General features: G+C 49.0%; 4 protein-coding genes and 2 non-coding genes across 19 annotated transcripts; 1 reads left to right on the forward strand and 5 right to left on the reverse strand.

The window, feature by feature from the left end:
* Positions 1-2,614: 2,614 nt before the first annotated feature.
* Positions 2,615-2,721, reverse strand: LOC121137399. The gene has a single exon (XR_005874639.1). It is a non-coding gene; the product is annotated as a U6 spliceosomal RNA (small nuclear RNA).
* A 21,438-nt stretch (positions 2,722-24,159) lies between these two features.
* Positions 24,160-56,647, reverse strand: Tmem40 (transmembrane protein 40). Of its 10 annotated transcripts, none has more exons than XM_021224812.2 (13): positions 51,741-52,152; positions 39,105-39,207; positions 36,565-36,645; positions 35,800-35,919; positions 32,555-32,629; positions 30,533-30,586; positions 29,062-29,097; positions 28,659-28,691; positions 28,308-28,355; positions 25,650-25,721; positions 25,486-25,560; positions 24,936-24,998; positions 24,160-24,317 (listed from the first exon to the last, which is right to left on the reverse strand). In XM_021224812.2, exons 3-13 carry the CDS (start codon positions 36,635-36,637, stop codon positions 24,298-24,300), a joined length of 669 nt encoding a protein of 222 aa, XP_021080471.1. In that variant the 5' UTR covers positions 36,638-36,645; positions 39,105-39,207; positions 51,741-52,152; the 3' UTR covers positions 24,160-24,297. The 10 variants fall into 10 exon arrangements, with proteins under 10 accessions (XP_021080471.1, XP_040594725.1, XP_040594722.1 ...); XM_040738791.1 differs by having other exon boundaries at positions 39,047-39,207; XM_040738788.1 differs by lacking the exons at positions 39,105-39,207; positions 51,741-52,152 and adding an exon at positions 56,437-56,645.
* An 11,427-nt stretch (positions 56,648-68,074) lies between these two features.
* Positions 68,075-95,485, forward strand: Cand2 (cullin associated and neddylation dissociated 2 (putative)). Of its 3 annotated transcripts, XM_040738235.1 has the most exons (16): positions 68,136-68,188; positions 72,818-72,872; positions 73,565-73,870; positions 74,468-74,622; positions 75,745-75,868; positions 78,124-78,389; positions 79,028-79,133; positions 79,306-79,448; positions 81,128-81,420; positions 82,731-82,872; positions 83,356-84,858; positions 87,326-87,421; positions 89,319-89,488; positions 91,184-91,348; positions 92,804-92,911; positions 94,610-95,485. In XM_040738235.1, exons 3-16 carry the CDS (start codon positions 73,731-73,733, stop codon positions 94,835-94,837), a joined length of 3,639 nt encoding a protein of 1,212 aa, XP_040594169.1. In that variant the 5' UTR covers positions 68,136-68,188; positions 72,818-72,872; positions 73,565-73,730; the 3' UTR covers positions 94,838-95,485. The 3 variants fall into 3 exon arrangements, with proteins under 3 accessions (XP_005066164.1, XP_021080467.1, XP_040594169.1); XM_005066107.4 differs by lacking the exon at positions 72,818-72,872 and having other exon boundaries at positions 68,075-68,188; positions 73,727-73,870; XM_021224808.1 differs by lacking the exon at positions 72,818-72,872 and having other exon boundaries at positions 68,099-68,188.
* A 1,762-nt stretch (positions 95,486-97,247) lies between these two features.
* On the reverse strand, positions 97,248-101,504 carry Rpl32 (ribosomal protein L32). Of its 2 annotated transcripts, none has more exons than XM_005065972.4 (4): positions 101,363-101,504; positions 100,439-100,539; positions 98,711-98,892; positions 97,248-97,428 (listed from the first exon to the last, which is right to left on the reverse strand). In XM_005065972.4, exons 2-4 carry the CDS (start codon positions 100,532-100,534, stop codon positions 97,299-97,301), a joined length of 408 nt encoding a protein of 135 aa, XP_005066029.2. In that variant the 5' UTR covers positions 100,535-100,539; positions 101,363-101,504; the 3' UTR covers positions 97,248-97,298. The 2 variants fall into 2 exon arrangements, with proteins under 2 accessions (XP_005066029.2, XP_040595208.1); XM_040739274.1 differs by lacking the exon at positions 101,363-101,504 and adding an exon at positions 101,280-101,298.
* Positions 100,609-100,748, reverse strand: LOC121137352. The gene has a single exon (XR_005874606.1). It is a non-coding gene; the product is annotated as a small nucleolar RNA SNORA7 (small nucleolar RNA).
* Positions 101,505-103,521: 2,017 nt separating the features above from the next.
* On the reverse strand, positions 103,522-121,685 carry Efcab12 (EF-hand calcium binding domain 12). Of its 2 annotated transcripts, XM_013110266.3 has the most exons (10): positions 121,345-121,685; positions 119,089-119,667; positions 116,302-116,759; positions 115,116-115,301; positions 112,430-112,586; positions 109,337-109,533; positions 108,156-108,369; positions 106,782-106,950; positions 105,129-105,185; positions 103,522-104,007 (listed from the first exon to the last, which is right to left on the reverse strand). In XM_013110266.3, exons 2-10 carry the CDS (start codon positions 119,441-119,443, stop codon positions 103,749-103,751), a joined length of 2,052 nt encoding a protein of 683 aa, XP_012965720.1. In that variant the 5' UTR covers positions 119,444-119,667; positions 121,345-121,685; the 3' UTR covers positions 103,522-103,748. The 2 variants fall into 2 exon arrangements, with proteins under 2 accessions (XP_012965720.1, XP_040595205.1); XM_040739271.1 differs by lacking the exon at positions 121,345-121,685 and having other exon boundaries at positions 106,794-106,950; positions 119,089-120,694.
* Positions 121,686-121,896: the final 211 nt, after the last annotated feature.

Here is a 121,896-nt window from a genome sequence, read left to right on the forward strand (position 1 = left end):
GGTCATTAGACTAACCCTACTCTGCGCCACCCGGATGGGGCTTACCTGACGCCTTATGAGTGGGCTCCGGACTCGTCGCGCCTCTGCCGTCCGATCGGTGGTCTGTAACTCGTGCCCCACGTTGGGCGCCAGTTGCGACCCCCGGGAAGGGACCCCCGACCCGCGGGGGTGAGGTGATGAGGGTCGCTACTAATTTAGTGGGCCTTCACGAGCAGATCCGATCTGGAAAGTGAACTTCAAGAGGTTAATGGAATCAGGCTCAAGACAACGTTCGCTGATCAAGAGCCTTTATTTTTGGGGCGCGCTGGAATTTATAGAGGAAGGACCTCAGGGGTGGTACAAGCATGTCAATCAAGTCTCAACTCAAATATACACCAAATACGGTAAAGACAAAGCTGTAATTTTCCACCAGTCATTAGTTGCATTCCACAAATGCTTGTCAGCGTAAGTCAGGTGCAGGAATTAGGGAGGGGTAGGAAGTGTACAGCAGAACGCTATAATCTTGTTAACAAAGACAATTGCTCTGTAAGGGTATTTCCCCTGGCTAGGCGGGTGGGCTGCCCTGTGTAAATTTAACTTTAATGGTTAGCCTTTTCCTTTGTCTCAAGGGCATGTGTGCTCGCAGTCACGTAGGCGGAAGGCCAAGAAACGGTTGACAGACTCCATTTTGTTCAAGGTTCTAGCAGTCCCCAACAAAAATGAGTCTCTGAACGTAAGTTGTATCGAGCGTGAGTGCAGCCTCTAAAGGGAGGATGGCGGCTCGGTGCTTTTAAAATACTTACATATAGGAATTTCATGGGTTTGACGTTACTGTATTCACAGGGTTGTTAAGAAACCTAAACTAGCTGGTTGGTGGTGGCACACACCTTTAATCCCAACTCAGGAGGCAAAGGCAGGTGGATCTCTGAGTTCCAGGTCTATAGAGCAAGTTCCAGGATAGTCAAGGCTACACAGAGAAACCACAAAAAGAGAGATAGAGAAAAGAAAAGAACCTAAATAAGGAGCCCGGCATTGCAGTGCACAGCTCTAAATCCCAGCACTTGAGAAGTAGAGGCAGGTGGTTCCCTGTGAGTTTCAGGCCAGCCAAGGGTACTTAGAGAGAGACCCTTGTCCCAAACAAGTAAAACAAAGAAAGGTAAATGAGGTCCCCAGGTGGTTCCAGAGGGGAGGGTCCCAGTTGAAAAGATAAAGTCCAGCTCCCAGGGACACGGGAACGTTGGATACCTTTACTGCAAACATAGGTTTTGTTTGAGATTCTCAGGCCCTGTGGAGAAAGGAATGAAGCCTCACCCAAGGTCACACAGACCCAGGCGTTAAGCCCGGGTCCTTGCTACTTTACATAAAATACCTGTATGCCAAGGGAACATTCCTGTGTGAGAACAGCCTTTATAACAAACAAGGATTGTGTTGGAATCCTTGCTTCTCTGCAGGAGGCAGGCTCTCGTCAGATTCTTGTGTGAGGGCTTCCTTTCCCTTCCTCTGTCCCATAATTTTCCTGACATCTGTCTGGCCTCTGATAGGTGGGGTCTGAGAACTTGTCACTCAGGCTCACAGGCCTTTCACCCCAGGGCCTCATCAATAGTAAATGACAAACTACTTTAAACCTAGGTCTAAGGCTGAACTCAGCTGAGATTTTTGGAGGACTATGGAAGGTGGGAGAATGTAGAAGAAACTGCTGGCCAGCCTACCCAAGCGACAGTCACCCTGCCCAGGTGCCCAGGCCAGCCCGTATGAGCATGCACGGCAGGCTCTTCCTCCATGAACCAAGCCTGCCTCTACACTCAGAGACTGCTGTTGAAGAGACACCTGACCAGAGACAGGACCCTGACCCTGACCCAGAGAAAAGGGCAACACAGCCCAGTCAGCCGCCTGAGCCAATGCGGCCTTGGCTGGGGGTACAACGCAGGCCCAACTTCCTTAATAAATGAGTCTGTAGCTTGCTCTGCTACTCACTGACTCCCAGTAGGTAAGTCCTTGGTGCTGCATTTTCTCATCCCCTCTCCCAAGGAGCATCCGAGCAGGGTCACCAGCAACAGGAGAATAGTTGGGTTTACACATAAGAGATATAGGTGCCACCATGCCCGGCTGTGTTTTTGTTTTTGAGACAGGGTCTCTCTCTATTGCCCTGGATGACTTGGAACCTGCTACAGGCTGGCCTCTAACTCAAGTGCTGTGACAAAAGGCCTGTGCCACTGTGCCCAGCAATGATGGTAATTCTTTTTATTTTTTATTTTTTTTAATTTTATTTTCCAGTTTAAATTTAGATAAGAAACAAGGTTGCTTCACAAGTCAGTTCCAGGTCCCTCTCCCATTCCCTCCCTTCCTCCCGTGCCCTCCCCCCACCCCCCCACCCCACCCCCATTATCCCCTCATTTCTCCAGGGAGGGTGAGGCCCTCCATGGGGGTGTGCATAGTGTGTCATTTCATATAGGGCAGGGCCTAGACCCTTCCCCAAGAGTTCAGGGTGAGAGTGCACCTCACATTGTTCTATGGGAGTCCAAAGTCCGTGTGTATACTTGGGATGGGTACTGATCTGCTGCCCAAGGCTCAATAGATTACCTAGGCCTCCTCACTGACACCCAGATTCAGGGGGTCTTGATCAGTCCCATGCTGAAAAAATATGGAACGCTTCACGAATTTGCGTGTCATCCTTGCGCAGGGGCCATGCTAATCTTCTCTGTATCGTTCCAATTTTAGTATATGTGCTGCCGAAGCGAGCACAATTCTTTTTATTTTTAAAATAAGATTTATTTTTAATAGGGCTGGAGAAATGGCTCAGCGGTTAAGAGCACTGGTTGCTCTTATTGAGGACCTAGATTCAATTCCCAGAACTCACATGGCAGCTCACAGTTGTCTGCAACTCCAGTTCCAGGGAATCTGACACCCTCACATAGACATACACCAATGCACGTAAAAATTTAAAAAAAGATTTGCTTTTACTTTATGTGTATGTGGTTTTTTTTCCTGCATGCATGTCTGTGTACCATATGCATGCAATGGTGCCCATGAAAGTCAAAAGAGGGCACTGGATCCCCTGGAACTGGAGTCACAAATGGCTGTGAACCACTGCGTGGGCGATGGGAACTGAACCCCTGGGTACTCTGCAAGACCAGTCAAGTGTCCATAATCTGACCCATCTCTCCAACCCCACTTCTGGTCATTTTAAACCATTAAGTTGTGGAATAAAGTTGTTATGCAGCAATAAATAATTGCAGTACCCCAGCCAGATTTATTCTGAGTACTTAGAACAAAGAGACCCACTAGAAGTGTCCTGCAGTCAGTCTGAGGCCACTGTAGGCCAGAGAGTGAAACTGTGCCTCAGAAATGAAGCAAGACCATAACTTCAGCTAAGGGCTAAGGCGAGCTTCTCCGAGTGAGATAAAGAGAGTCCAGGACTGATGGCTCAGGACTCCCAGCGCTTAACCAACAGTCCTGCAAAGCATACAGAGAGGCAGCCGAGAGGTGGGGCTAACCTAACGGTGCAAGGCAGGAAGACTAAGACAGAAGCTGCAGGAAATGAGATCAGTGAAATCCCCCCAAAGCTCAGAAGTCCAGACACAGGAGGACTGAGGACATTCATCAAGGTGTGTGGCCTCTGGGAATCCATTCCAGTTTTCCTTCCTTCTTTTTTTTTTAAAAGATTTTAAAAAATAAATGCCAGTCTCTGTCTCTGTCTCTGTCTCTGTCTCTCCTCTCTCTCTCTCTCTCTCTCTCTCTCTCCTCTCTCTCTTTCTCTCTCTCTCTGTTTGTGTGTGTGTTTATATGTGTGTGTGTGTGTGTGTGTGTGTGTGTGTGTGTGTGTTCATGTAGTGCCCACTGAGACCAGATCTTCTGGAGCTGTATGTAGTTGCAGGTAGTTGTGAACCACCCAGTGTGGGTTCAGGGAACCAAACTTAGGTCCTCAAAAGATCCTCAAAAGAGCAGCACGTGCTCCTAATCCCTGAGCCATCTCCAGCCTCCCATTTCCATTTTCCTTGGGATCACACCTGCACTCACCCTCCTGTCAGCCAGGTGGACTGCAAGAGTGTCAGGGGTGTCTCCAAAGAGTTTGAAAACACAGTTGTTCAACTCATTACTCTCTCCAAAACGTAAGTTAATACTACCACCAGGCTGGCTATGCAAGCCTGTGGGTTCAATCGCCATGACTAAATTAAAAAACAAAACAGACAAAACTACCCAAATTGCCATGATGTTTCAGTTGACACTCACAGCACAGCTATAAAGGAAAAAGAGCAATCTCAGCGCCTCCTAAGGATGCTGAGCAACGGGACTCTCTTCTATTGTAATAGTAGGGTAGCATGCGTGGTACCACTCTCTAAGGAACAGCCTGGCATCTATAGGTCTGGTTGAAGATGCATACCGGGCTTGTCAGGTTCCCTGGGAAGCACTCTGAACTGGATGTTGAAATGTGGGAGGTGCCTTAGTTACTTTCTGCTTTGATAAAACACCATGACCAAACCAGCTTATAGAAGGAAAAGTTTATTTAGCTTGTGGTTACAGAGGGATGCGTCCATTATGGCAGGGAGACACAACAGCAAGCTGCACACATGGGCCTGCAGCAGCCAACTGGAAGATCGCATCTTGAACTCCAAGCAGAGGCAGAGTTAACTGGGAATGGCGTGTAGCTTTGAAAGCTTAAAGCCCACCCCCAAGTGACAGCTATCCTTCAGGAAGGCCACACCTCCTAAACCTGCCAAACAGCACCACCAACGGGGGGCCTGTGAGGGACAGTCTCTCGTTCAAGCCATCACAGAACACTCAGGAACATAGGCGAGGGGTGAGGGGTGTGAAGTCTCACTCAGGAAGATGAAGAACTCCGATTCGGTTTTTACAGAGATGTCTGCTATTGAGACGGCCCTTAGAGTGTGCAGCAATCACTGCTCGTGTCACCGTGACCAAACACCTGCAAGAAACAAGCTAAGACAGATGTATTATGGCTATCGGTTTGAAGAGACACGGTCTATCCTGTCAGGGGAAGCCAGGCAGCAGGCAGCTCTGTGGTGGTGGGAGCGCCGGGCTGCTGGCTCACATTTCAGGGGGCTGTGGACAGCTGCTATTTCCTTTCTGCTAACTACTTTCTCATTCACTCTGGACCCCCAACTGTGTGATGCTGCTGCCCATGTTTGGGGCAGATCTTCTCCACTCAGTTGTTCCTCCCTAGAAAGACTCTCAAAGATGCACCCCAAATTGCATCTCACTAATGGCCTATGCCTTTCTTAGTACAGAAGGGTTGACAACCAAAATTGTTCGTCTCAAGTTCCCATGACTTTGAGCTTCTCTGGTGGCCTATCATTGGCTGGGGCGTGCCCCAAAGAAGCTATAACCTGTTCCATTGGCTGACAGAGAACGAATACCTGGCTCTGTTGAGATCCAGGCAACACACTGCAGAATTCACTCCAGCTCAGACTCATGCAAGATAAATGTGATCCCACTTCATTAAACAATGTAACCTCAGACGGGCGGTGGTGGCACACGCCTTTAATCCCAGCACTCGGGAGGCAGAGGCAGGCGGATCTCTGTGAGTTCGAGGCCAGCCTGGTCTACAAGAGCTAGTTCCAGGACAGTCTTCAAAGCCACAGAGAAGCCCTGTCTCGAAAAACCAAAACAAACAAACAAACAAAAAAACAATATAACCTCATTTGGGAACAGATCCTTTGTGACCCTGATATTGTGTGTGTGTGTGTGTGTGTGTGTGTGTGTGTGTGTGTGTGTGGTGTGTGTGTGGTGTGTGGTGTGTGTGGTGTGTGTGTGTGTGTGTGTGTGTGTGTGTGTGTGTGTGTGTGTGTGGTGTGTGTGTGTGTGTTGTAGGGCCTCACGCATGCTAGGCAAATGCTGTGCTACTGTCCACACTCCTAACCTACCTTAGATTTACTTTCTGGGGTAACTTAGGAGGGTAGGTGGGCTGTCTGCAGCTACAGTTGGTCTCAGGTTTCTACTGACAGCTGTTGTCTCCTCATCTACTGCCCATTCTGGGTTTCCTCTCCTTCAGTCAACATGTCAGCTTCTCTAGGAGCCTTACCTAGTGAGATAGTCCTGAGTTGTCTATGCTCCTGGACACTGTGCCTGTGTTACCTAGACCACCTCATGGCTGCTATATTTTGTTGATTTATCATCAAGAGTTCCAAGAACAGAGCCCGGTGTTGGTGGTGCACGCCTTTAATCCCAGCACTCGGGAGGCAGAGGCAGGTGGATCTCTGTGAGTTCGAAGCCAGCCTGGTCTGCAGAGCTAGCTCCAGGACAGCCTCCAAAACAACACAGAGAAACCCTGTCTCAAAAAGCAAAAGATAAACAAACAAACAAACAAAAAAGAATTCCAGGAATAATCATGGAAGAAACAGGAGACCCCTCCCACAGTCAGCTAGTGTGAATCACGTATATTCTTCCCTGCCCTCGGGTGGAGAGACACTACTTCCAACTTCCTCCATACAAGAATGTTCAATTAACCTGCTAGACCAATAACTGTTTGTTTGTGACAAGGTGGCAGAGTCAAGCTTGTGTGTGCTTGTGTGAGTACATATGTACTGTATGCCAATGTTTAGATGACTGTAGAGGCCAGAAGAGGGTGTCAGGTCCCCTGGACTTGGAGTTAGAGGGTACACAGAATTGAATTCATGTCATTTGTAAGAGCTGCAAATACTCTTTTTTTTTTTTTTTTTTTTTTTTTTTTTGGTTTTTCAAGACAGGGTTTCTCTGTGGCTTTGGAGGCTGTCCTGGAACTCGCTCTGTAGACCAGGCTGGTCTCGAACTCACAGAGATCCGCCTGCCTCTGCCTCCTGAGTGCTGGGATTAAAGGCGTGCGCCACCAACGCCCGGCCGCTGCAAACACTCTTAACTATCGAGTTTCTCTCCAGCCCCACAGGGTGATCTTTTAAATATTTATTTGTTTGTTATTAGTATGTTTGTATATAATGTGTGGGTGTGAGTACGGACACCAATGTGTCACCATGCACATGTAGAAGACAGGAGAGCCAGTTTCATCCATTCCCTGTGGATTCTGGGGATCATACCGAGGCCTCAAAGCATCCATGGCCAGTGTTTTTTACCCACTGGGTCATCTCACTGGCTTTTGTTTGCTGGTCTTGGCCTCCCCATCCTCCCAGCTCAGCCTCCTGCAGGCCTGGGCTGCCATGTCCAGACAGAGCAATCTCAGGAGAACATGAGTCCAGGCAAGCAAAGGCATGGGGTCTGCAAGACCACTCCAGGTGGCCCCAGGATAGCACACCCGTTCAATGTGTCATCACGGCCTCTAGAAAACGACACATCCAGTGAGAAGCGGAAACGAAGGGTACAGAGTGGCAGGCACCCTTCTTCAGCTTACTGTTGGCCGTGCCTTTTGGACAGAGAATAGAATTTTCAACGGATTTCTAGGTCAAAAACAAAACCCAGAAAGGAACAGAAATGGGGTCTGAGTCTCCTTCTTCTTGTCATAGCTCCCACCATGGCGCTGAAGGGGATCTGCAGGGAAGGTGAAGGAGCCACAGAACCTTTGGCTTAGGTGGCTGTTAGTCTTCCAGGCACTGACAGAGAAAACCTCGAGGCAGGCAGAGGGCCTTGGGAAGCAATGATGCTCCAGGGAGCACAGCTGAATGGTCCCTTGCTCTGAGGAAAGAAGGGACCAGCAAGAGTAAAGAACTGCACGGCCCACCTTCCTCCACCCTTTCCATACCTGTGGAGTAGAGGGAGATGACTGGCCTCCAGATGGGCTCGAAAATGCCTTTAAAAAGAAAGGAAGGAAGGAAGAAAAGAAAAGAAAGCAAGAAAAAGTGCCTGCAGGCCCATGAGTAGCTTGGAGATAGGCTACAGTTCCAATGTCCTCTAGGCCAGTGACTCCTGGGATGAGTTCATGAGTCATATGCAAACCACAGGACCACCTCAGCCTCTTCAGGTGTGCTAGGATATTATCTGAGATCAAATCTTTAGATTGTATCCTAATTTGGTCCTCTGTTTCTGTGATAAAGAGCATTACCAAAGCAACTTGGGGTGGTGATGGCTCCATTTAGCCTACAAGTTCCAATCACAGTCCATCACTGACGGAAAAGTTAGGGCAGGAACCATGGAAGACAAGTGCTTGCTGACTGTTCTCCACGGCTTGCTCAGCTTGTTTTCTAATATAGCCCAGGACCGCCTGCCCAGGAGCAGCACTGCCCACATCAGTCATTAAACAAGAAAATGCCCCACAGACTTGCCATGGGTCAGTCCGCTGGAGGCAATTTCTCCTTTGAGGTCCCTCTTCCCAAGTGATTCTAGTTTGTGACAAGCTCACATAAGTCAGCACAGACTGGCTGAGGATCTGCAGCCTGGAAAGGTAAACCCACATCTCAAATATACGTTGGTCCCTGTCTAGATGACTCACTTCTGGATTAGAAAGACCTCATGTCATTACTTTGTCACCAAGTGCTGTGGCCTTCCTTGAAGGATGGTAGTCCTGCTGAGGGATCCTTCTCAATATCTGTCACTGGAAAATCAGACATTCCCAGTGGCAGCATCTAGACAGTTACTAGTGAATTCAGAGCCTCTGACCATGCCATGCGGTTCCTTTGGTCATGAACCCACAGATGTGGTCGGTGACAGAGACCAACTTGAGCACAGACTGACTCATGAATCAGCTTGCTTAGGTGGCACCAACCAACGACAGAAGCTTTCCAGTGACACAGACATGGGATTCTGACACTTTCACACTTTGCCTGTCTTAGTCCACTTCCTGTTGGAGAGCAGAATACCAGGGACTAGGTAATTATAAAGGAGTTCTGCTAAGTGATGGAAGCTGGGAAGCCCAAGGGCACAAAGCAGGCACCCAGCATCCAGCCTCACAACTGAGCAGAGGAGGAGAAAAGAGAGCCAGGAAGAGGATGAGGCCAGAGCAGGGCATTTTTACAACAACCTACTCTGGAAATAACCAAGACCCTAGATGACAACATTAATACACTCATGAGATTCCATCCTTAGGATTTCATCACCTTCCACTAGGAGTCACCTCGCTGCGTTTGGGGGACACGCCCAGACTAAAGAAAACCCACTCCCAGGTCTGCCCACACCACTTTTTCAGATGTCTTCATCTCTGATTCTGCTATATTTCTCCTTGTTTTTGTTTAGCTCTTTTATTACATTTATTTATGCATGTGGAGGGGGCATACACCACTGGGCACGTATGAAAGGCCAAGGATGAGTTGCTGGAATTGATTCTTTCCATCATGTGGGTCTCAGAGACTGAATTCAGGTTCTTGGGCTTGGCAGCATGTGTCTGCCTAATCCTCCCATTTTCACCACTGACTGTTGTCTCTCTTGCCCGTGTAGACGTTCCTGGACACTGCCCTAAAGCTGTGCCTGTTGGTAGGCTTGCTTCTTACTTTTGTCTCCATTGGTCACTTCAGCACTTTGTCTACTCTCAGTTTGTACCCACATACCACACAGACTCACCTGTGAATCAAACATGGCCCTCTTTGACCGAGGAAGCCGCACTGTAGCCATGGTGGGCTGGAGGAGACATGCGGGTATGCTGATGCTCTGGGGAGCCAGGCTGCTGTGAGGGTCTCGGGAAGCCTTCTTGTGCCCTGAAACCCTGCTTGAGCCTGAACTCATCTGTGCTACCTTACTATAGAATACTGCCAGGCAACATGATATAATGCTTCCTAGGGCCTGTGACAGGCTGCAGTTAAAACCTGTGGTCAGATGTCTATGAGGTCCCACTCTAGAAGTTTCTCTGTCTGTCTTTTCTTCCTTCCCTCCTTCCTTCCTTCTTTCCTTTCCAAGACAGGGTTTCTCTGTGTAGCTTTAGGAGCCTGTCCTGGAACTCACTCTGTAGACCAGGGTAGCCTCAAATTCACAGAGAGCCGCCTGCCTCTGCCTCCCGAGTGCTGGGACTAACGGCGTGCGCCACCACCACCTGACTCAGCTGCCTCTCTTTCTTAAAGTCTTATTTACTTGTTATTTTCACGTGTGTGTGCCTGTGTGAATTTATGTGCACTGCAAGCGTGCAGGAGTCCTTGGAGGCTAGAAGAGAAGGCACCAGACTTCCCTAGAGCTGGAGTTACATGCAATTGTGAACTGTCACATGGGTGCTGGGAACTGAACGTGGGTCCTCCGCAAGAGCAGTAAGCACTCCACTGCTGAGCCATCTTCCCAGCCTTGGGAAGTTTCTCAACTGGCAATGATTTATGCTGCAGACTGAATGGCCTTGCTCGGTGTTCTAGGGGTTTAGACAGTGTTTTTCACATCGTAGATCCCACTGTGACAAAATTCCAGACAAAAGCAACTCAAGAGAAGAAAGATTTATCTCGACTCACTGTTTCAGAGGGCTTCAGCCCATCACAGCTGGGAAGTGAATAAGGAACAGCTCAACTGTGGTGGTGGGAGCATGTGTCTGAGGCTGCTCACATCACAGTGGAGCAGGAAACAAAGAGTCACGCCAGAACCAGAGGGGAGGCTATAACCTTCAAAGGCAAGACTCACCCAGACTGACTCTCTTCCACCAGTGAGGTCCCATGCCCTACCGGCTCCACAACCTCCCAAAGTAATGTCATCATCTCAGAAACAAAAGGGAGCCATGGGGGACATCCCAGGGTCACTGCTCTACTCTCACAACACCAGATCGTGCAGATCTGATGGACTGATGGAGAGCTGCTCATATCAAATCCTGGAACAGCTGCAGAGCTCTTGTTTGCCCTGGGACCTGCTCAAAGCCCTAATTAGAGGAATAAATCAGCCCTTAGTGTGCAGGGAACTGCTTCCAGGATTTCCAGGGAGGTCCAAAGCCTCATTCAGTCAAGTGTTTGCATATCACCTGGGCATATATCCTCATATGCTGCAAACCTTTAGATGACTGTATAATCCATACAATGTAAATGGTATATAAATAGTTATTATACTGGGTTGTTTAGGGCACTGGAATAAGGAAAAAAATGTGCACCTGTTCTGTACAGGCCCAGACTAGCCTTGAACTCACAACAGTCCTGCTTCAGATTCCTGAGTGCTGGGATTGCAGGCATGAGCTGTCACACATGACTAGATGTAAGACTACCCTTTCCAGTGTTTTTCATACATGGGTCATTGAATTCAGGAATGAGGAACTCGTGGATGTAAAAGGCGGGCTGCATTCCTGAGAAGGTGTGCTGACACTGGACCCTGAAGAGGTCGTGGGTGCTGTGCTTCCGTTCAAGGGAGGCACAGATATGGTCACTGGCCCTTTACTTCAGAGAGAACACACTGTCTTCTCCATGGCCACACTCATCCTCTGTGTCTTTTTTTTTTTTTTTTTTGGTTTTTCGAGACAGGGTTTCTCTGTGGCTTTGGAGGCTGTCCTGGAACTGGCTCGGTAGACCAGGCTGGCCTGGAACTCACAGAGATCCGCCTGCCTCTGCCTCCCGAGTGCTGGGATTAAAGGCATGCGCCACCAACGCCCGGCTCCTCTGTGTCTTTTAATCTAATTATTTATTCATATCTTTTGAGACAGCCCTGGCTATCTTGGAATGTTCTATGTAGATCAGGTTGGCCTGGAACTCAGGGAGATCCACCTTCCTCTGCCTCCCGAGTGCTGGGATTAAAGGCGTGCGCCACCAACGCCCGGCTCCTCTGTGTCTTTTAATCTAATTATTTATTCATATCTTTTGAGACAGCCCTGGCTATCTTGGAATGTTCTATGTAGATCAGGTTGGCCTGGAACTCAGGGAGATCCACCTTCCTCTGCCTCCTGAGTGCTGGGATTAAAGGGGTGCACCACCAGACTTAACTTGAACTTAAAAATGTGTCTGTATTTATTTTTATGTCTGAATGTGTGTGTGTGTGTGTGTGTGTGTGTGTGTGTGTGTGTGTGTACTATGTGTGAAGTGTCTATAGAGGACAGAAGAAGGTATCAGATCCCCCTGGAACTGGAGTTACAAGTGGCTATAAACCACCATGTGGTTGCTGGGAATTGAACTTGTGTCCTATGGAAGAGCAGTCAGTGCTCTTAACTGCTGAGCTATCTCTCTAGCCTGCCTCTGCCTAACTTCTTAAAAGCAGTAAATCAGAGCTGGGGAGGTGGCTCATCAGTTAAGACTGCTAGAGCTCTTCCAAAAGACCCAAGCTTGGTTCCCAGCACTCACTTTGTGTGGCAGCTTACAGCCCCTGTGGTCCATCTGCACGGGATCTGACCCGGTCTTTTTGCCTCCACAGACACCCCCACCACACACATAGGCAAACATACATAAATACAAATGAATACATATTCCTTAAAAGTGGGAAATCAAACTCAATGTAGAAAGTGTTATCTTTTACTCCTGGCAGTGTTTGGATAGGCGCTCTCCCAAGCTATATAGCAATACATTTCATCATTTGTTTACAGGATTGTAATGGAAAGGAGAAGAAAAACAAGTTGTACCAAAATTTAAAACACCCCCTCCCCCAGGACTCAGAGCATCCCAGGGATGCTGGAGGCTTCTCCCCCAACCCCAGACAAGGTCTTCCTGTGTACACATGCCCTAGGCAAGCCTGGAATTTAGTATGTAGCTCAGTCTGGACTTGAACTCCTCCTGACTTGGCCTTTCCTGGCTGTAATACTCTGCTGGCATTACAGGTGAGCATCACCACTCTCAGCTCAGAGATACACACATGTACCAATAAGGGAGCAGCCTCTGGCAGTATTCTCTGGCAAATCACCTCCCAGGTCTCAGTTTCCTGATCTGTACAATGGACATACTAATATTACCTACCCCTACATCGTGTTCAACTCTGAATCCCCAGAGTACTTGATACAAAGTATCATTTGATAAGTACAGATTGCATTAATTAATTAGTGTCTTTTGAGCATTAAATGACATGTCACACATAACCCACAGTACATGGCAATCATTATATTCTAGGGATGAATTCCTATCTCTCACACTCCTACAAGGTCTCATTTATATACGTATAAACCCAGGCTGGCCTGGAACTCATTATGTAGCCCAGGCTGGCCTCAAATTGGCAGTAATCCTCCTATCCCGGCCTCCCTAGTGCTGGGCTCGAGGTGTGTGCCACCACACCCAGCTCATACCTGTCTTCTGACTCAACAGCTCCACTTGTAGAATTGGAAACAATACTAATAATTTAGGTAATTAAGGGAATAAATGAACAATTATGATAATAATATTCAGATGATTGGTAATTAAGGACACACCAACAATTTAGATGTAAGGGAGCCATTGGAAAGGCAGCTATCTATTTGTTGAGGGGTGAGGAGTGCATGTATGCAGCACACTAGAAGTCACAAATGTGCATGGGGTGGGGGTGTCTTATGTACCCCAGACTGGCTCCAATCATATGTAGCTGAGGATGATCCTAAACTTCTGATTCTCTGGCCTCCACCTCCTGAGTGCTGGGATCACAGGTGTGCACGGTAACAACCAGCTCTATTCAGTACTTCCTGAATGCATGAAACACGCTGGCCTACATCCTCAACCCACAGAGACTCCATGGATGACACACTAGGCTAATGGTCCTCAAAGTCGGTCCAGGGAATGCAGTAGCAATGCTACTTGGGAATGTGTTCTAAAGATTTGTGTTTAGTAGATGTGCATATACATGCTCATGAATGTGAACTCTGCGCAGAGGCCAGAAGCCAATGTCAGGTATCTTCCTGGATCACTCCACCTCCATCTTTGAGATGGGGATCTCTCCCTGGAGCTCATTGATTCATCTGGACTTCCAGTGAGCATCCTCCTGTCCTGCATCTCCAGTGCTGGGGTAACCCTTCTCAGCACCACGCCTGGCCTGGCATGAGCGCTGGGAGTGGAGATGGTGCCTTTGTATGTACACAGAAAGCACATTACTGACTGAGCCGTCTCCCTATCACCCTTCTCCCCTAATTTGTTTTTGTTTCTTTTGAGAGAGGGCCTTACTGTTTAGCCCAGACTGGGATGGCACATACTGTGTGGCTCAGGCTGGCCTCAAGTTTTCAGTACTCCCCCTATCTCAGCCTCTCCAGTGGTTGAATAATAGACATGAGCTTGCACATCCAATTTAAGACGTGTTTAGGACAAAGAAGTTGCCATCTGACCTCTGAGCTGTAGCAAGTGTGTGCGTGTGTGTGCACACACACACACAAATACATAAATACACACAAAAAATAAATAAATGTTAAAGACTTTCTTTTAATAAGGTGATGTGTGCCCAAGTTCAAGAACCACAAGCCCTAAGATGTTTTCAGAGTGTTTCCTTTTCAAAGGGAGCATGGATTTTTTTTCTCTCAGGACAGGGTTTCTCTGTGTATCTGGGGCTCTCCTAGAACTCACTTTATAGACCAGGCTGGCCTTGAATGAACTCACAGAGAACTGCCTGTCTCTGCTTCCCAAGTATGCTGCCAGCACCACCCAGTGAATATGTTTGTTTGTTTATTTGTTTGTTTGTTTATTTTGAGACAGGGTTTCTCCATGTAGCTGTCTTGGAACTAATTCTGCCTGCTTCTGCCTCCTGGGTTTAAAGGTATGCACTGCCTTTGCCTGGTGAGTATGAATATTTTTAATATTCTTGTTTTATTGTTTTTAATCTTCCTGACTTTCTTGGCGCAAGCATGCCTTACCAACTGATAAAGAAAATGCTTGATAAACTAGGTGTAGTAGTGGATGCCTATAATCCCAACACTCAGAAGGCTGAGACAGAAGAGTTGCAAATTTGAGGGACAGTCTAGGCTCTGTAGCAAGATTGTCTCAAAATAAAACAAAGACTCACCAGGCATTGGTGGCGCACCAAAGACTCAATGGTGGTGACCCAGTGAGTAAAGGTAGTTACAGTAGCCTGAAGACCTGAGTTTAATCCCCAGGACCACATGCATGGTGGAAGAGAACTGACTTCAAGTTGTCCTCTGTCTTCGCTAGGGTTTCTAGTGCTGTGGAGAGACACCACGACCATGGCAACTCTTATAAAGGAAAACATTTAAATGGGGCTCGCTTATAGCTTCAGAGGCTTACTCCACTATCATCATGGTCGGAAGCATGGTGGCATGCAGACAGGCATAGTGATGGAGAAGGAGCTGAGAGTTCTACATCTGGATCCTCAGGCAGCAGGAAGAGTATGTCACAATGGGCAGGGCTTGAACATCTGAGATCTCAAAGCCCATCTGCTAGAGACACACTTCTTCCAACAAGGCCACACCTCCTCCAACAAGGACACACCTCCTAATAGTGCCTCTCCTATTGGGAGCTATTTTTATTCAAGCCACCACATCCTCCAGCCTCTGCACATGAACCAGGGTATGTGCACCCACCACTCCAATAAAAACAACATGTAGAAACCAATTTTTTTTAATTTAAAAAGATGCTTGAACCCTTGACTTTGGGTCTTTTCTCAGCAAAGTGATCTGGTACATTTATTTGTTTGTTTATTTATTTTTATTGGTACTTGGGGTGGGGTTGAGACAGCTATGTAGCCCTGGCTAACTTGGAACTTGCTAGCCTTGAATTCATAGAGATCTGCCTGGCCCTGCCTCCCGAATGCTGGCATCAAAGGCCTGTGTCACTTTACCAGGCCTGAAAAAGTGTAGCCCCAACTGGCCTCTATCCCTTCAGCATATCCTGCCAGTTTGTCCCACCAGCAGCTAGTAAGTTGATTTTTTAAAAATTATATATATATATATACATATATATATTTAATTTTAAGGCAGGCATATGTCTGAGTTCAAGGCCAGCCTGGCCTACAGAGTGAGTTCTAGGACAGCCAAGGCAACAACAGAGGAACCGTATCTTGAAAAATCAAAAAGAAAAAAATTTCAGATTTCTTTTATGTGTATGGATGTTTTACCTGTACCACATACATGTCTGGTGCCCACAGAGGACAGAAGAGGATGTCAGTGCCATGGGATAAGAGAGTTATGGGTGTTTGTGACCCGTCACATGGTGCTGGAAAAATGAACCCACACCTTCATGAATGCTAGGCAAACCCTTTGCTGCAATCACCTAACCGTGAGCTGTCTCTCCAGCCCCGAGTTTCAATTTATTTCTCCACTTGTTAGCCAGATTTCTGCTACTTTGACAAATTTTGTAGAGAAACAAATTTAAAAAGACGAAAGCTTCATTCTGGCTCCTGGTTTCAGACATTGGGGTTTGCGGTGAGGACAAACATGGAGCTGGAGCCAGACATAGGAGCAGCTAGTCTCCCCGTGAGCGGTGTGCAGAGCCGGTGCTAGTCTCCCCGTGAGCGGTGTGCAGAGCCGGTGCAAAAGACAGACAGGAAATGGCTGGTGCCGGATAGCAGATTCCTCAGAGTCCAAGCTTTCCCTCCTGGGGGGTGGGGGTGGGGGTCTTAGTAGACCACAGAGGTAAACAAAAGGCCACATTCTGGGAAAGTGGAAACTTGCAAGATTCTGGAAGGTCCCTCCCCAGCTTTCCAGAAGGAATAGGCAGCTGTTGGAGGGGACTCGGAGCAGCCCAGCTGCAGAGAGGAGATATCTCGGATCTGTCAGCTGCCTGCATGTTGTGCAGAGAGCTCCAGGGTTGCAGCTTTTGCGAGTCGTCACCCTGTTGGGTTTGTTGGTGCTGCAGCTGTTTTTGAGTCACACCTGCTCCTGTAAGTATAACCCCTCACCCATACTCCTGTAAGTAAGTCCAATAAAAACGCATTAGTTTATCATGTTGGACCTTGGATGCTACTTGGGTCTGTCTTGGGGTTTCGTTTCTGGGAGAGTAGGTGTGTGTGTGTGTGTGTGTGTGTGTGTGTGTGTGTGTGTTACTCCCAGAGAAAAGGCTGTCACAGGACAACTGATCCATCCAGTCCCTTCAAGGACAGGCATCCCTGACATAACATCTTTCAAGTAGACTCCGCCTCTTAAAGGTCCCAGCACCTTCTGACAGTGCCACAGGGTCAGTCAAGATCCAAACTGTAGCAATGCCTGAACTGCATACAATACCAGAACACTCAGCCATGGAGCCCCGCCCCAGCCTCTTCACAGGGATTCTTCCCGTGTTTGTTATTACTATTCCACAGGATTTACCTAATACTTACCTAAATTTGCCTACCACTTACCTGTTGAAAGAGTTTTCATCAACAAACCTGAGAATGTTCATTGCATCCCAAATCTATTTTTTACACCTGCAAGTCTCAGCAGGCTGAAGGCAAACTCCCTCCTCTCTATGCCTTATTTCCCTCCGCTTCTCAGGAAAACACCAGAGGTGTTGGAGTCTTACAGAAAATGTCGGGGCAGAAGGCAGAACAAGGGCTCCGCTCCTCAGCCCTAGAGATCTGAGCTCACATCCAGGAGAACTCAATTTTCCCACAAAAGGTCAAGGACACTCAAGACTCAATAGCCGTCTCCAGGTGCCAAGAGCGAGTCTGCCCCCAAGCAGGTGCAGAGCTGAAAGGAAGTCTCAGAAACTTACTGCTCAATATTTTTCTCCGTTGCTAGGGAACCTGGTTCCCTTCACTGCTCACTGGTTAGCACCCCCTCTTGTGTCCATATACAGTAATAGACTCGACAATTGAGCAAACTTCTCACTTCCTGCTTGCCCTCCTCTCTCTCTCTCTCTCTCTCTCTCTCTCTATATATATATATATATATATATATATATATGCCTCTCTCTCCATCTCTCCCTCCCTTCCCACTCCCCCAAAGCACTTTTTAAAATTTAATACATGGTTTAAATATTTTTGTGCTTGGTGCTGGGAATCCAACCCAGGACTCCATGTATGCTAGACGACATCCTCAGCCCTGATTATTTTTTAAAGATTTTCTTTTTAATTATGTTATGTGTGTATATCTATGTGCCTGTGAATGCATGTGGCCTCAGAGACCAGAAGTGTTGGATCTCCCTGGAGTTGGAGTTATAGGTAGTCGTAAGCTGCCTAGTGTAGGTGTGGGGAACAGAACCTGTAAGGGAAAGGGCCAGCTAAAGAACACACCCTGAGCAGAGTCAAAAGAACACTTTGGCCCTGCAACCAGAACTAAAGAAATACACCCTGACCCTGAAACCAGTGCCAAAGAGACACATTTTGTCCCTGGAGTCAGAGCAGTGAAAGAAATGCACCCTGGCCCTAAAATTAGAGCCAAAGGCTAAAAAGGAGTAGAGAAAGAAACACACTTTGGCCCTGAAACCAGAGCCAAATCTGACCCTAATCCTGTGCTAACCAATCCCTGAGCAGGAGCTCTACCCATTCTGAGCTCAGGGATTGACCAATCCCCACCATGGAAATCTCCCTGGAAAAACTCCTCCCCTTAAGAATCCCTATACAAACTCTGTGTCCATTCAGCTTGTGGCTGTTCAGGCTTCCCGACTGTCCTCTACCACTCTGGCAGAGGGCAGCCACTCTCCTTGATTCTTTCTTCCCCATAAATCTCTTGAATGAGATTTGGGTGAGACCTTCTTTAGATGACCCTTGGTGGAGCTAACGGAGCTGTAATACTTTTGACTGGGGAAACCTTCTCTTAGGAAGCAAAGTTGTTACACTCCACTCTCCAGGGGACTGGAGCCAAATTGTAACAACTTCGCAGGGGAAACTCTCTCCTGTCAGAGCAGAGCTTATACACTTGGAAGCCTTTCCCTGAAGCAGGCTATAAGCTGCTATGGTTACTGTGACCTATGGTATTCCTTGACTCCCAATTGCCAGAATATCTTTCCATCTGAGCTGTAACACTCAGTATTCTTTGGCCCCCGAGTGCCAGAATTCCTGTCAATCCCATCTGAGCTGTCAAAATGCTTACAGAACCTGAGTCCCCTGGAAGACCCAGCTTTCCAGCTCCAGCCCTTAATTTTTATTGTGGAATTTAATACATAGAAAAGTATCCAGAAGTCTGATATGGAACATGCTTTTAAGCACAGCACTCATGTTACTAAGGAAAGAGAATTTGTGTTTGAGGCAGATAACCTGGGCTACCTGTAGAGCCTATATCTAAAAAAAAAAAAATAGGTCTTTGTCAATACCTTGGGCAACACCTGCCCATGCAATCATATGTCTCCCCCTAGCTGCAGGTTTTTTTATACTGGGTCCTACTCTGTAAGTCTAGAATAGCTTGGAAGTTACTACATAGTCCAGGCTGGCCTTGAGCACATGGTGATTCTCTTGCCTCAGACTCTTGAGTTCTGGGTTATACTCAGGAGACACCATGATCATTTCCTTCTGTGACAGTCTCCCTCTGCAGCCCAGGCTAGTCTTGAACTTGCAATATTCTCCTGCCTTGGCCTCCCTAAGTAGCTGTGATTGCAGACATGAGCCACCATCCTGGGTAGTATGTTCTCCAGAAGACGTGCTGCCTCAGTTTATGATGTGCCCTGTCAGCCTTCAGTGATTTGCGGCAGCAGCAGTCAGTCAATCTGTGTGACACTGGGAATTGCTAGGCGAATCCAAGAGAACACGAAGTCAAAAGTTCCCAGGTGTCTGGAGAGATGGTTCATTGGTTAGAGCACCGGCCACTCTTTCAGAGAACCCAGGTTTGATTCCCAGCACCCACATGGCAGCTTACACCATCTGTAATTCCAGTTCTAGGGGATCCAATACCCTCTTACCCCAGGCCGCATGGATGCAGTCAGTTCACAGACACGCATAAAGGCAAAATATTCAGACACATTAAAAAGTAAAATAGAGCCGGGAGTTGGTGGCACACGCCTTCAATCCCAGCACTCGGGAGGCAGAGGCAGGCGGATCTCTGTAAATTCGAGACCAGCCTGGACTACCAAGCGAGTTCCAGGACAGCCTCCAAAGCCACAGAGAAACCCTGTCTCGAAAAACCAAAAAAAAAAAAAAAAAAAAAAAAAAAAAAAAAAAGAAAAGAAAAGTAAAATAGAGCCAGGCATTGGTGGCGCACTTAATCCCAGTACTCCGAAGGCAGAGGCAGATGGATCTCTGTGAGTTCGGGGCCAGCCTGGTCTACAGAGCAAGTTCCAGGACAGCCTCCAAAACAATACAGAGAAACCCTGTCTCGAAAAACCAAAAAAAAAAAAAAAAAAAAAAGGAAAATAGGAAGTGCTCCAACTCATTAGTAAACAGAGAAATGCAGATTGAAGCAGAAGGCACCCCCTCTGCTCTAACATGTTGGCCCATAGTGCATAGTGGGTAAACACTGTCCACCACTTTGTTGCACAAACTGATGAGAAGTAATAGCCAGGAGCACCTCAGAGAGGGCCCGATGAACTTTCACCCCCATCTCCTTTCTGCTGTCTCCAGTACCTCATCTACCCTTCCAAACCCTCAAGCCCCAAGTGCCCCTTAGCAACCTCAGTAAAGTCCCAAGCCTCGGCTCAGGCTGTCTCCACTACCTTTAGCCGCTCTGTCCCCAACCCTCCACCTGGGTAAACATGGGGTTCAGAACAAAGAAACCCAGGACCTCAGGCCTCAGGAGGAAGAGGTGTGGCTCTTAGCTGAGGCCATGGAGAAGACCCTCTGGGGTCTCCAGTTGTCCTCTCTGCACTGTTCCCCTCTGATGCTTTACCTTGAGAACTCCGGTGGTCTTGACTTCCTCGGACCCCAAGCTCCATGTCTGGACTCGGCAACGTGTTAAGACTACCCCTTTATGTCAGTCATGAAGCATCTTAGACTCTGGTGGCTCTTCAGTGGAGGACCCTCTCCTCTTGTAGCTCTGGAGGCTGTGAAGTCCAAAGTCAAGACACCAGCATGGCTGGTTTATAGTGGAGCTGCCTTCTTGCGGTTGTCATATGTGGCGGGAGAACACTTGATTGTCTTTCCTGTTTTGGGCCCCACCATTGAGAGCTCATACCTCATCACATCTTCACAGGCTCCACCCCCAAATATGGCCTGATTGGGGGTTAAGGTGTCAGTAGGAATCAGAGTCAGGGGGAATCTCAGCTCAGTCTACAGCACCTCTCTGCCCTGGAGATGGAGAGCTGAACCAGCTGTTGGACTGGGCCCGTTGGTTTCCGGTCTGCGGGACTAGCCCTCCACCACCTCTCAGAGCTAGTGTCTAAAGACAGTAGTCTGTCCACTGTGCAGTGCTGAGCTGCTTCTCATGGGAGGTCAGGACAGCTCAAGCAGTGCTCTCCTGCTGCATCTCTGCTGGCTTCACAATAGGGAAGGCCCTGGGATTCTGGGTGTGGGACTATGGAGAGAGCACTTGCCTAGCCTGCTGGAAGCACCGGGTTCCATCCAGCACTACATAAATCCAGCAAGGCGGCACAAGCCTGTAATCCCAGCTCTGGGAAGAGTGGGGGGCAGAAGGATCAGAAGTCCAATGTTATCCTCGGGTATATATATGGACTTTGAGGCCAGCCTGGGGTAAAAGAGACCTTGTCTCACAAACAAACAGGAAGGATGTCGTGTCAGGATGTCAGACTGCTTCTGAGTCACACTGAGGACAGAATGCAGGTGGAGACAGACAAGAGAGAAAGGAGGATGGAAAGAAGACGCTGAGATGCAGAGTAGACACTCCTCAAATAATTCATCCTGAAAGGGTGTCCCAGGGCAACCCAGATCTTTGCACTGGCCTGAAGCCTACTCTGCTATAATCTACTTATGGGGTAGGGAGAATTGGACAGTTTTTTTTGTTGTTGTTGTTGTTTTGTTTTTTTTTTTCAAGACAGGGTTTCTCTGTATTGTCTTGGAAGCTGTCCTGGAACTCGCTTTGTAGACCAGGCTGGCCTCGAACTCACAGAGATCCACCCGTCTCTGCCTCCCGAGTGCTGGAAATTGGACAGTTTTGAGCTACTCCAACCCTCCACAGACACACTCCATCTGTCATTTATTCATTCATCAAACCTTTTTTGCACCCTTGGAGGTCACATGTGTGCAGTGTCTGATGAGACCACTAGAGGGCATCATATCTCCTGGAAACTGCAGTTATGGATGGCTGGTAGCCATCATGTGGGTGCTGGAAATTGAACCTGGGCCCTGTGAAAGAACAAGTGCTCTTAACTGCCAAGCCATCTCTCCAACCCTATTCCACTTTTTAAAAGATTTCTTTCCCATTCTGATATTTTTTTAGATTTATGTTTGTGTACCTACTTGTCTATATGTGCTCCATGTCCATGCAGTGCCCTTGGGGAGCAGAAGAGGACACTGGATCCCTTGGAGGAGTTACAGACAGTTGTGAGCTGCCATGTTAGTGATGGGAACTGCCTTAGTTACTTTCCTATTGCTGCGATGAGACGCCATGACCAAGACAACTTCTGAGCTTACACTCTCAGGGACTTAAAGTACGTGATGGCTGAGCCAAAGCATGGTGTCAGGAACAGCTGAGAGCTCACATTCTGAGCAGCAAGTAGGAGGCAGAGAGGAAGGCACACTGGGAATGGTGCCAGTCTTTTGAAACCTCGAACCTGCCGCACATAACACACTTCCTCCAACAAGGTCTTTTATAGTCTTACTCTAGTCTCACTTTCTGTGTGTTTTTAAGTTAAGTTTTCAACTTAGAATATGAAGCAATCGATTTTGTTATCTTTTTTTACTCCTAAAAAGAACCTCAGTAAGTAGGCATTTCCAGCTTGGAACTTCCTATGCAGACCCCGCTAGCCCCAGCTTGCAGTAACTCTTCTGTCTTTGTCTCCTGAACAGTGGGTTACAGGAGTACGATGACATGCATGGTCTCTTGGTATGTTCTCTAGATTGTCATTTTTGCCTTTGATATGAAGTCTAGAGCTGAGTCAGCAAGATGGCTCAGCAGGCAAAGGTACTAGGGCCAACCTTGCATACCTGAGTTAGATCTCCTCTATCCCACAGAGTGTGCCAGCACTTGAGACACGGAGGCAGGTGGATCTCTATGAGTTCCAGAGCAGCCTGGTCTACATAGTAAGTTCCTAACAAAGCAAGGCTACAGTCTCCCCTGGTATTTGTTGATCTGAAAATACCAAATCCCCCACCCCTGTTATTTTTTGACATAGGATCTCATTAACTTAGACTGCTCTTGTACTCCCTATGTAGCTGAGGCTGGTCTTAAACTCCTTATCCGCCTGCCTTCACCTACCCAGTGCTCGGATTACCAGGATGCAACACCATGCTCAGTTTCTATGGTGTTGGGGTTAAATTAGAGCTTTGTGAACTTGAGGTAAGTGCTGAGCCCATCTCCAGCACACGCACACACACACACACACACACACACACACACACACGTTTTCCATAGGAATGTTTTCAAACTCCCTCCTACTATCCTCACCTGTGCAAATGAAGTCCTGAATTTTATGCTATATGTACATTCTTGTTTATACTCCATGCCATTGGATAAGTGCTTACTCACCTAGATGGGTTCAAAGGAGTCCCCAAATGTGTTCTCATGCTCAAGGGACCTAAAGGAGTTCCAGGGATATAGCTCAGCTGGTACTCACCTACCAGGACAAGGCATGGGGTTCAATTCCTAGCACCACTTTATGGGTATGGAGGAATACACTTAAGATCCCAGCATTCAGGAGGTAGAGGCAGGAGGAGCAGGAATTCAACATTAGCCTTGGCTCTTAGTTAGGAGACACCATGACCATAGCAACTCTTATAAAGGAAAAACATTTAATTGAGGTGGTTTACATTCTCAGAGGTTTAGTCCATTATCATCTTGGTATGACATTGTGGCATGTAGGTAGACATCGTGCTGGAGAAGGGGCTGAGAGTCCTACATCTTGATTCAAAGGCAACAGAAAGTGGTTTAAGACACTGGGCATATCTTGAGCATGGGAGACCTCAAAGCCACCCTACAGCGACACACTTCCTCCAAAAAGCCACAACTCCTAATGGTGCCACTCCCAATGGGCTTATGGGGGCCAATTACATTCAAACTGCCACAGCTACATAGAGAGTTTGAGCCAGCATGGGCAACATGAGAGCCCATGTAAAAAAGTAAAAGCAAAAAGGAAGCTTAAGGAATATTTAGTCCACTCTTTTTAGTATAAAGAACAGAATATTTATTTGGATTTTGAAGGAGTCCAAGGGCAATAGGGTGGTCAATGGGTGATGGGGGCACAGCTTTAGTCCCAGGCATCTTACCTGCAACGGGTTCCCCTAGGGACCCAGCCTGGTAGCACCCTGCCTCAGGGCAGTAGACCATTTGTCCCAGGATGGCTCTGCAGAAACTGTGAGCTCATGGGCATGGCCTGAGGACACAAGAGAGACCGGAACCCACAGATGCCAGCCCTCAGGGCCCAGGACTCATGTTGCCCCTAAGAGCAATGGTGTCCCAGGTCCTTTTTGCTGACTTAGGTACCCTCCCTTCTCTCTTCCCCATGGAGACTATGTGTTAATCTGTAGAGTGAGAGCCTGCCCACTGGTGCCAACACTGAGACTGCATGGAAGGAAAGAGCTCTTTATTGCCCAGGCAGGGCCTCCTGGTGTCTTCCAGCATGTCGTCTGTCTTCTGGGCTCAGGTACGGCAGTGGTTACAGTGGTCACTTTGGGGACCGGCTCAGATGCCATCAGGCAGTGTTGTCAGTCAGTTCTCCTGAACCCTGGAAAGCAAAGCCGGCAGGATGCTACAGGATTCTGCAGGCAGTCAAGTCCCACCCCACCCCCACCTCAAATGACCAAACAACACAGGGATGGTAGCAAGGGGCCCCTGCTGAAGGTTCTGTGGCCCCCTGTGGTCCTTAGTTACGGAGAGATTACCACCCCCACCCTCAGCGCAGAGATACACTATTCCTGCCTGGCTTCCAGACTTTGAGGCACAACACCACTAAATACAAAGGTGCTGGGCTGCTGGTCAAAGACAGTGGGCTGGAGTGTGGATCTGCAGCAGAGAAATTTCTTAGCATGTGTAAAGCCTTGGGTCCCATCCTAGCCACACCATGCAAACACACACACATCCTTCTCTGCTTGATGGCCTGCCCCACACTAAGAATTGTACCAGTTTTGCAGCTAAGAACCCTGAGGTTCAAAGAGACTATGGACAGCTGGATTGCAGCTTGTCAAGCATGCTGCAGGGCCTGGACTCCACTGCCAACGCAGAAAAAGGTTGTCTGGGGTCACAGAACAGAGGCAGAACTTGAACCTGAGCCTCTCGCCTCCAGGACTTTCCCTAGATGGCAGGCAGGGGAGAGTTTGGATGGGGAAATGTGTAGCACCATTACCTGGCAGCCTGAACTTCTGCAGGAGGGGAATGAAGCCCTGAAGCACTCTGTGGATCCGGTACACTGCACAGAAGCAAGGGGAAGTGTCGGTCAGGAGGCTGGCCCCTCAAGAGCCCCAGGGTCAGACTCACTCCCTGTCTCCCCAGGACCGAGGTACACCCCACGCAAACAAAGCCCAACATGCAATTTTAGGCTAACGTCAAGAACAGTGCTGTGGTTATTACACGGAAAAGAGTCACAGGCAGTAATAACAGGGACAGGAAACCCAGCGACCTTGATGCCTGGCTCCACTAGCTTGTTTTCAGTATCTGAGGGGCTATGCGTGTTTGCTGCTTTAAACTGTTTTTGTGGGACTGCCCCCTTTTTCCACAAGGTCCTGCCAAGGACCTTTCACTGACCTCACATGCAGTCAGGAAGAAAACACAAACATAAGGGATTTATTTTTTTACAAAAAGTTTAGATCGTGACTCCTGGGGAGTGTGGTGGCCAACTACCACTCCATCCTCCAGAAGCCTTCCGGTCTGTGGAGCTTTTCAACAGGACCACTTACCCAGCCCAAAGTAGATGCCGATGGTCTCCAGAGAGGCAAAGGTGAGCAGGCCAACCCCGAGGGACATGAACCAGTCTTCAAGGGTAGCAAGGAAAGAACGGTCAGCATTTGCGTTGTAGGTCAACTCCCTGTCCTCCCATGCAGTCCCTTTCCAGGTCCCTCACCTGAGTAGTAGTGATAACACACCAGCAAGGCCCCAATGGCGAAGCAGAGGAGGACGAAATGGAAAAACTCATCTGCAAGAAAGGGTGTCAGCTGAGCACTCTCTGTCTCTCTGTCTCTCTCTGTCTCTCTCTCTCTCTCTTTCTCTCTCCCCTTCCCTCCCTCCCTCCTTCCACCTCCCCTTCCTCCCTCCCTCCACCTCCCCTCCCTCCCCCCCCCTCAACTAAGGCCATTGCCACAACCCTCTTATTTTCATTTTTTGCTTTTTCTTCTGAGGCAAGGCCTCTATGGAGCCCAGGGTTACCTTCAATTTAGGATTCTTCTGCTTCTGCCTTCAGAATAAGGGTTCCAGGTGTGTGTCACAATACCATGCCTGTTCTCTTGTTTTAATTTGTGTTTGTTTGTTTTACTCTGTAACCCTGGATGACTTGAAACTCCCTGTGTAGACCAAACTGGCCTTGATATCACAGAGGTCCTCTGCCTTCAGAGTACTGGGATTAAAGGTATGTGCCAAGATGCCTAGTTCCTTATCCATTTATTTGAAATAGTGTTTCACTATGTCACTCTGGCTGGCCTTGAGCTCACAGAAATCCACCCACCTCTGTCAGCCTAGTGCTGAGATTAAAGGTGTGTACCACCATGCCCAACTGTTCTATTTTTTATTGTATTTGTGTGTAGGTGAGTGCATGCCCCTACATGAATGTGGATCAAGTATCCCTTGATCAAGTATCCAAGGGGTATCAGATCCCTTGGAGCTGGAGATACAGGCATTAGTGAGGGACCTGATATGGGTTCTGGGATCCAAACTCTAGTCCTCTGACAAAGGGGAAATGCACTTAACTGCCGAGCCACTGATCCAGCCTCTTCTTATTTTTAAATGACAGTGCTCCAGCTCCTGACCAGCCAGTGTTAAAGAGCACCCCAGGAGCCCCCTTTCAATCCTATCTTGCTTCATGATTTTTGGAACATGTACAGTCACGCAGCTTGGGTTTTATTTCTGGGTTTTTTGTTTTGTTTTGTTTTGTTTTTATGAGACAGGGTTTCTCTGTATTGTTTTGGAGGCTGTCGGTCCAGCCTGGCCTCGAACTCACAAAGATCCGCCTGCCTCTGCCTCCCGAGTGCTGGGATTAAAGGCGTGCGCCACCACCGCCCGGCTTATTTCTGGGTTTATCGGTTCCCTCCTCCCTGGGCTCTAGGTCTTTGAGAAGGAAGATCTCAGTCAACCTCCTGCCTGAGGAAACTCAGCAGCTAGAGTAGCTACACTGGGTGCTCATAATTAATCTGTTGAGTGAGCATTAAAAACAAAACAAAAACCACAAATGTGAAACGTGCAAAGGCACCGAGTGCAAAGTTCTGAGGCTAACAGGCATGAGAGAGGCTGCACCTCGGGTATGAGGCACATCGGGTAGGTATGTCACCAGGGCCAATGGCAGTCTTCCTGCTTCCTCATAGAAGGGGAATACAAAAGAGAGTTTAGGGGAAGTCAGGAGTGGTGGTGCATGCCTGTGACCCCAGTACTGAGGAGGCTGAGGCAAAAGCACCCCAAGTTGGAAGTCAGTCTGGGTTACGCAGGAAGGATGATCAAGACAAGACAGAACAAAACACTGCCTCCCAAACACTAACCAAAACAAAAGCCAACCTAGAACAGAGTGAGCAAACCCTGCTGTCTAGGGAAGGGTCTTTCTCAGGGGCGATGAGTAAAGTCAAGGCTGAATCAAAGGCTCGGGTTTCCAGAGACAGAGGGGGTTGCCATCTTCCTTCGGAACGTAACAAGTTCTGCATATCTTGAAGCAAGTACGAGGTCTGTACTTTGAGACCCTGGGTTTCAGCTCAATGAGCCTTTTTATGCCCAGCCCCACCTCCAGCCAAACGCTGTGCTCTGGTTGCCAGGGACCAAGACTAAAAAAGGGCTTAATCCCAGGTATCTCCTTCACTAAAAAGTGGGAGTCTATGGGGACCTTTTGAAGTAACTCAAGATTTTTCTAGAACAGCTACCATTTGTTTAATCAGAAAACATGGTGAGGGTCTGGAGAGATAGCTCAGCAGTGAGTATTGCTGCTGCAGAAATCCAAGTTTGACTCACCGCCCATCTCTACCAGTGTGCAGCCAACCACCTGTAACGCCAGCCCCAGGGGCTCTGACGCCCTCTTCTGGCCTCCTTGGGCACATGCACTCATGTAAACATTTTTTTTTTAATCTTATAAACAAACAAAAAAACCAAAGTCTCCCTTTTCTACCTTCACGGTCTACCAGGAAGTCCTCATGGATTCCAGGCCTGGAACTCTCATCACTTCCTCAGTGGAACCTCACGGACCCAAAGCCTGACTATGTCCCATCCCAGAGCATGAAACACTTATCCCCTTGTGTTTGCATGCATAGCAAAGAAAGCACATGATTGGGTGTCAAGCCCAGGCCTTTCCCTCCAGTGCTGCTGTAAGGCCCCCACCAACTGTAGGCCTCCATTTCTACATGAAAAGACGGGCATCACTGCTTGTACCCCGTCCCCACGCCCCCAGTGATTAGAGCTGAGGACTTTGGTAGCTGTAGGGTACCTCACAGAGGTGACTGGGATTATTATGGCTCTGGCTGGCGGCCATCATGCATGCACAGAAATCTGGACCAGCCAGGTGAGCATGGCTCCTGAGCCCCGACTCACTTACCATCCTTCTTTATGTTCAGCCGTCTTAACTGAGAGGCCTCCGCTTCTCCTTCAGAATTAAAGAGAGAGAGAGATGTGTCTTGTAGATTACTGCTCTGGCCTTAGAGACTTGGGTGATCTCAGCAGGAGCACCCCTGAAGGTAGGGGTGGCTGTCACAGGACCCTCGCTGACTTCCTCACCCATCTATAGACCCTGTCCTTCCCTCCATTTCCCTCTAATGGAGACTTCTGAGTCATGCGGGTGTTGACGTTCCTACTAAAACTGGCCCACCCTCTCAGGCCATTTGTGCTCCTCTCTGGCCCCTCTGGAATCCACACAGCCTCCTGCTGTCCTCGGAGCTTATATATTTACCCTCTGTTGAGCCGGAACCTCTTCTTCGGAGTCCTAGAAATAAGAAACTCAGTGTTAGTGCCAGGCTGGCCCAGGCTCCTTGCCAAGGGCTTTCACGCCCCCCCCCAACCTCCCTACACCCATGACTGGTCACCCAGAGGTGACTAAGAAAAGGCTCTTGGTAATTCTCCAGCCATGGGATCCAAGGGACCTTTCCTAGCTGGCTGATGTCTGCTTCCTCCTGCCTGGACTCCCATCCATTGTCCCACAACTTCTCTCCTGCCAATTGCGTGCAGCCAGGTCCCTAAGTGGCCCTGGAGTTCCCATGTCTCACAGCCATGACCCTGAGAGTGCTCATGAGGACAGTGCCCAGACCTCACTCAACTCCAGTGTCCTTGACTCCCTCCCCTTCCTGGGTGCTCACCTGACTCCCCAGCAAGCACCATCTCCCCAGCACTACCTGCATGGAAGGAGAATCAGTAAGCACACACGATGGTACCCTCCCGAGAAGGTTACTGCGGAGGAAAGTAGGGCCTGCTTGGAGTCTTACACTGATGGTGTAGGCTGGGTGGGAACCGGAGCAGGCTGAGAGGTTCCTGCTCCATCTGATTAGCCGTCAACCCCACCTGAAGTCATGCAGGCTAGTATTTTTTATTTAAAACAAAATAAAATAGGGACTAGAGAGATGGCAGCATGGTTAAGAGTACTAGAAGCTGGGTTGGAGAGATGGCTCAGCCGTTAAAGGCTAGGCTCACAACCAAAAATATAAGAGTACTAGATGCTCACAACCTCCTGTAGGTCCAACTTCAGGGGACTCTGATACCTTCTTCTGGCCTCTTTTGGCACTGCAGTCATATTCATAAACCGCACTCAGGCGTGTGTGTGTGTGTGTGTGTGTGTGTGTGTGTGTGTGTGTGTGTGTGATACAGGAGAAATAGATTCTCTTTCAGAGAACATGGGTTTGGTCCCCACCCTCATGGCAGCTCAAATCTGTTGGTAACTCTAAGAGATTCAACTCCTTCTTCTAGCCTTCATGGGCATACACATGGTACACGGACATATATGTAAGCAAAACACTCATAAAATAAACAAGTGAAATAAAAATAAAAAGTAAACAAATCTTTAAAACACAGTAAAAATCAAAATCTTTAAAAATCAAAATAACAGCAAAGAAACCATTCTTGAACTCAGTCTCTAGTGCTAAAATAAATGAATAAATACATTCAAATAAGCAAATAAGACAATATAAAGATCCCCCACAATGCCAGCACTCAAAGGCAGCTGCGTGTTATATTCCAGTATGTGCTGTGTGAACCGTCTCACTCTGAGTGTACCTGACCCGTGTTTCTTGCTGTTTCTCTGGGTCATTACTAGGGATTGGGGGACTAGGTAGATATTGGGGGGCCTGACTCTCTCTAGGTAGTGTGCATCTGACAGGTTCTTTGTGAACTAAGTCAATCTGTAGACTTCCTACTTCACTGTAGTGCTACCGACCAAAGCACCTCGTTATTTCTCTACATCTCCTCACCATCATACAGGGCTCTTGGAAACAGTTCTTAAAGGGGGATGGGGAGGTCTGAGCCCTTCTTAAACAGTGCGGGGTTCCAAGAGAGTGAAGTGGATCGCACCGATTTTCCTGATGGCAAAACCATAGCCCAGATCAGTTGGGTGACCAGTTAACTGTGCTAAAAGCAGGGGCTGGAGTGAGCAGAGAAGACTGATTGTCCTCGAACCATTGTAATTACGGTAGAGGGCACTGCGGTCCCACATGGATTGCCGTGGCCTCACTACCTCATCTGTCTGCCTGGGAGTCTTCCAATCAGATCATGAGACTCCATCCTTGTTCTGCCCTCTGGGCCCTCAGCCCTCTTCAAAGCCGGGGGACCAGCAGTTACCTCCATAGAGCTGAAGCTCGTCTTTCAGCACCTCCAGTTCCCCGCGGTCAGCACCTGGGTGGAGACAAACCTTGGTCAACTCTCCCCAGTGTCCTGGGCCACCTCCACATCCCTACATCTGGTCTCCAAAAGGTAACAGAGTCACAGGTACTCACCCTCAGTGCCCCTAGAGGCTACTATGTTCTGTTACTGATATGAAACCACAGACCTGGCTGGGCTGGAGGCTCAGGCAAGGGTAGTTACTGCAGTAGCAGAGATGGCTCAGAGCTTAAGAGCACTGGCTGCTCTTGCAAAGGGCCTGGGTTCAGTTCCCAGCACCCACATGGCAGCTCAAAATTGCCTGCAATTCTAGTTTCAGGAGAGCTGAACCCTCTTCTGGCCTCTGTGGGCATAGGCATGTACATGGTACAAATACAAATAGGCAGGCAAAACACTCACACATAAATCAATTAACCTTTAAATCTTTATATAATAAGAATACTAAGCTCTAAGGTGTGCCAATGTTGTACTAAGTTATTTATATTGAACGTTTCCTTTGGTTCTTATTGAAAGAGCGTGGAGAAGACACCAGTGCACGCCTATCTATTCTGCAGACAAGGCAGTTGAGGTACAAAGGTTCAATTACAGCTTAGGGAACAACTTAGTGGGATAGAACTGTCCTAGCATGTGTGAGACACTGATCTGATCTCAGCACAGGGATGTGGGGTGATGGAGAGAAAAACAAAAGGTAAATTGATGCCACCAAACACACATAGTAAGGAGTGACTCTACAGGCATCTCATAAAACCTGAATTCCTGGTTTGTGTGTGTGTGTTTTTAATTTGCTGTTGTTTTATTTACTTATCATCATCATTATTGGTGTTGGAGATTGAATACAGGGCTTCTATATGCTAAGCACAGACTTCACATTGAGCTCTATGCTCAGACCCCCAGCTAGTTGTAGCTCTAGAAATAGAACCTAGGCTCAACTCCAGCATCGTAAGTAGCATTTATCAAACACTCTGTGTATACCAGGCTCTGTAATAGACTTTCATTCATTAATTCTCATTCTTTCCTTGATGCTCTTTTCACAAAGTTTATTTATTTTGGCAGAAGTGGTTTCCTAGGACTGGAAAGATGGCTCAGGTTAAGAGCACTGGCTGTTCTTGCAGAGGACCCAGGTTTGACTCCCAGCCCCCAGCCACCAGTTGGTTCCAGAACAACCTGTGGCTCAAGTCCAGGGGATCAGACACCCTCTTCTGGCTTCCCCAGGCGCTGTGCACGCATATGGTACACACAATCCTGCAGGCAAAGCACTCACACACATGAGCGACACATTTTTCAAAAGGGGGATGCTGAGGCTGTAGCTCAATGTAGCTCAGTGGAAGAACACTTGCAAGAACCCTGGGTACTACCCCGGATTGCAAAAACAAATACACGATAAATATGCCTCACAACTTCACTATCATAATTACTATTCATATCTTTATGTTTTCCTGTTTTGTAAACTATCCTTTTTAATATTTATTTACTTGCATGGGGCGTGGATCTCATGTCACACAGCCCATGTGTAGGTCAGAGACAACTTTTTGGAAGTCAGTTCCCTTCTGTGTGGGTCCCAGGCATGCAGCTCAGGTCATCAAGCCATTTCAGCCTCCTTCTTCCTGTTTTGTGTAAGATTTTTTTTTTTTTACAAATACATTTGAGGTCAAGTGAATTCTGTGACTTGCCACCCATCAAGCCAGAGCTACAAAAGTGCTCATCAAAAACAAACAAAGCTGGGTGTGATGGCACATGCTTTCCCCAGCACTCGGGAGGCAATGAGTTTGAGGTCAGCCTGGTCTACAGAGGGAGTTCTAGGACAGCCAAGGCCACACAGTGAAATCCTGCCTCAAACCATACAAAAAGACAACCATGACTATCACCAAGACAGAGCCCAGTAGGGTGTTAGGTAGGCTATTTCCCCTTCATACATTATAAACAGCATGTTGTGAGGAACCTCCTCACGTAGCCCCACTAGCAAAGGAAAGGTGAGCCGCCTACCAGGAGAGCTGTCCCTGCGGGCCTTCCTTCGGTGTTCCCCGAGACCTCTGGAGTGCTGGTCCTCATCGCTGCTGTCTGTGAGGAGCAAACACAAGTTGTAGAGCCTCAGGCTGGAAGGCGCCAGGCCACTGTCACTCTGATAGACAGTCTCAATGATCCCACTTTGTGGAGAAAGGAACTTTGCCCTGCTGAGGGTTAGGACATTGGCCCCTAGCTTTCTGTGTCACTCTCCTCTTTGTATTTTCTTCCTGGCCCCTACTTTTGCGGCTGCCCAAGGAGACTTTCCTGAAGAAGCAACCAAGTTCCATGACGTGCCATCTTATGGAGAGTCCACCAAACACAATGCTGTATTGTCTCTATCCTCGCGATGTCCCAGGACTCTGGGTGTCTGCGGGGTGTGTCTGCTGGCCTGGAACTCTTTCCCACTTGTCTCCCGGATTGTGAAGCTAAGCTGATGTCACATGTCCTATAGGAACCCTATTCATGTTGTTCAGACACTCATTGGCCTTATCCTTCCCACCTGGGGTTTCCATGGCACTGTCTTATGTCTGAGTCAGTCACCATGAGGGCTACACAATGTCTGTTTCTCCAACCACCTGAGCTCCTGAAGGCCACAGCCTGTGTCTCCCATTGCCTCAGGCTGCCTAGCCTGGAGCAGGAGGCTGAAAGGATATAAATTGTGGCTGAGTTGTATATATCTTAGACTAGTCAGTCAGGAGTTCCTGGCTACAGGGCTTTCTCCCAGGACTACCAAGATGGCCCCAGATGAGTTCCCTCAGTGTGCTTAGGGACTTTCTGATCAATCATGGATCCATTAAAACTCCAGGAAGGCAGTCAGCTGTGCTTCCAAGTACTTTCCCCTGACACAGTTACAAGAGCTGGCCAGTAATACGGCTGTCCCTTGGTATCCATGGGCGAAGGTTCTAAGGCTTCATACACACACACACACACACACACATACACACACACACACACACACACACACACACACACACACACACACACACACACCAAAAGCCACAGACACACCAGTCCCTTACACAGGACTTTGTAGCATTTGCATGGAAACTGTATGTGTCCTCTCGTGTTATTTTTCTTAATTTAAAAGTATGTATTTATGTAAGCGCATGCCACAGCACATGTGTGGAAGCTCAGGGTACAACTTTAAAGGGTTGTTTTTCTCCTTTTAACATGTGGATCACATGGGTCATAGGGATTGAACTCAGGTGGTTAGCTTGGCAGCAAGCACCTTCACCCAATGGACCATCTTTTTTCGTTTGTTTGTTTGTTTTTCGAGACAGGGTTTCTCTGTGGCTTTGGAGGCCATCCTGGACTAGCTTTTGTAGACCAGGCTGGTCTCAAACTCACAGAGATCTGCCTGCCTCTGCCTCCCAAGTGCTGGGATTAAAGGCGTGTGCTGCTAACGCCCGGCTAATGGACCATCTTGCAGACCCCTCTTTATTATTTAAACCACCTTTAGATTACTTGTAATATTTACTACAGGGTAAATGCTATATAATTCATACTTGGTGCTGTTCAGTAATATGACAATAAAACAGCCATCTGTGTTTAATATAGACACAGTTTATTTGCCTGTTTTTTGCCTCTTGGTTGGCTGAATTCAAGCATGCAGAATCCACGGATATGGAAGACTAGCTGCAAATCAAAATAACAGATATGTGTTTATCTTTTTTTTTAAGTTTTATTTATTTATTATGTATAAAGTGTTATACCTGCATGTATGTCTGCACACCAGAAGAGGGCACCAGATCTCATTACAGATGGTTGTGAGCCACCATGTGGTTGCTGGGAATTGAACTCTTGACCTTTGGAAGAGCAGCCAGTGCTCTTAAATTCTGAGCCATCTCTCCAGTCCCCATATATTTATCTTAATGAATAAAACATTAAATGACATTACTCCCACCCCCTTTACTTTTCAGACAGGGTCTCATGTAGTCCTTGATGGTCTGGAACTCACTATGTAGAGCAGAATGGCCTCAGATTTGTGGCAACCTTCCTGCCTTTGTCTTCTGAGTTCTGGGATCACAGGCATGTGACACCATGCCCAACTATTTCCTTCTTCTCTATATTTTACAAATATATATATCAGTGAGAAGCCAGGCGGTAGTGGCACATGCCTTTAATCGCAGCAGTCAGGAGGCAGAGGCAGGCAGATCTCTGTGAGTTCAAAGCTACACAAAGAAACCCTGTCTTGAATATATATATATATATGTGTGTGTGTGTGTGTGTGTGTGTGTGTATATATATATATATTAGTGAGAAAGAAAAAAGTATCTTCATTGCAAAATATCAAACAATATGGAAAATATAAATGAAATAAAACTCCAGATTCTATCAGCCAGGGACAATGTCCATCAACAGATGATTACAGTTACTTTAGCTTTGCTTATGATTTATTCATAGCATAAATTTGGGCTTTAAAGGGTGTGCTTATTTTCTGTTTGCTTGGGCAGTTTCTCTGTGTAGCCCAGGCTAGTCTGGGACGGACCGCCCATCTTTCTGCCTCTACCTCCCAAGTGCTGGAATTACAATTAGCTATCACCATCCTTGACTTTATTTAGTGGTTGGTTATTCATTCATGAAGTCCAGGCTAGCTAAAGATGACGATGCACTTCTGATGCTCCTGCCTCCACTTGCTGGATGGTAGGATTATAGATGCATGTCAGCACACTAGGTTTCTGCTGTGCTGGGGATGGAACCCAGAGCTTTGTGCTAAACAAGCACCCAACCATGCAGAGCTTTGTTTGCCCTCAACCCAGGCCTAGGAATTGAAAGATCAGCGCTGAAGCTCCAATTGAGCAGGCAGAGAATCCACTCCCATAAACTCCCCAGTTCTAGAAAGACCTTCAAGGATTTTCAAGTTTGTTACTTAAAGTGGGTCATATAGCCTCCCCGTGCTTCACCTGTAAAATGAGACTTCCAATAGTATTGTATCTTCCTTGATGGGGTCCTGGGACAATTGAGTTCTTAGGTGTAAAGTACTTGAAAGAGTACCTGACAGTAAGCACTCCAAGTTGATAGCTCCAATGTTGTTACAAATTCAGCCTGTATGTTTTTTAAGTGTGTTTCTATTACTGTCTCTGTGTGTGTGTGTGTGTGTGTGTGTGTGTGTGTGTGTGTGTGTGTGTGTGTGTGTTGCTGGGGATGGAACCCAGAGCTCTGTAAATATGAGGTAATTACTGTACCATCAAGCCACACCCCATTTCTAAGAATGTTTGCTATACCTGAGGAGGAGGAGGAGGAGGAGGAGGAGGAAGAGGAGGAAGATGAGGAGGAGGAAGACTTGTCTCTCTCACATCGTTCCCGGGCCTTCTCATCTTGCTTGTGGAACTCTGTCTCTTGGTCTGGAGGCACACAGGCAAGGCGATGAGCTCTTACTGAACCCTGCCCCATCCCTGGCAACAGTACAGCCTCTCTATGGAGCACTCATCGAGCCAACGTGGGAACTACTCTCCTGAATATCCAAAGTCGATGGAAGGTGTCCAAGATCAAGGTTCTCAGAGACCCCTGGGTAGGGGTTTCAAAGACAGCCCAAGGGAAACATTCCTCTACATACAGATCCTGGAAAATAGGCTTCTGAGCTCCCATTTCCCCTTGTCCCCACTACCCTACCTGGAGAACTCCAGACTCAATACTGGTTCAGGGTTCCCTAAGTCACACAGAGGGCAGCTGGTGGTCAAGTCCCAAACCTTCTCTTTCTTCAAGGGCAGATGCATGAAATCCCTCCCACCTTCTAGAGATGATCCCCCAGTTCCAAAACAAGCTACCCAGAAACTTCTCAAAAATCTGGGGAGCAATTGAGGACCTGCTTAGCTAGGAAGTATGGGGAACAGGCTGGAACGGGCATGTGACTGGAAAATCACTCTTTGCCACATCTTTGATGTGGCCATCATGCCACATGACTCCAGCAGGGGTCTTTGATGGTCCCACCCATGCTGCACCCGTGTCCCCAGAGGCTGTGCTCAGAGGGTCTGAGAAGGCAAACTCACAGTCTGGATTTTCTGTTTCTCTGTGGGTTCCACTGGTGTCTTGAGACTGGGAAGAAGATCCTGAGGTCTCCATCACTTTCCCTAGAGGAAGGCCAGGAAGTTGTTAACTTCACTTCAGTTAATATCCTTCATATGTAAAGAGCTTGGCAAATGAATAAGGAAAGGGAGCAAAGCACACAACATTTGAAGTTATAAGGAACTTTTTCTATATAGGCAGGATTTGTCCATGTAGCTCTGACTGGCCTGGAACTTGCTATGGAAACTAAGCTGGCCTTAAACTCACAGAGATCTGCTTACTTCTGCCTCCTGAGTGCAAGGACTAAAGGAGTGCCCACCATTCACAGAACCATTTTTATTTTTAAAACATAATTGTTTGGGGGCTGGAGAGATGGCTCAGAGGTTAAAAGCAGTGAGTGCTCTATCAGAGGCCCTGAGTTCAATTCTCAGAAACCACATGATGGCTCACAACCATCTATAATGAGATCCAGTGCCCTCTTCTGGCCTGCAGGCAGAACATTGTATACATAATAAATAAATAATTAAAAAAATTTAGCGTGTTGCCTTCAAGAGCACAGCACTTATGGAGGCCAGAGGACAACTTACAGAATCAGCTCTCTCCCTCCATCATTTGGATCACAAGGACTACATTCTGGTCATCAGGCTTGGCAGCAAGTGTCTTTACCCACTAAGTCATCTCACCAGCTCCACTTCAGAAAAAAAAATGGGCCAGGGATACACAGAGATATGTTTTCTCAAGTAAGCAAAACAAACAAAGAAATATGCATTAGGGAAACTTGAGTATTGATCATCTTTTGATGATACTAGTCTTTTAGAGGCTGGAGAGACGGCTCAGTGTCTGAATCACTTGCCTCATAAACCTGCTGGCCTGAGCTCAGATCCCTAGAGTCCACAGAAAAGTCATTTGAATCTGTAATCCTAGCATTCCCCTATGCCAGGAGGTGGAGGAGACAGGAGAATTGCTGGATTGCAGACTAGCTATCCCAGTGTACAGCAGAGACACCCTGACTGAAACGAGACAGAAGGCCAGGATGAACAGTCCAGGCTGTCTTGTGGCCTAGCATCCTACATGTGTGCCTGTGAACAGACATGGGCCCTCTCTGAGCTGGGCACAGTGGTAAATGCCCGTAGTTCCCACTTTCGGAGAGGCTAAGGGCAGGAGCATTGTCTGACGTTAGGTGTTCGGTGTCAGACTATGAAACAATAAGACTCTCAAAATCAGGAATAGCAACAAAACAACCTTTAAAGTGTGATATTTATGTTAGTATTAGGTTTTTGTTTTATTTTGTTTCCTAAAGACAGGGTCTCACTGTGTAGCCCTGGCCAGTCCAGAAATTGCTATGTAGAACAGGTTGGCCTGCAACTCACAGAGATCTGCCTGTCTTTGTCTCCTGAATGCTGGATTCAAAGTGTGTGTCACCTACCCAGAAGTTTTTTGATGTTGTTTGTTTTTAACATTTATCGCTTATGCCAGTGTATGTGGGTTCGTGTGAGCAGAGGTCAGAGAGCAGCTTTCAGGAATGAATTCACTTTTCCACCGTGTGGATCCTGGGCATTGAGCTCAGGTCTTCAGGCTTGGCATCAGGTGTTTAACCCTCAGACCTTGTTTGTTTATTTGTTCATTTGTTATGTAGTCCAGGCGAACCTCAACCTAACGGCAAGTCTCCTGCTTTAGCCTTTTGGCCTTATTACATCTCTATTTTTTTTACATTTATTTATGTAAAGACAGAAAAACAACAGGAGTTGGGGAGATGGGTCATCAGTCATGACCCATTCAGCACTTGCTGCAGCTGGGCACGGTGGTACCCAGCAGCCAAGAGACAGAGCCTGGGAGATCTTTGAGTTTGAGACTGGCCTGATTTACATAGGGAGTTCTAGGCCAGCCAGAGTTATATAGGAAGACCCTGTCTCAAACAAACAAAGTAACAACAACAAAAAGAGCCTTTGTTGCTCTTGCAAAGAACCTGGGTTCCATTCTCAGCATCTAACATGGTGGCTCACAATGGTCCAGAACGCCAGTTCCATGGGATACCTACTCCCTCTTCTGGCCGTGGGGGGGCACTGCAGACACATGATGTACAGACATACAGGAGGCAAAATGCCCATACACATATAATAAATAAATTAAAAACAAAAACACGTGCCACCCTTGTATCCGTATTATATCAATCATGTTACAAAGGACATATGTTGGGCTGGAGAGATGGCTCAGAGGTTAAGAGCACTGACTGCTCATCCAGAGGTCCTGAGTTCAATTCCCAGCAACCACATGGTGGCTCCCAGCCATCTGTCATGAGATCTGGTGCCCTCTTCTGACCTGCAGGCATACATGCAGACAGAACACTCTATACATAATAAGTGAATAAAATCTTTCAAAAAAAAAAAAAAACAACAAAGGACATATGTCCATGATTCCCTCTGCACTGCTGACAAACCAGTCAGGTAGGTTGGGATCAGCTCTCACCTGTGAATTTTCAGACAATAAGAGATTTTTTAAAAAGATGGTCTCATTTGACCCTTACAATAATCCTGCAAGGTCAGAAGATGCAGATGGAAACATCTCAGAGGCAGGGCCTGAGGTGACTTTTAGTATCTTCGCTCCATCCTCCCCTTTACACTTTCCAACTACAAGAAAGGATACACAGTTTTAAAACTTTCACAGCCAGCAACTAGGGGCACGAGTTCACCAAGAGGCATGCAGGAGCACACAGAGCTTGCCAAGAGGAGCCTGTCAGGGCTCAGGTTCAGAAGCCATGGCCTGGGCAGGATTGTAGCTCCGTGGCAGAGTGGGCAAGGCCCTGGTTCCTTGCCAGCACCACAGAAACCAAACCATATAACATGTGATTGACTTGTGGAGCTGAGAAAAAGAGAAGTGAAGAGAGAAAAAGGAGGAGAGAACACAGCATGTCTTGTTACTTGCAGTGCTGAGCTATGCTCTGTTCTGATTTGTTGTGTTGGGGATCAAACTCAGGACATGCCAAGCAGGCTCTCTGCTGCTGAGTGACACCCCAGGCCCTTCCTGTCCCATCGTATCTGTTTGCTTGGTTTGGCTTAGTTTTTTTTAAAGATTTATTTATTTATTATGAATATAACATCCTGCCTCCATGTATGTCTGCACGCCAGAAGAAGGCACCAGATCTCATTACGGATGGTTGTGAGCCACCATGTGGTTGCTGGGAATTGAACTCAGGACCTCTGGAAGAGCAGTTGGTGCTCTTAACCTCTGAGCCATCTCTCCAGCCCTTGGCTTAGTTTTTAAGACAGGGTCTTACTATATAGCCCTGGCTGGCCCAGAACTCTTTATGTAGACCAGACTGGCCAAGAACTCACAGAGCCCTACCTGCCTGGGCTTAAGTGCTGGGACTAAGGGTGCGTGCCAACGCACCCGGTCTGTTTTGTTGCTGTTGCTGCTGTTGTTTTTTCAGTTAGGGTCTTCCTAGAAGTTATGACAATTCCCCTGCCTCTCATTCCTGAGTGCGAGCATCACAAGCTGCATCATGCCCACAGCTTCTTAACTCTTATTTAACCCACATAAGCCTTAGTTTGTACAGGAGGAAACTGAGGCTCAGGTAAATGGCCTGTCCAAGGTCCAAGTTCATAGACTCAGGCCCACCCCCACCCTGGTAACTTCCACTCACCAGATATCCCTACTTAGAGGTTCCCAGCTCCTGAGGTGACCCACCTCTGCGGCTGACCCTAAAGGACATGACATGCCTCATTCTTGGGCACTTCTTTCCAAAATGCCCAGTGCTTCTTCATTTTTCTTTGTTTTCAGAGACAGTGTCTTGTTGGGTTACCCCAGGTTGGGTTACCTCAGTGTCTTGCAGGGTTACCCCAGGTTGGATTATCCCAGTGTCTTGCTGGGTTACCCCAGGCTGGTCTAACCCCTGAACTAAAGCCATCCTCCTCTCTGAACAGTTGGGAATGCATATGCACACACTATAGTCAACTTTCCTGGAGAATTTGAAGCAGTTGAGCTATCCTCAGGGGCAGATGGAACCATGACAGAGGAAGGACGGTGCCAGGGCCCCTGGAACTAGAGTTGCAGGAGATTGTGAGTGAGCCACCATGAGGGTGCTGGGAACCAAACCCTGGTCCTCTGCAAGAGCAGCCGGTGCTGTTAGCATCTGAGACATCTCTCTGCCCGGGCCCTTCCCTTTTCAATGTTCTCGTCCCACCTCGATGCCTCAGGCCCACTGATGGGTGCTAAAGACCTCAGCAAGCCTTCCCAGCCTGGCCACTTGCTCCTTCCGCGCCACTCCATACCACCCAGGAGGGAGTACCAAAGGATTCTGTTTCACAAAGGAATTCCAAGGCCAGGAAATAAAGAAACGTGTATGAGGCCACTTCTGTGGTCTGAATGTGTGGCCAAGGTTCATTGAGAAACTTCATCTCCAAGCAAGAGTGTTGGAGAGAACTCTAACAGAGGTCCCTAGGATCTACCCTAGCCATTACACTAATTTGTAAAAGCAACTTTGTCAGGCGTGGTGTTGCACACCTTTAGTTCCAACACTCAGGAGACAGAAACAGGTAGATATATGTGAGTTTGAAGCCAGCCTACTCCACATAGTGAGTTCCAGGACAGCCAGAGATACATAGTGAGACCCTGTCTCAAAAAAGAAAAAAGAAGGAGGATGAGAGGGAGGGAGGGAAGGAGGGAGGGAGGGAGGGAGGGAAGGAGGGAGGGAGGGAAAGAAAAAATGAAAAAGCAGGACAGGGGCTGTGGCTCGGTTGGTAGAACATTCACTTGGCCTGCCCAAGACTCTGGTTCACCTCCAGAATCATATAAAATGGTTATGATGACACAAGCCTGTAATCCTAGCCTTTGACAGATGGAGGCAGGAGATTCCAGAATTTAAGGTCTTCTTTGGATACACAGAGAGCTGAAGGCCATCCTGAGCAACATGAGAATCTGTCCCAAGCAAACAACAATAGCAATGAAACCAAAACGAAGCAAGCCTGGCCCTGGTTTGTTTCATCCCTGTTAGGAGGCACAGAGGTCTTTGTGCTAACAGATAAGCACACAGATACCCCGGAGAGTGCCACCCTGTCCTTGTGGGGTTTTACCCACAAGACTTCACTACATAGGTGTGACTGGTGATCTTCAGTTGCTCCTCCAATCTCTGGATGGGCGTCCCAACTCTCCAATCTTACCTTGTCTTTCTGGGACCAGAGCTCATCTGGACCTCCCTCAACCTCTACTATTCACTAGAATGCAAAGGCACAAGGGCCTTAGATATATCAGGGATTTTATGAAGTACAGGACAGGAATGGAGGAAAAACAAATAGACTTTATAATACCATACCACCTAGGACTTGGTTCAGTCCCTTAAGCCTTTTTTATGACTGCTGTAAGAAATGTCCACATTTGCAGTGGCTCAAAACAAAACACATTTAGTAGTTGACACAACATTAGAGGTCAACATGAACTTTTCTTTTATTTCAGTGCTGGGGATTGAACCAGGGCCTTAGCATGCTAGGCCAGCATCTACTGAGCTTGCACCCTCAAATCCTATTTTTCTCTTTATTTATTTATATCTTTATGTACAGAGGAAGGAGGGGGAGGAAGAGGCAGATGGAAGATGGATATTCCTGGGCTAAAACCTAGATGTAGACATTCCTCTCTGGAGGCTCTCCTGAAGACTTTTTTCTTTTCTTTTCTTTTCTTTTCTTTTCTTTTCATTTACTGAGACTAGATCTTATCCAGGTCAGAGTGGCCTTGAACTTGCTATGTAACCAGGGCTCACCTTTGAGCTCCTGGTCCTCCTGCCTCAATATCCCAAGTACTAATATTACAAGCATGAACCACCATGCCCACCTTGACCACCATGCACAGATTCTTTTTGTTTTGTCTTTTTTATATCATCCAGACTAATGTCCCCCACCCCCGTCTCAAGCCTCACTCCTGCTCCAGGGTCCCCAAAGCATCCTTTTGCCTTCAAGATGTACAGTGTCAGCTCAAGTCCTCCTACAGCCTTGCTCTGCCATCCACCTGCTGCCCCTGTTGTCTGCCCATCTTTAAGAACCCTCGTGGGCACACCAAGCCCAGACTGGAGTGCAGTGGCTATTTTCAGGTGTGATCTCATTACTGATTAGCATTGGGGTTTGACCTGCTTTATTTCCGGCCTGGGCTGGCTCCCCACTCTTTGGCAACCTGGTGGTCCCTGCTCCTAGGAGGTCACCATATAGATGTCAAACAGTGCAAACATCCAACTGGCATAGCACACTATAGCCTAGAACTCCTGGATTCAGCTTCCTGCGTAGCAGGGACATAGAAATACACCACCACACCTGGCCCAGGTGCAGTTTTAAATTCCTGTGGTCATCAACCTAATTTACAGATTCTGGCATTTGAATGCAAACACTATGGAGGACCTACTTGAACTGGTTTTTTATTTGTTTGTTTTAAAAATATTTATTTTAAACTGTGTTGATGTGGGTGTTTACACTTGAGCACAGTTCCCATGGAGACCAGAGGTATCACATCCCCTAGAACTGGCTGTTGGGAGGCACGGGAATTCAGGTCCTCTACAAGAACTGCACATGGGCCTTACCTACTGAGCCATTTCTTCAGCCCCAAGAATCTACTCATCTGTAACTCAGTGTCCAGCACAGAGGCAGCCCAGCAACCACTGAGCTTCCTTTTTCCAAAACCAGCTACCGTGTGTGCATGTGTGCGTGTGTGCGTGTGTGTGTGTGTGTGCATACGTGCGTATGCACCTGTGTGTATGTGTCTGTGCATGCACGAACAAGTGTGTATTGTGCAAGTGTGTATGTGTGAGTATATGTGCACGTGTGTGCATGTTTGTGCATGCATGGTGTGTACAGATGTGCTCACCTGTGCATGCATGTGTAGATGCAGAGGTTGACATCAGATCTGCCTGTATTGCTCTATTTTTATTTATTTATTTTTTGAGACAGGGTTTTCACTGACCCTGGCACTCCCCAGTTTGACCACATTGGTTAGCCATCAAGTCCCCAGGGTCTGTTGGTTTCCTCTCTCACAGCACTAGCAAGCACATGCTAACGTGCCTAGCTTTTTCTGTGAGTTCTGGGGATCTGGACTCAGATATTCATGCTTGTATAGCAAGCTTTTCCTCACTGAGCCACCTCCCCGACCAACAGTTTTCCTCTCTGAGCTCATCATGCTCCTGGAACCCCAAGTTCCAGGCCTTGAAAGCCAAAAGTGTTCCTTCCTCACTAGCAAGCCAAAGCCTGAGAAGGCCCCAGAAGGTCTGGTCCACTGCACCTTTCCATGAGGTCCTGGAAGGGGATCAAAGTTCAAAACCATTCATTGCTGAGTTCTTGCTCTTGTCTCTGCTGCCAGACTGTGCTTAGACTCAGTTTCCCCACCAGTACAATGGAGTGTGAATCTTAATTGCTCAGAACACCATGGGAATTAAATTATAAAGCCTAAAATAAGCTGGGCAAGATGGCATGTGCCTTTAATCCCGGTACTCAGGAGGCAGAGGCAAGTGGAACTCTGTGTATTTGAGACAGTCTGGTCTATAGAGTGGAGAAACTCTGTCTTCAAATAAAAACAAAACCCTAAAATATTGCACATAAAACATAAGTCCCCTCCTGTTTAGATACACAGTGTCTTCTTCTTCTTCTTCTTCTTCTTCTTCTTCTTCTTCTTCTTCTTCTTCTTCTTCTTCTTCTTCTTCTTCTTCTTCTTCTTCTTCTTCTTCTTCTTCTTCTTCTTCTTCTTCTAAAGATTTATTTATTATGTTCTGTCTGCATGTATGCCTGCATGCCAGAAGAGGGCACCAGATCTCATTATGGATGGCTGTGAGCCACCAAATGGGAATTGAACTCAGGACCTCTGGAAGAGCAGCCAGTACTCTTAACCTCTGAGTCATCTTTCCAGCCCACACAGTGTCTTCTAAATTTAACTAATGATCTGGTTTCAGGGGAGCATGGTGACCATAAATTCCTGTGACTCTCTGGTTTTAAGTCAGGGATCCAACGTTAGGAGAAATATCAGGTGAGAATGTGGTTGTCTAATTGTTCTCCACCTGTAGCTAGACTGTGGCCCACCACCAGAACCTCTCCCATATGGCTGCCCTGCTTCCAGCCTCTCCTCTCCAAACACTGCTGGATTGCTTGGCACCTGTTTCTCCATCTCTGTGGTGCCCTCCCAGTGCTGACGTTCTAGTATAGGAGCACTCCCTTCTAGATAAAGCCTTACAGGTTAACCTGTACAATCCCAAAGAACCTTGGGCTCAGGCATGATAGGACCTGTCAGAGAAACTAGAGCAGCATTTAACAGTCTTGGGAGGACAGCAGGAAGTTTGTGTTTTAGTGAATCGTTTGGCTTGTGCAATATGAATGTTAAAGACTCTGAGGTGTGCAGGAGAGAGCTCTCCTTCAAGTGGTCTCTCTCCTAGACTATGCAGGAGCCCAGGCCTTGTCCCCAGAATGCAGTCCAGGGTTTTCCACACAGCCTTGATAACCTCAGGGTTGAATTCTGCCCCTGGAATCCAGCCTGGATAGTGTCACTGCCCACTGTGGGCAGTGCCCATCTCTCAAAACAGCTGGGGTACACTGGACACAGACCACAGAGGTCTTTTCACCAGCAGCAGGATCTGAGGTGTGGCCTACCAGTGCAGGTACCTTCAGAGCCTGCCTCACAGCAGGGTTGCAAGAGCTGTAGAAGAAACTGTGTCAGCAGCCCAAGAGCCTGGCCCTGGAGTGTCCCGAGGCTACCACCATCTCCCCGGAGCCAGTGGACATGTCACCTGCCTCCTCTGTATCCCTCTTCTCCTATACAAACAGGGACAAATGCCACCACTGGACTTTGGAGCTCATCGGGGCTCCAGGCCAGAGAGTGCACAGGCTCTAATACCTTTTGTCTTATTCTTTACAGACAGGTTTTGGATTAGGCCATTCTAGCGGGGGGGGGGTATGGGGATACAAAGTCTGTGTCCCCACTTTACTCCCACTTTGCCATTTCACTTTTGCAAGTCCATTTCCCCCTGTGTGAGATGGTTAGTGCCATTATGTTGCAAGGGCTTCTATGAGGGTTGAGTTAAGAAGGTCGTTGAGCTCCTGTGAGCAGGAACCAAGTGTTTCCCACACACAGAAAGTGCTTCCAGGTGGGTGGTGGTGGCACACGCCTTTAATACCAGCATTTGGGAGGCATAGGTGGGAGGTCTACAAAGTGAGTTCCAGGATAGGCTCCAAAGCTACACAGAGAAAGCCTGTCTCAAAAAGCCAAAGGAAAAAAAGTGCTTCGTAAAAGAGCTGAGGAGACGGCTCAGTCGGCAAAGTGCATAAGGACCCAAGTTCAATGGCCAGAATCTATGCAAACAGCCAGGCCTATGGTGCACACATGTAATCTCAAAGCTGGAGAGGCAGAGACAGGCAGATCCTTAGGGTCTTGATGACCAGCCAGCCTCACCTAATCTTTGAAGCCCAGGACCAGTGAAAGATCCTGTCTCAAACAACAAAGTGGGTGGCTGGAGATGTGGCTTGCCAGTTAGGAAACTGGCTATTCTTTCAGAGGACCTGTGTTCATTTCCCAGCACCTACATGACAGCGCACAATCATCTGAAACTCCAGTCCCAGGGATCCAATGCCTGCTTCTGACCTCTGGGGTCACTAGGCACTCTCATGCAGGCAGAACACCCATACACATAATAAAACAATAATAAGAATCTCAAAGAACAAACAAGGTGATGTGTCCTCCGGTCTCCACATGCACACAAGCTGATGTGCACATGTGCAAACACACACACACACACACACACACACACAACTGAAAGAAACAAGCTTAAACTGGCGAGGCCGCTCAGTGGGTAAAGGCACCTGCTGCTAAGCTGGACAAACTTAAGTTCTGTCCGCCAGACTGGCTCCCACTAGTTGACTTCCACACGCATGCCTGGAACACCGTGCACACACACAAATAAGTAAATAAATGCAGTTAAAATTGTGGTTTTTGCTGTTTGTTTTAAAGAGCACACTTGCCACATTCTGCAGCTTCCCAGTAGCCCAGGCTGGCACCTTCTGCCTGTCTCCTGCGTGTTGTACCACACGTCTAGCGAACCTTCTCTGTGTAAGTAGGTTATCTCAGGACTTCTGTTAAGGTAATGGAAAGCTGCTGAAACAGAACTGATCAAAGGGAGAGAACGAACACGTCACAGTTTCTGCTTTGTCTACTGTTTTGTCCAAGTCTGGCTAGGGTATTTAATGGTGGGACAACACCCACACTGTCCAGCCCACTTCCCGGACTAGACTGACCTGTGGCCATGGCAGAACTAAGGATGCTGCTAGGGCCTGGGAGCTACAGAGGATCTGAGAATGACACCTAGGCTGAACCAAGATGATGAAAGGGACTATCGAGGGTGACGTCCCTGATTACAGCGACTGAGAAAGGACCGTGGGCCAGTTTGAAGACTGTTAGATAGACCTAACGTGGGTTTACTTTTTGTTTGTTTTGTTTCATTTTCTGAGGGAGGAGGGTTTCTTTTAGTTCATGGTTTGACATACTCCATCTCACCATGGGGAAGCCTGGAAGCAGGAGCTTAAGGCAGCTGGTCACACTGTCCCTGAGTCAGGAAGCACAGAGAATTGGTGCTTGCATTTTCTTTTTTATTTGTTTTTGCTTTCTTCTGAGACGTGCATGTAGCTCAGGCTGGCCTCCAGTTTAAGACCATCCCATCTCAGCCTTCCAGGTGCTGGAATTACAGGTGTGCACCACTTACACCAGACTTAGATCTCAGATGTTTATTTGGCAGACGATTTCATGTAACTGGCCTTGAACGTCTGAAGACCTGAGATGTTTTTTAAGATAACTTGAAAGGTAAGCATCTAGCTTGATGTGCAACACATAGTAGGTAGACAATGACTGCGTGCTAAGGTGGCAGTATAAACCAACAAGGCAGCAAGCACAGAGGCGAGCTAGCACAGCCACATGAACAGAAGCAGAGTCCACATGAGGAAGACGACCCCCATCTCCCCACTGTAGGGGTGAACCCCACAAGGCTATCCGCCCACGAGGGCGGGGACATGTAAACTGACACAGGTAGATATAAAAGACAGTGAAAGGAAAAGGACCCTCCCTTTATTCTCTTGAAAGCCAGCCACGCTTCTAACTCCTAGCTTGTGCGACTCTCTCTCTGGTAAATAAATATATTGTTTTCCTTATAGCATTGAATATCCTCTTTACCCCACCCTTCTTCCTTGGATTCGTGCTCTGCACAGAACACGATCTGGAGAGACCAACAGAACCCAGAGGATGTGGGGGCCCAAGACTCCATCTAACAGACATGCTGGAGGAACAGGGACTCAGGGTTGAACACCACCTGAGCAAGCCCAGGCTGCTACCCAGGGTCAGTACAGGGTCACTCCCATTTGGGCTGTGAAACCATCCAGATCAGAACACGAAGTAATTTCTCAGAACAACTGCTTTGGGTGGCCCTGAGCGCAGTCAAGTGTGGAATCCAGTTTGTGAGCAGTAACCGTTAGTGACCACGTCCTCAGCCCAAAACCGGTTAGTCCCTGGAACAAACATCTCCAGGGCAGAAACAAAGTCTGTTTGTCTCTTGAGACAGGGACACTGTGTATCCCTGGCTGTCCCGGAACTCACTATGTAGAGCAAGCTGGCTTCAAACTTAGAGAGATACACTTGACTCCCAGGGTACTGGGATTAAAGGTGTGTACTGCCACACAGGATTCCCCCCGCCATTCCTTCCTTTCTTTCCTTCTGTGCACTGGTGTTTTACCTGCATGTATGTCTGTGTCAATACATCAGGTTCCCTGAAACTGGAGTTACAGACATTTGTCAGCTGCCACGTGGATGCTGGGAATTGAACCTGGGCCCTTTGGAAGAGCAGCCAGTGTTCTTAACCACTGAGCCATCTCTCCAGCCCTAGGATCCTTTTTCTACTGCATTTTTAATGAAAAGCAGCTAATAGCACATAGTACAATCCTGATGTACACCCTTGGTCCATGTCAAGCAGAGTACAAGTGTCCCTGTGCAGTGTCCCCAAGGCCATTGAGGAGCCCCCACAATGCAGGCTGAGGTGCAAGCAGTGTGCAGGAGCACCACTGGGTGGATGTGAGACTCAGTCGACACACTTGTCACTGAATCAGCCCCAAGGGTGAGCAAGTGGCCTCAGAGTCCCCAGGGGGGAAAAAAAACGCAGATGGAGATGGAGCTAATCTTGGAAGTACAAGGAGCTCAGTCGGCCCTGCCATGGCACCAAGTCCTCTGCCAGCCTTGCTATCATTGAGGACATGCAACTCTAGCCTGGGCAAAATTGCTTACTGGATCAATATCAAGAAAAGTGCTTTAAAAAAACAAAGATGCTCTTCCTCTTTTCAGTAGTCATCTTCACTCCCTGTGGATACCAGGCTTCAGGACACGACCGCACGGCACCTAATGTGTAGACTCAGATGCTCACCAACTTACAGTGGGATTGGGTCCTGACAACACACCATGAGATGTAGGTAAGTTGAGAATGCACTGCTGTACCTAAGCAAAGCTCGCCAGCTCAGTCGCACAGTGCCCTGAATGCTCGGTTTTCATCAAGTGGCTTATCTGGAGATGGCTGCTCCATGTTCTGAAGTGAGTTGACATTTGCTCTGTATGCCCCTTTGCTTTGTGTTGTTGCTGGTGTGTGTGTGAGTGTGTTGCAATAAAATGACATCTAGCCCAGTTTAAAAGTGGGCACAGGATATGAATAAATGTTTCTCGTACACATGGCCAGTAGATCTCTATATCATTAATCATTAGGGAAATACAAATCAAAACAATAATGAGATTCCACTTCACTCCCACTAGCATGGTTAAAGTTAGACAGACAATAACAAGTGTTGGCAAGGATGGGGAGACACTAGCGAGAGCTCTTGTGGGTTGTGGTGGCGAGGTGAGATTGTGTAGTCTGCCCTAGAGAATAGTTGGACAGTACCTCAAAATGCTAACCATAGTTACCAGCTGATCCAGGATTCCTCTCCTAGGTATATACTCAAAAGAACTGGATTCTGGGCTTGTAAGATAGCCCAATGGGGCCGGGCAGTGGTGGCGCATGCCTTTAATCCCAGCACTCGGGAGACAGAGGCAGGCATATCTCTGTGTGTTCGAGGCCAGGCTGGACCGACAGCCTCCAAAACAATACAGAGAAACCCTGTCTCGTTAAAAAAAAAAAGCCCAATGGGTTAAGGTTAAGGTGCTTACCACCAAGCCTAACGACTTGAATTCAATCATTCAATCCACAGGACCTAACAATAGGAGAGAATCAACTCCAGCATGTTGTACTTGACCTCTACACATGCGCTGTGGCGTGTGCACTTGTACACAAACATATCCACACACTAAATAAGTAAGCGTTATTTAAAAAGAAAAATTTAAAAGAAGTGAGAACCCCTATCTATACAGAGACCAACACATGAATGCTTGTGCTGCTTCATTTGAAACAGCCGGAGAGTGGTAACAGCACAAATCCCCACCAACTGCTAAGTGATGCACAAAATAAGGCATGAATAGGACTATCCAGCCTCACAGGGGAAGGAAGGGGGGTCTGGTGCAGTGTGGGTGAGCATCAAGTCAGGAGGGACTACATGTGAGTTGCCCAGCCACAGGCTAGAGAGATGGCTCAGCAGGTAAAGATACTTGACACCAAACCTGACATCCTGAGTTCCATCTCCCATGACTTACAGTGTGGAAGGAGGACTCTGGCTTCCAAGAGCTGCCCTCTGACCTCCACATCTGTGCCGTAGCATGCACACACGGGTAGCCCATACATAATCCACAAATAAACACATTTTTACAGAGTCTGAAATGCCAAGCTGCATCCATTGGGTCAAGACAGTCAGTGTTCGTGGGGGAAGCGCCCATTGTGGGACACCAGCTCTATCTAAAAAGTGTTTTAAATACACGATAGTCAAGGTTTTATAACTCAGTGACATATGAGAAACCTCTGAACTGAACCTTATAAAAGGGAAAGATTGCGGGGCATGGTGGCATGCGCCTTTAATCCCAGCACTTGGCAGGCAGAGGCAGGTGGATCTCTGTGAGTTCAAGGCCAGCCTCAGGTACAGAGTAACAGAGTAAGTTCCAGGAAAGCCAGGGATGTTACATAGAGAAACCCTATGGGGGGGGGAGAGAGAGAGAGAGAAGGGAGGGAGAGAGAGAGATTATGGCAAGTAAATTCCATCTGTCAATAACGTAGTTTTGGCTGGCAGGGGCAGTTGAGACAGGGTCTTATATAGCCCAGGCTGGCCTTGAATTTACTATGTAGCTGAGGGTGACTTTGAACTCCTGATCCTTCTGACCCTACCTCTCTAGTACTGGGATTACAGATATATGTTGTCAAACCTGGTTCATAAAGCTGTTTCAGAGAGAGAGCGAGAAAGACAGAGACAAAGAGAGAGAGCAAGAACAGTCATGGCTGAGAAAGCAGCTTCAGGGGACTTTCAGAGCCCAGGTGGCATTGCCACGTCACCCTGAGTCCAGTCCTATTCCTTACGATCTGCTTGCCTGACTCTGAGCAGGACCCCCACAAGTTACCTTTCACCACGCCTCCCCTAGCACAGGCTCCCAAGCTCTATGTAGGGCTCTGGAGTCTCTGGGGCATTTTACACAGAAAAGAAGACGATAACCTCTCGAATAACCTCTCTCCCCCTTAAAAAGCCTGTTGGAAGCTTGAGGACCAGGATGCTCTGGGCAGAGACCGCAGGGTGAGGATGGCTGCCATGAAGAGAAGTGACCCCAAGTGGGGTGGGTGGGGCTGGCTCCCTGGGGTATGCCAGCACCCCCGGGGGGTCATCCCTGGTGGGTCATCCCTGAGAGGCTCTGCCCGCTCTCCTCCCACTGTGGTCAGTAATGACTCTACAGGTGCCTTTCAGCATAGGCTTCTCCCATGTCTCCCAACCTGGCTGGGTCTCCTGTGGGGCGGGGGAGGGGGCTTCCTCCTCCAGGAGGGGTGGTGGTGGCTTTAACTGATCCAAGTCAAACCCTTTGCATCCCTCAGCTGGGGCCCGACTTCACCCACAGTGGAGACTAGGGGCCTCAGCCATCTAGAAGGTACACAGTTGGGCTTCCATCCCAAGTCCCCAAAGGAAGCACACAGAGCCAAGCCTAAGGATCAACCATGTCTCCCAGTCCTAAAACCAGCCACCTGCCCCTCTGCCTGACCAGTCCCATGTCCCATTACCTGGAGTCCCTGGGCTTGTGTGAGTAGCAAGGCGAGCACTGTGCTGATTGCGAATGTGGCCCGACTGGGGAAGGAGAGGCCATGGCATCCTGACAAGCAGAGGGCGGGGCAACCATGACACCATGACGTTGCCCCTGGGCCTCACTGGCTCACCCGGGTGTTGTGGCATTCCTTCCTGTGGTGCTATCAGCCCCCAGGCCTTCCTGTCTGACTTGCCTCTTCCCCAGCATGCTAGGAGGGGCAGATGGTGGCAGACGTACTGCTGCAGATCCCAGGATCACATGGTCGGTCACCCCAAGCCCCCAGCGGCAACCATGTTAGGTCGCCCTAGGCTGTGACAAGCTCCCAGGAAGGTGTGTCTTGGGCAACCCCTCTTTGCACAGGAGGTTGATTCAGGCCCCAGTCACGTGTCCTGACCTGCCCTACAAGTTAGAAGACTCTGTCACATTCCCTGCTCCTGGAAGCTGAGGCTGCAGTGGTATGTATATGCAGGGAGCTCAGCGACCATGGGAGGGCCTGAAAGCTAGGGCAGTGCTTCCTGGGAAGGGAACTGGGCCAGAGCCAGGGCAGGTCAGCAGAGCAGCACCTGTCTAGGATGGGGAGGAACCAAGTCTTCTAGAGTCAGGAAACGTCACACAACTGCCACCTTAGTCTTGCACGCACTCCTCAGTCACCCTGTGCTGCCACTGTCCTGGGGAGTACCAGTCAGCAGGGGCAAAAGGCAAAGCCAGGAGCTTTCTGGGAAAGGAGCCACCCACATCCTGAGCTCAGGCCCAGCCCTTGACTGTTCTCTCAAGCTTAGTATACACTTGACCTGTGAGGCAAGTCTGACTTGTCCCGGGTGCCGCCCCCACTCACTTCCACAGCCACATGCAGGTCTACACCACCATCCCAGCCACATGCAGGTCTACACCACCATCCCAGCCACATGTAGGTCTACACCACCATCCCAGCCACATGCAGGTCTACACCACCATCCCAGCCACATGCAGGTCTACACCACCATCCCAGCCACATGCAGGTCTACACTACCATCCCAGCCACATGCAGGTCTACACCACCATCCCTGTCACCATGCAAGTCTACACCACCATCCCAGCCACCTTGCTTCTGCCATGCCCTCCGGTTCTCAGGACACAGCCATTCTCACAAAGTCCCTCTCCCTCAGCCAGTGCCATACTGGAAAATCTCCAAATATCCCAGATAGATACCAAACTCTGGGCGTGTGCACTGGCTGTCCCTAGAAAGCCACCTGGCTCCTTCCTACATTCTTCTGTCTCTGTTCAAATGTCACCTCCCCCAAGGGGCCTGTCTTGATCACCTACTAGAGCAGGAGCCCCAGCTCTACTACCGCTCAGCCTGCTTCATTCATGGTCCCCACCCCAGGTTATTTTCTTGTACAGATTTCTTCATAGAGTAGTTGCTATAGGACCTGGGACAGTGACCACTGTGTAGAAGGCACTCAGTCAATTTTGCTGAATGAGAATGAGATCTGAACAGCCTAGTGTGTGTGTGTGTGTGTGTGTGTGTGTGTGTGTGTGTGTGTGTGTGGCAGCAGCGGTGGGGGTGGGGGTGGGGGTGTCTGGAGCTAAAAGAGACTGAGAGAAAGCCAGAGAGGCAGACCAAGGAACTACATGGGGACCTGGGGGCAGTGGGGAGCTGCACGGTCAGGTCTGCTCAGAATTCAGCCCTTGGAAGCTGCTGTGAACTGACTGAGGGACAGGGAGACAGGGGACTAGGGGCAGGGTCATGGGAACTTCCAGGGTATGCTAAGAAGGACCGTGTCTGCCAGCCACAGGGATGACAGGGCCTGGGGACGGTGACTGGGTGACTGAGATGCCCAGGGCATGAAAAATGCATACTGAATTGCAAATGCTGGAAGGAAAAAAAGAGAATAATTCTTTTTGAGACAGAACCTCACTATGTAGCTATGGCTGTCCTGGAACTCATTATGTACACCAAGCTGGCCTCAAACTAACCGAGATCCAACTGTCTCTGTCTCCCAAGATCTCCCCCCCCCCCCCCCCTTGGTTTTTCAAGACAGGATTTCTCTGTGTAGCTTTGACTGCCCTGTAACTCACTCTCTTGACCAGGCTGACCTCAAACTTACAGGTATCTGCCTGCCTCTGCCTCCGGAGTGCTGGGATTAAAGGTGTGTATACCACGGCCTGGTTCCAAAGGCTATTATTGAAAGCATATACCACCACGCCCTGCTCATACTTCCTTTGCCTTTTGCATTGATGATGTTAGATGAGTTACTGATGGATAGACTTGGTTTATAAAGTATGTTAGTAAAACTTTAAAACTATTTTTAATGTAGCCACTGAAAGTCTAAAATGTTTAGTAGTTGCAGTGTATGATGGGGCTGGTTCAGAGAGCACAGCCAACAGGTCTCAGGAACGTGGGGGTAAGGATGTAGGGGTGAGGGAAACCCTCAGACTGACTGTAACTCTCCTCCTTCCTCCAACAGTTCCTATCTGATGAGACTGTGATTCAGAGGCCACGGAGAAGAGCCCTGATGGCCAGTGTTCAGTGACACACAAGCACACAGGCAAAATTCCACCTTGCTAGAACTTGCTAGAAGGGAAATATGTTGATAGGTTGGGCAATGGGCCCTCCTCCCAAGAGCAGTATATAAAAAGAAACTTCAAGACCCTTATTTTTGTTTGTTTATTTGCTTGTTTTTTGAGACAGGGTTTCTCTGTGTAACAGCCCTGGCTATTCTGGAACTCTATAGACCAGGCTGGCCTCGAATTTACAGAGCTCTGCCTCCTTCTGCCTCCCTCTGCTGGTATTAAAGGCCTGTACCACCACTGCCCAGCTCAGGGCCCCTTTTAAGCCAGTATGAGGAGGCTAGACTAATTTAGGTATTCTTAAACTGAGCATAGTAGTTCACACTTACAATCCTAGCCCTCAGAAGTTAGTCAAGACAATGTTGGGTTCCAGGCTAGCCTGGGCTGCATGGGGGAGTCTGTCTCCAAAACAAACAACTAACTTGGTTATTCTCATACTGTCTCACTTCACCAAAGGAGCAAGGGACAGAATCACCCAGAAACCTCTCAGACCCTGCGCTCCTTCCCAGACACCCAGACATGCTCCATCCAGAGAAGTTGTGAGAGACCAGGCTATCTTAGCCTGCTGTGCTGACATCTGCCGTCTGCAGGTTCAAATGCCTGGCACACAGAAAGTGTCCCCAAAGCCACCTGCTACCTTTGGTTTGCCTTCTAATCCTGTCACTAGGCACCTCCCTCCCTGAGCTTCAGTTTCCCTCTCTGCCTCTTCTGTGGCACCTGCTTGGGTATTTTCCCGGAGCATGACAGATGCACCCCCACGTGGGCAGATGTCACAGTCAGGACAGACCTGTCTGAGGTGTCAAGGAGCCTCTGCTCCAGCTTAGCTCCACCCAGGTGACTTCAGTGGCCAGAGTGTGGGTGATTCACGGCACAGCCTCCCACCATGATCAAGTGCAGCTGACAGTCCTAGGGAGTCAGCACAGCAGCTGATCGTGACTTACAGCTTTCCTGCATTCCAGAACTGCTGGCCAGGCCCCTGACTCAGCAGGCGTGTGTTCTCTTCAGACAACTGTCAGACAGCTCAGCCTCAGTTTCCCCATTGTCAGAATGGTGAGGCAGCAGTTCCCTACACATGACAAGGGCGCTTATGTATACTGCCCAGTGACACCCAGCCTTTGTGCTATGCCTTAGTGTTCTTGGAATGAGGCCACGGGGAGTCCTGAAGAAGCCCCTAGTGTCTTCTTAGGCCTGACATATATGCCCATAGGTGTAGAGCTGTGAGCACCAGGCCTCTGGCTGTTTAGATCCTCCCAGAAGGACATCTGGGAGGCAGAACCTACCTTTACCATCTGAAATTGTCTAGTAAATGAATCCTCTAAGGCCAGGAGTGGTGACTTAAACTTGTACTCCCAGTGTACAAGGGCTGAGGCAGGAGGATCTCTGTGAGTCTGGGGCCAGACTGGTCTACAAAGGGACACTTTACTTAAAAAATTAATTGGTTAATTAAACATAACACAAACTGGGGCTGGAGAGATGGCTCAGAGGTTAAGAGCACCGGCTGCTATTCCAGAGGTCCTGAGTTCAATTCCCAGCAACCACATGGTGGCTCACAACCATCTATAATGAGATCTGGTGCCCTCTTCTGGTGTGCAGACATGCAAGCAGGCAAAACACTGAACACATAATAAATAAATAAATCTTTTTAAAAAATTAACACAAACCAACACAACCCTAAGTCATATAGTATTTTGTCCATCTCATGGATATGGGAAGTGAAAGGAAATGATTTTTCTCAAGGTCACAAGGCTGGGATGAGATTTGCACCAAGGTGTCTCTGGCTTGAAACCACAGCCCTTTCCACTCCTCCATGGAGAAACTCCAAGTTAACCCACAGGCTTACACAGCTCCAGTTTGTGCCATTCAAGTCTACATCTGAAATCTGACCTCCTCCTCCCCCCCCTCCTGCTCCCCCCTCCTGCTCCCCCTCCCCCTCCTGCTCCCCCTCCTGCTCCCCCTCCTGCTCCCCCTCCTCCCCCCCCTCTTCTCTGTGGTGCTGGGGATTAAACTGAGAGCTTTATGCAGTGAAGCAAGCCCCCAGCAGGGGGCCACACCCCAGCCATTGGTCTCCTGGATCTTTCCCTAATGGCTAACCGTGCAGGACACCTCTCCCCACGCTTATTTACCTTTCTTTTGGTGAGATGTCAGTCCGCGCCTGCTTTCTGCTTGCTCTCCCTCTCTCTTGCTCGCTTTTGCTGCTGGGCTAACAGATTTGAATCCTTTGTCAACTCGTGGTGGACAGATATTTCCCGTGTCCATGGGCCACCCTCTGAAAGTGCTGAATAGCCATTCCTTGTCTATTCACAGCAGTGAAGCAGACTGAATGAACAGGTTTTTAGTGATTTGGATTCCCCCCCTCCCAGTGCTGGGAATAGAATGTAGGCTTCCTGCAAGCCGGGCAAGGATACTGCTGAGCCACACCCTGAGCTTAGCACCTCACTGGTGGGTGCTGGGCAAGAGTTCTATGGGTGAGCCAAGTCTCCAGCTCCTGAATAAATAGTCGTTCTTTTCAAAATCAAAGTGTCACTGTGTAGTTACGGCCCACTTAGAAGTGTTTTGTACACCGTGCTGGCTTTCAACTCACAGATATTCCCCCGTCTCTGTCCCCCAAGTACTGGTATTAAAGGCCTGTGACACCGTACCTGACCCTTGAATATAGTCACCCTTAGGCTCACTTTACAGATGAGCAAGTCTAGGCCTAGAGGTTGAAGGGACTTGCCTGTGGATGCCAAGGACTCTGGGGGCAAAGGAGGGACCATAAGCCAGATTCTCTGACCTTCAAGCAAGCCCTCATGGGTACTCTGTGGAAGGAGACATTTTTCTTGCTCTCCTCTCTCATCTTGGACAGGCATGCACTGCACAGTCTCTGTCCCTAGACTAGCTTGCCAAAGTGAGAAAAGGCAGAGAGGCCACTGATGATCGGGCCAACCCCTCCAGAGCGAACAACTTCAGGGAGACCCTGAAGCCAAAGGTAAGTAACCTACTTGAGGTCACTGGTAAGATTTGGAGGTTCTGAAACAGATGTGGCGGCTCGTGCCTCTAACTTGAGCACTGAGGAGGTTGAGGCAGGAGGATTGTGAGTTTGAAACCAGCTGGGATAATATATCGAGACCTTGTCTTAATCTAAATAACAACAAAGAAATATATCTGAGAATTCAGCTGACCAAGCTCACTGTGGCTCCCTCCATTTGGCACAAACACTAGCTCTCTATTACAGAAGGAAAATAGAGCAGTCAAATGTATCCAATAGGTCCTAGAGGGACCAACTTCACAGCAGTCAAATGTATCCAATAGGTCCTGAAGGGATCAACTTCATAGAGCAGTCACATGTATCCAATAGGTCCTAGAGGGACCAACTTCAAAGAGCAGTCAAATGTATCCAATAGGTCCTGAAGGGACCAACTTCATAGCAAATGTATCCAATAGGTCCTAGAGGGACCAACTTCATAGCAGTCAAATGTATTCAATAGGTCCTGAAGGGACCAACTTCATAGCAAATGTATCCAATAGGTCCTAGAGGGATCAAGGTCTGGATTTCAGGGAAGGGGACTTTCCTTAAAGCCAAGTCAATAGGGGCATTCATGCAGAGACCCTCTTTCCTGGGGACCAGGGCATCATTGGGAAGGGACAGGGAAGACTGCTAAGGTGTTTCTGAAGGCACACGTGTGTGAGGTTCACATGTCTCGACAGATGAAGGCACATGTGTGTGAGGTACACATCATCTGGAGGTGGAGTTACAGGCATTTATGAGTCACCCTACCTGGATGCTAGAAACGGAAAGATCTAGAAGATCAAATAAGATTTCCTTTTTTGTTGGTGTTGTTTCGGTTTTTGTTTTCCAGACAGGCTTTCTCTGTGTAGCCTTGACTGTCCTGGAACTCACTCTGTTGACCAGGCTGTTCTGGAACTCAGAGATCCACCTGCCTCTGCCTTCCCAGTGTGCCACCACCACTGGGATTTTTTTTAATTTTCAAATTAGAAGAGGAAGAAAAGAAGTTAGAATGGAAGGAGGAAGCCAGGATGGAGGGAGGAAGATCAAAGAACCTTCTTATGAGTTTCGTTACATTTATTTATTGAGGAAGTCGCAGTGCATGTGTGGAGGTCAGAGGACAACTTACAGGAGTCGGTTCTCCCTGCCACCATGCGCTTTCCAGGGATCAAACACAGGTTTGACTGCAGGCACCCACTGGGCCATCCCACTAACCACGCAAAGGTTCTTGGAGAGTGCTTTGTGATCAGGTATTTGGACCAGGGTCATCTCCATAGCCAGAGCCTGCTTCCAGCCCTGGAACCCTCCAGTAACTAGAGGTAACTCCCGTATGAGTAGCGTCTCAGCACAGCTCAAGCTAGGGCAGGTATCCGACACCTTCCCATGGGTATGAGAGGCAAGGAAGGCTTGTGGTGTGAGCCTGTGCAGTCCCTCTCCCCAGCCTGCCTCTTGCCCTCCTCCCACGGCCCTGTCCTGGCTTGAGTCACTGCTTCCCACAGAAAGGAACCAATAGGTCATACAGGCCTATGATTGTGTGACTTCTGGGAGGACACAAACATTCATCAATTCACCCCACAATAGGGCACTCATGACAAACTGAAGAAACAATTCCACCCAAGTCCAGTCGGGAGAACCAATAAGTTTACTGGGTTTACTCAAAGGAGCATAGGTGGCCCCCAGACAGCCCATTCCACCAATACCCACTCTAGTAAGGCTGACTGCCTCCCACAGCTGCATAGATGGGGTCCTCCCCCACCCCGCTGACCTTCCACCTTCAACACCATGGTGCTTCTCCAGACCACACTGCAACTGGGGCATGGGGAGGGGGGCTGGCACTCAAGAGAGTCTGACACTCTTTGTCTCTCCTAAGTTATCAGACTAATCTTGAGAGGGTAGGTACAGCTTCTCTGATTTCAAGATGCCAAAGGCCATGTCATGTCCAGAAGGGAGTATTCCACAATATACACAGAAAGAGATATGTGCTCGGGAGACAGCTTGGGTGGGTAAGAAAGCACAAGCTATCCAAATGTGAGGACTTAGGTTTGGACCCCCAATATCCATCTTAAAATAAGCAAAGCCAGGTGTAATTGTGTATACCTCAGTGGTAGGAGAATCACAGGTGAGTCCAAGGCCAGTCTCATTCTCATGGAGAGTTCTAGGCCAGCCAGGATATATAGGAAGACTTTGCCTGAAAATGAAAACAGGCCAGGGCAGTCTTTGAAGTAAGCCCATAGGCCCAGCACTAGAATGCTAAGACAGGAAGTTCCTGGAGTCTCATTAGACAGCCTAGCCAATCATTGAGTTTCAAGTTCAGTGAAAGACTTTGTCTCAAAAATAACGTAGAGGGGTTGGTTAGATGGCTCAGTAGGTAAGGGGACCTGCCACCAAACCTGATGACCTAATTCCATCCTTAGGATCTCCATGGTAGCAGGAGAACTGACCCCTGGAAGTGGTTCTCTGGTCTCCGCTGGTGTGCCCCTGTACCCATGCATCCACACACCTCCCACCACACACAATAAGTGAATTAATTACATGCAATGTTTTAAGATTTTGTGTGTATGTGGTATGCCTGTTTGATCATATGTGATGCAGAAGCCTTCAAAAGCCAGAAGGTGTTTGATCTTCTGGGGCTAGAGTTATGAGCCACTGTGTGGGTGCTGGGAACTGAACCCTGGTCCTCTGCAAGAGTAGTAATGTTCTTAACCTCTGAGCCATCTCTATTGCCTAAATAAGTTAATTTAATCCTAATAAACAAAGAAAGCTGGGTATGGTGGATTGAATGATAATACCCCCCATAGGCTTGTGTATTTGAATGCTTAGTCCCTGTTGGCGGAGATGTTTGAGAAGGATCCAGAAGCATGGCCTTGTGGACGAGGTATGTCACTGGGAGTGGGCCCGTGTCTGACCCAGTTAGATATCTCTGCCTCATGCCTGTGGGTCAGGGTGTGAGTTCTCAGCTACTGCTCTAGCATCGTACATGCCTACTGCCATGTTCCCCACCGTGATGGACTTTAACCCTCTTGAAATGTGAGCCTCAGTAAATGTTTTCTTTTATAAGCTGCCTTGGTCGAGGTGTCTCTTCACAGCAATAGGAAGTAACCAAGACACTGGGCATGGTGGCACATGCCTTTGATCCCATCAGTTGGGAGACAGAGGCAGGCAGATCTTCATGAATTTGAGGCTAGTCTGGCCTACAGAGTAAGTTCCAGGACAGTCAAGGCTACATGATGAGATCCTGTCTCAAGATGAAATGAATGAATAAGATAAGTCCATATTGGTGGTATGACTCAGCTGGTAAACACACTTGCTCTCCAGGCTGATCACTGATGTTCAACCCCTGGGACATGCACTGTAGGAAAAGAGAACTGACTCCTGGAGGTTGCCCTCTGACCACCATACAGGTACCACACTGGCTGGGGAGGCGTGGTAGCAAGTGGGCAGAGCAGGAAGCCGGCAGATCACATCCCAGGGATACAAAGGAAGCAAGAGAATGAATCTGAAATAAGGCAAGACTCTAAACTCTCAAAGCCTGCGCCCACTGACACACTTCCTCCAGTATCACACCTAATCCAGTAGATTCTGTGTGACAAGTTCCACAGACTGAGGGGATAACTTCAAAAGAAGGAGGTCTCCTGGAACTGGCTGTGAAACTCTCAGCCAGAGAAAAATATTGGGTTGTGATTCTCGTGGCAATTTCTGTTTGTTCTATTCCTTTTTCACATTAACTGAAATGTTCCTAAAAGCCTACGTTGACATTTTAAGCAAAAGAAATAGATAAGAAACCATCCCCTGAGATGGGGTCACTAGCCATGACCTTGTCTCCGGAAAAGCCAGCACTTTCCAAATCATTCACATTCACATAAGTACAAATAGTAAAAACTTTCCCAACAATAAAATTTCATATACATGTGTCATCAAGAGTGGGCTTAAGTGTCTGGTAAAGAAAGTTTTTAGTGAGAAAGAGTTAAAATAGGGGGCTGGAGAGATGGTTCAGCAGTTAAGAGCACTGACTGTTCTTCCAGAGGTCCTGAGATCAATTCCCAACAACCACATGGTGGCTCACAACCATCTGTAATGAGATCTGGCGCCCTCTGCTAGCATGCAAGCAGAAGCTTGTATACACAATAAATGAATAAAATATTTTTAAAAATAGTTAAAATAGCTCAATATTTCAAAAACTCACAAGAACTAGGTAATAAATGTTAAACAATAACCGATCATAAAATTTATTAAATTTATTTAAGAAATATGCAGTTAGCCAAGGATGATTTTGTGTTTTGATTAACCCTGGATAATTCTATGTTTTTGGATTTCTGCGTTACTGTGCCAAGTAACAATAATGTCATATGTTTGGGTTTCCTTAACAAAAACATCCCCTGAGAATATCTCTATAAAAAAGCCTTGTTTGAGAACTGCAAAATACACTCAGATTCAAACTGCCTCTGTGTTTGCTTCAGTTTGTCACTGCCAAATCCTTACTCACTAAGTCTTTGAGGACCCTAAATCCCAGGAACTCCCATACCCGGCTGGGGTGGCCCATGGCAATCCAGCCAAGCTCCATGTCCTAAAAACTCCATCATCTGCCTGCAAAGATGACTCCTGTGTTAAGAGTGCTTGTTGCATTCTTTAAGGTACCCAGGTTCAAGCCGGGCGTTGGTGGCGCACGCCTTTAATCCCAGCACTTGGGACGCAGAGGCAGGTGGATCTCTGTGAGTTCGAGGCCAGCCTGGTCTACAGAGTGAGTTCCAGGACAGCCTCCAAAGCCACAGAGAAACCCTGTCTCGAAAAACAAAAAAAACAACAAAAAAAAAAAAAAAAAAAAAAAAGGTACCCAGGTTCAGTTCCCAACAACCACATGGTGCCTCAGAAGCATCCATAACTCCAGTTCCTGGGAATCTGGTGCCTTCTTCTGACCTCCCCAGGCATCAGGCATGCTAATGGTGTGCATGGAAGAAAAACATTCAAGCAAATAAATAAAAATGGATGGGCAGTGGTGGTGCACGCCTTTAATCCAGCACTCGGGAGGCAGAGGCAGGCAGATCTCTGTGAGTTCGAGGCTAGCCTGGTCTACAGAGTGAGTTCCAGGACAGCTAGGGCTGTCACACAGAGAAATAAAATCTTTTAAAGGAATTCTAAAGCCTCACCATACAGTACTATTAGTAGGAGACAAAGTGTTCAAATACATGAGCCTACACGGGACATTTCTCATTCAAACCAGGACGTATAGGTTCCAGGGTTGAACTCAGGTTGCCACACTTGCCCAGCAAGTGCTTTGACCAGTTGAGACGTCTTGTGAGGCCTACACTGCTAGGTCTGAGGCTAGGGGCTGATCAGGTCACAACCACTTGCAGCAGCCTCTTCCCTGTAGCTGTCTGTGTAAAGGAAATGGCAAGGCCCATGCCCAGAGCATACCTCTGAGTCTGTAAATAGGCTCCTCAGGCCCCCAGATCCCAGGACAATGACAGATGCCAGCTGCACTTCCTCAAGGAAGTGCACAGACCTCAGGCTGTCAGACTCCGAGGCATCTGAGGGCTACTGCACATCCCTGGCCTAGTGCATCACCATCTGTGTAATGAGAACACCTCAACTAGGAGTGCCCCTCCTCCCCCACATCCTCGGAGCAGCACACTCCTTCCTTCCCTTGCTGCTTAGCAATCAGAGAGAGCCTGTGAGACCTGCGCTCTGTCTCTGAGACTTGTAAGAAGCATACACACCCTCCGCCACTCTGCCTTCTGGCCAGAATTCTCATAAAAGCTCCTGCCATGCTGTCTGTCTGAGGCATTAATAACTCTCCTAATGCACTTACTACCCAAAAGGACAATTCATCTCAGTCTGTCCCTTAAACCCCCAACTGGAGACTGTTTATAAATTTACAGTTTTCTAGGAATTGCACAAGAAACCCCACCTACAGTAAAAGTCATGTCCTGAGTCCCTTGTGGAACCCTAGTGTCCTGACTTTACTTTTTCAGATTATAATGACACCCAGGGCACCTCTAAAGTCACCCTAGAACCTCAATTATTGAAACGGAGGACAGCTCTCTGCCTCTGTGTGCATGTGAAATGTGGTCTCTTTGCTTCCTGACGGCTAGTTTGGCCCCCAGGCTCCTGCTGGCATGATAGACTGTAGCCCTTCCGGAACTCATTACCAATGGCTAGCAAGATACAGCCTGGGCCGGGAGATAAGCCCAGGACCCTGTTCAGATTCCAGACCCCTTCCTTGGCCTAGCAGACCTCTTTCAATGGCTCCTTCTTGCCCCTCAAAGCATCAGTGTCCACAATTGCCTTTCATCAACAAGAGGCTTGAAACTGGTGTCTCCCGCAGGGTTGAGACATCAGAGATGGGAGCAGACCTGTTCACCTTCAAATTGTACGGTACTCATCATAGTGTCTCCACACAGGCATCAAAGAATAGCTACAGGAGGATGAGTTTCTGACTTTCCCACAGGTCAAATGCAGTCACTTGCTATTAGCTACAGTTTGCTCCCCAGAGTCTAAGCCTAGTCGGAGGAGGGGCAGACGGCACTTCAGTGTCTCACATTTCTGCATCCCTGCCTGCTCCATATGACTCAGGACAGGCTCTTTCCACTCTGGATGTGGGCTTGGCCCTGTGTCCTTGATTTTAATTAGGGTTCTCTTACTGTGATAAAACACCATGACTTAAGCAGCTAATAGAAGTAAGAGTTTATTTGGGCCCAGCCGTGGTGGCGCACGCCTTTAGTCCCAGCACTCGGGAGGCAGAGGCAGGCAGATCTCTGTGAGTTCGAGACCAGCCTGGTCTACAAGAGCTAGTTCCAGGACAGCCTCCAAAGCCATAGAGAAACCCTGTCTCGAAACAGCCAGCAAGAACAAAGAAGAGTTTCTCGAGATTACTGTTCCAGAGGGGCAGGAGTTCATCAGGACTGGACAGCACACATGGTGACAGGAGTAGGAAGTCCAGACTGCGTCTTTCAGAGACAGCAAACTGAAAGCAGACTAAGACTATGCACTGTCAAAGCCTGCCCCATGGACACACTTTCCCCATCAAGGCCACACCTCCTCAGCTTCCCCAAATAGACTACCAAGCGGTGACCCAGTGCTCAAACGCCTCATAGGCACTTTAGAACCCTTTTTCAGATGTCACATCCTTCTCTGATCCTCTGAGACCTAACTGATTTTGGAGGGCGAGGGCCAAATATTGGCTGCCCTTTTTGTCTCTTTATCGTATTGATTTTAGCCTTTAAGCACGGCTGTTGAGCACCTAGGAGTTCTATTAAAGATCATCTAGAAGAAAGAATAGCGATAAAAATTTAAGCTTTGTAACACTTAGATCAAATTAATAGATTTTACTGCCAGGTAGTGATGGTGCACACCTTTTATCCCAGTACTCAGGAGGCAGAGGTAGGTGAATCTCTCAGAGTTTGAGTCCAGCCTGTTCACAGAGTATGGAATATTCCTTTATACTGTATGAATATATGTCATTGTGGTTGGGTTAATAGTGAAGCTGGCTGGTCAGCACCTGGGCAGATAGAGGTTAGGTGGGACTTACAGACAAGAAGAGCACAAAGAAGAAGAGGAGGAGTCTCAGAATCACGAGGAGATGTGGAGAGGAGATGCACTTGCTGCACCGAGACAAGGCACCAAGCCACATGGCAGGGCATAGATCAGAAACATGGGTTAACTTAAAATGTAAGAGTTAGCTAGTAACAAACCTGAACTATTGGCTGAGCATTTATAATTAATAGCAAGTCTCTGTGTGGTTATTTGGGAGCTGGCCGGCAGTTCAACCAAAAACTCTGCCTACAACAGAGCGAGTTCTGGGACAACCAGGACTACATGGAGAAACTCTGTCTTGAAAAACAAACAAATATGAGCAGTGGTGGCGCAAACCTTTAATCCCAGCACTCGGGAGGCAGAAGCAGGCGGATCTCTGTGAGTTTGAGGCCGGGCTGGACCGACAGCCTCCAAAACAATACAGAGAAACCCTGTCTCTAAAAAAAGAAAAAAAAGAAAAAAACAAAACAAAAAAATGGATTCAAAAAATGAATCCTGGTTTTTATTTTATTTTATTTTATTTTTATTTTTTTGGTTTTTCGAGACAGGGTTTCTCTGTATTGTCCTGGAACTCACTCTGTAGACCAGGCTGGCTTCAAACTCACAGAGATCCACCTGCCTCTGCCTCCCGAGTGCTGGGATTAAAGGCGCGTGCCACCAACGCCTGGTTTATTTTATTTTTTGAGTGCTGAGATTAAAGGAATTTTTTTTAATGGAGGTTGGGGAGGAAAGATAGCTGAGTGGTTTAAAGTACTTGTTACTCTTGCAAAGGACCTAGCTTCAGTTCCCAGCACCCACATTGTGATTCAAAATCACCTGTATCTCCAGTTCCAGGAGACCTGACATCTTCTTCTGACATCTTTGGTCACTACATGCACACAGAGCACAGACATTCATGCAAGCAAAACATTCTCGCACATAAAATAAAGCAAAAAACCCTTTAAATTCCTTTAAGGAGGAGCAAGATGCTGCATCCCATAGTTAGAAATTGCATGCTTTAACCCAACACGAGCAGAATGTTAACAAGAACTGGCCATTCCCTCAATCATATCCAGAGTCCAGCAAACACTAGGTAGGATTCTGAAGCTCTGAACTGTAAACAGGGTTTACCAGAAGTAGTCTAATGTTGTAAGAAATAAAAAAGAGAGCTGGAGGGATGGCTCAGTAGTTAAAAGCATTTTCTGCTCTTGCATAGGACCTGGGCTCTGCTCACAGCACCCTATATGACAGCTCACAACAGCTGGTAACTCCAGTTCCTTATGTTCTATTGCCCTCTTCTGGCCACTGTGGGTATGGCACATATATATGAGTAACGTGTGTTACGCATACATATGTGCAGATAAAGCATTCTTACACATAAAGATAAATAATAACAATAAAATTAAAAAGGAAAAAGATCCAACTTTGGCTTCACTGTCATTTACTGAGTCACTACCCAAGGTGCCAGATGATTGCTATATTCCTCGATAAGAGTATTCACAGTCCCCTGAAGGGCTGTCTCCCCTTCCCACTCATGAAAAATGGCCTCCTTCTGGGATGGTTAGGTGGGTGATGTGATTAAGGCAGGAGCAGGGAGACTAGAGGACATGTAGAGCCCATTTTTCTGTTCCAAGAACAGGGACTTTATAGCCACTGTTCAGTCACTTAGAGGAAGAAAGGTTGTATTAGGGGCAGGAAAACAGATGCGATTAAAACGAAGGGGTTTTTTTTTCTTTACTTTTTATTTTGATTTTTGAGACAAGGTTTCTCTGTGTAGACTTGGCTGTCCTGGAACTTGCTCTGTAGACCAGTCTGGCCTCAAATTCACAGAGATCCATCTGCGTCTGCCTCTTGAGTGCTGAGACTAAAGGCATCTGCTACCTACCCAGCGGTTTTTTGGTTGTCTTTTTTTTATGTTGCTTGTTTGCTTTTGTTTTTTGGCTTTTTGTTTTTGTTTTTAAGGACAGGGTCTATGTAGCCAGGGCTGAACTTTTGATCTTCCTGGCTTCCTGCCTTCACTTGCCAAGTTCTGGAATTACCGGCATGAGCCATCTCGACCCCAGAAATTTCCTTTTACCAGGCTGGGTGTGTGGCTCAGAGGTAGAGCAGTACCAAAAAATAAATTTTAATACATTTAAAGTAAAAGTTTCTTTCTAGGAGCTGGTGGCACACACCTTTAATCCCCGAACTCTGGAGGCAGAGGCAGACGGTTCTTTGTGAATTCAGGCCAGCCTGGTCTACAAAGTGAGTTTCAGGACAGAGAAACCCTGTCTTGAACAACAAAATAAAAAAGGTAAAAGCTTCTTTATGAGGCTATGACTAAAAATAGCCAAGAGAGGTTGTGTGCCTCTCCCAAGGCCACCAAGTCGGGAGGCAGCCTACAGAGATTTGAAGTCAAGCTTCCTGTCCTGTTTAAAGAGTCCTCCTAGCCGGGCGCATGTCTTTAATCCCAGCACTCGGGAGGCAGAGGCAGGCGGATCTCTGTGAGTTCGAGGCCAGCCTAGTCTACAAAGTGAGTTCCAGGACAGCCTCCAAAGCTACAGAGAAACCCTGTCTCAAAAAACCAAAAATAAATACATAAATAAATAAATAAATAATAAAGAGTCCTCCTAAAGATCTACACACACACACACACACACACACACTCACACACTCACACACTCACACACTCACACGGGGAAAACTGCAATCAGCTTCAGGGAATGGCTGTTACCCAAGTCTGTAGAAAACTGAGGTCAATCCTGACTCCATCGCAGGTTCACTGGTTGTGTGACTCTGCCAAGTTCCTTTGGTTCCCAGGGCACACTGAAATTGTAAAATTAAAAGTCTTATCCTGACAGGGTAGGGACCTGGTATGACTGAATGCACCCTCCGCATAAGTGTGGTTCTGGACAGGCCACCATGGAAAGTCAGAAGTCCAGCGAGGGGTGCTAAGGCTTGCTTGACTAGCTTTGCTTTAACAGCTCCTGTTCTTTATGATTGTAGATGAGAAAGTTGGAGCTCAGAGAAGTGAAGCCTAGTGGAACCTGGGACTGCCATCCCACATCCATGCGTGCATGCAAGCCACCGAGCAAGGTCAAAGATCCACAAGACAGAACCAGGAGGTGTAGTTGCCTGTCTCTGGAGTGTGCAAGCCATGCTGAGCAGGGCTCCCCAGGAGAAGGGGCCAGGTCCTGCAGTCCAGCCCTTCCCGGGACAGGAGGGGGTGAGGGTGACCGAAGGGGCGTGGCCGAGGGGGAGGGGGCGTGGCTGTGGGGAGGGGAGGCCGCGCCGCCATATTCGCTCCCGCCCGCAGCCCGCGGCGCAGCAAGCATGAGTACCGCTGCTTTCCACATCTCCAGCCTGCTGGAGAAGATGACGTCCAGCGACAAGGACTTCAGGTGCGCCCTGCGGCGGCCCGGGGCTACTTTCCAGGGACCTTAGCCCGTTCCGGCCGCCAGCCCCCAGCCCCCTGCAGACCCCCGCGGGTACCCCCGGCCTCTTCCCTGGGCCTGGCTAGGCCTGCTGCCCTGCTGCAACAACCCCGCCCCCCCGGCTTCTTCCCGCCTTTGCTGTGCTGACCCCTCAGGTCCCCCCATACTGGGCACCCCCCTGTCCCTCCAGTGAAGTTCCCGTCGGCCTCTCTTTGGGATCTCAGTGCAGACCTCCTTTGACCGCACTGAAACAGGCGCCTTCCCTGTACCACCTCCATCCTTTCTGATACCCGATCTTCTTCTACCCAGTCTCTAGGTTACCCCATCCCCCCCAGCCTGTATCCCTGCCGGGTCTCCTAATCCTGACTTCCCTTTCTTTCATCCCCTCCTCATTCCTCTCCTCTCCTGAGATGTTCAATAAACTATGGTTTAAAGGCAGGAAGCAAAGGTTGGGGCTAGGGCCACGACTCCCCCATTCTCTTTCTCCTGTCCTTCCCTCCAAGCATTCCAGAAACACAGGAACAGAGCCATCCAGAAGGATGGGACCAATCTGTGCGGTCTTCCTCTTGCAGGGAAACTGAGGCTCAGTGAATAAAAGGGGTTGACCCGTGCCCCGATGCCCAGTTGTGTACCCTCAAGTTGAGGGGACTCCGCATCCACTGTCACTTTTACAAGCAGGGATACTGAGGCTCGGGGGACTAAGGGGCTGGGTACAATGCCAAAGGTAGGACCAAGCAGAGGTGGAGGTCTTAGTGATGTCCTGAATCTAACCTGAAGGGGCCTGAAGCCTGCTCTCGTGGTCTGACCCCTGCTGTGTCCTGTAAATCCATTTCTCAAAATCTCTGCAGCCCCAAATCCCATGGTGGTAAGAGGGCTTTGAACCCTTAGCCCTGGCTTCACATCTTGGCAGCCATAACTTACTGGCTCTGTATGTGATATGACGGGCAAATTTCTCCACCCCCTCTGAACCTTAGCTACGGTTGTGGCTTAGGTACCAGGTAAGTGCTTTGCGAATGGCTGCCTCTGTGATGCTGTACACTCTCACTTTTCTGGATGCTGACTGAGCATCTCATCTTCACTGCTGGCTCCCACTGAGTTGTTACCAGGGTGCTTCTGTGCTCCATGCAGGACCAAGCATCTTTTTCTGTATTTCTGCCATGTCACCTTTGATCTTCTGTTGATGCCTGTGCTGGGGGACAGGGTAGGTCCTAGTTGAAGGTTCTTTGGTCCCAGGCCCCTCCTGTTCTCCAGAGGCCTGGAGGGGGCTTTGGTTTATCCAAAGTCACATGCCCTGCCATAGCTGAGGGACTGCCTCCTGGGCCTCTGAATTGGGGAGTTGGCCCTTTCAGTCAGGGCCAGAGAAGTCCTTTAAGCCTGTCCCTGCAAACAGCCTCGAGGACACTTAAAACCAACCACCCTGAGCATATGAGAATAGTGTCTATTTTTAAAAGTCTGAATACCAGGAGGCTGTGTCCCCTGGCCAGCTGTCCAGGCACCATGTGGCCCAGTGTCCCAATGGTGCTGCCTCTCGAATGACAGGAGACCATGGCCTGTGGTTCCTGGAGGGGAGCAACTGACTGGGGTTCCAGGCAAGGGACAGGAAGCCTTTTTCCCAGATTTGCTGGGGCTCAAACTCTGACAGGGAAAACCAGGAAGAGATCTGGCAGGAATTTTTGAATCTTCTCATGGTGACACAAGACTGTTTGAGGAGGCAGAAGACCCATCTCACACCGGTATTCTCTGGTGCTCTGTAACCTCTTTGAGCCTACTTGTTTCAAGTTGACCTACTAAAACCCTTAAGGATGCTGTGGGAGAGGGGCAAAGAAAATTTTCATTTTATTCATGGAAAAACTGAGACTGGAGTTAAGGAGGCAGCTGGCCACTCCCCCCCCAGAGACAAGACAAGTGTGTTTCCTTAAAGCCCCACTCTATTTTGGAGCTCTAGCCTATCAAATTGTTGTCACCACCACCCCAGCACCGTGGTGTTTCCTCTGAGAGTGGTGTCTGCAGAATCTGGGTGTCTGAAATGCTGAGGCTTATTTATGAATGTTGATTTCTGGGCTCAGGTTTCCACAAGGCTGTTTGACTCTAAGGGCTGTTGAGCACTAAGTTTTTCCTGCCTTCACCCTGCTCCCTGGTCAAGCCTGTTTTTGGTGAGCTTGGAGTGTCGGAGGTGAACCTGCTGAGTGCCAAGTATGTGTATGCACACATATGTGTATATGTGTGCACAGGTGTATGTGTGTGTAGGTATGCATGCATGTATGTGTGTGGAATATGTATTCGTGTGTGTATGTGCATCGTGTGTTTTTGTGTGTGGGGGATTGTTTGTGTGTGTATGCAGAGGGTTTTTTTTTTTTTTTTTTTTTTTGGTTTTTTGAGACAGGGTTTCTCTGTGGCTTTGGAGGCTGTCCTGGAACTCGCTCTGTAGACCAGGCTGGCCTTGAACTCACAGAGATCCGCCTGCCTCTGCCTCCCCAGTGCTGGGATTAAAGGTGTGCGCTACCAACGCCCGGCGTATGTAGAGGGTATTGCATGTCTGTATACATGTGTGTGTATGGTGGGGGGGCTTGTTGTATGTTTGTATACATGTGTGTGTCTGTGTATGTGCATGGTGTGTGCTTGTTGGGGGGCATTGTTTGTGTGTGTATGTGGGGGAGATATTATATGCCTGTATACGTGTGTGCTTGTGGGGGGGGTTGTGTGTGTGTGTGTGTGTGTGTGTGTGTGTGTGTGTGTGGTCATGGTCTGTGGAGCACTCTCACACATTCATCGCTACACAGGAGAGAGCGCTGTGATGGAGGGTGCAAAGCCCCGAGGTGACCTGTCTAAGGCAACTGTAATGCTTAGGTGTGTGCAGATCACAATGATCATGATGGTCCCTGAGACAGAACCGTTTGAGTTAAACTCTTGATGGGTGTGCTAGCTGGGTTTTTGTCCGGTTGACCCAAGCGAAAGTAAAAGGGAACATAATCGAGGAAATGCCTTCATAAGATTGGCCTGTAGATGAGACTGTGGTAGTTTTTTGTTAATTAGTGATTGATGGGGAGGGCCCAGACCATTGTGAGTGATGGCAACCCTGGGCAGGTAGTCCTGGGACATCTGAGGAAGTAAGCTAAAAGAGCCATGGCTGCAAGCTAATAAGCAGCATCCTCCACGGCCTCCGTCTCAGCTCCTACTTCCAGGTTGCTGCCTTGAGTTCCTGCCCTGACCTCCTTGAATGATGAGCTAACGCTGCAAGCAGAAACCCTTCCTCCCCAAGTTGCTTTTGGCCATGGTCTTTATTGAGCAATAGAAGCCCTAGCTGAGGTGGTGATGAACTGGAGTGTGCCAGACAGACTCCCTGGTTGTTGGGCCCATCCTGCGTCTCCTAGAGCACAGTCGGGGTTGCCAGGCCCTTCTGGGCCCTGTGCAGCAGAAATTCAGAAAGGCCCAAACGCAAACATCCCCTCCCTTAAAGTGCCTGGGTGGTGGGTGGGACAGCAGCAGTCCCCTTCTCTCCTTCAGCTCAGCCCCAGCCTTCTCTCAGCAGCTTCAGGCTGCTCTGGCTGTTACAATTAAGAAATGGTGGCATGGGCAGGGTCCCGCTAGGCTCTGTGGGCTGCCATGACATCAAACAGCAGGTCTGGGCTGGGGCCCCACTCCAGTGGTGACAGATTGTACCCTAGGAGGCTGGGACAGGCAGCAGGCTTTCTCTGGACCTCTCTTTATAGCATCTCCTCCATGAGTCTCCATTCAGGCGCCAGCAGGAACCAGCAAGCATGGCAGTCTGTGGGAATGGCGGCACTGGAGAAAGGGCACTTGCCATCTGCAGTGACTACATTAGGTAGAGACCCAGTGGTATTGAGATGTTGTTTCCAGGAATTAGAAGTCACTTTAATGGTGTTCAGATGGGGATGAGTTATTCAAGCTGGGGAAAAACATCTGCATCCTGGACACAGCTGAGGGCAGCCAGAGAGTCCTCTGCTCTGCTGTCTTCTTTTAGCCAGAATGGTGTCCTGTGAGGCCCCTCAGCCCCATTCTTTGTTGCTTTCTGACTTGAACTACCATTGTAAGCTAAATGATCAGGACAGAACAGCAGGCTTTTTTTTAGAAGATCTTAAGAACCCTGGGGGTGATTGAAGCCCTTGGCGCTGGTCCTGTGACTAGGAATGTGTTGGTCAGCTGTTGACTCTGGTCTCCAAAATATCAAAATGTGCCAGTTGCCCATCCATGTGACTTTTAAAGTGTTCATGACTAGCCAGGCATAGTGACCTATGACTTTAATTCTGGTACTTGGGAGGCAGAGGCAGGGGGATTCCTGTGAGTTTATGTCTAGCCTGATTTACAGAGTGAGTTCCAGGCCAGCCAAGGTTACCCTGTGAAACTTGTCTCAAACAAACAAAACAGCAGGTTTGTGACCTGAATGTCACCCAGGAACTTGGAAATACAGGCTGAGAGGCTGGGGTGGGGCTTGCTGTGATAAATGAGCCCCTTGGACGAGGGGTCAGGTTCAGATGCCTGCTAAGGGCGGGGTGTTTGACAGGGTTCATCTGTGCATCTGGAGGTGCTTCTTTTCCACACCTGACTCTGCCATGAAATTGTCTGTCTCATACTCAGGTACTCATGAGCCGCCTATCACTGTGACATGCAAATGACATATGCCATGTACTGAGTATGTATCGTGGGCCCACAACCCCTTAATCACAGCCCAAGTCTAATTCCCCCCCTTTTTTTAAGGACAGGGTTTCTCTTTGTATCCCTGACTGTCCTGGAACTCACTCTGTAGACCAGGCTGGCCTTGAACTCACAGAGATCCACCTGTCTCTGCCTCCCGAGTGCTGGGATTAAAGGCATGCACCACCATTCCCCAACTGTCTAGTTCCCATTTTTATTTCTTTTTTTCACCTTCAATTAAAAAAGATAATCTAAAAAGGTCTATTTATTTTTATTTTCTGTGTATGAGTGTTTATACCATGCATGCAATGCCCATGGAGGCCAGGCCAGGATCCTGGAACTAGAGTTACAGATGGTTGTGAGTTGCCTGGTGTGGATGTTGGAAACCAAACCCTGTTCCTCTACAAAAGTAGCAAGTGCTTTTCCAGGCTGGCCTTGAACCCAGAGATCCGACTGCCTCTGCCTCCCAAGTACTTAGATTAAAGGTGTGCACTGTCACTTCCTGGCCAGCAAGTGTTTTTAAACACTGAGCCGTCTCCAGCCCCCAGCCCCCATTTTTCAAATAGGTAAACTGAGGCCAAGAGAAGGCAAGTGACCTGTCCAAGTTCCCATTTTGGCAGTGGCAGTGACAGGAGCCCTCCTCCCCAGGCCCTGAGCTTTAAGCCACCCTTTTGTTTCTGTTTCCCGCAGTCAGTCTAGTTGAGGTGGCTCAGCACTGCCTGCAGCCCTGGCTACCCACGTGCCTTCGAACCCTTGCGCTGAGCTCCAGTTTTGGGGAACTCTAGTACACCTACCCGTCTGTCAGGGCCTGGAAGCTGCTGGACAGTGCTCCTCCTCCCTGCCCCTCACCAGGTTCATGGCCACCAGTGACCTGATGTCAGAGCTACAGAAAGACTCCATCCAGCTAGATGAGGACAGCGAGCGCAAGGTGGTGAGGACCCTGCTGCGGCTCCTGGAGGACAGGAGTGGTGAGGTGCAGAACCTGGCTGTCAAGTGGTGAGTGGGAGGGGTGGCGTGGGGAAAGGACGCAACCTGGGAGAATCATCAGGCACTCTGGGGGCAACAGTAGTTTCGGACGCTTAGCCAGTAATCCCCAGAGGTAGACCCTGTGCCAAGAGTTCAGATCTAAGTTATGTGGGAGGTTATCCAGGAAGTAGGGAGGAGGAGGCGGGAGGGGGAAGAAAGCCGGCAGCAGGGTTCTGTAGCTCTGACAGGTCCTCCGGTGACAATCTGCTACCAGGCTTTGAGAAATGAGGCTCCAGATCTCAGGCTGATGACCAGCGTCTGCCAGTGAAAACCGGTTAGCCATGCATTGGAAGGCGCCACCTACACCTTCAGGGCTTGCCCAGCCATCAGTGTTTAGCAATTCTCTAGGCCATATGACACTAGCTCAGGTGTGAAAACCCTTGCTTTGGGGCCTGTGGAGCCACAGGGTGAGATGCGAGTCATAGGCTTGGGTGCACCCACCGGCTTCCTAGCAAGAAAGGGCCCTCTGTTGAACTGAGGTCTTCCTCAGGGTGTGTGTCCCCACAAACCTGACTTAGGGCATGCCTGGGGATTTGGGGTCCTTCTCCATCCCTCCCTCTGCCTCAGCCTGGGTCCCCTGGTGGGCAAAGTGAAGGAGTACCAAGTGGAGACGATTGTGGACACCCTTTGTGCCAACATGCGGTCAGACAAGGAGCAGCTCCGGGACATCGCCGGCATTGGCCTGAAGACCATCCTCTCGGAGCTGCCTCCCGCCACCACAGGTACCCGGTGCTGCTGCACAACCCTGCTGTGTTACTGGGGCCAGGGGACTCGTCTCTGGGAAGGCCACCTGTGCTCACAGTGTGCCTTCTGCATGCCTCTCTCTCTCTTCACCAAGTGCTTGCACCTATATTAATTTTTTTTTTTTTTTGGATTTTACGAGACAGGGTTTCTCTGTATTGTTTTGGAGGCTGTCGGTCCAGCCTAGCCTCGAACTCACAGAGATCCGCCTGCCTCTGCCTCCCGAGTGCTGGGTATATTAAATATCTTTATTCAGTGGTGGCCCACGCTTTTAATCCCAGCACCCTGGAGGCAGAGGCTGTGGATCAGTAAGAGTTTGAGGCCAACCTGATCTACATAGTTCTAGGACAGCCAGGGCTAAGTAGTGAGAACTTGTCTTAAAATAAAAAAGAAAGAGGGAGGGCTCAGGGAAGTAAAGGGACCTACGTGGTGTCCCTCTGTGGCAAAGACTTCAGACCCAGATCAATTTAAATTCATGGCTGCCTATTTGTTAGGAATGCTTCCTGCCACAAGTAAACAGTGCAAATTCATGGTAGCTTAAAGACTTGCCTGCTCTCTCTGGAGGGACGCTGCTGCTCCCCTCCTCCTGCTTCCTCTCCCTGTCCTCCCTTTCTTCCTTCTCTTCCTCTTCCTTTTCCCTGGTGATAGTGCTAGAGGTCAAATGCAGGGCCTGTGTGTGCGTGGCCAGGCCGCTCCCGCTCTCGTAGCTGCTGTTCTGTGGCCGAGACCCACACGGTCACACTCTTCGCCCATGTTCTCTCTCCTTTGTAAGAAAAAACTCCTTTTCCCAGTCCATTCTATCCACTGGCCAGAGCTGGGCCACTGGCTGCTGCTGGCTGGAAGGGACCGGGAAAAGAAGTGTTTAACTTGCCCCCTCCCTAGTAGAAGCGTGTGAGCCAGCCAGCAGCTCAGCCCTTAGTTTATCATCCCCTCTAGCTGATTTCTGTAGTTGTTCCTTAAGACTCAGGTCAACTGTGGACCACTGAAGCCCAGGCTTTCCTGGACCGGATGTGGGCTTAGAAACACAACCAGAGCACAAGCAGGCCAGACTTGGCTGCCCTCTCAGCCCAAGGCCTTATCCCGTCCACTTGTGTCCCGCACAGGCTCAGGACTGGCTATCAACGTGTGCCGCAAGATCACAGGCCAGCTCACCAGTGCCATCGCCCAGCAGGAGGACGTGGCTGTGCAGTTGGAAGCCCTGGACATCCTCTCCGACATGCTGAGCAGGTGAGCCAGGCCACTTTGGGCAAGAAGGGAGGGGACAGGCAAGACGGAGATGAGTGGCCTGCATGCAATAATGTCACACTACAGAACAGGCTCTAGGAGGTCATTAGCTCAAGGTCACACAGTCAGTACACCTCCCATGGCTTGTGCGTTTGTTTTGGGGGCAGGAAAAACCAGGTTTTGCCTAGTGGTGAGCTTGCCTTGCTCCTGGATTCACAGGCAAGCGGCCAACTGGACATAATAGTAGTGGTTAGGTCAAGTGCAGGGCCCAAGCTCCAAAGGCCCTAGCTCAGCTTCTGGGCACTTCTTACTTGAGCTGAGGCTCCGGGGCCTAGCAGATCTAAGGGCATCACAGAGGGCAGAGGCAGGAGAGGATCATGAAGGTTTTGGGTTTGGGGCCCAAGGGAAACACTGATGCAGATTGTCCTTTTGATTAAAAGAGTAGAAGGGTTGGGTGTGGTGGCATACACTTTTAGTCCCAACACTCCTGACGCAGAGGCAAGAGGATCTCTGTGAGTTCAAGGCCAGCCTGGTCTACAGTTACACAGAGAAATCCTGTCAAAAAAAAAAAAAAAAAGAACAAACCCAAACAACAACAACAAAACAAAGATTAGAAGAATTCTTCATGGCATGGAAAGACAGCATGGTGGGCTCTGCTGGGAGTTCAGGCCCATGTGGCAGAGGGGTCCCTTAAAGGTTTCAGAGAGTTTTAGAGTTTCCATGCCATGTGGGTGATAATAGTCCATAGTTGGTACTTGTAATCTGGCCACCTCTGATCCAGGAGTTGGGGAAGGAGTCTTGGATATGGAGAATGGAGTGAGTGACCTTCAGGGAGTCCAGAGGTGGGGCCCATTGATTAGTATGTATCCATCATACAGGGCTTAGCGTGGGGCCTCTACACTCTTATCAGCTGCATATATGATCATGACCTAAGCAGCCTCTGCTCTGGGTTCTAAGAGACTTGAGCCCGGGGCTTCTGCATGGTGAGCTGATTGTGGAAGCTGGTATGCAGTGATGAGGCTGGAGGGCTGAGCAGGAGCCCCAAGGACAGGATCCGTCTTCCTTTGCTCTTTCCTTCTGTAATCTGGACAGGCTGACTTGGGGAGGCGTGTCTTTGTCTTTATGTTAGTGGTGGGATTGAACCCAGGGCTTTACCCATGCTGGGGAGGAACCCTACCACTGAGATACGTCTCCAGCCATTACTTTTTATGTCTGAGACTCCATTTCTCAGGGTTGCTCAGGCAGGCCTTGAATGAACTCTGTAGTCCAGACTGGCCTTGACCTTGTAATCCTTCTGCGTCAGCCTTCCTAGCAGGTGTGATTATAGGCCTGTGCCCCTAGACTTGGTTTGGCTTCCATGGGTTCTCTGAAAGAGGTAGACTCGACAGGATCCAGAGTGGTCAGGCGGGAGGCTGGCCCTGTAGGTTTTAGAAACCAGGAGATAAAGGATCGGGGTGGCAATGCTCAGGAGCAGGTGGGTACAGTAGGAGGTGATGGGTTCATCTGAGCAAGTTGAATTTGTGGTGTTTGAAAGGCACCCCTCCATCATGAACTCCAGAGAGCCAGAGTCTGTCCTTAGGGCCCGACCTCCAGCATAGACCCTATCACCCAGCAGATGAATAAATAGGTAAAGACTGCAGCAGAGTGATCTGGGCTGGGCACAGGACAGTGAGGTCTTGGAGGGCAGCAGAGCAGCAAGAGAAAAGGCCTCGGGACATTGTGAAACCAAACTCATCCAGAGCTGATTTCACTATGGAGAACAAACTGGGGCCATGTGGAGCCAGGTTCTGTCTGTGGAGAAACTACCCGAGGATTGTCTCTTGCCGTGAGTTCAGAGCTCGGCTTATCCAGAGGACACTGGGGAGCCATAGCAAGGTTAAGCAGAGGAATGATAAAGTCTTAGGTTTTACACCACTGCAGTCTCAGTAAGGATAGATATTAAGGCAAACCCCGGGCTCCCAAGAATTTGGACCGTCCTCAATGGAGCCCCCATGCCCACCACACTCCTCCCTAAGCGGACAGATTGGGCTCAGGTCTTGGACTTGCACTGTTGACTGAGGAGCCTTCACAAGGCTGTCTCTTTACGCTTTCTTTCCTGTAGTAAGACGCTAAGTCACTCCTCACGGTTTGAGGGGTACCTTGTCACTTTCCCAGGGTCTTTGAATATCATAAGAGGGAGGTACAGAGAGGATGGGGATGCAGACCCAAGTTGCCTGCTTGTGGTGCGTGGCCTGACATTCCCTCCGTCCTGTCCCCAGGCTAGGTGCCCCACTGGGCACCTTCCATGCAAGCCTGCTGCACTGCCTACTGCCCCAGCTGAGCAGCCCGCGCCTGGCTGTTCGCAAGCGTGCCGTCGGGGCACTCGGACACCTGGCCGCCTCCTGCAGCACTGACCTCTTCGTGGAGCTCGCTGACCACCTGGTGGACCGGCTTCCCGGCCCGCGTGCGCCGGCCAGCCCGGCAGCCATTCGAACCCTGATCCAGTGTTTGGGCAGCGTGGGCCGCCAGGCTGGCCATCGCTTGGGTGAGGGGGCGGGGCTAAAATTCTGAGCGGGGCCTGGTGGGCGGGGACAGTGCCCTAGCAGGAACACGATGGCTTTCCTTTTCAGGGCCTTATACCTCTGTGTGGTCTTCTGGAAGTGACTTCTGTGGAATCTCAGGGATAGTCCTCGAGAGTCATGATATCAGACACTTATATAAAATGTGTTTGAGCCTTCGGCTCTGACAAGCACACCTTAGCCTGTGAGCCTGTATTAAAGGGTGGAAGCATTAGGAAGGTTGAGAACCACTGCTGTAAAGCCTGGGGACCAGAGGTCCCTCTTGTTCTCGAATCTGCAGCTCACATCCTAGGAATAAGGCATAACCCTGACTGTGACTCAACCATACATGCTGCTTATCGCAAGCCTGATCTGTGCAAGGACCGGAGCTAAGCTCTACCTGCATCATGGTTAATTGGCTTCCATGCTGTGATGATTAGTAGGTGGTCTTGCAAGTGGCCCACAGCCCCATGATACATAGGTAGCCACCAGTCTAGACCCCAGGCAGCCTGCCTCCGAAGCCTCTAAGTTGAATTTACCTTGCAAGGGCGAGCAGTTGGGCTGAGGCTGTGGGCTGGTGACTAAGGGAAAGTGTGGCTACTTTAGTGAACATCTGGCTCTGTAGGGGCCCACCTGGCTCGCCTGGTACCCTTGGTGGAGGAGTTCTGCAACCTGGATGACGATGAGCTGAGAGAGTCCTGCCTCCAGGCCTTCGAGGCCTTCCTAAGGAAGTAAGTGTGGCAGTTGCACTAGAAGCCAGGCCTGGGAGCTGCGTGGGGAGTTGGTAGGGATGGGGGACAAGATGATACCCTCAAAGCAGTCAGCTCTTGTCACTTGTTTTGGGGCTCTATCCTTGCTCTGGTATGCTGGGTTCCAGTGAGGACTCTCCTTCTTGTCCCTCAGGTGCCCCAAGGAGATGGACCCTCATGTACCCAATGTGACCAACCTCTGCCTCCGGTACATGAAACATGACCCCAACTACCATCATGACAGTGATGAGGACGAAGAGCAGATGGAGACTGGGGACAGTGACTTCAGTGAGCAAGGTCGGTGGACGGCCTGTTGAGGAAGAGCAGGCCTGCCTGGCTGGATGCTGCTCTTCTCTGGCTGTGAGGAAGGCTGCGCAGTCATCCTCCTGCCTGCACAGGAGATCAAAATACTCGGGAAAGACATAGACAGTGATGTGATAGCTGGCATTAGGATGTTTATGCTGTATCAGGGTTATAAGTGTTTAGAGGTGACTTAAAGCTGAGAATGGAGTGTGTATGGAATGTATGACGACCCTCAGGTGGCCAGGCTCTCACAGGTCCCAAGCAACATCTCTAATCTTCACTTCCTGAACATCCACTAGTGTTCCAAGCTCTTACCTCTTATTCCTAATGGTGATCCTAAAACCTAGATGTGACCTCATATTTCATACAGGGAAACTGAGGAACCACCAAGTATGTAGCCAGGATGTGGGCCAGCTCTGACAGACTCTCCACCTCCATGCTACCATTGTTATAAATGGTTTTCAGGATGATGCTAGATGTTGAATGGTGGCACTTGGAAGGGACAAGTCCAGACGGGGACTCAGAGGCCTCTTCCCTCTGGGCCTGAGGTCCTGTCCATCACTCAGATTTCCTAAAGTCAGGGTAAATATAGAGACTAGGGACTTAAAGCCTCATAGGGCCCTAAAACAAAATCAAGCAGGCATACTGGAGCCTCGAAGGCTAAACCAGGAGTTGGATCATTTTCTTGCCAACAATAGAGGGCTACGGATATTTCTTGGATGGCAGCACAGGGTCCATTAAAGGTGATGTCTGCTGAGCTGACCAGTGGGCATAGCCCACTATGTGAGTGTTAGTTGTCAATGGTGTGGCACAGTAGGAACACGTGGTCTCAGATCCAGGATAAAGAGGTGCTCCTCGTCAACCCTGAGCCTTCTGTTCTGCCCCAGCGAGGTGGATGGGATTGACTCTGCTTTGCAGTTTGCTAACTATGTTTCCTGAGGAGATCTCTCACCCTCTCTTGAGCCTTGGTCTTGATATCTGTATAATGGGTCCTTTCTTCTAGTAGAGCTGTGATCTGCTGACGCTCAGGCCTGTTGAGCAGAAGGCCACACATACCCATTCTTTCTCTGGTGTTTGTCTTACTTGAACACCTTTTAGATCAAGCAAGGCTTTTGATTGACTGAGACTGGGTTAGCACCAAGGCCACAATGAGGTCGCCTTTCTCTTTGAGAATGGTCAGACCTGAAGCCAGAGGATGGGCCTAAGCCCCAGGAACCTTTTTGTGTCTCCACTGCAGACTTAAGAGTCCCTGTCTTTCTTTTCTTTTCTTTTTTTTTTTGGAAGAGGGCAAAGTCTCACTAAGTATTTCAGGCTGGCCTTGAACTCATGATCCTCCTATCCCACCTCTCAGGTACTGGGGTTACAGGCCTGTGTCAGCATACCGACACAGTTCTTCCTTGACAGACAAGGATCTGGAGGCAGGAAGGGCTGTGGCTGACGTGCAGACTTTCGTACATTGGATCGAGCCACTTCATGTCTCTAGGTCCAGTCCTCTGCAATGGGGAATGGTCCTTGCCCCATGGGAGAGATTGTGGATAGAAGGGCGTGGTGCCATCCTGAGCACACCGCAGTGTTCACTAAGGGTGGTGGCGTGAATACTGGTCTTCAGAAGGTAAAGCCCAGAGTCGTCTTCCCTGAGCTGAGAGATGGCTGTGTGTCTACTCCTGCCCCAGAGAGCGAGGACGAGTACAGCGACGATGATGACATGAGCTGGAAGGTGCGCCGAGCAGCCGCCAAGTGCATGGCAGCCCTGATCGGCTCTCGTCCCGACCTGGTGCCCGACTTCCACTGCACTCTGGCTCCCGCGCTCATCCGCCGCTTCAAGGAACGGGAGGAGAATGTCAAGGCAGACATCTTTGGGGCTTACATCATGTTGCTGCGACATACGCGGCCCCCTAAGGGATGGCTAGAAGCCGTGGAGGAGCCCACCCAGACTGGCAGCAACCTCAGTATGCTACGGGCACAGGTGGGCTATGTCCTTAACCCACTCTCCCTCATTCTGCTCCCCCATCTCTTCACTGGCTGAAGAATGTGGCCCGAGCACCTCTCTGTGCCCAGCCTGGGGGTTCAGATGGAGTCCTGCCTCATCCTTGGTCTCTGTGATGCAGGCTTGGGACTCATGGGCAACAATGTAAGTAGACTCCCAGGATCGAGAAGGGCTTCACTTCATCCCAAGAGTAAGCGGCTTCAGGAAGAGGGTAGCAAAAGTTTGCTTCACTTTAAAGAGCTCTTCTGGCTGCTGGGTGGGAATGGATTGTGACAGGACAAGAGTCATGGCTGGTGACCAACAGGAGGACACTGCAACTGTGTCCAGGTGACAAGAGATGGTGCCTTAGGCGCAATGGAAGCAGAGGGATTGACTGGCTGTGCAGGCCTGAGAAACGGGTTTTAGAATGAACCATTGGACCTGCTGATGATAGGTTGCTTGTGTGGGATAGGCAGGTTGAAATCATTCGATCTCTCATATTCCTGAGATAGGGAACACTGAAGAGGAGGGGATATCGGCATCATGTTTATGTTGAAGTCCTCATTGGCTCTAAGTAGTGAATTTTCTGTTAGTATAATAAAATGCTAAAGGCTAGGTCCCTACTAAGGAAAGAGGCTTATTTAATTCAGGTTTGAAACAGTCCAAAAAGCATGTTCCCTGCTCTGATGTGGATTGCTTTAGCTGTGTGACATCTTTATAGGTAGCTTGAATATACAGAAGGAAAACATCCCATGGTAAGTCAGGAAGCCAGAACGATGAGACTAAGTCCAGTAGAACTAGTTCATCCTTCTTAGTGACTTCCTGATATTGACACCTTCCAGAGGCCCCTCCTTTTCCTAATACTAAACACCATACTGGGGACCAAGCTTCTACTGTGTGGGTCCTCATGGCCATAGACTTTATCCAGACTGTAGCAGATGCCTAGGTTGAGCTAGTAGGTAGGCAGAAAATGCAAGCTGGATCGGAGATACAGATCAGGGTGGCACTAGTGCCACTGGACTCAGGAATATATTGTGAGTGTAACTACGAATAGAAGAGAAGGGGCCATACACTGAAGACAGCTAGGCCTCTGCTTCTCCCATAGAGATAGAGGTGACAGCCAGGCTGCTGGGTCACCTCGAGCCCATTCCGTGTCTGCATTTACAAGATGGAGGCAGCCATCACTCTGTCTGCAGAGTCTGGATCCAGTGGCTAGTAGAGGCTGGTGGACACTGAGGTGTCCCATCCGTGTCGGAGTCCTCCCTGGGGAGGCCTCCTGGCTGCTTCCTGAGCTGCCTACCTGCCCACAGGTGCCCCTAGTAATGAAGGCCCTACATCGGCAACTTAAAGATCGAAATGTCCGGACCCGCCAGGGCTGCTTCAACCTCCTCACTGAGCTGGCAAGTGTTCTCCCCGGCAGCCTGGCAGAGCATATGCCCGCGTTGGTATCAGGTAGGCTGGGCTATAACTGGCTATCTACTCTTGGGCCTCTTCCAGAATACAGACCCCTACCCTATATTGAGCCCTCAATCCCTGAGAGCCCAGGCATTATTTCTGGGCAGAGCTCTGCAATGATGGCCCATGAAGGTTTACCTCTGACCACAGGGAGAACAAGGCTGCTTCCAAGCATACTCTGTGGCTTCTCTGGCCTTGCTTCCCTCAGCTCTGGTGACCTCTGGGAGCTTTGGATGCTTTTTTTTTTTTTCATCCTTTTTCTTTTTTTTTTTATTTTCCAGTTTAAATTTAGATAAGAAACAAGGTTGCTTCACAAGTCAGTTCCAGGTCCCTCTCCCTATCCCTCCCCTCCTCCCGTGCCCTCCCCCCAATCCCCCCCCCCCCTTGGATGCTTTGATTCCGTGCAGATGCCTTCCTTGGTCACTGTATCCCCAGACTGAACCAGGCTGGGAGACCCCTAACCTTGGTTCCCACCCACAGGCATTGTCTTTTCGCTGGCTGACCACTCCAGCTCCTCCACCATTCGGATGGATGCCCTGGCCTTCCTGCAGGGGCTTCTGGGTACAGAGCCAGCCGAGGCCTTCCACCCACACCTGCCCACCCTCCTACCACCTGTGATGGCCTGCGTGGCTGACCCTTTCTACAAGGTGGCAGCTGAGGCTTTACTGGTGCTCCAGGAGCTGGTGCGGACCCTGTGGCCACTGGATAGGCCTCGGATGCTGGACCCAGAGCCATATGTTGGAGAGATGTCCACGGCTACCCTGGCACGACTCCGCGCTACTGATCTAGACCAGGAAGTGAAGGAACGGGCCATCTCTTGTGTGGGCCACCTTGTGGGTCACCTTGGTGACCGGCTTGGGGATGACCTAGAGCCCACACTTATGCTTCTCTTGGACCGCCTACGGAATGAGATCACCCGGTTGCCTGCTGTCAAGGCGCTGACACTGGTGGCTGTGTCTCCATTACGACTTGACCTGCAGCCCATCCTGGCTGAGGCACTCCCTATCCTGGCTTCGTTTCTGCGCAAGAATCAGCGGGCACTGCGGCTGGCCACGCTGGCTGCCCTGGATGCCCTGGCTCAGAGTCAGAGCCTCGGCCTGCCTCCGCCTGCTGTGCGGGCCGTGCTAGCTGAACTGCCTGCCCTGGTCAGCGAGAACGATATGCATGTGGCCCAGCTGGCTGTCGACTTCCTTGCCACTGTGACCCAGGCGCAGCCCACCTCTCTTGTGGAAGTCAGTGGGCCTGTCCTGGAAGAGCTGATGCGGTTGCTGCACTCCCCCTTGCTGCCTGCTGGGGTGCTGACAGCCACTGAAGGCTTTCTGCAGGCACTGGTGGGAACCCGCCCTCCGTGTGTGGAGTACTCTGAGCTCATTAGTCTGCTCACTGCACCTGTTTACAACCAGGCTGAGGATGGAGGACCCGGCTTGCACAAGCAGGTGTTCCACTCACTGGCCCGGTGTGTGGCTGCCCTCTCAGCTGCCTGTCCCCAGGAGGCAGCAGGAACTGCCAGCCGCCTGGTCTGTGATGCCAGGTCGCCCCATTCAAGCACAGGAGTCAAAGTCTTGGCATTCCTGTCACTGGCTGAGGTGGGCCAGGTGGCTGGGCCAGGCCCCCAGAGAGAGCTGAAGACCGTGCTTCTGGAAGCCTTGGGGTCTCCCAGTGAGGATGTGAGGGCTGCAGCCGCATATGCCCTGGGCCGTGTGGGTGCTGGCAACCTGCCTGATTTCCTGCCCTTCCTGCTGGCACAGATCGAGGCCGAGCCCCGGCGACAGTACCTGCTGCTACATGCACTTAGGGAGGCCTTGGCGGCTGCCCAGCCTGACAACCTAAAGCCCTATGTTGAGGATGTCTGGGCGCTGCTCTTCCAGCGCTGTGAGAGCCCTGAAGAAGGCACGCGGTGTGTGGTGGCTGAGTGCATTGGGAAGCTAGTGCTTGTGAACCCTCCCTTCCTCCTGCCTCGGTTCCGGAAACAGCTTGCTGCAGGTAAGGGCACAATGGCCCAAGCTGGCCCAGCACAGGGTGGGCACTTGATCTCCAAGCATGTATACAGCTCATGCAAATCACTGGAGTCACATGTCTGTTAATCAAGGAAAAGGAGCCAGATAGAAATGCGCTTCCCAAATGTACCGGCATAGTGTGATCTCTGAGATAGAAGAACAAAGTCTTTTGTTTTTCTTCAAGATTTATTTAATTTTATGTGGATGGGTGTTTTGCACATATATGTATGTGCATGTATGTGCAGTGCCCTTAGAGGCCAGAAAAAGGCATCAGATGTCCTAGAACTGGGGTTAGAGTCAGCTGTGAGCTGCCTTGTGGGTGCTCAGAAACAAACCCAGGTCCCCTGCAAGAGTGGCCAGTGCTTTTAACTTCTGAGCCACCTCTCCAGCCTAACGGGACAGGGTTTCTGATGTATCCCTTCCTTGAACAGACCTCTCACCCAGAGGGTTTGCATCATAAATTCAACTCACCTGAATCAAAATAACCCAAGAAAATATTGTGTCTGTACTTAACATGTGCAGACTTTCTTGTTTTAATCTTTTTTTAAAAAATGACATTGGTGTGTGTGTGTGTGTGTGTGTGTGTACACATGCATATACTCTCGTGTTGCCGTGGTGTACATATAGAGGTCACAGGACAACTTATGGGAGTCAGTTCTCTCCTTCTGTCCTGTGGATCCTAAGGACTGGTAGCAAGTGCATTTATAGCAAGTTCCATCTTGCAAGCTCCTTTTTCCTAAATGGTATTAATTAACTACTGTTGACATGCTTAATGTAAACAACATAGAAAAGATTGGAAGTACATGGACCATGTGCCTAGGTTCTGTGTAGACACCATGCTGTTTTGTGGAAAGGGCTTGTCCTTGGGTTTAGTATCCAAGGAGATCCTAGATCCTTTCCTCTGAAGAGACTAAGGGGTAAAAATACAATTTGAAGTTCCATGATGGCATTAGGCATGTGGGATTATAAATATATAACTCTATAGTTAGGAATATATCCTAGCTACTTCAGAGGCTGAGGCAGGATTATGACATCAAGGCCTACCTGCTTACAGAAGCTGAAGACATTCCTGTACAATTTAGTGAGACTTTGACTCAAGAAAAGAAATCAGAGGCTGGGGATGAGGCTCTCACTTGGCGATAGAGTGTTTGCCTGTGATACATGAGGCCCTGGGTTCTGTTCCTAGTGTCTCACACAAATAAGTGACATAGAGCCAGGCATGGAAGTGCACACCTTAAATCCCAGCACTCAGGAGGCAGAGACAGGAGGATCTCTGTGAAGTACACATCAGCCTGGTGTACGTATTGAGTTCCAGGGCTATGTAGAGAGACCATGTCTTTAAAAACTTCATCATCGCCTCCAAAGCCACAGAGAAACCCTGTCTCGAAAAACCAAAAAAAAAAAACAAAAAACAAAAAACACTTCATCATCAAAATAATGATGTCATTTTCATAACCCCTGCTGTGGACATGAATGGTAGTAGTTACTTTTCTCACTGCTGTGACAAAATCCCTGATAGAAGTGACTTTAGAGAGGATCCCCGTTTAGAGGGGACAGCCAGCCATGGGTGGGAAGACATGGTGTGAGGACTCACGGCAGTGGGAGCTTGCAGTGTAGCTAGTTCACACCTTGGTGGATCAGGAATCAGTTAGTCTGGTTTCAAAGGCAGATGATACCATTAAGGCCTACCATCAGCAGCCTACGTCTGCCAGTGGGGCCCTAGTCCCAAAGATCACACAATCTGTTTCCAGCTGGGGACAAGCCGGACTGTGAGCCATGTCCTGGCATCACCCTCCATCCTTAGGGATATGTGTAAGCCCTTCATTTCCCCAGCTACTTGAAAGCCAGCAACAAAGGTAAAATAAAATGAATCCTTTAGGGGACTTGAGTTCTGTAGGCTTATCATTGGCCTCCAGCTTACTAAAAGCTCCCCTGGCCTCTGCTATGTGACCTTAAATGTGAGCTTGGCCTCTCTGAGTTCTTCCTTCCGTGTGAAACACAGACCAATAGTCCTTCATAATTCTGTTTATTTTTGAGATAACGGCTGACTTTGTATCCCTGTATCCCAGGCTGACCTCGAACTCCTGAAGATACTCCTGGGTCCTTAGTGTGACAGGCCACTACCACACCAGCTTCATTGTTTTAGTTAACATTTCGTTATTATGTGAGTTTGAATGGAGAGGATATCTGAAAGCTGCTGTGTAGTCTCAGCCAGAGGCAGGAGTTTTCCCAGGTCCTAGTGTTCTGTTTGCCCTGCAGGGTGGTGCCAAGACCCAGGTGCTTACTCTCCTACCTACAGGAGGAAGAATTGGGCAGCTTCAAGGCTGCCACAGGGAATAATAGCGTGGACTTCTGGGCATAGTTGTTTCTCAAGTAGGGAGAGGGTGTACAGCGTTTGTACCACAGGCCTCCGGGTTGTCTGCTGCCCAACACTGTCGCCTCTCCTCTCGCAGGTCAGCCATATACCCGGAGCACGGTCATCACTGCAGTCAAGTTCCTCATCTCAGACCAGCCGCACTCCATCGACCCCCTCCTGAAGAGCTACATTGGTATGTGTCCCCCATCCCCTGTCTTGGCTACAACTAGTCCCCTCACCCTGGGTATGGAGCTTGGTAGGGTGTCTTACAAATTAGCCAAGGGTGTCAGAGTCCCAAAAGCAGCTCTTTGTGATGGGCAGCAGGGACAGACTCTTGAGTGAAGAGATCTGCCTAAAGATCCCCTTGTCACCCCCAAGGCTCTGGTAGGCCTATCATGCCCCTTCTTCCTGATCTGTCAAGTGGCTGTGAGAAGTTTCTGGAAAAGAATTTCTTGGAAACAGCTTACTGGGGTGGGAAATACTCTGAGGAGAAAGTAAGTCTGAGCTGGTAAGCCCCCATGTGACCAAGTCTGAGGGTACCTGTGCTGCAGGAGCCTTGATGGGGTAGGCCAGGCCCTCCCTTGGAACCTCCTGCAGGACCAGACTTCTTGCGTTCAAAGCCAAGTGCCTGCATCTTCTCAGGAGGCCACAGCAGAATCCCAGTTCTCCAGCCTTGGCTATGAATACAGTTTTGTGTGGGCAGGGCATTTCAATCTCAACTATAAAGGGGGTGATGACTCACATGCCAGGGTTCTGTGGCAGACCAAAGGGCCAGTGGCATGACCACTCAAGTAGAGAATGTATCCTTGTGTCAGTCATCTGATGGCCTGACCTGGATGGTCACAGGCAGATTTCCAGCCTTGATGAGCTGCTGTGGTTGCATGTCCAGGTTTGTTTTGTTTAAATTTCTATTAGTTGGCTTGTGTGTGTGTGTGTGTGTGTGTGTGTGTGTGTGTGTGTGTGTGTGTGTGTGTATGAGTGTTTCACTTGTACATGTCTATGCACCATGTGTGTGCCTGTGCCTATGTTGATCAGAAGAGGGCATTGGATCCATTGAACTGAAGTTATGGATGATTGTGAGCCACCACGTAGGTGCTAGGAACCAAAATCAGGTCCTTTGAAAGGAAAGTCAGTGCTGACCCATCTTTTCTCTGGCCCCCAAGACTAGTTTAGAGACTGAATCTGTACAGTCCATGCTGGACTTAAACTCACTATATATAGCTAGGATGACCATGAACTCCTGACCCTGCCTTTATCTGCCAAGTGCTGGGCTTACAGACATGCACCACTGACCTTAGCATGTTGATCCTCGGTTTTTGAGCTCCCTGAGTTGGATACTGTAAGATGCTCTTGGATAAAAAACTCATCAGTTCTCATACAGCCTAGTAAAGGACATTGGTCCCACTTTACAAGTGAGGAAACTGAGTTCCTAGAGAGGGTTCATACTTGTCAGATTCCTAGGCTGTGTTCTCACAGAAGCAGGACTCTAGAAGCCAGCATAGCACCATGGGAAGGATCCCAGGTCCTCCCAGTGGGGCACATCAGGGGTCACTGCTGCAGTGGAGACGGCTGGGTTTCTGTACTCATATTTTCCTGGGTGAGGCTGCTGCTTGGTGGTAGTACGTGGGCTCAGCATGTGCCAGGCCCTGGGAGCCATCCTTGGCACTGTCCCAAATAAATAAAACATGCTCCAAGTTCCCAATTAAACCTCTCCAAAGGCCTACTCAGAGGAGCCATTGAGTCTATGTAATCTCTTGTCACCACGTCAGTTTAGCACTTCAGACCCCGTCCTCTAAGTGGCCCTCTCTTGTCATCCTGTACTCAAGAGGAGCCATTCAGTGAGGACCTGTCTCAAAACAAAAGTTTCTTCTGTGCCAGCTCTCAGCCCTGTGCTTCGAAGCTGCTATCATGTCTTCTTCCTAAAAACCCTGCTAAGAGGTCAAGGCTGCCCAAGCCCACCGTTAGTGGGAACCCCAGCATTCTTACGTGGACTGCCCTTCAGCCTGCACAACTCACAGTGCCTTAGTCACCAGGTACAGCATGAGGTGGCTTTGTGTCCTGCTTCTGCATCCTCCTTTGTCTCCCTGCAGCAGAGTTCATGGAAAGCCTGCAGGACCCAGACCTGAACGTGCGCCGGGCCACACTCACTTTCTTCAACTCAGCTGTGCACAATAAACCATCATTGGTCCGGGACCTGTTGGATGACATCCTACCCCTCCTCTACCAGGAGACCAAGATCCGTCGGGACCTCATCCGAGAGGTACAGGGCCGCATGGGCACCTGGCATGACTTAGTCCCTCGTTAGCTGTCCCCTTGCGTCTCCTGTGCCTTGCTGGCAGGCTTGCTGAGGACTAGGAGTGAAGCCCACACAGGCACCAGGGCCACATGGCCCCAGTCATGCCATGCCCCTCCCTCCACTCCCCAGCTGTAAACCCTGAGCTTCTGTTTCCCCTGGAGCTAAGTGAAGACAACCACCATGCCTGTACCACAGGAATGTGCCCTAAGCACCTGGGGCAGCTCTGGTGCTTAGTGGCGCATGTTCATGGTAAGCATCCCAGTCCCCAAGTGTGCTGCTGCCTGTGGCCTCCTATGACAGGGCCTAGTTAAAATGCAGGCATCCTACAACTACTATCTGAAACTGTTCAGACATATGAAGAAGGGGCTTATTAGACATAAATGGAGTCTGTATTTAGACTTGGGTCCCTTCTCCAAGATGTCTCTTTGGAAGTGCAAATGTTCTAAAATCCACAGTCCAAACAAACTCCAACCTCTGAACCTCAGGCTTCAAGCTTGTAGGATTATTGGACTGTAACGTCAGCAACTGTTGTCACTCCTCCAGAATCTCAAGCTCCGTGACTCAGACAGATGCACCATACCTGACTTCTGCCACCATGGTACTCAGCTTGACCTCCAGGAGGGGGGGGGGGGGTTAGGAGGGCCAGGCTTGTGGAGAAAGCTAAAGGGGTAGGGGTTGAGATGACTGACAGCCAAGTCATCTCATGGAGGGCTGAGGAGGAAGCAGTACTCTTGTGAGGGGTTGGAAAAATTTTCCAAAAGAAAAGCATTTCAGCACAAACTTTACTGTTAGAAGGCAGATCTCATGGTTAAAAGCTTTAGAGGCCTTGAGTTTCTCTGTATTGTTTTAGAGGTTGTCCTAGAACTCACTCTATAGACCAGGCTGGCCTCGAACTCACAGAGATCTGCCTGCCTCTGCCTCCCAATTGCTGGGATTAAAGATGTGAGCCACCAATGCCCGGTGAGGCCTTGGTTCTTTGTGTCCGGTTCTGTCACCTACTAGCTGTGTCAGTTATCTCCCTGAACCTAGTTTCCTTGTTTGTTGAGTGGGATTGATAGTAGCACTTTTTTCCTAAGGTTTTCACTTGAGACAGAATCTTATGTAGTCTAGGCTGAGAATGACCCTGAACGTCTGCTCCTCCTGCTACCACCTCCTAAGTGCTGGGGTTGTAGGCGTGTGCCACCATGTTCTGTTGATTTGGTGCTGGGGATCAGACCTGGATCTTTGTGTGCCAGGCAAGCACTCTACTCTCTGAGCCTTATCCCCAGACCTTCCTAAGGTGTCTTTAACACTCAAGTAAGGTGTCATCTGTCGGGTGAGGTTATAGCTCAGTTGCAGAACGTGCTCAGCATGCATGAGGTCCTACACACACACACACACACACACACACACACACACACACACACACACACGCACACACACACGCATGCACGCATGCACGCACACAAACATGCATGCCTACCCCACAGGAGCTTACTCTGTTTGCTCAGCAGGTGTGACACTTGGGAGAAAGGGTACAGCAAGCTGAGCTGATTCCTGAAGCTTGAGAGCGTAAGGCAGGACTTGGGGCCAAAATGCAATGCTGAGCAGGTAGGGTGAGTTGCAGAATCTAGGGGAGGGGCTTTGTACCCTCAAACCCTCTGTCCTTCCTTCCTGCAGGTGGAGATGGGGCCCTTCAAGCATACGGTAGATGATGGACTGGATGTGAGGAAGGCAGCCTTCGAGTGCATGTACTCACTGCTGGAGAGCTGCCTGGGCCAGCTGGACGTCTGCGAGTTTCTGAACCACGTGCAGGATGGGCTGAAGGACCACTATGACATCCGAGTAAGATGTGCCCTGCCAGGTGCAGGTCCAGCTCAGAGCAAGGGGAGCCAGGCACCATTAGGCACCTGCCTGTTCTTCCTCCTTCTGGCACCCCATGAAAGCAGCTCTGCCACTTTCTGTCACCAACAAGGAACCAGTCAGTCTTTAGCTGTTTCTCAGCTGTGCAGTCTAGGCACACTATCTCCAAATCTACTAGTGTGGAAATGGCTTATGCCATTTTTGCTTTGTATTAATTTGTTTTAAATGTCACTGCATTTAAAAATCAAGAGATTTTACATAAAAATAGTTGTTTCTTTTAAAAACAATCTATAATGCTAGGTAAATTCCCAGCCAGGTGTTGGTGGCAGACGTCTTTAATCCCAGCACTCAGGAGGCCAAGGCAGGCAGATCTCTGTGAGTTTGAGGCCAGCCTGATCTACAGATCCAGGACAGCCTCCAAAACAATACAAACAAAAATGCTAGGTAAATTCCCAGATTTCCATTGTACTAGTCTGTTTTCTGGTTGTTGTTATTACTTTTTTGTTATTGTTATTGTTGTTTTATTTTGTTTTTTCGAGACAGGACTTCTCTATGTAGCCCTGGCTGTCCTGGAACTCACTCTGTAGACCGAACAGAGACCTTCCTGCCTCTGCCTCCTAAGTGCTGGAATTAAAGGCTGAGCCACCACACCTGGACTGTTTGCTGTTGTTATAAAAAAAAAAAAAGAAAGAAAGAAAGAAAGAAAGAAAAAGAAAAAGAAAGAAAGAAAAAGAAAGAAAGAAAAAGAAAGAAAGAAAGAAAGAAAGAAAGAAAGAAAGAAAGAAAGAAAGAAAGAAAGAAAAATGTTGTGCCTGGGTGTTTTTAAGGAAAGCAGGCTCACAGCCTGGTATTGGCTTGGCTCTGGTGATGTCACAAAGCAGGCACCTGCACAAGTGGTCACATGGTAGAGTCAGGCATGAAGCATTTTGTGAGAACTCAGGTCCTCTGAGACCTAAATAAACACCTTCCAACAGTGCCACCTCCAGCAACCTAGCCACCTCCTGCTGAAGGTTCCATCACCCCTCAGCATTGGTATCCTGGGGAATCAAGCTTCCAGTACATGGGCTTTTGTGATACACACTCAAGCCTTTTCTAAATGCAGCATGTCCAAACTAGTGTCAGTGGGAGCTGAGGCGCTGCTATATTCCTTCTCAGGCCTCTGCCAGAGGCTTGTGATCGTGGGGACTGCCCTTCTCTGTCTTTTGTTAACCAGCCCTCCTCACGCAGTCCTCACACAGTTAAGAGTGGCGGGCAAGATTCAGCATCACCATTTACATCTTCTATTCTAGGAAACTGAGACCCAGAGAGGTGGGAGCTTTGGGCAGGGCCCTGGAATGACTTGATTGTGGGTTTGTGGGTGCAAGTCTGTACTTCCCTTGGGTCTGCTGCTCTGTCTGGGGGCTATTTCACCAAGACTTCATCTGCTTCTTTGGGCAGATGCTGACCTTCATCATGCTGGCCCGGCTGGCTACCCTTTGTCCTGTACCTGTCCTGCAGAGGGTTGACCGGCTCATCGAGCCACTCAGAGCCACCTGTACTGCTAAGGTATGCCCTGCCCTGCCCTTCCCTGCCTGGCCTGGGCCTTGGAGTAGCTGGCAGATCTAGTCACTACTCACTGCACTATGGGCTCTGCAGTGGTGGGCTAGTTGCTTCCATCATCCCTGTTGCCCTAGAATGTTCTCCTGTTGCCCGGGGCTACACAGCATCACAGGCTGAGATCCCTTGTTTAAATACCTCCTGGGTGTTGGGCTGTGAGAGGGACCCAGGGTACAATGTTGTACATGCTAGCTTCCCCACTGTCTATGCAGATACCAGCAGGGGAGGCGGGCCTGATTCTTGTGATTGACTGACTGACTGACAGCTCAAGGGCGGAGCCACTGGTTACAGGGAGTGTTTCAAGGGAATCTGGGTTGAAGGTGTCATGGAAAGGTGTAATGTTGGGAACAGCCTGGCATGCTCAGGATACATGAAAGAACTTGTGTGTGCGTGTGTGTGTGTGTGTGTGTGTGTGTGTGTGTGTGTGAGTGATTTGTTTATGTATATTGTGTATCTAGAGGCCAGAGGCAGAACAGTTGTTTTCCTTGATCTCCTGACTTCTTTTTCCATACTGTTTCACTTTGTATCCCTGGCTGTCCTGGAAGTATAGACCAGTCTGGCCTAGAACTCAGATCCACCTTCCTCTGCCTCCCAAGTGTTGGGATTAAAGATGTGTGCCACCACACCCAGCATTTCGTTTTTGTTTTTTGAGGCAGGGTCTCTAGCTGAACTGGGTTCATTGTTCAGTTTGGCTGGGTGACCATGAGCTGCAGGGATCTGCTCGTGCCTGCACCCATGCGCTCCATGGCAGCTCTTACGTGGGATCTGAACTCAGACCCTCAAGCTTATAGAGCAAGCGCTTTGCCAACCGAGCCATCTCCCTAGCCCTCCACCCCACCCATCCCCATTTGAGTTTTGAAAGGATAAGATTTGGCCAGAAAGAGGGCCAAGAATTTCAGTCTTAAGCAGAATAAGAGTAGTGGTTTTGTTTTCCTGAAAAATAAATGATTCCTAGGTAGATCTCCAAATGATCCCTTCCTCCCCTCTTGCCTTCCATGTAGCTGGGACTACAGGTCTGTGTTACCAGGCCCAAGTAATGTTTTCATTTTCTTTGTGTGGGTGGGGAAGAGGAAGGGAGGTAATAGGAGGGGAGATAAGACACAAATACTCTTGTAGCCCAGGCTGGCCTTGAACTCAACACAGAACCAAAGATGACTTGAATCTCTGATCATCCTGCCCCCAGGTGTTGGGATTACCAGCTGTTTAGACTACACCAGATTTTACATGGTGCTGGGGCAGGTGTCCCCCCCCCCCTTTTTTTTTTCTTGCTTTGTTTTGGTTTGAGACAGGTTTTCTTCGTAGCTTTGGAGCCTGTCCTGGAACTCACTCTGTTTACAAGGCTGACCTCGAATTCACAGTGATCCACCTGCCTCTGCCTCCCGAGTGCTGGGATTAAAGGCGTGCGCCACCACCACCGACTCGAAGGTTCCCTTTTCCCCAGGCTTTGTATATACCAGGTGAAGCACTCTGCCGGCTGAGCCTCATACCCGGCCCCAAAGTTGTGATTTTTCAAGTAGCAACACACTAGCAGCAAAAGATGAAATCTGATGTGAATCCGATTGAAATCAGGCCATCATCATTAACCTGAAACCTGCATGTTTAAAATGGGTAACATGGACTCAGTAAGGACACTGTCTCCCTCTGCAGGTCAAGGCTGGTTCTGTGAAGCAGGAGCTGGAGAAGCAGGATGAGCTGAAGCGCTCAGCAATGCGGGCAGTGGCTGCCCTGATGACCAACCCTGAGGTACGGAAGAGCCCCGGTATGGCTGACTTCTCTGCCCAGATCCGATCCAACCCAGAACTCACCGCCCTCTTCGAGAGCATCCAAAAAGACTCGGCCTCTGGTCCCAGCATGGATTCTATGGAACTCAGCTAGCTGTCCCGAACGCAAGCCTCCCCTCCCATCCCCATGGGCCTTGGCCACCCCATCCTTCCCAGGCAGCCTCAGTGCCTTCCTAGGGCCCCTACTCAAGGCCTCAGCTTCAGTGGGGAGCTGGGCCCATTAACTCAGGACACTCACAGCAGGGGTGAAGTCCTACCACCTTTACACTGCACCCCTCCACGTGATGAGAAGCCAGCACTGGACTCTAGGGGTTGGCTTCCTACTTCACTTACTGTGGACTCACATGTCAGAAAATAGCACCCTGGCCAAGGGGAGGGCTGTGTAGAGCCCAGGCAAGCTTCTTAAAACCTGGAACGCCTCATTTCTAGTTAACAGAGTAAGAATTGTTTCCAGGGAAGATGTGTAACTCACTGGACAGGCTTGGCCCCACTGTTTGAACCATCTCTAACCTCATCACCAAGGCGTCTAACCGTTTGTGTTCTTCTCAAGGTGTGTAGTGGTTAGTATTGAAAATTCAAGTCTAGATCATAGGCCAGAACCACTCCTACCCCCACCCCCTGGAGCATTTCTGTACAGAGATCCTCCTGCCTCTGCCTGGGATTAAAGGCGTGTGCCGCCACTGCCACCACCACCAGTTACGGCCCAAATTTTGTGATCTGAATAAAGAACAGATACAAAGTTCTCACGTTTTTGTTCGAGACAGGGTTTCTCTGTGTTACAGCCCTAGCTATCCTAGAACCCACTTTGTAGACCAGGTGGCCTCAAATCCAGAGATCTGCCTGCTTCAGACATGCACCACCATACCTGGCTTCACTATTTTTATCCCCAGTAGCTAGTTTATTCAATACAGTTCATTTCAAGATTTGCCTTGAAAATGCCAGGGCCGATGACACAGACCCGTTATCCCACCTAAGGAGGTTGAGGCAGGATTACAAGTTCAAGGTCACAATGAGCAATTTAGTAATTCCATATCGGAAGAGCAACAGGGCAGGCTGCTCTTCCATAGGACCTAGGGTCAATTCCCAGTCCCTCATGGCGGCAACAACTCCTGTCCTAAGGGAGATCTGAGGCCCTCTCAAGGCAGACAGAGAGGCAAAACACGAACTTAAATGCACACTACCTTAGGTCCAACCCCAGCACTACTGCAAGGGAAAAAAATTCCTTAAAATTATCAGTTCATAGCCGGGCGTTGGTGGCGCACGCCTTTAATCCCAGCACTCGGGAAGCAGAGGCAGGCGGATCTCTGTGAGTTCGAGGCCAGCCTGGTCTACAGAGTGAGTTCCAGGACAGCCTCCAAAGCCACAGAGAAACCTTGTCTCGAAAAACCAAAAAAAAAAAAAAAAAAAATTATCAGTTCATGCCACCAAATTGCAGGGATGTGTGGTGGTATATTTATGACTTACTAAAGCCTGCCTGGGGATTCAGAAAGCAAAGTCAGCCACAAGCCACGCACACACTTTTAATCCTAGGACTCAATCTAAGAGGTAGATGGATCTGAATCCAAAGCCGCCCAGATCTACACAAGACTGAATTAGTCTAAAGAATCATAGCTCACACCTTTAATCCCGACATTAGGGAACTATACAAGACAGCAGCCGGTTGGTGATGGAGCATGCCTTTAATCCTAGCACTCGGGAGGCAGAGGCAGGCTAATTTCCGTTTGAGACCAGTCTGATCTACAATAGTTGCAGGACAGCCTCCAAAGCCACAGAGAACCCGTCTCAAAAACAAGAACCAGAAGCAAGGTCTCAGCCAGAGTTGAGGCGACAGAGGCTTAGTGACAGCTCAGAGACAGGATCAGCCCATTCAAGCTGAGGTAGAGGTAAGAAGCTAGTGTCCAGCTGCTTTGCTTTTCTGATATTCAGCTTTAAGTTTGTATCCCAATACCAGTGTCTAGGTCCTTGTATTAAATCGTGTTCAGGAATGAACAGAGGGCTGCATGCAGACTAGGCATTCAACTGAGCTATGCCCCCAGGTCTATTTTGACCAGGCCTTTTTTTTTTTTGGTTTTTCGAGACAGGGTTTCTCTGTAATGTTTTGGAGGCTGTCCTGGAACTCGCTCTGTAGACCAGGCTGGCCTCGAACTCACAGAGATCCGCCTGCCTCTGCCTCCCGAGTGCTGGGATTAAAGGCGTGTACCACCACCGCCCGGCTTGACCAGACCTTTAAGAGACATTTAATCTTCAGGATCTAATGTAGACCAGCGTCACGTTTAAAGACAATTGAAAAAAAACCGGGACGCATTTCTGTCTAAGTCACTGAGTGGAGGACTGGAGATCAGCCAGTGCTACAGATCATGGCCTTAAAACCGACTAGTATATTTTTGGATACACAGCAGCACTGCCACTGTACCATCTCATGTGGCAGAAATAGTTTCATGAATTCTCAATCTTCCAAAGAACCACAATCTCCAGTGACCAAAGAGGTAGAAAACACCAAGACATCAGTTTTTGTGGTTTTATTTAAATGCAAATAAAACATGCACACCAGCCATCTACTCATTTTCTTCACTGCGAAGCCTGGCGTTGGGATTGGTGATTCTGATGGCCAGCTGGGCTGCTCTTTCTACGATGGATTTTCGGTTCTTGGAGGAAACATTGTGAGCAATCTCAGCACAGTAAGATCTGAAAGCAAAGCATGGCAGTGAGCAAGGAGCAAGCCGGGAAAGGTCACCAGGGAGCCAGTGACTCCTGGCAAATGACTTGAGCCCCAAAGGCACCAAGACTCCCACGGTGGTCTATGATAGTGACAATACACTAACTAGGTCCATACCAGGCAGAGGTTCCCCCACACCTGAGTGACTAACCCAGAATCCTTCCACGGGAGCCCAAAAGCTTCCTGTGCAATCACTGGCGGGAACATAGTTCAAGCAGAGGGAGGGAACAGCAAATGCTGCCCATGTTACCCCAGAGTGTTGACTAACATCTCAATGTGCACATTCCCAGTGCAGATGACCAGGAAGCCCCAGACCGCAGCTGATGAAAAACCATCTGAGAAGCAGTCATAGTGACAGAGTAGCAGGCAGTTTTCCCAAAAGCAAAGCAGCTAGACAGCAAACACCAAGTCCAGACAGACCCTCACTTTACAGTTATCTACACTCAAGAACCTGGGGGCAGACTGAATTATCCCTTCAATTCTGAAGCATAAACACAACCAGCACACTAGGACTCACCACCCAGGAACTTCCTTTGTTTGGTGTGACTCTCAGTTACACAGGGGAGATGCCCAGACACTGCAGTGAGCAGGTGCACTGTGTCCCTACCAACGGCAGCACCCAAGGACAGAACACTGCTGCCAGCCTGCCTTCTGTACACAATCCACTCCCCGTGCTGACTGACTCCCTCCATCTGTATTACAACCACCCCAGAGAACAGATCCTTACAACCCCTCCCACACAACCTCTAATCACTCTCTGCAGTCCTATTTGACTTGGGAAAAAATAAATGCAGCTTCCCAACCTATTTACTAGGAAAGAAAAACAAACCAACTGCACTGTTAACCCATCCTCATCCCCACCCAGACCCAGTGTCAAAGGCATTTCGTAGAGGCCTGGCTTTGACGGGGCTGGCCATGCATCTCACACAAGGGCTTCAAGTTGCTCCAATTACTCAGAAAACTTCTGCAGCCTTCTTTTCTATACCTCAGCTCCTACATATTGGCACAACCCTGCAAATCCACGTCACGGCAGAGCCAAGCATTGCTTGGGTCCAAAGTTAGAATCCCTCCCTTCTCACATCACCACAGGACTATAAAGTACACCCACTGTACCAAAGGAGACGCCCCTTCTCCAGTCTCGGGTGTCTCAAGCCTTCTGAGCACACGTCCCCTCAACCAAGGGAACCCTGGACTCCTCCCCAGGGGCGCTCAAAGGCAGGCACACCGTAACCAGGCCAGAACCCAACTCACTTGTTGCACATCAGCAGCACTTCCAGCTCCTTGACGTTGTGAACCAGAAACTTCCGGAAGCCGCTAGGCAGCATGTGCTTAGTTTTCTTGTTGCTCCCGTAACCAATGTTGGGCATCAGGATCTGGCCCTTGAATCTTCTCCGAACCCTGTTGTCAATACCTCTGGGTTTCCGCCAGTTTCGCTGAAGACACACAAGCAAGTTAGTCTCTGTGCAAACTGCCAGCTCTTCCTTGGCAGGTAGGAGAGCTAAATTCAAGGGGGACACGCCATATAGGACGCTCCCTGGAGTAACATACCTTCCTACTTCTTCATACACTTTTGTTTTTGATACAGGGTTTCTTTGTGTAGCTCTGACTATCCTGGAACTCACTCTGTAGACCAGGCTGGCCTCAGAACTCAAGAGATCCACCTGCCTCTCAAGTGCTGGGATTAAGATTAAAGGCATGCAGCCGGGCGATGGTGGCACATGCCTTTGATCCCAGCACAGGGGAAGCAGAGGCAGGTGGATCTCTGAGTGGAGTCCAGCCTGGTCTACAGAGTAAGTTCCTCCCAAGCTACAGAGAAACCCAGTCTTGAAAAACCGAAGGAAAAAAAGTCAACTTTTAGCAGGGGGCGGTGGATCGGAGCTTCCAAGGTTGTGGCTCGGCTGTACAATCTCCCAACAAAACCAAACCTTCCTACACCTGACCACAAAGCCAGACCCGCATGGGCCCAAGTAAGACAAGACTATTATGTACTGTTCTCAAGACCCAAGTTTACTGCCCATTAAAACAGCTGGTAGAATGTTTGCTTAAGATGCATGAAGCCCTGGGCTCCATCCCTGGCACTTGGATCAGAATTTCAACTTATCTTCCCACTTCTGAGTTTCAAAAAGACAGGGCTCTGCCTGTGGAGGAGAGATCAGTGAAGTGCCGGCTGTACATGCTCGTCCAGTCAAACTGGTGACCTCTGGGCCCCGTGAGAAGTCTTGCCTCATAAAATAAGGTAGGCGGGGAGTGGGTGGGTGGTCTGGCGGGCTGGAGCCATAGCCCAGCAGTTAAGACCACTGCTACTCTTCCAGATGTCCCAAGTTCAACTCCCAGCACCCACATGGCAGCTCACAACTGTCTGCAACTCCAGGACCTGACACCCTCAGACATACAAGCAGGCAAAACATGTAGGCTGGGGCCACACTGGTTTCTCTTCCAGAGGTAGAGTTCAAGTCCCAGCACTCAAATCTGATGCCCTCTTCTATGTGCTGACAAATCCCATACACATAAAACACGAACATAAATACATCTTTAAGCCGGGTCTACAAAGCGAGTTGCAGGACAGGCTCCAAAGCTACAGAGAAACCCTGTCTCAGGAGAAAAAAAATCTTTAAAAACTACGGTTAGGCTGCAGAGACGACTCAGGGTAAGTGCCTGCTGCCAAGCCGGCAACCCAAGCCTGTTCACGGTGACCCACAGGAAGAGAATCAACTCCTGATCTTCACACACACAAAAATGCTATCATTTTAAGCCGGGTGGTGGTGGCACACGCCTTTAATCCCAGCACTCGGGAGGCAGAGGCAGGCGGATTTCTGTGATTTCGAGGCTGGGCTGGACCAACAGCCTCCAAAACGATAGAGAGACCCTGTCTCGTAAAACCAAAAAAAAAAAAAAACCCCACTTTGATCGAAGGACTGACCAGAACAGATGTGCTTACAGCTTAGCCCCCCAGCACCCACTTTCACCCGAACCGCACACCTTAATTTTGACATATCGGTCTGACTGGTGCCGGATGAACTTCTTAGTCCTCTTCTTGACGATCTTGGGCTTCACCAGAGGGCGGAGGGCAGCCATGATGCCTATGGGAAGAGGCAGATCGACGTTACCGGAGAACCAGGAAGGGAGAGCTCTGTTGCCCAAGGCCTGAGTGATGTCGCAGAGTGTCTTCCAATCACCAGCTACTAAGCAAACTGGGAATGGAATGGGTACCTCTGCTAGGCTTGTTCTCCCTCCTGCTTCCGAAGCTGGAAGAATACTAGCCACTCTCCAGACGCGATCTCAAGAGGTCAGGGGTCACCGCACCCATTCTGACCTCCGTGAATGGCAGCAGCCGACCTATAACCCGAAGCCCAACATTCTAGTGGGCAAGGGGCAGCAAACCCCGCCACACTAAAGCTCCACAACCACCAAAGAGGGAAAACCACCCCTGCATCCTGCACACCACCAGACAGTATCCCTCCAGGATGGCTTCGGGGCACACACAGAAAGGCACCTTCTCTGCTGCCTCCACAGGCAATCTGCTTTGTCGGGCACGCGCTAAATGCCCAACGAACACAGGCTTAGCAGGAACCTCTGCCCCCTGGCACCTCGAAGGCAAGGCAGCGGAGGCCCTTCCTGCTACCAAGCGGCCCGGCGGCCTGGGAGCGAAGGAGAAACCGCGTGCGGCATCCCACGTCCCCCGGCCGCGTGGCAGCAAACCGGCCCTGGCCGCTGCCTGGCCCTGGGCGGACGCCGTAGCAGCGCGGGCGGCCAGTAGGCCGGGCCCGTGCGCGCTCGCCACTGCGGCGCCAGCGCGAGTCCGACGCCGAGGCTTCCCCACCTGGCGATGCTAAGGCCTCCCCACCCGGCGACTGGGCCGCGCAGAACCCACAGACGGGCGGATGGCAGGCGATGCAGACTCACCGCGAAAGAGATGGCAGCCACCTCGCAGGTAGCGCCGAGGAAGAAGGAAGGGGCGGGGCGCGCAAGGGATGATGGAAAGGAGCCTCAGGTCCTGGTAGGGAAAAGTGAAGCACTTCCGGCTCTGGGTCCTCCAAAGGAACCTAAGACGAGTCTGAAAGTAAAGCTAAAAAAAAAAGTGTTTACTAGTGTCCTATAGCATACATTAACATCTTGGAGCGAACTAAAGGCTAATCTTTCTCTTCGGACTACTTAGGAAATTTAGAATTCTTTCTGAGCTAAGACCTGCTAGGTGGGCATCTACTTCCGCCCTAAGTGAAAGCCCAATCGGTTTATAATATGTGTTCGCTCCCGAGTGCGTCTCCTAGTGGCCAGGAGGTAGCAAAACAGATAATTCTTTGACAGGTTCCCCAGGCGGTTGGTTGAACAACTGCCCCAAAACATCATAATACAGAGTTGCTCAAACTCCTGGAGTATGAAGTGCTACGAAGCCTGCCCGTATCTTCCGTATGTTTTAAATCATCTCTACTCATGGTACGTACTTAGGGCAGTTAATAAGTGCTAGACTGATATATTGCTTAGGAAATAATGACAAGAAAGGTGGTGGTTCACGCCTATTAATCCCAGAACTTGGGAGACAGAGATAGGTTGATCTCTTTTAATTCAAAGCTGTAGGGAATTCCAGACCAGCCAGAGGTACATAGTGAGACACACCCCTCCACACACACAAAGTCTGTGTACTTAATACATATGCAGTTTTGTTTTGAATATACTCATTTTTCAGTTGGTTGAATCAATGAATGCATCTGTGGAACATGGGTTATGGAGGGCCAACCTTCCTTATAAAACAAGGCTATAGTAGCTACCCTTCGATTTTATGTCCTTGTCACAGTTGTCCAAGATCCACGTCTCTATTCATCTGCCTCACTTTAAAATTGTCCCAGTCTATTTTGCCTAGCTTTTGTTTGTCTGATCATTGTGAAAAATTAATTTTAGGGGGATATAAAATCAAACCAAGGGCTGGATAGAAGGCTCAGTGGTTAAGAGCACCTGGTGCTCTTTTTTTTTTTTTTTTTTTTTTTTTTTTGGTTTTACGAGACAGGGTTTCTCTGTTTTGGAGGCTGTCGATCCAGCCTGGCCTCGAACTCACAGAGATCCGCCTGCCTCTGCCTCCCAAGTGCTGGGATTAAAGGCGTGTGCCACCAACGCCCGGGGCCACCTGGTGCTCTTGTAGCAGACACAGGGTTAGTTCTCAGCACCCATGTGTTACCTCACAAACTTGTAACTTCAATCCTAGGGGATCCAATGCCCTCTTCTGTGGGCACATACACATACATGCAATGCAGGCAAAAACACTCAAACACACAGAATAGATCTTTTTTGTTGTTCCTGTTTTTAGAGCTAGGGTTTCTCTGTGTAGCCCTGGCTGCCCTGGAACTCTACTCTGTAGACCAGGCTGGCTTGAACTCAGAGATCTATCTCTGCCTCCTAGATGCTGGGATTAAAGGCAAGTGCTACCACTGTCTGGAAAAATAAACCTTAAAAAATTAAACAATTGATTCTACAACTCGAATACAGCAGATGTCACTGGTGACCTTGACAGTGGTTCCAGAATAGGGACAGATGCTAATCTGGATGTTTTGCCCCGACAGGAAGTGAGATGGGATGAGGGCAGGAATGCTTGCGGTGCTGCCTGTAACAGGGGTAGAGACCCTGCGAAGTAAAGCCTGCGACGGCTCGCTAGCAAGCAGAAGGGTAGGACTGGAGCTCTCCTGTGCCTGGGGTTTGCCCACTCTTCCCGAGGACTGCTTATCTTACGGACTACATGAAATCCAATGGTATGTGGAGCATGGACGTGCACAGCTAATGGTAGCTTGCAGTACATTTCACAAAGGGAAAGTCAAGTGAGTGGATCAGGGAAGGCCATACAGAGTATGGCTCTGATTTCTGAGGACCCACAGGGATTGGGGACCCCAATCAAATGGGGGAGATAAGAACTGCTGATACCTCATTTTGCAGTGGACACTTTCTGTTGCATCCCTGTGGGCACTAATGTCCCAGGATGAGAGGTGGGAGGTGTCCTGGGGAACCTGTGTCCTACACACTCATACCTTCAAGTTTCCCCGTCCTTAAGCAGGAAATGACATCAGGTAGGCTACAGGTCAACTCTCACCTGGTTTATTTCAAAAGGACAGAGGTCATGAAAGGGTAGTAAACACAGCACATATGTGCCTGGACACATGCATACTCCCAGACACTGGACACTGTGGCATGAGGGGACACGGCTCTAGACCATCCCTGGGAATGCTTCTTTTGTATGGCCCTTTGATATCTCATGTCTGCAGCTGTGGGCCCCTGAAGCTTCTGGTCCAGCAGCCCTCAGGCCACTCTAGTTGATGGAATACACCTTGTTTGCATCATAATTGGCATATATCATGTATGCCCAGTCTTTCATGGGCCACCATTCCTTAGAGTGGCGGGTGGTAGGGTAAGCATGGCACTTGTGTTCCACATAGCTGAAGATTGCCTGGCTCTTGTCTGTGGCCACCGTGGGCAGATAGAGCCGCAGCTTATCCAGAAGGTGACCAGGCCAGAAGTGATTGGGGTGGGTAGATGAGAGACCACTGAGCTTCTTGGCCTTCAGCTTCCTGCAAAAGGAGAAGACAGGGAAGGCTGCTGTGGCAGAGAGTCCAGGTAGGGCTCCTTCTCAGCAGATCACACGAGCTGTGACCATGCTCTCCAGTGTAGAAAGTACTACACACCTCAAGTCCCCTTACCGGTGAGGACGCAGAGGTCTAGAGGTCAAGACTACACAGTGAATGAGTGGCTGAGTTCAGGCCCCAGTCACTGCTCTTAAACCCAAACCTTGATGTGTGTTGTCCTTGCTCTAGAACAGTGGTTCTCACCCTTCCTAACCCTGCAACCCTTTAACATAGTTCCTCCTGTTGTGGTGACCTCCAATCACAAAGTTATTTTCGTTGCTACTTCATAACTAAAATTTTGTCAATTTTTTTTTTGGTTTTTCGAGACAGGGTTTCTCTGTGGCTTTGGAGGCTGTCCTGGAACTAGCTCTTGTAGACCAGGCTGGTCTCGAACTCACAGAGATCCTCCTGCCTCTGCCTCCCTAGTGCTGAGATTAAAGGCGTGCGCCACCAACATCCGGCTAAAACTTTGTCACTCTTATGATCGTAATGTAAATAAGTGTTTTCCAATGGTTTTAGGAGACCCCTGTGAAAGAGTCGTACAAGTCTCTAAGGGGTCATCACAACCTACAAGATGAGAACTGTTGCTCTAGAGGACTTGCTTCCCCCCAACCCCTTCACCTCACCTGTCCTGCGCAGCTGGGTATAGAAATCAGGACCTCACATGCTCTAGGCTAGTACCCAGCTAAGCAACACCCAGCCCCAACTGGAAGCATTTGGATGTCATGTCTGGAATCTAGCCTCAGGAGTCAGCCTCCCAGGGTTCAGCTTCAGATGTGGGATGTGGGACTGTGTGTCAGTATCCTCTCCTATTGGAACGTGCAGAGCAACTCAGGCTTGTTGGTAACAACACAGATGAGTTCACTCATAGGAAGCCCCAGGGCAGCCATGCCTGACACTCTCTGAATGCTCTTCTACTGCCCCTTAGGCTTTGGGCATGGAACCCCACACCAGTTCTAGGATCTTGTCCAATGTGCATGGGTCCCAGAGCTACCTCTGGTTGGAGGGGAGGCCAGATCTATCATCTTCACCCCTACCCTCCAAGACACACAAAGACTACTACAGACCCAGTAAACTCCTCAAACTCCTGGAAGTGCATTTTCTTGAGTTTCTTTGATGTTTTCCTATTGGGGAATAGAAAGAGGCATTGTTAGGAGAGAAACTCCACGAGCTGGGCAGTGATGTGTTCAGCAATTTGTAGATGCTGAAGCCTAACTCCCACTCCCCTTCCAGAGGTTAAGCTCTGTGGGACAAGCATGGTAAAGAATCACCCTCCATACCTTAGCCCAGCAGGAATCACTAACTAATCACCAATTCCTTCCCAAGCCCACATCTGGCTTCAGAATTTCTGGTGTTTTTTTTTTTCTTCTAATACAAAAAATTGAACTCTGGGCCTTGTATACTCTCTACCCACAGAGCCTGGCCTCAGGATTTTTACAGTCTAGTCCTTAGTGCTGAGAGAGAGCCAATGTCCCTCCTTTAGTTAGGGGACCTCTCTCTCTCTCTCTCTCCATCTGTTTTAAGATTTTATTTATTGCCTGGTGGTGGTGGTGGTGGCAGTGCATGCCTTTAATCCCAGACTTGGGAGGCAGAGGCAGGCAGATCTCTGTGAGTTCAAGAGGCCAGCCTGGTCTACAGAGCGAGTTCCAAAACAATACAGAGAAACCCTGTCTCGAAAAAAAATTTTTTGTTTAATATATATGAGTACTCTATCTGCATGTACTCTTTTATTCCAGAAGAGGGCTGAGATCCTGACTATAGATGGCTGTGAGCCACCATGTGGTGGTTGCTGGGAATTGAACTCAGGACCTCTTAACAGCTGAGCCATCTTTCCAGGCCCCTACACCTGTGGCTGGTCAAACACAAGCAAAAATCTCTTTCCTGGGCAGCTGCTCACTTCCTGTATTCATGACTTAGGAATTGGTGACAGGTTAGAAGGCACATCTCAGAGGTCCTTCAAACTACTCTCAGCCTGGGTCACCCTCAGCAGTTTGCAAGCCACAACTGCTGTGGGCCTAGACTGCAGCTGTATTCAAGAACACCAGTACAAGAGCAACGTAAAGCATCAGCCACACTGTGACCCTTGTCTAACCTCTCGGCGTATGATAGGAGTGCCGAATCCACTTTATACATGAAGACGCTGAGGCTCAGGGCACAGTGACTTGGCTATTGACAGCCTGTCCCCAGGCATTCTGCCACTCCAGCCCATTTGTCTGCTGGGGTACCATCTCATCCTCTCTTCTGCAGTCACGACTAATGTTAGCCATAGTATTGCCTCCTACTTGGTTCACATCTGGTGGGAGTGGAAAGGGACTTGACTTTGGATCTCTTAAAGGAGGTTACTTTCAGAGGACTCAGGCTAGTTAGTCTAAGGGTCAGGGCAGCATTTTGTTTTCCGGGGTTATGAAGCTGTCTCTTGTTGGAGAAGGTATGCACCTGCCACAAGGTGGCAGTACAGGGAAGGAATTAGTCCCTGTCCTTTGCAGAGTGCCCCAGCTTCTGCTGCAGGGTAAGATAACACCCCTTTGGATCTTTTCCACTGGCCTTATGATTGTATAAGCCTGTGGTGAGCAGGGTAGCTGTGTGGCCCTAAGACATGCACTAAGGGTACATTTGGGACTGGCTAGTCGGAAGTGATAATTAAGTAGGGGCACAGATACTGATACAACATAACGCCACATGCATGCCAGTATCCTAGCTCCTGCAGCTGAAAGGACAACCTGACACTCAGCTTGTCTGGCTTCTTCTCCCCAAGCATGTAGAGGCCCTGGATCCCGAATCCACTCAGGCTATAGACAATCTTCTCGTCTACATAATAGCCTCCAGGCTGCCGGATCGGGCGGACTTCTTCATTCAGAGAAATGATCTTGTCTCCCGGATACAGAAGTGCTGTGGGCAGCAAAAAAGACAGTTGGTCCATTAGCCCAAGTTGCCTAGTTTAGGGTCACATGGGAACAATTTAAAATTTATGCATCTATTTAAGAGAGTATGTTTCCTGAGCTATCAAGATGACTTGGTAAGTACAGTAGCAAGATGCATATGTGAGGGCTAGAAGACAGTTTTGTGGCCGGGCGTTGGTAGTGCACACCTTTAATCTCAGCACTTGGGAGCAGAGGCAGGCGGATCTCTGTGAGTTCAAGGCCAGCCTGGTCTACAGAGCGAGTTCCAGGACAGCCTCCAAAGCTACACAGAGAAACCCTGTCTCGAAAAGCCAAAGGAAAAAAAAAAAAAGACAACTTTGTGGAGTCCGTTCCCTCTGCATTTATGTGGATTCTGGGTACTGAACTGAGGTCATGAGAGCTTGGCGACAAGTGCTTTCATCTGCTGAGCCATCTCACTGGCTCTCAACTATGTAAAATCACATTTATTTATTTATTTTCTGCAGGGAAGGGGAGAGAGTACTCAATCAGACTTCATAGGCTAATTAGGCCTATTTATATGTGCGTGTGCTTGCATGAATGTGTGTGAGTATTTGATTTTGTGTGTGTGTGTGTATTTGAATATGTGTATGTGTTTGGGTATGTATGTGTGTGTATGTTTGATAAGCAAGCAATCTACCACTGAACTCCATTCCCAGACTTTAGACCTACTTTGGTAATTTTTTTTCTTTCAAGACAGAGTTTCTGTGTATCTTTGGCTGTCCTGGAACTTGCTCTATAGACCAGGCTGCCCTCAAACTCTCTGAGATCCACCTGCCTCTGCCTCCTGAGTGCTGAGATTAATGGAGTGTGATACCACCATCCACCTAGCCTTATTTTGAATTTGTCTTACAGGTGTGTGTGCGTGGGTGCATGCGTTCACGTGTACATGTGTCTATGCGTTCATATGAGTGCGTGTGGGTAGGTGGGTACTAGTGAGTGGAGGCAGAGCTCCAGAATGCAGCCCTTCCCCCATCTCACCTAAGGAGCCTGTGTGCTCAGAGTCTAGGAGTCCCACCTAGCAGTCAGGCTGTCTGCCTTCCCTCCTCCTTCCCAGTGTTCCCACCAAAGGCCACAGTGACTTGGCTGGGCACATGTATGGGGAAGCCAGTGTCAGGTCAACTCCACATTAGCTGTGGCTCAGGCCCCAGGCTCTCCCTTGAAGCAAGGCCCTACCTCTCATGAGGATGTCCTCAGTCAGTGGGAGACCATAGGCCTCACAGAGTTCCCAGCACCGCAGGTAGACCAGGAAGGCATCCCTGCGGGCCCTGTTGACCAGCATCTCCGTATCTCCAGAAATGGTGGACGGCAGGCAGTGTTCATCAAAGGGCTTCGTCCCAGATCGAACCAGCCGGCAGCTCTCCATGTATTGGATGGAGGGGAAACAGAGCTGCAGAGAAAACAGAGTCTGCTCCACCTCATGTCTTTGTGACGTTTGTTCTAGCTGGAAGGCAGAATGGCACCTCCCACGCCTCCCTCAGAGAGGCCCCCCCACCACCACCGTGAAGAACAGGGCACAGTGAGACTGCAGTTCAGGTTCCAAAAGCAGCAACTGAGAGGTCAAGGTTACCCCTCAGGGGCTCTGAGCACTTGGCACCTGAGTCCTGGGAATACAGCCTTTTACCAGATGTGGCCATGTGACTGTGGTATCTGTAAGAAGGCACGGTAGCGGTAAGTGCCTCAGAAGAGTCCTGTTGAAAACTGGCGAGTCTTTGGCTGCTGGGGACTCTAAATCAGCATTAGCCACTTGTGTGTAACCCAGAGGTAGAAGTCACATCGCCAGGGCAGAGGGGCTGGGAAGTGCCATCCACTGTCACTGGCTGCCTTTTTCTTCTCTTCTGTTTCTTTTCCTTTCTTTTTGAGACAGAATCTCAATATGTAGCTCTAGCTGTCCTGGAACTCACTGTGTAGACCAGGCTGGTCTCACACCCACCTCTGCCTCCCCATTACTGGGATTAAAAGCATGTATCCCATTGGATTTTTTTAAAAGATTTTATTTATTTATTATTAAGTATATGGTGTTTTGCCTACATGACAGAAGAGGGCACCAGATCTCACTACGGATGGTTGTGAACCACTATATGGTTGCTGGGAATTGAACTCTGGACCTCTGGAAGAGCAGCCAGTGCTCTTAACCTCTGAGCCATCTCTCCAGCCCTGGATCTTTTTTTTTAAGACAGGATCTTTCTATGTAGCCCAGGTTGGTCTCAAACTCATAATCCTGTGATTGGACCTCCTGGATACTGGACTATATGGGTGTTTCACCACACTCAGCTGCCTACTGCACAGATAACAGACAAGGGCTCCCCAACTAGCAGGTGCCATGCCACGTCTTGAACCCTGGCCTGCCCAGGTACCTTGCATCGCCTCCGCCTCTCTCGGTACCGCTTGCCGGCATCCTCCATGTCTTCCTCTGTCATGGGCCGCCCCTCCATCTTTGTATCCACCTCTGGTACCGTCAGCAGGTCCATCTTGGGAGGCTGTGGGGCTGGGACAGCCTGCTGCTTTTGTTGGGTATGCTTCAGAGAAGCTCTCTTCCCAGTCAATTTGTAATCTAAAATTGGAAGGAAAGACGGAAGGGCTAGGAGGTACTCAGCTGTGGACCTCAAACTGATGCCACTGAGCTGATGCCAACATGGTTTTCTGCCCCCTTCCCATATGTCCAGCCAGTGCCCATCTGAGGGCACTGTGAATTTGTTCCCTGCATTGCTATGAAGTCCCCTATCTGAATACCCCACACCTGTTCCCTGCTCCTTCCTCTTTCTCTGTCACCTTGTTCCCACCAAGTAGCAAACAGAACCCTTATAAAACGGCAGCCAGGAATGGTGGCGCACACCTTTACTCCCAGCACTCAGGAGGCAGAGGCAGGCAGATCTCTGTGAGTTCAAGACCAGCCTGGTCTACAAAGTGAGTTCTAGGACAGCTAGAGCTCCTCAGGGAACACACTCTAAAGCAGACTCCTTTCCCTGGACACAAGGACCTGTGGGAATCTGTTTCAGCTGCTATTCCTCATCTTGTAGTGGCCCCTTACCTGTGCTGTTCTCACCTGCACCCCAAAAGTTTTCCCTTCTCCAGGCCCTTGACCCTGGCAGTTTCACCTGCCTTAGAAGCCCTTTGCAGACTGGCTGTGCACCAGTCACTCAGGGGGCAGAGCAACAGCTGCAGCTCAGGGTCTTTGCCTGACTACCATCCTGGTTCACCCTCCAGCTGTCTCCAAGGCATCATTTCTGTGGACATCACCCTACCATCTGTGAGCTAATGGTGGCAGGGCTTGGGCTGCACCACCACAGTATCCCAGTTCCCACAGGTGGCCTAGCATTTGGGAGATACTTCCAAAACAGGGACCAATGAAAGGACTCTCACACCTTGACATGGTCCTGGTGGCAGCCTCATGTTGAGGTAAAATCTTGGCCCCACTGCCTCCTGACATTCCAGACAAGCTCAGCCTCTCTGGACATTTGCTTCCTCCATGGAAACCATGTATAGCAGCCCTAACCTAAAAGGCAGGATAAACTATTGTGCACATGCAACCAGCCCACATGGTGCCCTAGAGATGCAGGATGCTCCTTGTCTGAGTCCAGGCACCCAGAAGCTTGTTCTTTAGACAAACTGAGAGACTCTTCCCCAAGTCCACCTGTCGTACACACTGCCACCTTCCAGGAGCAAGGAGTTCTGATGATGCTGAAATAACACCAGTCAATAAATAAGTGATGCCTACCTTCAAGTTAAGATAGGGTTTCATTTTGTTTTTCTAGGTGGGGGGTGGGAGGGATGTATATGTGTTGGAAATTTTTTTCCGAGACAGGGTTTCTCTGTATAACAGCTCTGGCTGTCCTGGAACTAGCTCCATAGACCAGGCTAGCTTTGAACTCACAGTGATCCACCTGCCTCTGCCTCCCAAGTGCTGGGATTAAAGGCATTCACCACCACTCTGTGTATTGAAATCCTTTGACTATAACTAGCTAGTATTGCTGAGTACTGTGCTCTAGTGACTCCAGCCAGCTGTGAGATCCCTGTAGCTCTGGGCATTCGTAAGACTCTGGGAGGAGCAGAGTGGGAAAGTGCAACCCAGAGGAGGTGCTGACCATGGGCATCGAAGCTGTGAGGACACTTGAGTTTCCTGGGTTCTGACGGGTCAAGGACCCTCCTGGGAGTGAGGGTGGAGTTGAGTGTCAGTGTGTCCATAACAGCCCCAGACAGGAGGTCTGGGAGCCAGAACTGGGGCATTTGCACTATGCAGCGGCCACCTAAGGACACCACACCAGGGGGACATGCATACCTTTGGTGTGGCTATTCACCCCAACTCTAGAAACCTTGCTTCAACTTGGCACCCCTGCAAGAAAGGTCCTTCAACTACTTCCTCATGGTTTGATTTCATCTCAAAGGGACAGAACCCCACCCCTCCCTAAAATGTGTCTGAGGTTAATTTCCTACCAGCCTGGTGGAGAGGGGCAGAGGGAGACCCATTCCACTTAAACAAATGATGATGTTGCTCTATTTGAAAGGGAGCTGGAGTGTTGCTGTTGTCTGTGGTTCCCTCCCCCCAAACAATAAACTTAAAATAAGAGGGGCTGAGGGGCATTGATCTGTTGGTAGAGTGCTTGCCTAGTGCACAGAGCCCTGAGTTCAACACCAGCACTTCATAAAAAACAGGCATGGTGGCATACACCTGTATCCTGGCACTTAGGAAGCAGAGGCAGGCAGGGCTCTGTGAGTCCCAGGCCAGCCTGGTCTACAGAGTGAGTTCTAGGTCAGTCAGAGCTATGTAGAGAGACCCTGTCTAAAAAAACACAGAGGTGTGTGCTGTAAACTCGTAGCAACACATATTAGAGAGTCCTTTCTAGCTTGTCTCTTGTTGCACATGAGGATAAACATGACATGCACAGCATCCCTACTTATCACATCCATGATGACAGAAAGCCCGACCCAGCTAACGCCAAATGTCTTCATTCAGTTTGTGAGCAAGCTATTTTAGTTAACCTTTCCTTTTTTCTTTTTCTTTTCTGTTTCAGATAATGTCTCCTGTATCCCACACTGACCTCAAACTCTCCACATAGCCAAGGATGACCTTGAACTTCTGACCCTCCCACCTCCACCCTGAGTGCTATAATTGTAGATGTGTGCCACCATGACTGGTGTATGCAGTGCTGGGAATGGAATCCAGGGCTTTGAACACTAGACAAGCACTCTGCCAACTGCTCTACATTCTTAGTCCTCAGTTTTGTTTTAAATCAATCACTTATGTCCATCTAAGGACACAAGATGAACTTTATCTTTGAATAGACAAAAGGGCAACTGGGCCCTTGAGAAAATATCTGCTTCCCCATTGACCTCCGTGTCTGGAAACCCCAAGCTTGGCAAACCTATAGCAAGCCAGAGAAGGGGGTGCCACTTGAGGATGTAAATGTGGGGAGAGCCAGCCTGGCGCTGAGAGCAGAGAGGGCACGCACACTCCTTGGCAGTGGGCAAGGTGCTTCTCTGCTGGGCCAGTGACCACTGCTTGTAGGTGTTGGCCAGGGCATCGGTGGTGATGGCATTCTGCTTCCCGAGAGAGCCAAGGTAGATGATTATATCTTCCAGCTCCTGGTTCTTCAGAGGAACTCCAATCTGAGGAGGCACAAGAACTTCCTGAGGCTTACCTCATCCTAACCAATAGGCTTGGCCAACCTGCTCAGCCCTCCAACTCCTTGCTGCCACAGGAGTGCAGAGCCCTTGCCAGGTCCCCAAATGTACTCTGCAATTTATCACACCTCGCTTTTACCCAGGCAGTTTACTATTTTTGCCTATAAAACTCCTATCCCTCCTTCAGAACCCAGGCCAGATAAGCCTTAGGAAGTCTTTTTTCAGCTGATTAACATACTGGATAGGAAGAAAGTCATACATCCCTCCATGAGCAACAAGTATGCCTGCCCCAACCCAAATATCGGAAATCTATAGACCTTCTTCTTTTAAGGATGTGATGGCTATCTTGGTTGTCAACTTGACTACATCTGGAATTAATTAAACACCAAGTGGCTGGGTACGCCTGTGAGGGATTTTTCTTCATTAAGTCATTTGAAGTGGGAAGATACACCACAGACCTTTTGAGTTGGGAAGATTCACCTTTAATCTGGGCCACACCTCTGCTGGCAGCCTCTATAAAGGACGTGGAAGAAGGAAGCTTTCTCTCTCTTTGCCTGCTTTCCCTTGCTCTAACTGGCAAGCCCAGTCCTTCACTGGCATTAGAGCCTACTTCCTTTGGGATTCTGGCACATACTGAAGACAGCTGTGACGCCCAGCCTTGTGGACTGAACAACCATTGGGTTCTTGAACCTTCCATCAGGAGACTGTTGGAATAGTCAGACCATAACCTGTAAGCTGCTCTAATAGACACCATTCGTGTGGATGTATTGCTATCAGTTTTGTTTCTATAGAGAACCCTGACTAACACAAAGGACAACAGACAACTTTGGAGGTACGCAGTGCTTCCTAGAAACATTCAGTGTTCAGAAAGGAAAGTTTGAAAGGGAACATAATTGTGAGTATAATTGTCTGTTCATTCCCTTTAGACAACAGTCATTGTTGAACTGTCCTGGGCCAGCTCAGAACTGTCCTGGTGCTAATGGACTTCATATTTAAGCATTTTAAAAAGATTAGCCTTGTGTGGTGGCTCACACATTTAATCCCAGAACTCAGAGGCAGAGACAGGAAGATCTCTGTAAGTTGAGGCCAGCCTGGGCTCTAGAGTAAGTTCCAGGACAACAGGGCTATTACAAAAAAAATGTTTTGAATGGGGGGCTGGAGAGATGGCTCAGAGGTTAAGAGCACTGACTGCTCTTCCAAAGATCCTGAGTTCAATTCCCAGCAACCACATGGTGGCTCACAACCATCTATAAAGAGACCTAGTGCCCTCTTCGGCCTGCAGATATACATGCAGGCAGAATACTGTATGTTAAACAAATAAATAAATCTTTTTTTTTTTTTTTTGGTTTTTCGAGACAGGGTTTCTCTGTATTGTTTTCGAGGCTTTTGGTCCAGCCTGGCCTCGAACTCATAGAGATCCGCCTGCCTCTGCCTCCCGAGTGCTGGGATTAAAGGCGTGCGCCACCACCGCCCGGCCAAATAAATAAATCTTTTAAAAAATGTTTTGAATGTTTTTCATATAATTTCATAAAAATGTTTGAAAATTGGTTATTTGGACTTCAAACTGTATGTCAGGGTATATAGTTCAGTAGTGGTGAGTTTGCTAATCTACGTAAGGTGCTGAGTTCAAGCCCTAGCTGGAGAGATGTGTGCTGCTCTTGCAGAGGACTTGGGTTTGGTTCCTAGTACCAATATCTGGCTGCTCACAACCATCTGTAACTTCAGCTCCAAGGATCTGATGCCCTCTTTTGGCTTCTGCAGGCACCAGCACAAATGTGCTGCACACATTCTCATATAGATACACACATACACATAATCAAAAGTAAAAACTGGGAGATGGTCAGAGGTGGCAAACACCTTTAATACCAGCACTTGGGAGGGGTTATTTAGATTAAGGTAGCCTCTGGGCATACCTCTCGGGTATTGTCTTGATTTAGTTTAATTAAAGTGCAAAGACCCACCCTGAAGGGAGAAAGCATCAGGAGAGGTTCCTAGAGTTACAGGTGGTTGTGGGCCATCTGATATGGGTGTTTGGAATTGAATTCTGTCCTCTGGAAGAACAAGTGCTTTAACCACTGAGCTCTCTCTCTAGCATCAGGTATGATATTGGCTTTTGCTAGGCACTAGTGATGTAATGATAGGCCTTGTTCATTGAGCTGCACCCCAGTGCATGGTAGACGGTTTTATTGTTTGTCTTGAGCGTGCATATGGATGTTTTGCTTGTATTTTTGTATATTTGTGCATGCAATGTACATAGAAGCCAGAAGAGGGCATCAGATCCTCTGGAAGTGGATGTAACTGGAAATTGAACCTGGGTCCTCCCCAAGAGCCACCTCTCTAGGTTAGCCTGGTGCGGAGGTGTTTTTAAGACTGTGATCTGACTGTGGGTCATGCCATGTTTCCCAGCGTGGCTCTGCAAATATGAGGTTTGTAGTGTGAACCCATTTGTGTGAGAACCCCAGAGCTTCCAGAGGTAGGACACACCCCAGGCCCAGTGGAGAAGCTTGTACTTACTGCCTTCAGAGCCATGATAAACTCCTCCCTGGAGATAAGCTGGTTCTCACCGTGCTCCACCCTGTTAAATACCTCCAGGATCTTGATCTTTCGGCTACGAAGGTAGGAGTACAAGTCTGCCAAGACAGAGGGCTTGGGTAGTCGCAACTGGGGTAGAGAGTTATAAACAGGTCTGGGAGCTTGGCCCTGAAAGAAGAGAGAGTGTGGCAGATGATTGGACTGCTTAGATGTGCACATCTCTACTCTCTAGTTAAACTTTACTCTCATTTCAGAACCCAAAGAGGGACTGGAGGGGAGGATGAACTGTATGTCTTTGTCCCTGTTTACATTGAATAAATCTCCTTTATCTGTTCTCCATTATTTATTAGGCTGCTTTAATCGTCTTATTGAACTTCGATTCTCAGGGTACAAACCATGACTCCAAGTTAGGTGATGCCATCACCATGTGGTCCTTCTCATCCTTACCTCACAGTTGTGATCCCCAAACTAGCCCACAAGCACTGGTCAGCACCTGTGCCTCCCAGCAGACAGGTGTCCACATTTCAGACTGCTAGTGTGCCCCAGCTGGGGTGATTTAAAGCACATCTATGAGTTCTCAGACTGTCCCCTTGTCAAGGTGGAATCCATTTTCCATCCCCATGGTGCAGGCAGTCCTCAGTGACTCATTCTGACATTGTGGAATATCAAGACCAGAGTCTAGGCCATAACAGCACTATGACTTTTTCCTTCCTCTCTGTTTTGGAAGGCTCACTCTGGGGGCAGCTAACCTTCTTATTGTGAGAATTTGTCTGCAGCCTCTGGGAGGTCCCTGAGGGAAGCAATAAAACCTCTGGTCAATAGCTGTTTGAACAGGCTTGGAAGGCAATCTGTCTTCCTGCACTGGTCAAATCAGAGGCTGTCCCTGGGTCACAGTCTCATAATATGGAGACAAAGCCTCCCAGCTAGATGGCTCCCGGATTCCGGAGTAAGACATAGCTGTATGCAATAATAAGTATTTGTTTCCTTAAAGTCCCTCTGGGGTATTTGTTATGCAGCAATAGATAATTCATACACCTTCCTTTGGGGGACTGCATTTGCTCCTCTGGGAAAAAAGGGGCAAACCACCTTGTATTGTCTAATCCAAGGAAACAAAATGGTAACAGACTCCTGAAGCCTTCAGCATCCTCTGGCCATCAGGGCTTCTCACCTTGGGTTTCCTTGTTGAAGTGATGGCATCTATGGGGGCTCTTTGCTCCTGGCGAATCATGAGCAGAACCTTGGCCTCTGATGGTGTTATGTGGGGCTTGTTCTCCAGCCATTTCTTGACATCACCAAATGTCTCCAGCTGCCTCCGGAGCTTTGCCCTCTGGCTCAGCCAGACCTTCCTGTCCACTGCTGGCTCTTGGGTGTCTTGAATGTCTAGAGTTTTGAAGCTAGGTGGGGGTGGAGGGGGAGCTTTAGGGGGCATCGTGGGGTGGGCTGGCACCTGGTCCTTTGTCCCAGGCACAATGATGATTCGCCTGCGGCTCTGTGGCAGGCGGAAGTCTTTCTCTTTCAACTGCCTGAAGCAACGGGCAGTGACCACCTCAGGATTGAAGACAGGACCGTGGCTAGGGGCTTCTTCATCCATGTCATCATTTATCGAGATGTAAGACGGGAAGACCCCTTGGAAGAAGAGGGTTACAAGGTGAGTTCCTTTTTGGAAGAAGAGTAACAGGAGCCAGGGAAAGGAAACTGTTGCTTGGGCTGGCTGTGTATCAGGGCATTTGGTCCCTGCCTGGCTCTCATCACTTCATCATGATGGTGAAGAAAAGGATGTTAGCTAATGTGACCTGCATGCCAACAGAAGGCACAAAGCCAAGGCCTTCCCACAGTATCCAACTCCTACTACACTTTGCTACAGACTCCAACCCTGTCCGACTATCCTTGGCACCACAGCGCCCTCTGGTGGGAGCAAAGGCTCTGATCCAGAGAGCTTGGGTCTGAGTGCTAGTCTGCTTCCTGCTCATTCTGTGTCTCACTTTCTTCTTTAGGATGGGGATAATGGATACCTAATTTATCACGCATGGAGGTGTTTATCAGAGCTGCTTTGTACATAAGTGTACTGCTATATATGTATCTATATATAGACATCTGTGTTCATTACATACAAGTTCTCTTCTTCATGATGGTAAGATGTGAACCCAGGACCTGGTGCTTGCTGGAGAAGTACTCTGTGCCACTTAGCTACATTCCTCAGTCCCCAACTTGTAATGACATGGCAGGTGGGCAGGTGAGATGGCTCAATGGATAAAGGCACGTGCTGGCAAGTTGGACAACCGTGTTCAATCCCTGAAGCCCATATGGTGGAAGCAGAGAACAGACTCCCACAAATTGTCCTTTGACCACACCTGCACCTGCACAAGCTGTCCTCTACCTGCTGAAATACACACACACATACACACACACATATGGGTGGGGGGAGTTGGAGAGATGGTGGTTACAAGCACTGGTTCTTCTTTCAGAGGACCTGGGTTCAATTCCCAGAACCCACATGGCAGTACACAACCATCTGTAACTCCAGCTCTAGAGGGTCTGTCACCCTTCTCTGGCCTCTAAGAGTTCTGCACACACATTGTTCACAGACACACATGCAGGCAAAACACCCATATACATAAAAGCTATAGCAGACCCCCTGTGCTGTTGTTAATGGAGACAGTTAGGCATCCTAAGGACAAAGTCACCCTCCTCCCAAGTAAGGACTGGCAGGACTGCCTTCTGTCATGCTTTTCTAGAACTTGACCTGTGGGGAAGTCTTGGGTGCATTTTCATGATTGATGATTGACATGGGAGGGCCCATGTGGGTAGTGCCACCCCTGGGCTGGTGGTCCTAGGTGCTAAAATAAAGCAGGTTGAACAAGCTATAAGGAGCAAGCCAATAAGCATCACACCTCCATGGTATTTGCATCAGCTCCTGCCATGACCTCCCTGGGTGATGGTCTATAAACTATAAGATGAAATAAACCTTTTCCTTCCCACACTGTTTTTGATCATGGTATCTATCACAGCAACAGAAAAGCTAGGACACAATTGCATGAACTCAAAGCTGCACACTGGTGGCCCTCACACAGTTGGACACTTTGCTTAAAAAGTCTCCAGTTGAGCCTGGAGCATGGCCTCTCCAACTTGCAGTACCTCCCCACATTTCCTCTTAGCTCAGCTCATTTAAGAGCTGCTTAAGGGGGGCCTTCCTGTTTGAGACTCATGGTGCATTCATTGGTTGTTTTTCTAGTAAACAGCTCCATGAAGACCATGACCTTGTCTGTGTCTGATTCTCTGCTTCCATGTAATAGGAGCTCAGTAAACAGTTCATGAATGACAAATGTAGACATGGGGTTGGTGCTATGACTGGCCACACTTTTCAGATAGTGACAGAATCCCAAAGAGGTCCAAAATCCCTGGGTTGACTACTAATGGAGCTTAATTAGCCCCACAGACAAGTTCTTTGTTTTAGGATTTCTTTTTAACTTGTGTGAATGTTTTGTGTGAATGTATGTATGTGCACAATATGTGTGCAGGGTCAACAGAGGCCAGAAGGTGTTGGAATTCCTGGAACTGGAGTTATAATTGGTTGTGAGCCTCCATGTGGGAGCTGGGAGCTGAACTTGGGTCCTCTGCAAGAGCAAGTGCTCATAACCACAGAGCCTGCAGAACCGACTGGTCTTAGAAAACACACTCGTTGTCCTTTAACGATTCATACCTCTCAGCTGCTGCCTCCATCCTAGGTTCCTGTTATCCTGCACATTCCTGAGCATCAACACACTCCTAAGCATCAACACTACACGGGATAGCCGGTTCTTCCCCACCCACCCCCATCCCAGCACTGCCATGCATCTAGATGCTCTGAAAACATCTCATTCCAATAGTTTACAGGGTCCTAGGTGTCCACTAAGATTAAATGTGTTCCCTGGTTCCAGTACCATCTAACTATCTCCATGAAAATACCCTCACTTACCAAAGTCTGCGGGTGTCGAGCTGAATGTCACCCGACTGATGCTTTTCTCCTCGGCTTTCTGGGGCTCCCCCAGCGTGGCTGCTCTCTTTGTCCTCCCAATGTATTTGGCCAGGATTTTGAGCAGACTTTTACTTTGTGCCGGAGAAGTGCAGCCAGGGGACTCGGCATCACTCTGTGAAACATTAGCTGGGTGGGGAGGAGGCTTGTCGAGGACTCCAGCCTGCAGGCCCGCTGGCCCCACATCTCTTCTCGCCTGTTTGTGTCCTTCACTTGTCAAACTACAGCCCTTTGTCGAGAACTTTACTGGGGACGGGCAGCCGGCTTCTCCAGAACTCTTCTTCAATATAGGACGCATTGTTGCCTAACCCAGAAATATTCAGGGTCCCAGACACAAGAGCTTCGGTTCTGATTCCAAGTCAGGGGATTCAGCCTACTCCTCGAGCTAAGGGAATCCTGGACGAGTTTGTGACCTTCTGGAACTCCTGACAATCCTTCTCGCAGAGCTGAGACGGCACAATGAGTCTTCCAGCCTACCCTGGCCCTCTCCCAATGGTCCTGCCGCTGGGAGCCAGAGGGTTCCTGTAGGCGGCGTTGTGGAACAGACACCGGGCTTAGCCAGTTGATGCCAATCAACTTCAAGAGTTGCAAAAGGTAACCGAAGTTATTGAGCGACTAAGACCCGTTGCCATAACTACAGATGCTCTGAACTGATTGGCTGAGCGCTTCCATGTGCTGGGAGCAGGAGGGGAGAAAACCAGGAAGCTGGGAGTGTCCAATTTAGGCCCAGGCTGGCGCCGCCAGTATAAGAAAGCCACCCACACCTTCCTGTGGCTTCTGATTATGAAGTGAAAATTCCCCTATTTTGTTTTCTGGCAGAACTCCCCATCTTCACTTTTCTCATTCAAAAAGTGTGCGACATTCCCTTGGGCTGTGAGAACCCTAGTGAGTCAAGGTCAAATAAAGGATTTGGTACTTTAACTGGGTACTATGGTCTGGAATCAGTTATGGTGGCACCGGCTTATATCCCACTGCTCAGAGGCAGACAGGAGGACAGACAGAAGTTTGAGGCCAGCTTGTGTTACATGATGAATCCCAGGCCAGCCAGATACACAGTGCGAACCTATCTTTAAAAATCAAAACCAGAAACAGACTGGGAACCAGTCCTAATAATAACCCTTTGAAATGTCCACCAACGGGTGAAATACGGGGTGTGCATTCAAAGACACATGAAGTACTGACACGTGCTACAAGGAGGCCTCCGGTTAACAAAAGAAGCCAGATTCAGAGCCTCACACTGGAGGGTTCTATTTATACAAAATGACCAGAACAGGCAAGTCTACAGACACAGTCAGCTTCTGGTGACCAGGGATTAGGCGGTGGGGTGGAGGGGTGTTGGGAGGATTAACTGTTAACTAGGATGGGGTTTCCTGTTGGGTGATGGGAATGTCCTGGAATTAGTACAGCACCGCAGATATGCTAAAAACAAAAACTACGTCATTGAATACTTAAAATTTAAGTGGCCAAGTGTGGTGGCACACAGGAAGACCTCTGTATTGGAAGCTAGCCTGGTCTACACAGAGAGATCTTGTCTTAAATAACAAAGTTGTTTTGTGCCGGGCGGTGGTGGTGCATGCCTTTAATCCCAGTACTCGGGAGGTAGAGGCAGGTGGATCTCTGTGAGTTTGAGACCAGCCTGGTCTACAGAGCGAGTTCCAGGACAGCCTCCAAACCCACAGAGAAACCCTGTCACGAAAAACCAAAAAACCAAAACCAAAAAAAAAAAAAAAAAAAAAAGAACCAAAAACAAAGTTATTTTGTACTGCTGGGCACTGAGCCCTAGGCCTTGTGCATGCCAGGCAAACACAACTGTCGAACTACATCTCTGACCCTGAAACAGTCACTTCTAAACTTTATGACAAAAACAAAGATCAACATTTGAACAAGTTCATTTTCCTAACACTCTTCAACCTGAGGCACTCTGTCATTTAAACACAAAACCACAAGAACAAGGCAACAGAATCCCAGTGAGATACGAGGAAAGGTATGGAGGCCCAGTGATCTTATCCACTTGAAAGGCAAGAGGCAAGTCTGGAGCCCCAGCGACCAGTCAGGCAGAGCTCCCCTCCGAGGTGACCAGGGGGGGGCCTTGTCCTGCAGGGTTACACCCCAGCTGACGCTGGAGAACTGTGCTCTGACACCCAACCTTAGCTGTGGCCCAGGTTCCTCTGTGCTCTGAGCTGCTTGTGTCACACTTACCCCTTTTGTTCTCTTCCATTACTGTTTGCACTGATCTCTCATTCTAGGAGGCCTCTACAGGGCCTTTTCATCCTTTTGCCTCTCCCCAGCTAGGGCTCTGCACTTGTGTGCTGCTGTGAGGTCGGTGAAAATGTGATGGGTTATTGTGAAGTGGAAGGGGTGTGGCCAGCTGTCCTGTTCTTGGGTCAAACTGCATCTCTCTTTACTTTATGTGTACTATTTTCATGTATGTATGCATACTACCCGTGTGCCTGGTGTCAGAGGAGGGCAGCAGCTCCCCTGGAGCTATGCTCCTTCATGGAGGATGCTGGGAACCGAACCTCACGACTGTTACCACTGAGTCGTCTCTCCAGCCCCAGCATCCCTCTGTAACAGCTGCCGCTTGTTCACCAGAGGGGAAAATCAATTAGCCTGCATCACAGCACATCTGCCTGTGCACACGCTATCCCACAACAAACGGCCTCCTGACAGTTGGTTCACTTTGCCTTCATTCGATTTAATTTTCAAACTAAACCTTAGAATGGCAATTGGCAATTAAGACTTAATAATATA

Source organism: Mesocricetus auratus, unplaced genomic scaffold, assembly GCF_017639785.1.
Source record: "Mesocricetus auratus isolate SY011 unplaced genomic scaffold, BCM_Maur_2.0 Super-Scaffold_100676, whole genome shotgun sequence".
NCBI lineage: Eukaryota > Metazoa > Chordata > Mammalia > Rodentia > Cricetidae > Mesocricetus > Mesocricetus auratus.

What these genes read in the sequence shown, in the direction of transcription:
- Tmem40 (XM_021224809.2), bottom strand. Translation starts at nt 51,909, where the DNA reads ATGCCACAACACCCGGGTGAGCCAGTGAGGCCCAGGGGCAACGTCATG. An exon ending in CTCCTCCTCCTCCTCCTCAG is followed by an intron (nt 32,630 to 35,799) that starts GTATAGCAAACA and finishes TGCTCCTCACAG; the next exon opens with ACAGCAGCGATGAGGACCAG. An exon ending in GCAGAAGTTCAGGCTGCCAG is followed by an intron (nt 24,318 to 24,935) that starts GTAATGGTGCTA and finishes TTTGCTTTCCAG; the next exon opens with GGTTCAGGAGAACTGACTGA.
- Cand2 (XM_005066107.4), top strand. Translation starts at nt 68,121, where the DNA reads ATGAGTACCGCTGCTTTCCACATCTCCAGCCTGCTGGAGAAGATGACG. An exon ending in CCAGGCTGGCCATCGCTTGG is followed by an intron (nt 78,390 to 79,027) that starts GTGAGGGGGCGG and finishes CTGGCTCTGTAG; the next exon opens with GGGCCCACCTGGCTCGCCTG. An exon ending in TTCGAGGCCTTCCTAAGGAA is followed by an intron (nt 79,134 to 79,305) that starts GTAAGTGTGGCA and finishes CTTGTCCCTCAG; the next exon opens with GTGCCCCAAGGAGATGGACC.
- Rpl32 (XM_005065972.4), bottom strand. Translation starts at nt 100,534, where the DNA reads ATGGCTGCCCTCCGCCCTCTGGTGAAGCCCAAGATCGTCAAGAAGAGG. An exon ending in ACCGATATGTCAAAATTAAG is followed by an intron (nt 98,893 to 100,438) that starts GTGTGCGGTTCG and finishes GTGTGTCTTCAG; the next exon opens with CGAAACTGGCGGAAACCCAG. An exon ending in GTGCTGCTGATGTGCAACAA is followed by an intron (nt 97,429 to 98,710) that starts GTGAGTTGGGTT and finishes CTTTGCTTTCAG; the next exon opens with ATCTTACTGTGCTGAGATTG.
- Efcab12 (XM_013110266.3), bottom strand. Translation starts at nt 119,443, where the DNA reads ATGCGTCCTATATTGAAGAAGAGTTCTGGAGAAGCCGGCTGCCCGTCC. An exon ending in CTCGACACCCGCAGACTTTG is followed by an intron (nt 116,760 to 119,088) that starts GTAAGTGAGGGT and finishes TCTTCTTCCAAG; the next exon opens with GGGTCTTCCCGTCTTACATC. An exon ending in AGAGGCGGAGGCGATGCAAG is followed by an intron (nt 108,370 to 109,336) that starts GTACCTGGGCAG and finishes TTTTCTCTGCAG; the next exon opens with CTCTGTTTCCCCTCCATCCA.